Source organism: Camelus dromedarius, chromosome 3, assembly GCF_036321535.1.
Source record: "Camelus dromedarius isolate mCamDro1 chromosome 3, mCamDro1.pat, whole genome shotgun sequence".
Classification (NCBI taxonomy): domain Eukaryota; kingdom Metazoa; phylum Chordata; class Mammalia; order Artiodactyla; family Camelidae; genus Camelus; species Camelus dromedarius.
In genome coordinates this window covers 79346238-79490416 of record NC_087438.1, presented here as the reverse complement: position 1 = coordinate 79490416, position 144179 = coordinate 79346238, and the positions used below count along the sequence as shown (strand labels likewise).

At 39.8% G+C, this 144179-nt stretch overlaps 3 protein-coding genes across 6 annotated transcripts; all 3 read left to right on the top strand.

Moving 5' to 3' along the window:
• Positions 1 to 22774: 22774 nt before the first annotated feature.
• On the top strand, positions 22775 to 37614 carry TMED7 (transmembrane p24 trafficking protein 7). Its single transcript, XM_010987500.3, has 3 exons — positions 22775 to 23311; positions 28094 to 28339; positions 31694 to 37614. Exons 1-3 carry the CDS (start codon positions 23117 to 23119, stop codon positions 31928 to 31930), a joined length of 678 nt encoding a protein of 225 aa, XP_010985802.1. The 5' UTR covers positions 22775 to 23116; the 3' UTR covers positions 31931 to 37614.
• A 6845-nt stretch (positions 37615 to 44459) lies between these two features.
• TICAM2 (TIR domain containing adaptor molecule 2) lies at positions 44460 to 60004 on the top strand. 4 transcript variants are annotated; one of them, XM_064483300.1, is made up of 4 exons: positions 48023 to 52744; positions 53912 to 54002; positions 54255 to 55029; positions 57299 to 60004. In XM_064483300.1, exon 4 carries the CDS (start codon positions 57358 to 57360, stop codon positions 58048 to 58050), a length of 693 nt encoding a protein of 230 aa, XP_064339370.1. In that variant the 5' UTR covers positions 48023 to 52744; positions 53912 to 54002; positions 54255 to 55029; positions 57299 to 57357; the 3' UTR covers positions 58051 to 60004. The 4 variants fall into 4 exon arrangements, with proteins under 4 accessions (XP_064339374.1, XP_031304711.1, XP_064339370.1 ...); XM_064483296.1 differs by having other exon boundaries at positions 48023 to 54002; XM_064483304.1 differs by lacking the exons at positions 48023 to 52744; positions 53912 to 54002; positions 54255 to 55029 and adding an exon at positions 44460 to 44478.
• A 29983-nt stretch (positions 60005 to 89987) lies between these two features.
• On the top strand, positions 89988 to 111027 carry FEM1C (fem-1 homolog C). The gene is made up of 3 exons (XM_031448844.2): positions 89988 to 90299; positions 91067 to 91801; positions 106362 to 111027. Exons 2-3 carry the CDS (start codon positions 91258 to 91260, stop codon positions 107669 to 107671), a joined length of 1854 nt encoding a protein of 617 aa, XP_031304704.1. The 5' UTR covers positions 89988 to 90299; positions 91067 to 91257; the 3' UTR covers positions 107672 to 111027.
• Positions 111028 to 144179: the final 33152 nt, after the last annotated feature.

Sequence of the window (144179 nt, the reverse complement as noted above, 5' to 3'; positions counted from 1 at the left end):
TGAAAACTTACATTCACACAAAAATGAACGTTCATAGCAACTTTATTTATAATAGCTAAAAAATGGAAAGCAGCCCAGAGAACCTTCAATGGGTGAGTAGCTTAATGAACTGTGGTGCATGTGCTCCATGGAATACATGCAATGACTTGGATGAATCTCCACGGAATTATGCTGACTGAGAAAAGCCAGTCCCAAAAGGTTACATTCCATTTATATAACCTTTTGAAATGACAGAGTTTCAGAACTGGAGGATAGATTAGTGGTTGCCAGGGGTTAGAGGAATGCAGAGGGGTGGAGGGGTGGGTGTAGTTATAAAAGGGCAATGGAGGGGAGCTTGTGATGGAATTGTTTTGTATCTTCACTGTGATTGTGGACATATGAATTTACACATGATAAAATTGTATACAACGAAATACGCAGTACAGGTGAATCTGGGGAAATCTGAATGAGATCAGCAGATTGTATCACTGTCAGTATTTTGGTTGTAGCACTGTACTGGAGTTTTGCAAGATGTTATCATGGAGGAAAACTGGCTAAAGGATACATGGAATCTGTATCATTTCTTACCATTGCATGTGAACCCACAATTATCTCAGTAAAACTTTCAATTGAAAAAGAAAAAGAACATGTTGAAATACTTGAATGCATCAGTCAACTCCTGCCTGCCGAGCTGCAGGCAGAGGGCAGCTGCAGGCTCCCTTACTGCTTCTGGTAAGAGGACAAAGCATCCTTTCCACCTCCCAGCAGACATCACCCTCCCAAACGTGTTTGCCTTGTTCCTCCCCTCAAGCCCAAAAGGGGAACAGGGACCGATATTACCTCAATGAATTCATCCCTATAACCATAAAATCTGATTGTCATCTAGGTCTAAATCAGAGGCTCTCAGCCCTGGCTGAAGATGCGAAATGTCTATGGTGCCTTATTAACCTACCAGTGCCGGCACCATATCCCGGACTGGTTAAGTCTGAGTCTCAGGAGTGAGATCGAGGCGTGATTTTGGGGTTTCATGTTTAAGCTCTCCAGGTGATTGTAATGTCCAGTCAGGACTGCAACTCACTGGTCAGAGAAGTTATTACAGTGGTGGCTTTTAAAATGCCAGCCCAGGTCTATTTTTCTCACCACAGCAGCCTACACTTCTTGGATCAGAAGGATGTAATTTCGGGGGCTCACTTCCCCTCTGCAGTCAAAGCTAAGTCAGAACATAAAACCTCAGGAAGAGTGTGCTCAGGGGCAGGCCAGGTGGGAGAGTTCTAGAATGCACACAGGCACCCTTAGTGTTCTCCAGGCTGTGCACCTGGTGGAGTTTCTCCCCATCTGGTTGAAACTTTGCTGGTGGCTTCTAAGGTTGCTAAGAGGTCCAGCAAATGGTGAGCAGAGTCCTTGGGGAATGTGAAGCGTAGGGAAGAGGAAAGGCCTTGGGGTGAAAGAGCCTTGCTGGGTCTAGCTCAGCCTCTACCTGAGAGCCCGCAGTCCTATCACTGAAGACTTTGGAACCTCTCTGAGGTTCTGGGCAGCATAGGGAGGCAAATGGGGCCTGGGGATTAATGTCTGTCTTCAGAGTAGAAAAGAGGTTGGGGATTTGGTGCCCCCTCACAGTGTACTGCTTGATAGGGTCCTCACACTTCCAGATACCCCCAGAGACAATGTGAAGGAAAACTCGTTTAACAACCCCTGTACACAGCTCCTATCCAGCTTTCATTCACATCTGGATGGCATGGCGAGCCGAGCTATGAAAAACTCCGCCTAATTATATCCTAAATACCACAAGAATTTCTCGAATAACCCAAGCAAATTCCTCAGACTCTGCTAAAAGCCAAGCTGAGGAATAACAGCTTTCTGGCCATTCATGCCTTCCCTCCACCGTTATTTATGAATTCCAGACATTTTCTTGATCTAAATCTAATCTCTTGGTCTAGAGATTAGCGAAGTTAGTTTCTCCCACAATCCAGCTGGGTCCCATTATCCACAGTTGTCACCATTCAAATTGTTCTTGGGCTGCTGATAAGGATCCATTCAACAGTTTCCAAAAAGCCATATGCTCCTTGACCCGTGTTCACTGTGTCTACAGAATCCCAAGTGCAATTATTTAAATGATGCTGTTCCTCTACGTGTTGAGGTTGCTCATTTTGTCCTCTCATATATTTAACCTCTGTGCCTCATTTGAAGAAGGGAAGAAAATAATTTAATTATTTTCCCTCTTCCATATATTTTTTTAATTGAAGTATAGTCAGTTTACAGTGTGTCAATTGCTGGTGTACAGCATAATGTTTCAGTCATACATGTACATACATACATTTGTTTTCATGTTCTTTTTCATTGTAGGTTACTACAAGGTACTGAATATAGTTCCCTCATCCATATTCTTTATTTGCAATTGCAGTAGAGATCCTCCAGAAAGATCTAAGAAGTCATTGTCAAGGGAAACAAAAGTTTGAAGAGGGAAAGCAACCAGCACCCAGCTGCTTGCTACCTTTGAGGCTGAGTGCATGCCATGAGATTCCCAGAGTGCTGGTGCTGGCAGGGACCTTCATTGACTCGATTCTTAACTCCTTTCTCTTTCTTCTCTCCTCTGATTTTGACTCGAAATAATGATGCAGGTTGTTTTTCTCATGAAGCAGCTTCAAACCTATGTGAAAAATCAGTTAAGGCTATAGCAGATTCCTACTTTTTTTCCTTCTTTAAGTCAAAGATGCTCAGGTCTTAAGATAAAACTTCTTAAAAGGTCAGCTACTCGGGCAGTTAACCATATTCATGTGACCAAGTCCTGGTAAAAACTCTGGCCATCAAGGCTCTACCTTTGTTGCAGGAAGATGGGGGTGAGGGGTTGGGGCAGTGAGCATGGTCACATCCCAGGTCTCCAGTGAGTCCCTGGCACCCGCCCCACTGAGTGAGGATCCTTGGCTTCGTGCAAGAAAGACTTTGAAAGTGAGCTGAAGTAGAGTGAAAGTAGACTTATTCAGGAAGATACACACTCCGTAGATGGAGTGTGGGCTGTCTCAGAAGGCATGGTGCAGGGTTGTTAGTTTTTATGGGCTCAGTAATCTCATGTGCTAATAAGTGTGAGGATTATTCCAGCTATTTGGGGTAAGGGGGTGGGATTTTCAGGAATTGGGCCACTGCCCATTTTTGACCTTTTATGGTCAGCCTTGGAACTGTCATGGCACCTGTGGGTGTGCCATTTAGCATGCTAATGTATTATAGTGAGCATATAACGAGGCTCAGGGTCAACTGGAGGTCGAATCTTCTGCCATCCTCAGTTGCTGTGTCATTCTTTTAATACCTGTGCCCTGCCCCTTCCCTCCTCTCTTACCTTGGTTGGTAGTACTCTGTGTGTATGTCACAGATGTGTTGCCAGAACAAATCAGCACTTTTCACAGCTCCCCTGGTTGAGGCAACTGGAAGCTTCAGGTTGGGACTGTCCTGGACACCACCCCATGCAGATCTTCCCTGAGCTGATGCTAACCTGTCTCCTTTCACTGTAATATACCATAGCCATCAGTGCAACAGCCTTCAGTGAATTCTGAGTCCTTCCTGGGAATTATGGAACCTAAGAATGGTCTTTGAGACCCTTGAACTTGCAGGTGTTGTCAGAAGTGGTCTTGTGGACTTCCCTGACTTGGCACTTCTCATTATCAATCCTGAAACAGTCGGGTGGCCTTTCTGGCTTTCAGTCACCTCATCTGGGAAGTGGGGACATGATCATATCTGAGCTTCTGGCTCTCATATAAAGAGTAATAAACTGAAACAACATATTTGGGAGTACTTTGTGAACCATAAAACTCTTCATAAATATAAAGATTATTCATTGTGGCATGCTATGTTTCAAGGAGTTCCAGGTGAGAGAGGTAAGTTTTAGATAGCAGAGCTGCAGAGGTTAATGGTCCAGGAAACGGAGTCAGCCGGATCTGACTTTGGTTCCCATGTCTACCAATTATTGAGGCTACTGAACCTCTAAGTTTCATATTCCTCATCTACAAAATAGAGGTTGTAATGTTTAGTTCATACAGTTGTGGTAAGAATTATATAAGACTCTCAGTACTCAACACATACAGTTATTATTGATACTATTACCACTACTCTACTGACTGACTAGCTGTGGAAGTGGGCTTGAAGGATGGGGATACTTTGTCATATTTTTGCAGAAAACTCAACATGTCATTGCTCTTTGCTTTACATTATTACTCTAGTATGGGTACTAACCAATTATTATTTTAGAATATTAAGTAGCTGCCTATATTAACAGAGTTAATATAGCTTCAAAACTCTAATTTACCACAAAAATATAAAAATTGCATTTTTATATGCCACTTTGTCTTTTTTTTAGTATATTTATTTTTATTGAAGTATAGACAGTTTATAACATTGTGTCAATTTCTGGTGTGCAGCATAACGCTTCAGACATACATGAACATACATGTATTTGTTTTCGTATTCTTTTTCACCATAAATTACTATAAGATATTGAATATAGTTCCCTGTACTATACAGTATAAACTTGTTGTTTATCTACTTTATGTATATATTAGTATCTGCAAATCCTGAACTCCCAACTTATCCCTTCTCACCCCCTTCACCCCTGGTAACCATGAATTTGTTTTCTATGTCTGTGAGTCTGTTTCTGTTTTGTAAATAAGTTCACTTGTCTTTTTTTTTTTTTTAGATTCCACATATAAGTGATACAATATGATATTTTTCTTTCTCTTTCTGGCTTAATTCACTTAGAATGACATTCTCCAGGTCCATCCATGTTGCTGCAAATGACTAAAATGGTAAATTTTTGATATGTGAATTATATCTCAGTAAAAGGAGGAGAGGAGAACAAGGAGAAGGAGGAAGAGGGAAGGTGCAGGCATTTCATTTTAAGAAAGCAAGGGAAGAAAGAGTCTCAAGAAGGAGAGTGTTGTCAGAGGTGTGAAGGTTTCTGGGAGTACAAGTTAGATCAGAATGGCAAACGGTCTCTTGTATTCAAGAGTGGCAGCGAAACTTAAAATGCAATGGCTTGAGAACTGACTGGGTGATGACAAAATAGAAATACTTGGAGATACTTGGTCATGGAAGAAACAATAGTGATGGGGTAGTAACTGGACAGGAAAGGGAGCCAGGGAGTGTTTTCCTTTTTAGTGACAAGAAAGACGTAGGTAAGTGTTGAGAAACAATTCTCCACGAGTCTCTCACATTTCTCCATGTCTTGCAGAGGTACTAACTGCCTTTGTTCAGAACTGTCTCTTCAAGAATGTTTGTATAGTGAATAGTCTTGGAAGACTGAAATAATGTTTTCCTTGAAGCAAAAGGCAATTTATTTTACTCTCCAGTAAACAACACAATGTCTCCCTTTGAGGCTAAGTTCAGGCAGACTTAATGCCCATTATAAAAGGCTCAGGTTCTTGACGTTTGGTGTTCTTCTCCTTTAATGTACCCTGTTACCTCAGCATGTATCACCTGACCCTCTTCACATTGTCCTTTGGGTACTGGGGCTCAGGGAACCACAGTTCCCTGATGCTTATGATAATGCATATGCTGCTTGCTGTGCTGTGATAATAGTCATTTGTCTCTGAAAAAAATAATGGGTAGAACAACTCAGCAGAAGATCAGCAGAAGATCAGCAGAAAATAGAAGACGTGAACAACACTGAAACCAACTATGCCTGATAGGTATCTATTGAACACTCCACCCAGTGATATCAGAACACATATTCTTATCAAGTGCCCACGAAACATTCTTTAGTATAAATCATATGCTAAGCCATTAAAGAAGCTTCAATAAATTTAAAAGTATTGAAATCATACAAAGTATGTTCTCCAGTCACAGTGGAATGAAATTAGATCAATAACAGAAAAAATTGGGGAAATGCACAAATACATGGAAATTAAACAGCATAGTCCTAAATAGCCAATAGGTCAAAGAAGGCACGAGAAAAACTTTAAAACACCTTGAGATGAATGAAAATGAAGACACGATGTCCTAAAACCTGCGGGACACTGCTGAAGTAGTACTTAGAAATGTGTAGGTGTCAATGCTTGTATGAGAAAATAAATCTCATATCAATAGCCTAACCCTCCACTTGAAGACACTCAAGAGCAAACTAAACCTAAAACAAGGAGAAGGGAGCTAATAATAAAGATTAGAATGGAAATTAATGAAATAGAGAATAAACAGTAGAGAAAATCAACAAAATCAAAAGTTGGTTTTTTGAAAAGTGTAACAAAAAATGGTAAATCTTTAGCTGGACTGATCAAAAAAAAACAGAGAAGACTCAAATTACTACAATTAGGAAAAGAGGAGACACCACTGCTGACCCTAGAGATACACAGATAAAAGGGTGCATCAGAATGAGGCTGCCAGCCTTCCAAAGTGGAAGTGGGCACGGCTTTCCCATCCTCTAGCACCAGTCTCTCTGAAGCACAGTATGAAACCTGCTTGCAAAGGCGTTACTGAAAGCACCTAAGCTTAGTAGTTTTAAAATTGCTTGGACATCTGCCAACATAATCAGGACAAAAGGCATTGCAGCCTACCTACCCAAGCTGTTCCCATCTCCCACTGAAAAAAGGAACTTGGCGATACCGAAGAAACTTAAATTAAAATAAAAATCGTAACATTGCAGCAATTAGATAAAAAATTGCCATTACATAAAAACAAAATGATCCACAAAAGTAAAATATCATTAATTTATATTTATTATTTCAGGAACAATTGAAGCTGTGACCCACTCACATCAGCATTGTTGGTGCAGATAATACAGTTCAGTCTGAGAATTATGGAAATTCTATTCTTTCTGTGTATCAGGTGCAATGAGAATTTTACAGCACAGTGGCAGCCAGGTGTCTTATATAAGTCTTCAGTAAACTCTGCTAACTGGCTAATTTTAGTATTCACTTAGTAAAATAACTCTATATAATTGTGTATTAGTCTCCCATAATAAAAAAAAAAAGTAGGACTTCCACAAAGAGCAGCCCCAAATCCCATTAGTGTTTGGCAAATCTTATTTTCAGAATCACTGCTTTGCTTTGCAGCTGTACATGGATTGCCATTTATCTACTTGGATATATAACGTATAACCCATTGTCATTAGGGCTTTCCACTTGTCCTTACAGAAAAAAAAAAAAAAGATGAAGTTGACTTGAACCCCAATCACATGGAAGTGTAAGCTCTTATGATTTCTCTAAGTTTCGGGGCTGAGATGCTGGTGAGCTCATTTTACAATCTCATGATCTCTTTCTTTTGACTCTCTCTTCCGTTTGAGAGGTCTCTGTGTTTGCTTCACAGCAATGCAGTTGTGAAATTCAGTCCCCTCTTTAAAACCCACTATCAACAACAAAATCGCCTCGGAATGATGTTTTGGGAAGATGCATGGGAAGATGGAGGAAGAGAGAAATGACAGCAACACAGACACTCACAAAGGAACAGGTTTCCCATTTTTAAATGTCTGCCACCTCCCTCTTTCTCCACTCCCTTCCTTTCCCTTCTGCCTGCCCACCTCCATCCCCAACCTTGGAGTTTCAGCAACACTCCTCACCTAGTCCGAGTCAGCCTCCATCTTGTTTGTTCATCTTGATTCTCCTATTCTGTCTGTTTTGGATTTTCTTCTCCCCCTCTGTTTAGAACAACAAACCAATTCAACCCAGCCTCTCAGAGAGAACTTTAATACTTCTCCGGAGAGACAGCACCTGTGAATGAATACTCAGTTCTTTGGGGTGTCACCTTCGGCTTATTCCCAGTGTTGTTATAGGAAGTTTTCCTTGAGAATCAACTGTGACTGACAGGTAGGATGCTATGAGAACATGGCAAGTGTTGCTAAGCTACCTGGTTAGATAGGCACGCAGAAACATGTCTCAAGAAAGGCAGTAATTTTCCCAAAAGAAGATGGTGAGAGTGTAGAGCAAAGAAAGGGCTAAGTATTAAATATTTGCCAAGGAAGAATGAGTTCCTGGAACAGGCAAGTTATGGTAAAGAGAGAGGTAATGAGACAGGATGACAAACTAAAGTGGAAAGATTACCCCTTGTAGGAGGAAGGAGCCTCTTTTACTGAGATAGCATGAAAGGAGATAAGAGGGTGCAGGTAAGATGCATTTGTGAGGGTCAAGGATGGTCAGTTGAGGTCATGCTTGTGTAATCATTTGGATTTTCTCAATGAAGTCAGGAACAAAGTCATCTGCTGAGGCCAGAGGTAGGAGAGGGCTCAGCATTATCCTTGGAGACCATTAGTTACCAGTATTTCTCATCTGTGATGCTATATAATCTTGTTTACCATATGTACCCACCTATGAGTGGGAGCAGATGAGAAATACAATGGCATGGCTCTTGGGGCTGTGGTTTTGTGAGTCTGGTAAAACAGAAGGACGTGAAGTCAGCAAATACAGTGATGGATCAAAAAATGCCATCTAGGGGGAGATGGTAAATTGAAAGAAAATTAAATGGCTCAAAGGACTGAACATGGATATGATTTGATATATTGGGAGCAAAAGAGTGAGCTGGATGAATAAGATACTGCTGACAGAGGCACTTTATTAATGTTTAGAATATTACTGAAGATCAGCTTTGAATTAAGACAGAATATGGCCCATGGGATCTGTTGTAGGGGGCTGTAGATGAAAATCACTGGCATTGAGAAAGACAACAAACTCAGAAGCTGGGATATTTTTTTAGTGGTGGACAGTCAGATGTTTCAGGATGTGGTCAGCTAAAGATGAAAAGGAAGACTAAATCCCGTGCACAGATCTCACAGAACAGTGACCAGATTATGGCAATAACAGAGTTGTGGTGGAGGAGAAGAAAACACTTTAATATTTCATTAAAGTCATCTTAATCCTTAAAATGAAGTCCTAATTTACATGGAATAAGTACCCAAAATGACTCATGTTGAGTAGGAATGAGAGGCGATCCTCGAGTAAGAACGGGTGAGAGAAAATGTGATGCCAGTGGCGTAGCAGCAGAGAGGAAAGATGATCATTACTTCAGTGTTTGATGCTTCAGAAGGATCAAGACAGAACTCTAAACCCTGATATCCTATTGTGTGTTCAGATTCTGTGGGGGTTATTTTTAAAATAAATTTTCAGAAGCAATGTTTATTTCTTTCTTTCTTTAATGGCGGTGCTGGGGATCAAACCCAGGACCTCATGCATGCTAAGCATGCACTCTACCACTGAGCTATACCCTCCCCCCAGGTTTTGTATATATATATATATTTTTTTTTTTTTTAAATAAAGGCTAAAAAGACTGTGGGTTGAGTGCCTGCTAGTACAAGTTGAGCTCTTGGAAAACCTCGCAGTGATGGATGTTGGAGTTTACTGAAACAGTTAAAGCAAGGAATGTGGCTCTAAACCCGGTAAACAAATGCTTTCATTGAAAAGCAAGCGCGCGCACACACGCACACACACACACGCACACACACTCACACACACACACACTACCATATGCCTAATCCATACTCTAAAAGGCAGTGATTACTTTGCCTTACCATGCAAAAAGACAGATGGTTGAACAAACAAATAACTTAAAAGTGCTTGAAAAATTTTCTTCCTAAATTAAAAATTCACAGTGGAATTAATGAGATAAGTTATAGAGGAGAGCATACTTGGACATGACGTGGAGAGCAACGTTAAAGCTCTGGAAACTTTTGCTCTGTTTCTCCAGAACACACTGTCCCTCAGGGGAAATGGAATTTTGCCTTGAATTTGACACTCTGACTTGATCTTGCACATCAGCATCTGACAAAGAACTGTTGACCCATCTGTAAGAGTTCCTCCAACCAACGAGCAGGGAAAGTCTCTCAGGCTACCAGATCACTGGCCAGTCCTAAGAAAGAAGAGAAATGTTGAATTTTCCTTTTTGGTTGCTACCCATTAGGTTTCTGGGACAAAAATCTAAGGAAGGAACAATTGCTGAAAATGGTGTTATCTGGACATGTGATAAATCAAACGTTTCTCTTTGTGACCTCAGGCAGCAAAGATTAAATTGCCAACTATTTGCAAACCAAAGTTGTTAAAATTGTACAAATAATGAAAAGTTTATTTCAATTGCCAAAATATGACCTAAAAAGAAAGAAAGAGAATTTCTCTGATGGACTAGGATTCATGCATTTATTTATCCAAGATATGCATATGCTAGACGCCAGAGATACTGGTGGGCATTAGTAAAATAACAACTTATTTTTAGCAAAAGTTACTTGCAAAATATTAAGTCTTAGATACTCTTGGTAGGAAGCAGATATGTTTCTTGGTTTTCAGTTCTTTGGAGAACTTTAGATATAGTCTTACCTGAATTTGTTCCAATAATTTAATATTTGTAAATCTAACTGGTGTATCGCCTTACACTGATACAACACTGTCAGTGTTTAGAAATAAAACGAGCCAGGCAGCAAGTCAAAAGAAGTACTCCTGCTGCTTATTTGCTGAAAAGTGGTTCATTTTCAGCTTTTCTTAAAATGGGAATGCATCTTGCTTATTCCAGTCAGAAGGGGAAAAGCTATGCACAAACCCCACCAAAAACGCTGTGAGAAAACTTATTTCCTCAGGGTCTGCAGGATTGTTGTTTGAATAGCTGTACATTTCATTAGAAGAGACTCTAATTTGGAGGGAAGAATAATCCAGTTGTCTGCAGACTCCAAAGTTCTGTCTGATTAACCACTGATTAGCATTAACTGAGAGGAAAGATCTGCTATCAAAATTCACTCTAGCAAAACTGGAATTGAAAACCATAACAATGAAAACTGCAAGTGTTTTCTTAGTGCCGTGCTGTGTTCTTTGAAAGCACCAGAGAATCCTTTCAGCCTTTCTGGTGTGGGAATGCAGGCTTTTCTCTGGAGGAGGGCACATTCATGAGGGAGGGCACACACGGTGAGTGTTAGCCAAGGGCCCAGCCTGGGAGCCGATCCCAGGGTGAAATGGAGATGAGCTCAGCACTTATTCTGCTGGCTCTGTTGGTATTGCTGTGATTTTTATTTCCTTCACTCATGGGTTTTGTGGGAAAATTGACGATAACACTCAGAAGGGTTGGATTCCAATTATCTGAAGAATTGTGAGAGCTCGGCACCGTTTCTGAGAGCCGTGATCTTTCTGGGCATTTTGATCGTGCCAATAATTTTCAGTCTCTCTTTGGCAGCCTATGCCCAGGAGGCCCCACGGAAGAGAGGAGGATGATTCTTCAGGGAAGCTCTGTTGTAGACCACTCAGTGAACGTGGGCCCTGTCAAACTATTTTGTTCACCTCTCTTATTTAAACTTAAGCTGCTGGCTGAATCTTCTAAAAGTTCAAGTAAAAACTCATATAATTAGCAAAAAATTTATACATGGTGATGCATAACATAGAAACTGTCTTATAAGCACTAATTTGAAAAAGAAAAATAAGTGTAATGTTAAGGGAAAATGTATATAGAGATGCAGTGGGTTGCTGAAGGAGCAGTGATACTTTTTTAAAAAGCTGTTGAGACAGGTTTTTTTGTATTGGCCAACAGTTGCTATTAGGACATTGGGTCGCAAGTGCAAGCAGAAATCTAGAGCAAATTAGTTTAGGCAAAAAAGCAATTGATTATGGGTCCAGCCATAATCCGTGGTCCACTGCTGGATCCAGGAGCTCCAACGATATTGTTAGCAGTCTCTCCTACACCTCCTCCCATTCTCCATCTCTGATCTGCTTTTCTCTATGTTGGCTTCATCCTCAAACAAAGCATTCTTCCCATTGTGTTGGAAAGGTGGCCATCACCAACTCCAGGCTTATTTCAGCCAGGCTAGTAACCTCAAGGAAAAAGGTTGCCTTCCTCCAAGTGGTTTCCAGGAAAGTCATGGAAATGACATTGATTGGCCTGACTGGGGAGGTGCCCATCCCGGCACAACTGTAGGGTTGTGCTTCACTTAACCATACTTAGATCATGGGCCCAACACAGAACTGGAAGATTGGGTCAGCATCTCAGGAAACAAAACTGTGTGTAGTTAGAAAGTGTTTGGAGTGGTTCCCAGAATGCTAAACGGTATGCTCTTAGCAAAAAGAGGAGGGAAAGGACGTTGATCAGGTAAACACAACTGTTGGCAAGAATTAGAGACACGTTCAAGTTACCGCCAGTGATGAGATTCTATTGCAAGAACTCATGTGAGAAATAAAGGAGGGCAGAAAACCATCTCAGCAGTCTTCATGGAGAAATGAAGCATAGTTCCCAATTCAGCTGCAGCTTGAGTCGTCTGGCTGCAACTCCAGAACAAAAAAGTCACTCTAGAAACTGTCACATCCTAGAGTCACAGAGCAGATAGTAGGATGCATTTATGTGCTTCTCTCTTCTGCTCTGTAGCTACGAACTCATTTCTGCTCTTCACTTTTCTCCCTCTAACGGCTTCTGTTTGTTGCTTTCTCTCCATGTGTTTCTCTTCTGTGCTGCTACAGTGATTTCTGCATTCAACATATTTCCTTCCATTTTCTTTAGAATTTCTCTATGGTTCTTTTTCTAACAATTTTTTAGTTGAGTAGCTCATTACTTTCCCATCTTTTTTTTTTTTTTTGGTTTCCTAAAATATGCAATTAAGGGTATAAATTATCCTCTAAATTCTACGCTAGCTGTATCCCACAAGTTTTCACATATAGTGCTTTCTGTGTCATTCAGTTCCAAGTATTTTATAATTCTTATGATCATTTTTTCTTTATTTTACAACTCCTAAAAAATTATTATGGAGGTATACTATACATAGAGTAGAGTGTACAATTCTTAAGTGAGCAACCCAATAAAATTTACATATGTATACACCTGTGCATAGCTACTGCCCAGAACGAAGTATAGAACATGTCCAGCTTCCCAAAGAGCTTATGCCCTTCCCCAGTAAATACACCCCTAAGGTAACTACTATTGACTTTAATATTGTGGATTAGTTTTACCTCTTTTTGAACATCATCTGAATTGGAATCATGTATTCCATTTTGTGACTGTGAGATTTATCCATGTTGTAGCAACAGTTGGTTTTTCTTTCCTCTCCATTACTGGGATTAAATATATCCATTTGTTCATTCTACTTTTGATGCATATTTAGTTTGTTTCTAATTTGGGGCTGTTATGAATAAAATTACTACAGATGTTCTTATAAACGTCCTTTGATGGATGTGTGTACTTGTTTCTCTTGGATATATAACTAGTAGCAGAACTACTGGGTCATAGCGCTGACATATATTTAGCTTTATTAAATGCTTCCAGTTTTCCATAGTGGTTTTCACCAACTTACACTCTGACCAGTAATGTGAGAGGGTTCTCATCATTTCACAGGCCATTCATATTTGGTATTGTCCACTTTCTTCTTCTTTTAAAATTTTAGCTATTCTGGTTGTATGTATAGTATCTCAGAGTCATTTTAGTCTGCATTTCCCTGCTGACTGTAATGTTGAACACCTTTTTCATATGCTTGTTGGCCATTTGCATATCTTTTTTAATGAACTATTTATTCAGACTTTTTGCCTGTTTGTAAATTGGATTGTTTGTCTTCCTAAAATTGAGTTGTGAGAGTTCTTCATACACCCTGGATGTGAGTTCTCTGTCAGTTATACACATTATGAACGTTTTTCCTAGTCTTTTCACTCTCTAAATGGTCTCCTTTGATGAATTAAAGTTTATAACTCAGCAAAATCTAACATTTTTCTTTCAATGATAGTGCTTGCTGTATCCTGTTTAGGAAATCTTTACCTACCCCAAGGTCATGAGTTTTCCAATTTATGAAAGTTTTCCAATCTCTTTTTATTTAGGCCTGCTTAAATTACTTATTGATGTTTTATTTTTTTCCAGGGTTTATTTCTGGATGTTCGATTTTTTTTAGCTATCAAAAATAATATTTAAAAAATTTTTGTACTCTTCCATTCTTGTTAATATTACAGAGAAATGTATATTGACCTTGCACCCAGTAACCTTATTAAATTCACATGTGAATTTAAGTAAGTTGTTTTTGTGTGGTGGGGATGGCTTGGATATTCTACATCCACATTCATGTTATGTGTAAATAATGACAATTTTTATTACTTCCTTTCCCAACTCTACGCCTTTTATTTCTCCTTGCCTTTCGGCACCCATGAATTTTTTGTAATGTGCTTCTAAAAATTCTAAAACATACGAAGGTATCTTCTCTCTTTATATTGTTAGTTTCTCATTTTGCTGCACTCTTTTTGGAAAACAAGTTTTATGACATCAATTCTTAGGAATTTATTAAGCCCTGCTTTGTGGCCTAGTACATGATGAATTCTTGCATATGTTCCATGTTGCTTGGTTCCCAGATTCATGTGTCTAACGGTGGAGGGAGATGCACCATTTATCGGCCGCTGGCTTCAGGCACATGCCATATCCTGTAAGACAGCGTCCTAACCTTGAGGGTGCTTTCCTTGAGCAGGTGCCAGAACTGTGTCTTCAGTAGGCTGTGTGCTGCTCTTCTCATAGTCCAGTCGCTAACTGGAGACGGGGCACAGGGCAGGGTTGGTGAATCACAGTTGTGTGAACTCATAGTCATACTTTCTTTGCTGTAAAGTGTGTCTCCATACTATGACTCAGTGGTCAAGGGCCCACTCATTTCCCAATAAGTGCCCCTATTTTAATGTAACAAACTTCATAGGTTTGAGCATTTCACTGATGCTGCAATCTTTATAATCAGGCCCTAGGCTTGGTCCTCAGGCACATCTTTCTTCAACTATCAGAAATAAGATACTCTTTTAAAGCGGCTATCAAAATTTTCTAACATAACCAGAGTTCTCATTCGATTATTTAAATTCTCCTTTTCCTTACATCTGCCCTCTAGGCACATCAGAATAACCCAGAGGACAGCATCATCCCTAAAATCATTATTGTTGTCACACAATCAAGTTCCACACCTCCTTGATTTCCTCCTTGACCTTGCCCTTCTGTGTCATCATCATATTTCAAACACCTATCTCACTGCCCCGAAAACAGGAGTGCTCATTTATAAAAAGCCAGCTTTTAGTTTTCCCAGAAATGATTGCACTCTGCTATCTACTGCTACGCTGCTCCAGCTTTGTTGTTGTGTTGTTGTTTTGCATCGCTGGGATTGGCTTCAGTTAGGGAACTTTTCCCTCAATCTCAGGGGAAAATCAGTCAGATCAATCAATCAAATCTCTTTTTCATATTTCTCCCACAGTGTCTCCTGAATTCTACTCAGTTGCCCCTGGCCAGTATCTTTTCATCTTCTACTCTACTGACTCATATCCTCTTCCATCCTATACCCATCCCAACAGGTGCCAGTCAGCCATTACCCAGCATTCTGTTTCATTTCTGGCCACCACCATCTTTTATCTCAGTTACTATAATAAACTTTCAGTTGGTCTCCTTGTCTCAATTTTCACCTCTCTAATCCAGTATTTATATGGAAGCCAGAATGCTCTTTTCACAATACAACTCTCATTAGGTTCTTTCATGCTTAAAACTTTCCAATGGTTCTACACTGCCCTGGGAAAAAGTCCAAATCTATTAACACAACTTTCTGGAAGCTTTGTAATACACTCACTAACCACTTTTCATCCTCATCTTTCTTTTCTTATCTTGGTCCCTTGAGCAAAGATTTTGCTTAGATATTTCAGCTCCGCTACTGTAAATTCCAGATGAAAAAGAGACAATTGAATGTTTGTGCCTGGGCAGAAGTATTAGAAAGGTAGCAGCACCCTCTAGTGGCCAATATGGTGTTGGTGGGGCCCATTAGTGAATGTTGAAGGTGAGAATGAATCTGAAAGCCTCACAGTGTGTTTACAGGGTCACCAGCCCATTTACAAGTGGAACTTCTTTCTCCATTGCTTCTTGCATTTTGGAGAATGCAGAATCAATGTTCCCAAGGACGGTGGTGTATTTGTCATTGTCTTCAACGTCTATTTTTTAAAACACAAAAATATTTTTCAAATGCGTATTTAAAATATTGCCCCATATTCTGCTTATAACCTAAAATCTTTACAGTGCTGAGAAATGACTTTGGAGAGGGAAAAATATGGTCTGACTACAGCTTTCTGATGAGCTGACAGCATAGTGAAGTGGATTCCCGGCTTCCAAAATTTCATGTTTTCCATTGAGCCATTGGTAAGAGACTAGTGGCTTTGAAATCTGTTCTTTTCTTGAGACACAAATGTGATTTACATGGTTGGCCAACATCAGGGGTTCCTTGTGGTTTTGTTCTTTATTCACTATCTGATAGGCAGTCACTCCCAGCAAGATTCTGAAGAGGTCACATCATTTTTAAAATTTCAAGTGTATTGCTTCCTGTGGAAAAATTATATGCTTTAGTAAGTACTCACAGATTTGGGTGCTCACAAGAGTCTGAATATGTCCCCTTTCTGAATATCCCTGTGACTATCTTCAAATAGATTAAGGAACTGTGAAGAATAATGAATAAATGTGCCCATTTGACTTTCTCTGAAATATCTTCTGAAATAACAGAGAGATCATCTAAGTCTTTACTAGGAAGCAATCTGTGGGGGTTGGGCAAAAATATAGGTATCCCTCACTTTCTGAATTCTCACCATCTGAAGATTACAAACAATTTTACTCCTAATTCACTCTGAATGAAAATCCACTGTAATAAATCTGCATGTATCTGCCAGCCAAAATATGTATGTTAAGTTTCCCATATGGAGCAGAGGCTGCAGAGTGCACTGCAGATCTAGCTCAGACCTTTTCCAGACAGAATGGATCTTTGCTCTCCTTGTTTTACTTTTGATCCTTTTGCTTCAGGTGAGGATTCTCAATCATTGACTAAGTCTTAATTGCCAAGTTGAGAAGACCGTCTACCTATCCCTTGAATTTAGACCTGAACAAACCTCTGGCATGTATCGCATCACTGAGCTCCTTCACTAGCTCACTCTCTCTCAAATTTCCCCCATCACCAAACCTCTACCAAGACCATGGTCCCTCTTCCCTTCCACCACCAAACCTCACTTGGGCAATTGGAAAGTAATTATTTTTTAAGTTTCCTCACTTTATAAAATTTAACGTCCTAAGTTTTATTACATATTTTAACATAGTTTGTTGTTGTTTATTCCTCTTCCAGAGCATATTCATTGCAGTGTAGAAGGAAAACATAACTCCTATCTGATACTGTTATGGTATCTTTGAGAGCTGCATCCCAACATACCATTGATGAGCCCAACAAGTATTAAAGAATTGGATGACTGATATTTTAAATGCACATCTTATGCAGATATGTTTAATGGATTTTTGTATAAGTTGAAGAGTGTAGTTAGTGATATTCAGTAAGACTGGTTGGACTTTTTGGTATGGCTATGGAGTGCATGATTATTTTTCCCATTTAAAATACTAGAATATAGAAAAAAAATAGTAGAATTAGAGGCTAACTCTAGTGTCTAAATTGCTACCCAGCATGCTTTCAGGAATATTTCAGATTCAGTTAATGAGGAATGCGGGCTGTTGAGAGAACAGTGAAAATGTTGACTTCTTTGGTCCCTACTCCCTCACTTCAGGTGCTGCCTGAAGTGTCATCTTCACCTCCACGTGTCCAAACACTTAATCCCAGAGCTTCCCTGATCTGCATCTGACACTGACACCGAGGAGGTCATAGCAGTGTCCCTCCCCTCTAAGTAAGCCTCATCATTTGAAACTTATTTGGTTTTAGGTTTATGTTATTTCTAACCTAATATCAACATACAGAAATAAGAGGAGACCCTGTATCTATAGGAGTAATAAGAAGTAAAGTTTTATTTTAATAGTAAACTTTTTGAAGGAGAGTTACCTGGAGAGCCTCTCCTGCATTTCGTGCCCTGAGCTGTGTGCTGTTTGGATACTATCTCATCTCATTCAGTCCTCTCAGCCACCTGCAAAATAGATATTATTACCTCCTTTTTATGGAAGAGGGAAATGGGTATCAGAAAGGTTAGGTCATTTGCCCAAGCTCACGCTACATTAATACGTCTACACGAGGAAGGGGTATGAGACTATCTAGGCTCCAAGACCACGTTTGGATCAAAATTTGCATTGCTGTGTTATCACTGTAAGCTGAGCAAATCACGGTTAATTTTTGAGGGGAGGGTAATATTTTGTAGTTACTAGTAAGAAAGTGTACCTGACATAAAGATGATGTGAGTTTATTTATTTTATGAAGTTTTTCACATACACACCTTTTTCTGATTGTTATACCGATCCTGGGAAATGAGGAAAAGAGAAACTAAAAATCCAGAAAAAAATTAAATTGCTACTTTCTAGATTATGAACCCTCCAAGGGCAAGCGTATGGATTTATTCACTTTCCAGTCTTTATCCAGTGGAGCAGACTGATTGCAAAAATGAACCAAGTTCTTCCCTCACACCCACTTCCCGCTTTTACGAAGTGTCTGTGGTGGTTCTGTACTGTATGAAGTTAGCTAAGCTGGAACTAGTCTATCCTAGCATTCCATTCCCCACATCGTTGGAGGTTAGTGAGCCACAGGAGAGATTTTGAAAGACAGAAGCGATGAAGCAGCCGCGATATTCCTTTTTACACCTGAAGTTTCTCTGACTCTGAGCCAGATGCACATTTAACTCCATGAAGAACACCAGCTTTTCCTGTGCATCATCCATCATCAAAGTTGGAGGCTTGGAGGCAGTGAGAAAGTGATGTGGGTTGTGGCCCCACCCTCCCAGGTCCAGTTCCTTCTTCTTCTTCCACTCCGTATCCATCTTTCCTTTTTGACTGCTTTATCAGCAGACCTCAGGCTCCAGGACCAGATGAAGCAGCAGCCTCCCATGGACTGTTTACCAGCTCCCACAATTAATAAAGTCAAATTCCTATAGTCGATTCCTTATTTTATATATATGTATATACATGTATATTTACATTTATAGAAATATAAAATATATTTATATTCAGTATAGTATATATGTATTTTTATTGTTGTTGGCTTATTCTTCTACTGGTTCTGCTTCTGTAATGGAGCCCGGACTGACACAATGTCTTTGCAGCTCCCCTCTGTCCCTGAATCTGGGCTGGCCTTGTGATTTGACTTTGATTAACAGAATGACACAAAAGTGACAGGGCCCAGTACTAAGCCTGGGCCTCAAAAAGCCTTGCACATTCCCTTGGAACTCTGTAACTGCCATGTGCACTGTCCAGGGCAAGCCTGCTGGAGGTTGAGAGACTACCACATAGAGGGGAGACCAGTTGTCCTAGTTGAGGCCATTCTAGACCAGCCTGTAACCAACTGTCCCATCAAAATATGAGCAAGCCCAGCCAGGAGAAGTGAAGCTGCCTACCCAACCCCCAGCTGACCAGAGATGACCCACCAGCTAACCTGTAGTCTCTCAAGCAGGAATAAACACATATCGTTTAAGCCACACATTTTGAGGTGTTTTTGTTTCCCCCACAATAATGGCTAACTGATGCATCCAGCATATTAATTTTTCCTCCTTTCATTGCAAAATATAACACACATACAGAAAAGTACATTAAAATAAATAAGTCTAACAAGTAATTATAAAGTGAAAATGCATGTAACCACCCCCAGGCCAAGTAAAGGAACATTCCCAGCACCAAAGAAGCTGCCACCTTCCCCAACCAGTGTTGCTTCTCACCTATGACCCTATCCTTCTACACTAAAGTGACATTTGAGAAAATTTGTTCTCTTCCTTCTTTGGATAGCTTCCCATGAATTAGGGAAAACAGTACTGTTTAGTTTTGCCTGTTGTCAGCCTTTATGTTCTGTATGATTTTTTTTGCCAAGTTTCTTTTGCATTATCAGATCCCCTCATGTTGTCCTGTGTAGCTTCATCTGTTCATTTCATTGCTATGTAATGTTCCACTTTATGACTGCACCCAAATTTATGGCTATTTGGGCTACTTCCAGTTTGGGACTATTATTAGGATTTGGCTTTAAATATTCTTGTATAAATATGCTGGTATACCAATACATAAATGGCTCTCAAAATTTTGATCCCAGAAACTTGAAAATTAAATAAAAATTTTAAGTAAAAATGTTAAATTATAAAGATCTGAGGCAAAATATTTATTAATTCATTTAAAATAACAATAACAATAATATACAACAGAATATTACTCAGCCATAAAAAGAGTGAAATTGTGCCATTTGCAACAACATGGATGGACCTAGATGGTATTATGCTAAGTGAAATAAGTCAGGCAGGGAAAGACAAATATCATATGATCTCACTTATATATGGAATCTAAGAAACAAATGAACAAACAAAACAAAACAGAAACAGACATAACTACAGAGAGCAAATTGGTGGTTGCCAGAGGGGAGGGAGGTGGGAGGCTGGGCAAAATAGGTGAAGGGGATTAAGAAACACAAATATCCAGTTATAAAATAAATACAATAAATCACAGGGATGTAATACACAGCACAGGGAATACAGTCAATAACACTAGTAATTTTGAAAGGTGACAGACGGTTACTGGACTCGTGATCACTTAGTAACGTATTTGTCGGATCTCTATGCTGTACACCTGAAACTAACATAGTATTAAATTTCAATTATACTTTGATTAAAAAAATAAATAAAATGGCAGTAATAAACCCACTACATGTTGTATTCATTTCCTGAGGTTGCCTAACAAATCACCACAAATGTGGTGACTGAAACAACAGGAGTGTATTCTCTCACAGGTGCAGAGGCCATCAGTCTGAAATTGGTGTTGCCGGGATGGTTCCTTCTGAGGCGCCAAGGGAGAATCTGCTCCACGCCTTCCTCCTAGCTGCTGGTGGCTCTGGGCACTCCTTGGCTTTCCGTGGCTTGTAGAAGTGTCACTGCAGTCCTTTTCTTTTTTGTCACATGGCATTCTCCCTGTGTGTCTCTGTTTGTGTGTCTCAAATCTCCCTCCCCTTTCTCTTATAAGGACACCAGTCATTGGATTTAGGGCCCACCCTATATCTCGGATGATCTCATCTCCAGATCCTTAATATCACCTGCATAAACCCCACTTTCAAGTAAAGTAGCAATCACAGGGACAGGGAGTTAGGACTTGGACATATACACAATTCAATCTACTTCATATGTTAACATAAATAATACATTTTTAAATGAAAAATGGCTGTATTTTCCCAATAAAAATTCAGCGATAAGAGTGATATTACTTTACATTTGTATAAATCTCTTTAACATCTAGATTCATACAAGAAGCTGAGTACTCACCTGCTTTTACAATCAGACTGTTACATATTGTTTTGGTTGAGATATCTGATGAAAATCCCCTCTCATATAGAAAATCCAGACCCTCTGAAGGGGTTTCTAGGCATCCTCAAGGTCTTTGGAGCACACTTTGAGAAACCACTGCTCTAAAGTGTATGAAGTATATGCAAAGTGGAATTTTTAGGCCATACATTATAACCTTGGTACTTTATTAGATAATGCCATGTTGTTTTCCAAAGTGGTTTGGAAATTTACATTCCCACCAGCAGTGTATGAGGGATAGTTACTTTACTTGCTAACCAATATCTGGTATTGTACTTTTAAAATTTTGCTTATCTGGTGGTGTGTACTGTACTGCATTGTGGTTTTAATCTTACTCATTCATTCTTTGTTGGTATTGCCATTTTACGTATGAAGAAACTGAGGTTTAGAAGACCTCAGTTGCTTCATACATAAGATCAAAAGTCAGAGTTTTAGAAAATAGAACCTATGTTTTCCACTTTGAAATTGTCTTCTTTCCATGCTCAGACACAAATTATACTTCTTTTTACAGTCTAGTTCTTAGGAAGGTGCCATCTCCCTAGATCGCATCTCCTCTGGGGCCTCTATTCCCCTGTGGAGGCTTTAGGCACCCCAGGCCACTAAAGGCCTTCTATTTCCCCCCTCATCAAAACACTCCACCTACCCACCCCTATCCCCACTCCACCCTCATTCATGTCCCTGCCTGGTTCCTGCCCACCTGCCTCTATTTCCTTCTCATAAAACCCTCTATCCACCCTCTGCTGACTGTCTTAAAGTACATGGGCCTCACCATGGTTACTTGTAAAAAGAAGGTATAATACCTAATCGGTGATTATATGCACAAGAAAATGTATAATTTAAAAAATCAACACCTACTATTTTTTAAGCACTCCAACACAAACCAGTGGTATGATCATAGGCAATTTATTCAATTTTTCTGATCCTGAATTTCCTTATCAGTAAAATAGGCATAATAATACCTACCTTATAGGGTGGCTTGAAGGATTGAAAGACATAATCTATGTGCTTAGCACAGTGCCCATAATAAGGAGTGCTCAAGACATGCTTATTTTCATTTAGCAAAAGCTTATGAAGCGCTTACTACATAACAACCACTCTTCTAGGGACTTTTTCCAAATAGTGAAGCCTTGTAATAACCTTCTGGGTTACGTACTATTATTGCCCTCATTTCACAGATGCAAAGACTGAAGCTGAAAGGTTAAGCAACTGGCTCAAGGTCACACTGCCAGTAAATAGAGTAGGGGTTAGAACTCCTGAAGTCTGGTGGTCACAGAATTCAAGCTCCTAGCTAAAATGCTTCCCGGCAATATTTTTTGGTTTACAAGAAAACTCTGAAAATTGCAAACCGCTCTACCATAGTGATTAGCCCCCTACGGCAAAGTGAACTCTTTCTTCATCACTCCCTCGGAGCTGCCCCATCGCTGCTCTCAGAAACAAGCCGGCGGAGCTAAATATCCAGGGGCGGGTAGCTCCTACGCCCGCTGCCGGCAGCGGGCTGCCAGCCGGGCAGAGGCACCCGCTAGCCACACCCCTTTTCCTGGCCCCGCCCCGCCACGTCCCCCAAGCTGGCCCCGCCCCTCGGCCCAGGCGGCGGCGTAGGTAGAGCAGACGCCTTGCGAGCTTCCACGTACACACTCCAGCGCCTCTCCCCGCGGCCTGGCGAGAGCACATCCGGGTCGCTGGAGCAGGTGCCTCAGGCCCCGCCCCGCCAGCCCTTGTCCCGACTTCCGGCCGTCTCGGGCCTTTTCCGCTTGTTCTCTACCGGCTCTGTCTCTGCTTCCCGGGTCGTTCTCGGCTCTAGGCCCCAGCCCTTCAGCACCCCTTCCCCGTACCGAGCGACTCGCTCCTCATCCCAAATCTCTCCGAGGCTCCGAGCAACTCTGCGGTGCGTCTTCGCGGTGCGGCTCGGGCCGAGGCCTGCCGTGCGCAGTGAGCCCGTGCAGACCTGACCCTGCGTCTCGCCGCAGCTCCGTTGAGGCCGCCGCCTCGGGATGCCCCGGCCGGGGTCCGCGCAGCGCTGGGCGGCCGCCGCGGGCCGTTGGGGCTGCAGGCTGCTCGCGCTGCTGCTGTTGCTGGTGCCAGGGCCCGGTGGCGCCTCTGAGATCACCTTCGAGCTCCCCGACAATGCCAAGCAGTGTTTCTACGAGGACATCACGCAGGGCACCAAGTGCACCCTCGAGTTCCAGGTACTACGGGCTCAGGCAGGCCCGGGCCCCAGCTCGCGGTTCCAGGGTTGGGGCCGCAGCGTACTAGGTGCCCCCCTCCTGTCTGTGTGTGTTTATTCTTTACCTAGTTTAAGAATCACCTCTAGGTAGCTGATGCAGGACATTTGGCTTTCCTCTCCGAAACTTTGCGCAAGCAAGAGACATTTAAGACCAGATACTAGGATATGTGAATTCCAGAAATGCTTCCTGTGGCTGTGACTTTTCCTTCCATTTCCTTTAGTTTAAGGCCTTTTGAACTTCCTTCCTTAGAAGAGTCTCCTTTAAAAAAAAGTTACTTGCTTTCTATCATGCCCAACGGCAGACCCCCACTCTCTAATCTACACCTCCTCTTCAATCAAATTTGAAGTGCTGCCAGTATCTAACTCCATTGCTTTTCAGGTTTTCCACCGATATTAGGACTATTGGTTAATTCCTTATCATTGGAAGAGCTCCATTCCGGACTAGATGACCATTTGCTAAGAGTGCTGTGGAAGGAATTGCTGTGACAAATAAGAGGCCCCTTCTCATCTAGGGGATTATATAAAAATGTTTATTAAAGAGAATGTAATTTCTTAAATTGGTTAAAACAATCTTTACTGTGTTTCTTTTTTTGTTGGTAGACTTATTTAATATATTTGAACAGCTTGTCAGTACGAGTTGCTGGTGACACAGAAGTGACCAAAACAGATAGGGTCACTGTTAATCATTCTTGATTCCCTACCCATCCTACCCTTCTTTTCTTAATTAGTACCTGCTCATTCATCAAAATTGTGCTTTAAGAGCAGAGACTAGGTCATAAATGGTCTCGTCATTGGAATCTGTGAAGGCTTCCTTTAGGAAGTAATTTGAAGCTGAACTGTGAAGGGTGAGTTGTAAATAGTTGGATAAGGGGGAAAAGGGAATAGCCTTTGCAGGGTCACTGTGGTAACAGTGACTGGGAATTTGAAGACCATAGACAGGTCCAATATAGTTGGAAATAAGAAGCCTGAAGAAGGGAGGTCAGCAGGGGCCAGACCATGTAGTGCCCCACTGTCCGATTTAAGGACTTTAGTTTTTCCTGAGACTATTAGAAGCCATCAGGGTGTTGTAGGCAGTGCAGTGACAAGACCTAAATATTCTTGGTGGCTGTATGGATGAATATTAGCTATGCAGGTAGGGAAGATACTACAGAGAGTTGCAGAATAGATACAGAAGACTGATTAGGAGGCCATTGTATTGGTCCAGGCTGAGACTAAGGTGGTAGCAGTGGGGAAGGAGAAAAGTGAAAGGATGGGAGATATGTAATCGGTACCATCAACAGGACTTGGTGTAGTGAGTGAGGGAGAGGAGGCCAAGGATGACGCTTAGGTGGCTTAACTTCATGGGTTAGGACCAGGAGACAGAAAAGGTGATAGCAGGAATTAAAGTGTCAGCAAAATTTTTATTTATTTGAATTTAACAAACATTTATTAACTTCTTATATGTGCAGATGCTGGGCGTGGTGCTGAGAGTACTATCCTACTACTGTTGAGGGCTAAAAAATTAGCATCTATTATGTGGCAGACAGTATACCAAGCATTTCGAGTGTTATTACATAATAGGACAACTCAGGACAACTCAACGTGAGATGGGTATAGTTTTTATTCCTTTTTTAACTGATGAAGAAACTGAGGCTTCAATAAGTTAAGACCCAAGTCACAAAAATTAACAGGAAGCAAAATCAGTATGCAGTTCCAGCTTCTTAATTACTTTGTTATACTACCACCTAAAGACAAATGTGGCAGAACTTGACCTCAGGGGGCTTACATGGACACACAGTCATGTAATGTGATGTTCAATGCAATAATAAAAGTACTCAGTAGATACAGCGCTGACTGAAGATGGAGGATCATCAGGGGGAATTTAACTGAGGGGCTGGTGTGTGAGCTGAGTCTAGAAGGATAAATAAGAGTTACTCTTCAAAGTGGTAGAGGGGGAGGATGTGTTTGTTTGGCAAATGTGTTATGTTTGTGAGACTTTATTCCAGTAGGCCTGAAAAGTAGCCTGAGTTGGCACTGAAATACACTGAATAATAGTGTTGCTTTGTAGCTGTGGGTCTGAGGGCTTTAGGGGTAGTTTGTACCAGTTTTTCAGCATCGTTCATTGATAACAGAGATTGATCATTTGTACCTGTTCTCACTGAGAACCCCCAGAGACTCTCCCATCGAGAATGGTTACACAGTAGAAATATGCTTATGTGACCAGCGAAATAGGAAAAACCCAGCCAAGACACTATTTTGGGCTTCCTGGTTCCAAGATATTCCTTGCACGCTTGGGTAGTTCCTGATCTGAGAGGGTATATTTCTGGCCACATCCCTCACAGAGGGAGGACAAAGGAGACCGACCACACCTGACGTCTCCTGACTTCCTGCTGTGAGACAGCTTTTGGCTATGATGTTTTATATTGTATTGTCTTCCTGTAATAAACTATAGATTTGTAACTTGTTGTTTTGAGTCTGGTGTTTCTTTAGCAAACAAACCCTGTGTAACTTGTCACAGTTAGTACAGATGTGGGGCAGAGACTTACTCAGAGAATTTCTGGCATTCTGGTATCTTGCGAACATAGAGTGAGAACGGATGTAAAAGAGGTGCTGAGGTTGCCTTGAGAAGGTACAGGGGAGTGGTATGCCGTTGATAACAGGTTTGGATTTTTCTGGAGGCCACAGGAATTATCAAAAGGTTTTAAATGAAGGTTCAGTGGGGGATGGGGAAGGATGGGAAGTTGCTTCCTCAGTAGACATGTAGGGAGGGAGGTGCTGCTGTCAGCAGGTGGCTGCTACATGTGCCACAAGGCACAGGACAGCACAGCCCCTACACCAAATTATCCAGCCCCTAATTATCGAACTGAGTTTAAAACCCTGGATTAGTGGGAGGAGAGACTGGGTGATGGGAAGACCTTTTAGGGAGTTGTGGCAGTAGTCCTGTCTGGACTGTGGGTTGGGAATGGAAGAGGTGGGGTGAATCTGAGAGAGGCAGTAATATCAAGTGATACCTGTGACTAGTGGACAGGTAGGAACACATAATTTGAGATGATCCTCAGTTTTTCTCTTACGGGACTGGACAGGTTGTAAGGGGTTGCCTTTATTTGAAGTAAGATTACTTATTTTAAAGTTTGATAGAAGAAAAGTGGCGTGGTGATCAGTCCTGGTCCTTTTTAGTTTGTATGTATATTTTGATTATTCAGAGTACAGTGGTGAAGTATGAATAATTGGGTATATAAAATGAAGTCATTATTTCACCTAGAGGAGAGGTTGTTGACTTTTGGTGGGGAGGGGTAAATGCCCAATTGCTAAGACACCGTTTTTATGTCAAACGTTTTATCTGTGTATTAACATTTGGCTATTTTACAGTTCCCTAAGTGCATAGTTATACTTCATTTAGTTGTCAAAATGATCTTGTAACATAGTTCAGTTACTCTTCAGTGACAGAAGGACACGTAAGTAGCTAATCTAATTTGAAGTCCAAAGTTTGATCTCTATGTTCTACAAGTCTAGAATGTCAATATTACGCTAACCCAGAGGATTCAAGCTTGAAAACAGAAGCTTGAAAATGCATCTCATGGTGGTTGGAACCCTCAAATCCAATGTCTCTTTCTCATTAAACTTTCTCAGGTTGATACATGCCACCTATGTTTCTTCTGTCTCCTCTCCCTCTTTCTTCCCAGTTTTTCTCACATAAGGTGTCCTTTCTCCTCTTTAATCCTTTTCCCCTCTCCTTTCTTATGCCTGTCCAGTTACCTCACGAAAAAAATCTCTCCCTCCTCTGTTTATTTGTATAACCCAAATGGCCCAAATTGTAACAGATTAAGCATAAACCCTTGAAAATAGCTCCAGAATCCTCTTCAGAAGTTTTCACCTACTCCTGGCTTTCCTTTCATATGCTTGCCCTTAAATACTGGCTTTCAGATGAGCCGATTTGTTTGTTTTTGTGTTATTCTGCTTTGGTTTTGCTTTAATCACAGGTGTTTAAACAATATAGCTTAATTGTTTGTTTCTCTTGGAAACAAGTTTGTAAATGATGATACATTCTTAGACTAGCCCACATGTCTATTCTGTTCTTAATGTAACTCAAAACAAAGTATGTATCAAATTCCATATAAGTGACCTATAAAAGAACTTAAGAACACAGCCTAGTTGTAATTTGGCAGTAAAATGAGTTTAAGCTCTATAATAGAAGTATGCATGGGATGTTAGGCTAACGACTGACCTACTTTACTGCTTCACTGTACTGTCTGTGTGTACTTGGATGATGGTAATAGAAAACTAGGTGAAAAAGTTTGGGGAAGGAAAATATGTGGTAGTAAGCTTAAGAGTCAAAGTTGACTATGGCATTGAGCTTCTGCCTCTGCCTCTTACTAGATGAGTAAATCTTGGGTGGATTACTTATCTTTCCTAAATTTCTCAGTTTGTCAAATAGAGGGGAAAAAAAACTCTCTTGTAGGATTGTTGGGAGAATTAAGTGGTACAAGAGACCTGCATTAACTAGAACAGTTGTCTGACTAGTTGGTTAGTACCCTCTTTCCCGTCAGGAGGGAATTTGTTCAGTTTATGTAAAGCTTTAGTTGAACTGAAATTTGCCTCTCAAGTTCCATCCACTGGTAGAAATCCAAAAATGTAAAATTGCCTGTGATGGTAAAAAAACAAAAAACGACAACAAAAATCTTACAGCCATTTTAGCATGAAACCTGGTTAATTTCTCAAACTTGTTAGTTACAGTGATCTTTCCATTTTTTTTTTTCTTTTGTAGGTGATTACTGGTGGTCACTATGATGTAGATTGTCGAGTAGAAGATCCTGATGGTAATGTGTTATACAAAGAGATGAAGAAACAGTATGATAGTTTTACCTTCACAGCCTCCAAAAATGGGACATACAAATTTTGCTTCAGCAATGAATTTTCTACTTTCACACATAAAACCGTGTATTTTGATCTTCAAGTTGGAGAAGACCCACCTTTGTTTCCTAGTGAGAACCGAGTCAGTGCTCTTACCCAGGTAATAACAAGTCAGCAATATGTTTATATGTCCAAAGGGGGAAAAAAACATAATTTAACATGCATTAACCACTGATGAATCACAGAATTTTAACATAATCTCTAAGACCTGTCTTAACTCTTATAGTAGATAGGCATTTCACAGAGAACTTCAGGCTTTTTTAAAGAGGACCTTTGTTAAGGAATTTTATGAACTTTTAAATATGAAGAAAATAAACATTAAAACATCAGTAGCAAAGGAAATTTAAAAGGCTAGACAGTACTCCAGCATTTTGAAGCATTTTCTGTAATTCATGGAGGAACATTGCTATCATAAATTAGCAAAATGATGCCTTAATGAATATATTTACTTTTATACCAGTATTTAGTGTTACTCATACTGCTATTACAATAACTTTTGTGTAACTGAAGGTAAAATATTCAAGAGTTATAGTAAGTCAAGTAACAAAGATAGTTAAGGAAGCTAAATTGGGTTTTATTTTGAAGAAGAGCTTAATGAGGGAAAGAGCTAAAGAAATTTAAAGTCATTGAACAAATACGGCTCAGGTGATAAGAAGGGCTGTTTTCTAGTTCAAATACAGTGTGAGCTTAAGAGTATATCTAAAAGATAATTCACTATCCAAAGGAATTATTTACCACCAACTTGTTAAAACCTTAAATTGACACATATTGTTCCCAGGTTCCAGTTAGTCTCTTGACCAAAGTCATGTGGTGATAGAGGCATTTTTAAGAATGTGTAACATTTACATTTTTTTTTACACATTTTTAAGAATGTGTAAGAGCCTTAATTCATAAACCTATTGTAAGCATTAATAAGATGTATTCAAATGCTCTTAGTCTTAGACACGTTCTCTTTACTGTAGCATCCTGTGTGAATGGCACTGTGCTTTGTAAAAAGATTTTTCTTTGAGGCCATTGTTTATAAATTATTACTTAACCTTCATACATTTTAATTTGTGTAATGAGATAGATTGCTTTAAAAACCTAAGTAGATAAATGTAAGAAATGAGTGGTAGCAAAGTGTTTAGGACAACTTAGCCTCCTATATTTGTATCACATTTTTAATCTTTTCTTAGTTCTGTTTTTCTATTTTCAAAAAGCTAGTAAATCTCTCTTACAATAGGGATACTTATAAAGCAGCTGTTCATACTTCAGAACTGAAAAAATTACCAGCTAGTACATGTAGAATAAATGATAGAGTTTCATTAAATCACCATTTTGGGACCATTAATCAATAAAATGATGAATCTAGAGTAGGCAGTGATCACCAGTCACTGCAAAATCATTAGGTGAAAGGCTGATGGGGAACTTTGTAACAGATGAATCTGAAATCACCTAACTCTAATAATCATTCACAAATGGAGACATAACTAGATATTATGTGTCTTCTGATAATATGCAGTAAGAACATAACATTGCCTGTAAGGTGTTCCCACCCAGACATTATGCCTGAATCCTATCAAGTCTCTGGCTCCAACCACTAGTTTATAAGAAATACAGAGGATAAAAGGTGCACCAGGGGAATAAAAATTAGCAAAATCCAGAAAGTGGGAAGTGCTGTAGGATAGAGGATTCCGTTTCTTCAACAAATAAATGGGAAGGAGAAAAAGAAGGAAGAGAACCTTAAGATTAAAGAAGATTTTAAAAACATACCAGCTAAATGATTGTGACTTTGTTTGGATTCTGATTTGGAAACAACTTTTGAGACATTTGGGGGAAATTTGAACACTAACTGTATATTTGATAACTTTTAAGGAACTATTAATTACTTTGTGTTACAATACTATTAGAGGTATATTTTTTAAAGTGTTACATTTCAGAAATGTACAAAAGTATAACTGAAATGAGAAAATATGAGATTTGCTTTAAAGTAATTGGAGTGGGGAGGAAGTTAGATGAGTACAGACGAAACAAGATTATCTATGTTTAATAATTATTACATGGCAATTCATTGTACTGTTCTCTATACCTTTGAATATGTATGAAATTTCTACTTTAGAAGTAGAATTTTTTAAAAAAGGAAAACAACACCTTCTCAAAAATAGTATGAATCCATGGAAGTAGTTTTTTAATTTCTATGATTCAGCAGTACATTGTAACCCATGCCCTGTTGTCAGGCTTCAGGAATTCCTTAAATGTCCTGAATTTGTACCAAATCCTTGTTTTTATGCATACATTTCAGGGGAACAATTCTTAGACCACATCCCATTTTGAAAACATATAGAATGCACAGAAATGCTAGAAGCATCTCTCTACCTCTTATTAAAACATAGATACCATTCATTTTAGCACAGTTTTGCCAGTCTTTCATTCCTAGGGGCCAAACAAAACAAGAAGCAAAAGTGTTTGAGTATTCTAATAGGTAAATTCAATTTGTAGACCTTATAATTGCTCATGCTTTTTAAAAGCACTTAAAGGAAATATTTTTATAACTACTCCTTTCGTACTTATTTTGGTAGAACTTTATTAAGTGCTTAAATTATTTTCTGATGTCTGTATTCCTTAATTAAAATTACAACAAACTCATTAAAAAATTTTTAATATGTGGTTTGTGATGTAAAATAAGTATAATATAATACAGCATGTGTTTCATCACCAGGATAAAGTTTTTAGCAGCAGAAGGGTATTAAACTCTGATCTACAACAAAAAATTACACTCTTAACCCTTCTCAAAGCAGATAGTGTAATGTATAAAAAGATCAGGTGTCATTTGATGAAGGCTCACAAACACATTACACAGTTAAAATGAAACTTATGTCCCATTGAGAACTTATATATTGGTGTAGTTGACAGACATGAGGGAGAAGTGGTAAATGTGAAAAAAAAATCCTACTCTGTCCTATCACTTTAATATTCAACTGTTTTTAAAATAGTGTAATTTTGACTGACTCGATCTTTTTATGCCATATTTGGTTAATTTTTGTATATATGGACTTTGATTCATATTCTTGGTATTGGTCAAATTTACTGACCTGCCGTGCTCTTCCTCCTAATTCTTCCTCTTTGAGAAACCTGGCCTTGAAATTCTGTAGCCGCCAACCATAACTGGTTAGTTTCTCTTCTGCTGTTAGCTCTGTGTTCTGTTTACCAGCTTTCAGGTGCCACAGCTGAGATATTCCACTTTGGAGCAGGCAGCTGCTTCTTGGGATGTCCAGCCTTCCCAGTCGTCCTAGTGGGAATGAGTAGAAGGGCTGCTTTGCCAGGACCACTGACATTAATGGGTGAATGAATGAATGCCAGTTTAATAGAACTTTAGTCAGATGAGGAATTGAGATCAGATTGAAAGAAAAGATGAATGTGCTGGATGGATTGGACAGAAAGTATTAACATACTAACCGAAAATATTTCCTTTCAGATGGAGTCTGCCTGTGTTTCAATTCACGAAGCTCTGAAATCTGTCATCGACTATCAGACTCATTTCCGTTTGAGAGAAGCTCAAGGCCGAAGCCGAGCGGAGGATCTAAATACAAGAGTGGCCTATTGGTCAGTAGGAGAAGCCATCATTCTTCTGGTGGTTAGCATAGGGCAGGTATTTCTTCTGAAAAGCTTTTTCTCAGATAAAAGAACCACGACAACTCGTGTTGGATCATAACTACGTTTTGAGAATTGATGCACCATTGCCGCTGTAATATTGCTGTCCTCTAATTAATTTTAGGTACCGAAGGACTTAATATTGGGAATATTTTTAAAACCTTACTCATACACTTGTTGGGGTGGATGTACAATGCATATCCCCAAGCTGTGGAAAGGACACCTTTTTTATTTGTAAAGGTAGAAACACTTTGGAACTTACTTTGGGCTCTTCATAAATATTCAACCTAATGATCTACTCTTTTCTTGGTTGTTTATATCTACTCTTCGCACACTAAACTTTGGTATTTTGATTCCTTTTAGCCATTTAAAAGTACTTTTCTTGTAGGTAGTGGATATTTTAAAAACCTTTGATTTATTGTCCACCTGTGTTGTGGAGGAAGAAAATTGCCTTTTAGTTGTTTATGGTAAATAAAGTTTTGTTGTTAAGAAAACGAATTATGATTAACTGTAGCCCAAGCCCTATTCTGCACTGTTTAATTTTGTGGGGAAAAAAATAACTAGAAATGTTAGTTAATATTGATATAATTTTAAATTGATCCATCATGGTTTAATTTATTTCTTTTGCTTAGAAAGTGTCATTTTTGTTGTTTGGGTTTATTCTATGATCTATAACCAGATATGTTACTTTTTTCATAAAGATACTCTTACCACATAGAACGTAGTATGTTTCAGTAACATAATAGAGCTTATATAGGCCTTAAAAATCAGACTGTTGTAACAGGTAAAAATAAACGGAGAATAATTTAAGACACTTAAGTGGGGGACAAGTGAAATGAGGAAACTTTTACTGAGTTATTGGCACATAATACATTTTTAGTGCTTTTACAAAAAAAGGTGATCTGTTTCGTTTTAAACATTTGGATTGGCTAGTTCTTGCTCTTTGAGTTATCTGAGTTATTCACATCTTAAATTGACAGTTGTAATATAGTACTGTAAAAGTGCCATACATTTTATCCTGATGGGTGTGATGCACTGAGAAGTTAGTTTCTTTGGTTTCTTCTTTTTTTGTTTTTTCTTTTTTTGCTTTTTTTGTCTTGCACATGTAATTTGTACAATCTCTGGTTAGCAGATCTAAGGTGATTTAAAGAATTAGAGTGCTGTGTGTGTGTTTCTTATTTGATAATCTTCATTGATTGTACTGCATTTAGTGAGTATTAAATAGTGCGTTTTCTGTACACCATAGGGTTTAGACTATATTTGTATTCTATAACTTGTATAGATTGAGCTGATTGAAGTAAGATTTTATTCTAGAATAGAATTCCAGATATTCTAGAATAGAATACAAGATGATACAAAATTGTATGTGTTTAAAGCTTTTATGCTGTTAAAAAAAAAAAAAAATGCAACGCTTTTTGCCATGCTTCTCTCCCCCACCTAAAAGTGATGAGTGCTGGGCAAGACTCATGTTGTTAGGACTTTGATATGTGGTACCATGGAATACTGATTGGATAGCAGTTCTAGTTGCTTAGCATCACTGACTAGAAGTTAGCTCTTACTTCCAAGCTGTCTTAAAATGCATATATAAGAGCAAAATGAATTCAGGTAGTCCTGCTTACTAATTTCAGGTGCTACAGCGTAGCAAGGGATGAACATATTTTCAACCCTTTAATTCTAAAGTTTTTGAAGACCAAATAGCTACTCCTTCAAAAATATTTGTCACTGGATTAAGAACTGAAGTTTAAGATTTTGCAGATTTACCTGTTGGGGTTCTGGTATAGGAGTTGTCCTGCAGTTTTATAAGTGTCCCTCTATGTTTAGATTTGCAAATCTTAAACACTAATGTTAGAGTGATTGATAAGCCTGGGCGTATGTTAAATGTCCTTTACTGGTTGCCTTTATGCTCTGTTGTGTTCAGATAGTTACACCGTAATTAAGTGAAGTCAGGTATCATCAGTGTGCCGAGTTTGGCATAGATAATGCAGTTATTTAATCTGTGCCTATCAAAATTTCATGATGTTAGACTATTACCACAAATAAGTTGTGATGAAACTATTGAGATGTATTAAAAGTTTTGAAATCACCACTGTTACCTGTTATAGAAAATAATACCAGCTTAGTTTAGTCTGTTTGTAGCTGGTTAAAGTTTGATGGCTGTCTATACTAAACTAGATATGTATATAAAAGTTAGAAAATACATATCTATCCAGACATGAATATTAAGTAAGAACTTTATTTTCTTCCTTCTACCATATAGTTTGTAGCTCATCTCTTTTCTTTAAGCCTTTCATAACTTGTTGCAACAGTTTGAAATTTCCCAAGTATTTATGTTTGGATGTATGGCTCAGAATACATATTTAAACACCATTAACTGTATATATTTTTAAAGTAGAACAGATAATGGAAAGGGACTTGATATACAAGTTTGTACTAAAATTGCAACTGTGTGAAGATACATTTTAAGATATTACTTTGCTAATAATCTAAACATTCTTTTTTTATTAAACAAATAGTTTGGGGTTCACAACTTTCATCCTGGCTTGATGATAATCAACTTTGAAAACAGTGAACTGAAAAGCAGTTTTATTCTTTGAAAGATTTCATTTAAATCTCTGTACTATCCACTTTTGCTTCAGTTTGTAAATGTGTAACGTTTATGGTTAAATATGACATAGCAGACCCTATGACTATTGTTTTCAGAAATTAAACAAATTGGTATATAAATAATTCAAAGGGGCTTTTCATTTACTTTTGAAAAGAAAAAGAAATTTCTCTAAACATGTTGGTTCTGCAGGATTGCACCAATCAATTCTTGTAGAATAAAAAAAAATCTTTCAACGAACTGACCTCACTTGTTTCTGTCAGGATTTAAAATTTTTTAAAGCTCCTTATCAACTTGCAGCTGGGAGTACAGTTTTGTAGCAAAAGAGTGATAATTTATTTGATATTTCACTGAAACATCTTAAGGACTGACCAAGAAAGTTAAAGAACAGAAATAACAACCTCTAAACCACCTCACTTCTAACCGTCTTTTTGGATTTCTTACTGAAAGTTTGGGTGAATGTGAGTTAAGCCTTCAGTTCCCTAAAAAGCTCTGAATTTTTAGGTAAATGAGCCTTAGATTGTATAATGCCAAGTTTTCTCAGTTTTTCCCCCTTTATAAGATGTTATTCGGGGCATTCTGGTTCCTGTACACAACCCTACAAAAGCAGCAAAGAAATAACAGTAATATAGGTTAACATTTATTGAATGCTTTCCTTGTGCTAGGTACTGTGCCTAGTATTTTATTTCTATTGTCACGTTTCAGCTTTGCAGTAATCCTATGAACTAAGGATATATATTCTTAAGATCTTTATTGTGGTTATGATTCCTGTGCAGTAAACTACACATATTTTAGATCTACAGTTTGATGAGTTTTGATAGATGTATATGAACTAAGGATATTATTCCCATTTTACAGATGAGAAAACGGAGGTGTAGAGAGGTTGTTAAGAATCCTGCCTATATCACAATTAGTAATTAGCAAAGTGTGAACATGAACCATGCCAGTCTGGCTCCAGATCCCTCTTTCTCAACCACTATGCAATACTACCTTACAAACATTAATTAAGGATAGGTCTCTGAAGGGTTAGCAATCTTGATTTCAGTATAGCTCAATAGCTGTTCAGTGTTTGGTTTTGGAATCAGCCAAGTTCAGATCATGGTAGTGTGACCTCCCACAAATGATTTTATTAACTCTGTACATTTCTGCTTCACTTATTACTAAGGTAATATCTACTATAATGAGAATATAATGAGATGTTTATAAACACTTAGGGTTAGTGCCTATCATATATAAGCCCTTAATAAATAATAGCTATATTTTTTATCATCAGTCCAGTTTTAGTCTCTTGATCTTTCTTTAGTTCCTCACTGTAGTTCTTACTGTAGCCTCTATATGGCTCTTAAATGATATGTAACACGAATATGAAAGTCTATCATGTACATAATAGCCTGCCAGAAGTTTCAAAAATTAATAAGATAATCTGACCTCCAGGAACATAGTAGTTGTAGGATGGCTATAAATGCAACTAATGTTAAGTAAGTAATGAAGCAGAATGGACTTGAAGTTTCCAAGACGGAGTTCTAGAGGAGGAAAGACGTATGTAGATCAAAAGACTTACTCGTCAAGGAGTTTTCTTTGTCATCTCCTGGGTGGGGAAGGGTGCATTTTGTCTAGTTAGGCCAGCGGTTGAGTGGATTAATCCCTGATTCAGGGATGTGGGCGTGAATTTTTTGTTACAGATCAAAAACCATTCTTTAACTGTTACTAGTAAAGGTGCTGTTTGATCTGGTGAATAACTTCTCTATCTCAGTTGCTTCCAAATTGTGGAGGAAAATATGGGGATGTTATCCACCAAGTATGCTGTTTTTCAGTCTGCTTTCTCCATTTTATCCACAAGGTAGCATCATTAGGAATGATTACAATCCTTGCTGAAGTCAACATTTATTAGAGGTAACATTGGTCTGGCTTAATCTGTTTTTAGTGCTGGTGATTACTAGTGACTACCACTACCTTAAAAAGAAAAGGCAACACGAGAATTTGAGAAGTAATGGTTCAAAGAGTAAAATCTACCCATAAGCCACTATCCATTTTGATGTATTACAGGTATTTTTTTATAGATAGAGATGTTTATTTTTAAAGAATTGGTATTGTCTATAACAAATTTTTAAACTTTTAGAAATTGTGAAATTTGTCATAATATAGAAGAGGGTATTAAACATTTAAAGAGAAATTTACAAAGCACATACTCATAATAATTAATGCTCAGGTTAAGACATGCAATATTGCCAGCACCATAAAAAGATCCTATGTATCTTTTCTAGATCACATTCCTGAATTTCCTCCCTAGAGATAACTAATGTTTTGCTTGTAATGAAAATAATTGTTTTCTTTTCCTTTTTACCAGTTATGTATGCTAGTTCTTCTCAAACTACTTTTTAAAAAATTTCCAAGTTACCACAAACTCACAATACAAACGTATAAATACAAAATCATGCTTGAATGCTTTGGTAATACTGAATTGCTATCAGCCTTTCTAAATGCTTACTTTCTCTGCATGCTTCCTCTCACTTTAAGTGCTTCTCTCTTCATCAGCCAATAACAGTTCAGTATGGTCACTGGACCACACTCTGAATGGTACTGATGTCTCCTCTCCTGAAAAATGTCTAAAAAAATCAGGCAAAAGTAAACTTTAATAAATAAAGTTTAATGGAGTATTAAATTCTGTTTAATAAATTAGATATTACATGTATTCTTTCGTGACTTTGTTTTGCTACATCATCCGTGTTGATGCATCTGGCTGTAATTTTCATTACTGTGTGGTAGTCCATCATATAAATACATCAGAGTTATGTGTCTGCTCTACTGTGATGGAGTTTTGCTGTTATAAACAAAGCCACTATGAATATTTCTGTATATTATGTTCTGTTACGCGTGTGTATCATCCCTTGAGAATACATCTAGGAGTGGAATTGTTGGCTTACAGAGTACGTGTGTCTTCATCTTTACTAGGTGCCACCTATCTTTCCTAAAGCAATTGTCTGAATCAGTGCTTTCACCAGTAGCAATAGAAAGTTCCATATTTGATGTTGTGAGACTTTAAAACTTTTGAAAATCTCCTGGGTTTATAATGTTGTAAAGGCAGCACTTAAGAATTTCAGAAATAATGGTTCAGAGAATAAAATCCACCTGTAATTCCATTATCCATTTTGATATATCTCAGTTATTTTCATAGATATATGTGTATATTTTTTTTAAAGAAATGGGTATTATACCTCATTGTTGCTTAATTTGAATTTCTATGAAGTTAATTATTTTTTCTTACAGGTTTAATTACCACTTGGATTTCCTCTTTGTGAAGTCCCTGTTCAGATGTTTTTCCCATTTTAAGAAATTGGATGTTTTGGTTAACAGGATTCCTTTACATATTAGAAGACTGATCCTTTGGTTTTAAGTGTTTGGATATCTTCTCACAGTTTCTGTTTGTTTTCTGCCCCTAGTGAAGTATATCAGTCTTTTCCCATATTGTTGGCATTTTTATGTCTTATTTGAGAAATACCTCTCTATCCTGAGATCATAAATATCTTCTCCTGTACCATGTTCAAAAATATGTATAATTTTGTCTTCTACTTGAATTGAGTTCTATGTATGGGATAAGGTAGGTAACCAGGTTTTTTGTTTTTTGTTTTTTTCTTGAACACATTTCTTTCTCTTTTGATTTGCCATGCCAATTCTGTGATCTATTAAATGCCCATATTTACCTGAGTCTTATTTCTGTTCTATTCCATTGATCAGTTTGTTTATACACCAGGAACATACTGTCTTAATTACTAAAGCTTTAAAAATTATTGATATTTAGTAAAACAGATGTTTATAATTTGTTCTTCAAGATTTTGTCTGCCATCTGTCCCTTGCATTTTATATAAAGTTTAGATTTAGTACAAGTTTCAACAAGACAAAATAAATCTGCTAGGATTTTGACTGGAGTAGTATTTAATGTGTCAAGACTTTCTTCTTTTATAATATTGCATTTTCCATTGAATGAACCTATCCTTTTCATTTCTAGGGCCTTCCTTAGATCTTTTGATAAAGTTTTATAGTTTTATTCATGGAAGTATTCCATATGTTTTTGTTATGTTAATCTTGTTTTCTTTATGTTTTTTGATGCTATTATCTTTAATTTTTTTGTTGTTGCTGGTGCATGGAAATACAACTTTTAAATTGATTTTTCTATTCAGCATCTTTGCTAAATTCTCTTGTCAATTCTCATAATTTATCTGTAGATTCTTTGGACTTTTTGTGTGTACAGTTGTCTCATCTGCAAGTCAGGACACTTTTGTCTTTTTGTTCCTCACACCTTTTCTTTGTTTTTCTTGTCTAGTTACAATTGACAGGGACCTCCAGTACAATGTTGAATAGAAGTCATAATAGGCATTCTTGTTTTGTTCTTGTTCTCTAGAAATGCTTTCAAGGTATCCTGTAAACAGTTTATGATTTTTTAATTAAGTTTAGAAATTTTCCTTCTATTCTTTGTTTGCCAAGAGGTTTTTTTTTTTTAAATAATCATAAGTGATGTCAGAGTTTATCAAAAGCTTTTTCTGTATTTATGAGAAAAATAATTGTTTTGCCATCTTTATTCTCTTAATGTGGTCAGTTATGAGGACTGATCTTCTGTTGTTAAACCAACCTTTTTCTGATTTGTTTGTTTTTAATGGCTAGATTTGGTTTGTTTCAAGATCTTTGCTCAATATCAAGATTATACATCCTTATAAAATGAGTTGGAGAGAGGCTTTCTTTCCTAGTTTCAGGACGAGCTTCTACAAGATTTACATTACTTCTTCCTTAAATCTTTTATTAGAAATCTTAGGTGAAGTATGTTTGGTTGGGATCTGGTGTGGTCTTTGTGGGATACTGATTCATTTTTTTTATTATTAATAAGAGTATTTCCTCTTATGGAATATTTCCAAGAATCTGTCCATGTCATCTACATTTTCAAATTTATTAGCACCGTGTTGTTCCAATCCGTTTTTTTAATAATATGTCAGATTTGTACTGTCATCCTCTTCATTCCTGATACTGTTACTTATAGTTACAAATTTATACTATTTATTATATAAGATATTTATATCTTCTTTTTTACTTGTCCAGTCTTAGCAGAGACTCATCACTTTTACTGTTTTTTTCAGAAAGCCAGTATTTTTTCCTTCCAGTTTTACTGAGATATAATTGACATATAGCACTGTGTAAGTTTAAGGTGTACAGCAGAACATTTGACGTACGTACATCATGAAGTGATTACTACAGTGATTTTAGTCAGTATACATCATCATATAGATAATAAAAGAAAAACTTTTATATATTTTTTCCTTGTGATGAGAACTCGAGTTCTTACAACAGTCTTAACAACTTTCATATATAACATATAGCAGTGTACATATAGCAGTGTCAGTTCTCCTAATCATTTTGTATATTACATTCCTAGTACTTATACAACTGAAAATTTGTACCTTTTGACTACCTTCATCTAGGTCCCCCTTCCTCACCCCTACCTCTGGAACTACAAATCTGATCTTCTTTTCTATGCAGTTGTTTGGTTGGTTGGTTGGTTTTTTAAGTAGAATTGACCTACGGCACTATGCCAGTTCCCGGTGTACAGCATAGTGATTCGGTGTTTCCATACATTACAAAATGGTCACTATGGTAAGTCTTGATACCATCTGTCACCACACAGACTATATTCTTCATGTTGTATGTTTCATCCCTATGACATTTAGTTTGTACAGAAGTTTGTACCTCCTAGTTTCCCTCACATATTTCGCTCATCCCCCACCTCTTTCCCCTCTGGCAACCACCTGTTTGTTCCCTGGATCTATGACTTTGTTTCTGTTTTGTTATGTATGTTCATTTGTTTTTTAGATTCCACATATAAGTGAAATCATATAGTATTTTCTTTCTCTTACTTATTTCACTTAGCATAATACCCTCTAGGTATTTCTATATTCTTGTAATGGATATTTAGCTCAGATCTGGTGTAACGTATATTTAAAACTACAGATTTCTCTCTTACTGTTCTTTAGATCAATGTTAATTTTCTATGCCATGTAACAAATTACCACAAATGTGCCAGTTTAAAACGTATATATTATCTCACGATATCTACAGGTTAAGAGTCTTGGCACAGCTTAGCTGGGTCCTCTGTTCAGGGTCTCACAGGGCTGCAATCAAGTAGTCACCTGAACTGCCTTCTTACCTGGAACTTGGGGGGCCTCTTCCAAACTCATCAGGTTGTTAGCAAAATTCAGCTGCTTGCAGCTGTAGAACTGAGGCCTTTAGCCACTTGAGGCTGCTCCTCTCCATAAGCGCTTCACATCATGACTGGTTCTTCAAGGCCAGCAGGAGAAAATAAGTTGCTTTGATTCTCTTCTTTCAGGGAAGGCTTGACAGGATTCACCCGATTATATCAGAGCTTCTTCCCACCCCTGGAATAATCTCCCTTTCAATAAACTCAGAGTCAACTGAGTAAGGACCTTAATTGCATCTTAAAAATCTTTTCACCTTTACCGTATTCTGTTGGTAAGAAGTAAATTACAGGTTCTGCCTACACAAACGTATGGGGATGGGGATAGTGAGGTATTTTGGGGCCATCTTAGAATTCTGTCTACCAGGAAACCCCTTCTACAAGTCTTGATATCTATTTTAGTTACTCAACAATTTCAAAGAATTTTTTGATTTCATTATTACTTCTGATCTGACCCATAGATATTATTTGGAACTATAATTCTTAATTTCCAAACACATATATTGAAGTTCACTTTTATTATTGATTTCTAACATAATTGCTTTGTGATCAGATAATATATTTTCTATATAACTTAAGTTCTTTGGAATTTTTTTGACAATTGCTTTATGACTCTGTTTACCTCCCTCCCTTTATATGTTGTCATATATTTTGTATCTAAAAGTCATTACTGTTGCTTTATATAGCCAGTATTCATTTCCATTTACCCATGTATTTGCCACCTTTTTGCTCTCTGTTCCTTGCTGTGTCCATAATTCCATAATAATTTTCCTTCTGCCTGAAGAGTACATTTAGAATTTTTGGCTGCAAATTCACTTTGCTCTTTTTTTTTTTTTAAATGTCTTTGTTACTGGGAAAAGGAAAGTAAGAATTACCTTGGTTTTTAGTCACCCGAAAAAAAGATTCTTGATGAGTGACAAAAAAGTGTGATAAGCAAAATTTTTATTAGTGAAATAAAAAAAAATAGTCAAAGATAGTACACTCCCAAGAATTGGGAGCGGGCCAATCCAAGAGAGGAAAAATGGCGCCGTTCCTTTGTTTTTTCCTGTTTTTATACCCTGGTTTCGTGATTGATTGATTGACTGATTGATTGACAACTCAGGTTCCCTGCACTCTTGTTGATTGACAGCTCAGGTTCCTTGTGTTCTGGATTGTTCCTTTCCCCTTCCTCTCCCCCTGTCCAGTGCTCATTTCTACCTAAACTACCTAACATCTTTATTTTAGCTTTATTCTTGCAGGAGATTTTTGCTAGGCATAGAATTCTCTTGAAGATACAGTTTTATGGTTTCTTTTTTTAAATTGAAGTACAGTCAGTTACAATGTGTTAATCTCTGGTGTACAGCACGATGTCCTGGTCATATATATACACATACATATATTTGTTTTCATATTCTTTTTCATTAAAGGTTACTACAAGATACTGAATATAGATCCTTGTGCTATACAGAAGATACTTGTTTTTTATTTATCTCATTGTCTTCTGGCTTCCCTTTTGTTACTATGAAGAATTCAGCTATCAATCTTTTGCTCCATTGAAACTAATCAGTCTTTATTCCTTTCTCTGGCTGCTTTCAAGATTTTCCCTTTGTATTTGACTTTTGGCAGTTTAATTATGCTGTGTTAAGTGAGAATTTCATTGTATTTTTCTGCTTGGGTTTTATTAGGCATCTTGGATGAGTTGACATGTCAGCTCTGGGAAGTTCTCAACTATAATCTCTTTAAATATTGCCTCTGTCCAGTATTCTCTCTCCTTGCCTTCTGGGGCTCCGAGTAAACATTTGTTAGAACTTCTTGGTTTTCTTTCTTACATCTCTTCATGTTTCTTCTATATGTTCTGTATCTATTTCCTCTGATCATCCTAGGTAGTTTCTTCTTAAATAGCTTGTAAATCATAATTCGCTTTTCAGCTGTTTTTAATTTGCCATAAGACTCATTCATTGAGTTCATAATTTGTTTTTATAGTTTTTAATTCTGTTTTTCTGTTAGATTCTTTTTCTTATCTGCTCTATTGCTTTTTATGGTATCCAGTTCCTTGCTGCAGTTTTAAGTGAGAATTTTATTTCCATGGAGTATCCTTTGTGTCTGATAATCCCAGTGTCTACCGTCTGCCCTGGTTCTGTTTCTACTGTCTATATTTCATGTTGCTTCTAGGTAATGTTGTCTTGGTTATTCTTGTATCTCATTATCATTGCTTGTTAACTTGAAAACCCTGAAAAAAATTTGGAAATAATTTAAGATCTGGGATGATTTTCTCTTCCTTAAGAGGTTTTGTTCTTTCTGCCATGTACCTGAGGTCATTAGCAGTCTGAAACTTTGGTTTTAGATTTTTGTCCCTGTCCAGATGGCCCACTGGACTGCAGTTTGTACCCTCACTCCAGGATAGAGCCCGTGGGCTTCAGTCTAGAGCAAGGGTTGTTTCTTCACTTTTGGTGGATACCAAACACAACCCTTGTCTTTCCAACTCTCGTTGCTGAAAATACAACTCTACCTCTCAACTAATTACTCTAGGTTGGCAATCCACCCCAAGGCTAACAGTAATCCTACTATTCCCTGAACTCTAAAGCTCTCCCTGAATTTGACCAGGTAAATTCTATCTTATGTCTTCAAGATGTTTATTGTGTTTCCTCATGTTTCATCTTAAGTGGGAGATCAAATATTTTATGATTTCTGTTGTGGTTAATTTATTGACCAGTGGCTTATTTCAAAACGTGTCCTTTAATTTCCAAACAAATAGGGACTTTTCTAGTTTATCTCTTTGTTTTTGTTTTTCAGATTAGTGGTTAGTGAACATACTCATATTATTTCAACCTTTTTAATTTGTTTTGATTTTGCCTTGTTGAGACTTGCTCTATGGCCAAAAATACTCTGGTTTTGTCAGTGTTCCACATGTATGTGAAGAAATGTGTATTCTGAAATTATATTGAGTGCCATAATCTATACATGTCAGTGAGGCCAAGTTCATTAATCGTGTTTAAGTCATTTATATCCTTACTGATTGATGTGTGAGTCTGCTGGACATATGTAAGACGTCTGGGGAAATGGGAGAGTGAGCTAAAAAAAGACAGAGGATCGAGACCCTGAAAACAGCATTTAAAGTCAAGGGTTTCAGGGTCTGAAGGGGTGTGAAGCTACAGGGAAAACATTTTACATGTCAGAGAAGCCGTCTCCTTCCTGACTTAATTAGCACTCCTCTCCCCACTTTACTTGGCTTTCTTCCATTCATTCATTATCAATGAATAGATTTGAAATTGTAAATACTGTTGTCTTTCTCTTCCTTGAGTAGACTGCAAAATCTCCATTTGGACTGGGGCTGTGTCTGTCTTGTTCACACTGTATCCCTGGTGCCTAGCACATAGAAGACACTAAATATTTGTGGCATAAGTGATATGCAAACTAGGTAATTTGGGGAGAAAAAATTAAACTCGTAACCAATTTAAAAAAATTTTTAGCACACCATATTTATGAAGAACAATGCAAAATTTGTAGCTATTTAAAACAACTTGCCCTGGGCGTTAGTGACTTTGGATTCATTTATGCATGTGATGTGGTAGTGAATGGGGAAGTAAATGTTTATTGTATTTGTCATTAGTGGTATTTCAATGAAAAGTTTCGAAAAGCAGCGATTTGAAGGGTTGTCAGAGGAAGAGGAACAGGCAGAGACTGAAAGAGAAGAATTTTAACAAGTAGGATGAGCATAAGGCACAATGCCAAGGAATTTTCTATCCATTATCTTCTCTGAGATTTGGAAATGGGTTTCCCTCCTTTGGCAGTAAGTAGGGATTGCCTGGAAATTAAGACTTGGGTGGGTGGGTGGAGGCACAGTTTCTGAACTGGCTTCTCTGGGAATGACTAGGATTGGGAGCCTGAGGTAGATACGGTAGGATCACTATTTGGCTTTTATCAGGCTTTCTGTGCTTCTTCGATTACTTGATTGCTTTTTTGTTCTTCCTTAATATTCAGTAGAGTTCCAGTCTGCTTCGGCTGTGAAAAAGACTCTTGAGAAAGAATCTCTCTCAAGGTGGCTTTTTTCGGAGGTGGGGGAAAGATTGGGGGTTCCTGATGCGCCGCCACCCCCATTCAGGGTGGTTTACCGCAGCAGTAGTCAGTGAGAGAACCCCAAAGGGAAAGTTAAAGCTAAGAAGCCAACTTGGAGGACCTGGAGAGTCGCTGTACCTCGGGCAGGCTCTTAGAGGGCTTGTTTGGGTGAGACCGGCTGTTTTCTTCATTTACAGTCTAGAGGCTTCGTCTTTTGGGAGCCCAGGCTTCGCCGCAGGCTCAGCGTTGGATGTGCTGGGTAGGCGCGGGGGCAGTGGCTGCTGCTCCCACCCCAGCACCCAGGTCTGTAAGGAACGGACACATTGGAGCCCTCTTCCCTCCCAGCCTCGAAGTCGGGCTTTACGGGGACATATAAATATATAATATATATTAATAAAAAAATAAAGGCAGCAGCGCCGGGAGAGTTTCCCACGCGAATTCCCCTCCTCCGCCCTCCTGGGCCCGCTCCTCCCCGCCGCCCAGAAACTTCCAGGCTCGCTAACCCCGGACCCTCCCCGGCGGGGCGGCCCCGCGCCCGGCAGGCCGGCCTGCAAGGGTTAAGTGGCGGCGCGTCTCCGAGGGGAGGAGACTCGGCGGTCCCCAGACTTCCGCGCGTCCCGGCTCGAGCGGAGCCGGGCAGTGGGCGTGGGGACGCGAAGTGCGGCGCCGCGGGCCCGCAGCCGAGGGGAAGTCGCGCCGTGCTCGGCGGGCGACGAGGACGAGCCGCGGTGGGGCTGCCGCGGTGGGGCTGCCGCGCTGCCCGCCCGCTTCTCCGGCAAGTAGCGGGCGCCGGGGCTGGGGGGCTGGGGTGTGGGGTCGGGGCGCAAGCGGGGCGCTCCCGGCCGGCGGGGGCCTGCGGGGGGCGGGGCGCAGCCCTCCTTTCGGCCCTGCCTCTCTCTGAAGGAGAACCCACGCAACTCCCTCCCTCTCTCATAAGTTTCATTTTGACTAGAAAACCTATTTTTCAAAGAAACCTCGGAACTTTAAGCAAAGAGCCCAGAATCTCAAACGGCTTAAAGGTTCTTTGGGAGCCTCTTCCAGGCTCCCCTGAGTCAGTGCTGAAAGTTTTGGTTTTGGTTTTCTCTTTGAGATCTTGTCCAAAAGCTAATTTGGATAGAAGTAACTGGGGCTGGCAGCTGTGAGCTCGTTTTCAGTTGTGTGTTAGTTAGGACCTCCAGTTTTTCATGGCAGTAAAGTTTTTTTTTTTCTTAAAAAATATGATACATTTTAAATGATGCGTTGGTTATAAATGGAGTTACGCAACTGCATTTTATATCTCATTGAAATCTGAGAGTAGATGAACAGGTATAGAATGATGAATGCCTTTCCTGCTGAAGCAAAGTCCAGCTGTATGGAACCTGAAATCTAAACCGCGTTTATACTGTTGCATCTTTTGCACCTCATTTGTTGAGTCCTTTGCTACTTGTGGTATTTTAAAATTTATTCATTTAAACACTGATAAATTTCTTGTCTTTAAATACCACCCCCCTTGACCAAACATCTCCTTCTATGGCCCACCCATTTCTTTGCTCCCTTTTATTTAAAGAAAAGAGAGAAAAAAAGTCCTTTGAAAGACTTGCCTCCAAGCGTCTATTTACACTCCTGTTCCTCCTCCACCCTCTCATCTCAGGCATTTTGTCTCCCTCACCCCCAAGTCACCAGTGAGATCACTCCCATTGTCACTTGAGAAATCCACTGTCTGTGCAAGTTTTCACCTCCTGTGACACAGCTGATCGCTCCCTTCTCCGTGGTATTTTTTCTTTGGCTTCCGGACCACCACGTTCTCCTGCATTTCCTTCCATCTCACTGGTCACTCCTGCTGTGTTTCCAGGCTTTTCCTTTTCCCAACCGCCGCAGGGCTCAGTTCTTGGCCATATTCTCTTTCGAGCCATACTTTCTCCCAAGGCAATTTCTATTCCAAGTCATAAGTCTTGACAATAAATAACATCTATAAGCTGATGACTTCCAAATTTTTCTCCCTAGCTTTACTTCTCTCCCAAACTCTAGGTACGTATATCTAGCTACTTACTCAGCATCTCCATTTGGAAGTCTGATCGGCATTTAAATTTAGTATGTCCAAACAGAATTACTGATACACACTCACTCAGTCCTCTCTTGTTTCCCACTCAGTTACCTTCCTTACCACAGGAGATCTTATGGCCAGTCAATGAGGCTGAAACTCTAGGTTCACCATTGACTCCTCTTTTTAGTTCAGATCCCACATCCGAGCATCCAGCAAGTTCTGTTACCTCTACTAGGGAAAAGGTATCTCAAATTTGACCACGTATTACTCTCTCCCTAATACAAACCACAGTTCCCTTTTACTTGGGTGACTGTGAGGTCTCTGATTTGTTCTTCCTGCGTCTACCCTTCCTCCTCCTCTACAGTGCTTCTCCAAACAGCAATGATTTTTAAAAATATATAATCAGAACTTTCACTTCCCTTCAAACCTTCTGGTGGCTTCTCATCAGAATCATAAAAACCAAATTCGTACGATGGCTCAAAGCCATGTGTGGCTCATCTAACCCCTGACTGCTTCTCAGATCTCTCCTCTTTTCCTCCGGCTCACTTCATAGTTGTGGCTCTGATCTTGCTGCTGTTCTCTTTGGCTGCAGTGGGCCTCTGCTAGACCACCCCAGGCTGGACACCGTCACTTTCCTCACTTCCCTACCTGTTCAGATGCTGATCAGGGATGACTGCCATTGTCCTGCTAATATCCTTTTGTTACTGATAACTCTAGGTCGGTGGCTGTCAGCTACTGAACATTATTCTCTAATACTCCATGAAGCTCATGGCACCTTTGAATCATTGTTGGTTACTAGGGCTTTCTAATATTAAAAAGGCACCAGCATCTTACTCTTGAGTCTCATTTTGATAAGATGTACAGTTTGCCCTTATACTCTGTTTTTATAAAATGTTCTTCCTGGTTTGGAGATTTTTCCTTCTAAGGCCAGTTCTCATTTTTAAATATAGAAAATGAAAGGAAAATACTCAGTTTACTGGAAAGAATATGCAATAATTTTTTTTTCAATTCCTTTGCTTCAGTGGGAAGCAATAGTTTCTGATCTGGAGCCTTGTTGAATGATACCAATAACAGGGAGTTTTAATGGGAAGAAGAATGAAGGAGTTTGTTCAGAGAACATTATACAAGTTTTTAACGTGTGTAGTGACTTAGCCAGTATCAGAATATTAAGATTTCATAGGAAAATTCAGTTCTCATTTAAAAATATGTGGGAATGGAAATGAAAAACAGTGTTTTCATCTTCATAAAAAGCTGTTGGAGGATAAAAGACTGTTTAATTTAAAATATTTATTTTTCATTTTAACTGCAAGGATCTAGTTCTGTGATGTTATCAGTAACATACGTACTACCTTCCTCTCTTTCAGAAGAACAGAAACATTTGTTTTTCTCCTTTTCAAATTGGAATTTCAGATGCATGAATAAATATGATAGAAGATGAAACAAAATTTTAAAATACAGAGATTTGGAATATGGAAGAATGGAAGAGTAGGATGGTTAAAGGGAAGCCATGAGTGAAGTCAGGATCCTGACTCCTGCACAAGCTTCTGTGTGTTGGTTAGAGAGCATTCATCCACTTGGAGCTCCCCAGCAGCTGAGAGAAGAGACAGGTGCCATAGGTCAAAAAGCAGGGGCCCAGTGGACGATCAGTTTGTGTATTTTTGTTTTTCTACCTGACAGAAGCTTTTTTTTTTTTTTTTTTTTTAAGTAATGAAACATTTACTTCTGTTTTAGGTACTATGGAGATGAATACTCTGCCCTCTAGTGCTTGTAATTAAGTAGAATATTGGGGTACCCTTGTTTGGTTTAGTTGGAAAACCTAGACTATTGGAAAATTTGCATCTAGATTTAAAAAAAACAAGAGCTGGAATAGAGTTAAACCTGGAAGTGAGCTAAATCCCCCTGGAATGTGCAGATATGGCACATCGGGAACACTATCTAGGGCATCAAGTCCACTTGATCTCTGTTGACAAATACAGAACCTGGAAAATAACTTACTTACTAAAAAATCCTTTTTCCCCCTAGATTGCATTATCATTGTAGAAAAAGAGGATATAGATATGGATGGATGTCCATTCACGTGTCTGCCATCCACAGATAACCACCATTACCTTTTTGCTATACTTCTTTTCAACCTATTTTCTCTATAGTTTGTTTTCACCAAGTTGAGATCCTACTGTAAGTGCTCTTTTGTAGTCTGCTTTTTAACTTTTTCTTACGGAAGTATTTTCTCATGTCATTAAAATAATTCATGGTATTCGTAGACATTTTAATGATTTAATAGGATTCAATCATATGAATAATAGGACATAGTTTATGTTGCCATCCCCCCCTACTTTTTGAACATTTTGATTGCTTACCTCCAGTGGAATGTTGGCCAGCCTGTGATACAATGTACAAGTTCTCTAATAATAAGAAAATGTAGTCAGGTAACTCATACTTCAAAATTGCAGTAAAATGTTTCCAAAGATCCTATGACAGGAGAAAGCTGAGCAAGTTTGAGAAGCTGGAAAAGAAAAAAAAAAAAAAAAATAGACCCACATGCAGGGAACTGGAGGTGTAAAGGGGAGAAAAGCATGAGATGAGGTTGGAGCTGAAGGAGCCATATCATGCAGGGCATCCTTTGCTATGTGAAGAGCTCATGATTCTAAGAGCATTTGGAAGCTATTGCAGGGTTGTAAATGGAGTAATCTAATCAGATGTATGTGCTTAGAAAGATCATTGTGGCTACTAAGTAGAGAATGGATTAGCCTGACCAAGAGTAGGTGTATGAGACAATTAGGAAGCAGCATAGTATACCAGGGGAGAGATGTTGATCTAGAGCGAAAGCATGATGGGAAGGAAAGTGGAACATTTTGAGATGTGTTTTGCAGGTTGACTAGGCAGGACTTCATGACAGCTTGGAAGTAAAAGTGTAGGAGTGGAGGGGGAGCGTGCCAGAGATGCCTGAGGTTTCTGTTTATTGTAACTGGGCAAATGACAGTGCCATTTACCATGGTGGAGAAGTCTGGGGAAATGGGGTGGAAGCTACCTCCCAGGTGAGCAAGGAAGACAAGTTAGAAGTGCTATGTGATACATATTATAAGAGATATGAACAGGATATTATGGGTGTCCGGAGCAGGAGTACTTAACGTGGAGATAAAAGGAGATGTTTTCTGCCAAATATGATCAAGCTGTATCTTGAAATGACAGTACCATAATTATATCTACATAGTATTTTAAAAATGTAACATAATTGCTCATTAAAAAATCCAACAAGATAAATATTTGGATTGGTTAGTCCCTATTCTAATTGAGTCAGTAATTTATGTAATAGGGATGCTAAAGAACTATCTCTTTAAACCTTAAAAACTGTGTTAGTCTTATTTGTAAAATTGCCTCATTCATTCATTCATTCATTCATTCAAAAGGTATTGTTGAATGCTGACTATGTGCAAGACTTTCGAGATAAGCAACAAGAAGGCAGATTTGGTGGTATTCTGGTAGAGTTTACAGTCTAATGGGAGAGATGAGAAATAAGCAGATATTCAAACATATAATTAATCGTAGTGTGATTAGTGCCATAAAGGGAAGATCCAGGGTGCTAGACTCCTATAGATCCCATAACCCTAACCTTTCTAATGCAAGCTCTGGTACCTAAAGTGAAAATTATATGGAGTGTGAATAAATATCAATGGGTAATAGTTGATAATTAATTATTTTACTTATACTGGGCCTTTGCCATCCTTATGAATTCTGTGCAAGCCCCCAAAGAAAATAAGTAAATAACAGCTGATTCTAAGTAATGTTATTTTAGCAAAAGATCAGCTGGATTCAAATTCTGCCCATCCTATTCTTGAACATATTGATGACCCTCATTGGGATTTTAAAATACTTCCAATGTGAAGAAGTCAGAAAGAAAAGCCTACATGCTCCCTGTCTGACTGGCATAGGTCTGTTACGTCCTGGCAATACATAAGGTGGACGTTACAGGCCTTACAACTCCTCCTGGAACTACCCAGCTCTGCCGCTGGAGCATGAAATTAGCTATAGACAATACATAAATGAACAGGCATGGCTGCCTGCTGGTAAAACTTTACTTACGAAGAACAGGTGGTAGGCCATGCTTTGCTGCTGCCCTCTGCTGTCGTTCCCTGTCCTGTATCTGGATGTTGTATCAATCTCGGTTGAGCTGCTGAGAATCTCCTCTAGCTAGTCTAAGCAGAAAGGTACGCATTAGAGGATGCACAGTGTCATTGGGCAAGGTGAAGAGCTAGACTCTGGGTTGAGTTTCTGGGAGCTTTTGCCACAGCCATGAAACCTCCTGCCAGATTAGCAAGCTGCCAGCTCCTGAATCAACTCTGCTAGAGTCTTAACCAGCAAAGTAATTGCCTCATGCCCTGCCTCCCTTCATATTTAACTCAGACACGAAAGTACATCTGATTGGCAGAACTTAAATTACATCTGGAACTCTAGCTTAAAGAAAGTGTAGCAAATACAGCTTTTCGTACTTGGGGTCCAGAAAGTACAGGAAGGTTCACAAAAGGAAAGTGGAATCAGTTTTGGATGAGCAGATCTGCAGTATCTGCTACAGAACACCCATCCATACCTTCCCTTTTTTCCATCCCTAGACTTCCAGACAACAATAGCAATAACAATTCTTAACAGAGCAATAACAACAGTATGCTGTCTCCCAGTACAGTGCAACCATCCCTCGTAAAAACCAAAGCGCACTCACCTTCTCCCAAGAAGGTAAAACCCAAAGTCCTATAGGTCACAACATCAGCTGCAGGATCCATCACAGACCTAGCACCCTCAGGAGTTAGGTAGCCTCTCCTTTCCCCGGGAAAGGGGAAATGGGAGCGAGACCGAGCTGCCCTGTGACCAAAAGGAAAGCAGCTCAGCTGTAAGAAGCTCCCACCCATACTTTTCATCCTCTTTATCTTAACTAGCAAACTCCTTCCGTTTCTAAGCACTCTGAGTTTCTCTTCTCTTAACGAAATCCTTGCCTAACCTACATTCCTTTGTAGCTGTTGGCTTCTCCTTTCCTTCTTTGCTGAGCTTTCCCCTCTCCCCATGCCCTCACTTCCTCTAGCCTCTTGAGCACCCTGCATTCTGGTTTGGGGGCTCCCACCATTCCCCTCTCAACCTTACTGATGCAAGCCCCACCCCCACCCCCACCCCCCTTAGGCGTCCCTCCTGAATGATTTTGTAGCACCTGTTTCCCTGAATGGAGCACCAGGGCAATGAGTCCTAATCGTCTACTTCTTCTGGCTCCACATCCCTAAAACCCAGCAGGTCTTGGTGCAGAGTAAGATTTCAACAACACTTATACATGAATAACAACTTTTATTTATAAACTGAATTAACTGAAGAGACCATTCATTTTATACGTATTTGCCACAAGATGGTGCTATTCAGATAGGAGAGACAACTCAAAGGCCCTCTTGGGCTGAAGGAACCAAGTACTAGACGCCTGAATGTTTGTTAAGTGTGTTAAATTTCAGAGGCAGTGATTTAAACACATAAGCTTTTCTGTGATAAACACGTGGGCAGGTTGAAAATTGTTAATGAGTATGTGTTTTATTATCAAATTACTGCTGATCACTATTTTACTACGGTTTGGGAGCCTCTCTTCCCAAGAGGTCAAAATGTTTTAAAAATGCAAATAATAACTCTTAATTTGAGTGCAATAAACTTTTGAGGAGGGTTGTATTTGGATTTTTCAGAAAAATGGGAGAAATATAAATAAATAGACACATACACACACACACACACACACACACACACACACACACACACACACACACGTTCATTTTAAGGAATTGGCTCATGTGATTGGTGGGGCTGGCAGATCCCAAATCTGCAGGAAACTCAGAGTTGACTTTGCAGGTTTGAGTTGGAAGACTGGAAACTCAGATGGAATTTCTCTGTTGCCATCCCAAGGCAGAGTTCCTTCTTTGGGAACCTCAGTATTGCTCTTAAGGCCTTCATTTATTGGGTAAGTTCCACGGACTATGGAAGATAATCTTCTTTACTCAAAGTCTACTGCTTTATTTATTTATTTATTTTAAATGGAAATATAGTTGATTTATAGTATTAGATTAGTTTTAGGTGTACAGCACAGTGATTCAGAATTATACAAAGTCTACGCTTTGAATGTCGATTCCATCTAAAAAATACCTTCAGAGCAACATCTGGACTGGTGTTTGACCAAACAACTAGGCACTGTAGCCCAGCCAAGCTGCCACATACAGTGAACTCTCACAGAGATCTAGGTGAGGCAAGTAAACTTAGTAGGCGAGAGAAAGTCACAGTGATGTTTCCGTTTTTAGTTAGGGACAGGGGTAAGAGGGCTGAGGGCTGTAACCACCCCGAGGAACCTCCCTGGAAATTTCTTCAGGGAGAGAGGCTGTCCCAAGACAGGACCCACAGAAGTCTTCGGCTTGGGGCAGGGGTACACACAGGGACTGATCAGCATTGCATAGGGCTGAGGATGAATTAAACCTTGTGGACACAGTAATTTCACCCCAACAGGCTTCATCCTGTAACATTTTTGTTTCAAAATGAGATTCAGGATTGGGGCAGTCCTTAGGAAGAGGTTTTGCTTCCTCTTTCATTGAGAATAATGGAAGAGTCAAAGGGAACTTCTGCAGATGTCCAAGGCCACATCCACCCATCCAGCCACCTGTGTCCACACTGTTTAGTTCTGCCTTCTCTTATTTTTACTAAAGTAAAACCGTGTAAAGTTTTCTTTAACTTTTTGTTACGTATTTAATCACAGTAATTCTGCTAGCATTTATGGAGCCGTCTTCTAAGCCATTTGATCTTTATAAAAGACCTTAAAAATAGGTACTGTGATTATCACTATTTTACATGTGATGAAATCAAAGCACAAATATAGGTAGAGTAACCTGGACAGTCTCGCAATTTTTTTTATCGTAAGGCTGGAATTTACATTCAGGCAGTCTGATTCCAGAGCTCATAGTCTTAATGAAAATGGAATTTTAAAATTTGCGTTTTGCATGCTCTGACTCTTCTTTATAGTCTTTTTTATTTCCTGTCATATTTGTGCATATTTGCCAAGTGTGCGTATATTCCCTGCTGTTCTTTTCATCTTACTCTTGTTGAATGTGGGGGATTCTGTTGGGACCTTTTTTTTGCCTAGATATAAAGTGACTACATTCTGGACTCTTCTCCTTCTCATCTTGGACCTGTTGATCTTCCTTTCGGAACTTCAGTTTAAGGACTACATTCTGGTGGGTTGTATTTTTCCACATTTCTGTTGCCCTAAGGGGATATGATTAGCTCAGTTGGGCTGTGGTTAATAGTAATTGGTAGTTTTGGTCTTAGATTTTTTTCCTGGGGCAAGGGGTAGAGGTGGGCGTGTCATTCTGTTAAGTTAAAAGCAAAAAAAAAAATATATATATATATATATGTATATTTATCAATCTTCAGGGAGCAATTTGGCCAGAGCTGTCACTAACACATGCATTTGTCCTTTGATACAGAAATCCCATTTGGGGGATTTATTCTACAGATGAACTTGCACACAGAAGAAATGACCTTTGTACCAAGTTGTTCACTACAGCGTTGTTCATAATAGTAGTAGACTGGAAACAACTCTCATGTTCAAGAACAGGGGATGATTCTGATGTATTCACATGCTGGAAGATTATGTCGTAAATAAGAGCAGGGAAGCTCTCTGTATGCTGGTGCAGAAGGCTCTGAGGTTGTATTATTGGTGGAAAAAGCAATCTCTTTATCTGTATATCTACTGCTGTTTGGTGGTGTGTATGTATATATACAATGATACTTTTTTTGACAAAGGAAAGAAAAAAGAACATACATGTTCATTAAGAAACAGTGGAAGGATACTGAATAAACTAATAAAAGTGGTCAACAGTAGGAGGCCACTGGAATAACAGGATGGATGGAGAAGACAAGGAAGGGAGTGAGACCTTTCAATATTTTCAAAGCTTGCCTTTTCTAAAATAAATAAATAAAAAACGTACACACACACGTTTTTATTCCTGTGACCAGTGACCCCATGTGCCTCTCCCCAGCGGCCACCTTCTCCTTCCAACCACTTAGCTGAGGGGAAGGAGGTGAAACTTTGAAAATGTTTTAACCCTGGTGCTGACTGTCCCTGATGGATAAGGAGGACTTTAAAGAGGCTTCGTAGGATTCTCTTTGCCAGCCTCTCCCCTCCCCTATTTCTTGCAGCGTCCTGCCTTTGGTCTGTTGTAGTGACACCTCTCTGTTGATGGAGTTAAATAGCTCAAGGTGAGCCTGGTGTGGTCCTCTCCCTTCCTTCTGTCCTTGATGAATAGGGACCCTTTCCCCATCTCTGAGTCACGTGGTGGTGGGAAAGGCGTATCTCCAGCACAGCGCATCCCACATCTTTTTCCCTTGGCTGTCTCCTTGCTCTCCCGCTCCAAGTTAGAAGGTTATGGTGAAGTTTTTCGAACACTGTCACCAAGTTTCTCCTCCCTGGTCTGCTTGGGGTGGGGTGGGGGGGCAGGAGCGCTCAGAGCTGGAACAGCATGTCATAGATTTCTGGATTATTTTTCTTTTTTGCTGACAAGTGTTTAAGGAAAATAAGACCTAAAAGTGTAATTATTTTTTATTGTTGTTTACTTTTATTTATTTCAAAATATTTTGTTACCCTGGAAATTTTTGACACTTTTTATGAAAAGCTGTTAAACCTTCAGATGCACTCATCTGCAGTGGCTGGTGATTAGGATGAAGGGGTTGAGTTGGTTTAACAAACCTATCTCAATGAATAAATGAAGATCATTTTAACTGACACTTTAAATTGATTTCCCTGAATGGTTTCACAATTTTTTTTTATGCAGGTTAAGCCTCTTTCTGCAGCTTTGCATAGTAAAACTTCTCTTTATGCTGCAGTAACAAAATCGTCAGTTAATCCTAACCAATGAAGAGAATCTGAATTCATTTGGGTTTATTATTTGGGGTGTATGTATGTAGCATTTGAGGGTTGTCATGCCTTAGACTACCTCTGGGTGGCTGGCACAGTGTGCTGTGGATCTGAACCTCAAGTACAGACAGAATAAATGAGAGGCAGTAGACAGAAATTCTTACACTATTCAGAGGCAGTAGCAAACCCTTTTGGTCTTTATATGCATTAGAAAGAAATTTTCTTTGGGTTTTTCCTTATGTGTTTTTCCCATAACAGTTTTTCACTATTTTTGCTGAATGATTTCTTCTAAACCTGAATTATTTTGGCATGTGTAGCCATGTTACTTATGTTGTTATGAATATAATTCTAATTTCATCTTAAACTCTGGTCTTTGCCCATGAACATTAAAAAAATGCTTTAGAATATAGCCTATGGGCCCATATTTGAAAATATGGAATTTATGTTTACCTATTCTAAATTTGATAAAAGAATCCCCCTTGAAACTAACTATTTGAGGGTTATAGTAACAATATTGCCAACATTATCTGAAGATTTATTTAAATTAGATTCACACTGAGTGCCTTTCACAGCTGATCTAATTCTTCCACTCTGAATTTAGGATTTTTAAAATAAAAGAATGAGTATAGAGTATAAAGATTATTTGTTGGTTTCACTGGAGAAAATCACAAGGCTTTGTTTCCAGCTTTCACTTCCAAACCAAGATGTTAATTTTTCCCTGGGTGAATAAATATGCTTTCTTAAGTATTACCAAGATTAGCTGAAAAAAAAGGCATTCCTTACTTTTCACAACCCTTATTTCGGTTTCTCCACTAGCCTCATTATAACAGTGCCTGAGTCTAGGCAAACAGAAAAACTATGACCCAGTGAATCCTGGGCAACATTTCCTTTGACATTTCAGATTCTTATTCTGAGTCAGTAGAGCTACCTGTTAGCCATTGTAGGATATTTTTATTCTGTTTTGTATTTGTGTTTGATGCCAAAATAAATTTTGTGTGGGGGTGGGGTGGGTATAGCTTAGTGGTAGAACACATGCTTAGCATGCGTGAAGTCCTGGGTTCAAAAAGAGAAAAAAAAAAAGATTATAGCAGAAATAAATAGAAACTAAGAAAGCAGTAGGAAAGATCAATAAAACAAAGAGCTAGTCTTTGAAAAGATTAAAAAAACTGATGAAAATAAATTTTGTATTTGATATTTGAATATTCTGTTTCTTTAAGCTTTCCTTTTTCTAGTTTACACAATAATTTGGTTATGGAGAAGCTGGACTTAAACTCCATTTGAGTAGAGTGACATGGTACCTGATTTTCACTAAAATCCAAAGTAATTAATTTTAATCTGGATGCTTATAGTGCTAATATAACACCATTAAAGATTTCAAACGTCTCCTATTGTATTAAACTGGACCCTCTGTTTAACTTACCCTTGACTACCTGTGTGAGCCCTTGTAAAGCTCAAAAAAGATTAGTGATTTTACTTCCCAGTCATTTGGCATTTCTTTCTTAGTGACCTTTATATTATAAACTTTTTGAGGTTTTCAGGTTGAATGAAAGTTTCCATTTTTAATGTTTTGATTAAATTTACAATATCCTTCTGCTTTGTTATTTCTGCTTTTAGAATGAAAAGAAATGCTGAGAAATAAATGAAGCTTTCCTCTTCTGACTTGGATATTTATCATGGGTATCGGGAAGTCTAAAACGGATCCCTGCCCTCTTTCTCTCTCTTGGGGTAAAAGCCACAGTGTGGATACAAGTCAAAGACAACACAAGTCAGATTCCGGGAAATCTGAAGAGCTCTCCCTGCGTGATCATGTTGTGCAGAGCAGTGTAGCAGAGATGCCAGCAGAGGGACAGGAGGGAGCCGAGGGAGGGGAGGAGAGGCCTGAAGAGGAAGCAGAAGAAGAGGAAGTGTTCTTCAAATTTGTGATACTGCATGCCGAGGACGACACAGACGAAGCCCTCAGAGTCCAGAATCTGCTGCAAAATGACTTCGGCATTAAACCTGGCATAATCTTTGCCGAGATGCCCTGTGGCAGACAGCATTTACAGAATTTAGATGATGCCGTCAATGGGTCTGCCTGGACAATCTTACTGTTGACCGAGAACTTTTTAAGAGACACCTGGTGTAAGTTCCAGTTCTACACATCCCTCATGAACTCCGTGAACCGGCAGCACAAGTACAACTCTGTCATCCCCATGCGGCCCCTCAACAGCCCCCTGCCCCGAGAAAGGACTCCCTTTGCTCTGCGAACCATCAACGCCCTGGAGGAAGAAAGTCGTGGCTTTCCTACACAAGTGGAAAGGATTTTTCAGGAGTCTGTGTATAAGATACAACAAGCTATATGGAAAGAAACCAGGAATATGGTATGAAGGCAATTTACCGCCTGAGATGGACACACGACACATAGCTGGCTCTTGTTTTGTAAAATGAGTGATTTGTCTTCATTTGAGAAAGCAAATTTCTAGGAAAAGTTTAAATGAAAGAGATCCTTGCTCTTATAGAAACTAAGAGCACAAGAAGGCTAAATTTCTGCAGGACAAGCTATAGAATTGCGGTACTTTTTCATGTGGCCATAAACTTGAAATTCTCAAGAGTTTCAAGAACTCTGTTTCCTCTCACAGTTTTCCTAGTTCGTGATTACGACAAAGAGTATTTTAAATTCATATTCCTTGTATTGAACGTGAGCAACAACTTATGATGAATATTTTTAAAATCCAGTGACACGTTCGTTTTGTTCTCAAAGGACATGGAGAAAAAAATGGCCTCAAGAGATCTGCCCTTCTCCCTCTTGAGGCACCTCTCGTGAATGTTGCAGGGGAGTGTTGCCGGTACTGCCACCCAGCAAGAGGGACAGCCAGACTGGAACATTTACAATGGTTTTTTGAGGATTTGTTTTGTTTGTTTGTTTGGGTTTACCTTTGGAATGTTGAGTGCTGATAAACATGAAACCAAAAAATAGATGTGTGAATGGTGGGGCTTTTTACAAGAATCCAATCAAATGTGTTTTCTGGAATTTCTGCTGGAATTTGCATCCTTGGAGGCAATTCCCACCACTAATTGGTGGCACATTTGATAACTGTGTGGTTAGGGACTCCATGTCTGGTGTTGTGATGAACCCTGGAGTCAGAAATTCTCGACGGTAGTCACTTCTGTAACCAAGGCTTTATGTGAAGAGCTTCTGAAAGGTGTAGATGTACTTGGCCAGATGTTCTCCTTTAGAAATCAGTAACCTCTCCTCTGGCAGCCTTTAAAAATTCCTCTGTCCTTTTTCCGCAATGCTCTATCCAGGAAATATTTCTCAGCAAGGTGATTAGAGTAGCCTGATTCGTGTGTGTGTGTGTGTGTGTTGTAGATGATTTTCAGACTTGGGATAGAAGTAGGAGATGTGTTTTATGGCCTCCCCTTCTGTGTCCCACTCTCAGAGTGAGACCAGTTCCTTTCTCTCACAGCCTTTCTGCCCCAGCTGCGGTGGAGGGGAACCATCAAGTCCAGACCGGGGATAGGGTGGAGTGTGAATCCTGTCATGTCATGAGAAAGGCACCCAGTGGGGGGTCAGGACACCTGACCAGTCCAGTCTCTTTCACTGAGGATGAGTGTGACCATGGGCCAGCGGCTCCCCTTCTTTTATCTGGGAAATGAAAGCACTGGATTGATGAATCTGAAGGTCTTTGTCTTCTCCCAGAATGTGAACAACTAGGAACCAGAGAAGGAAATAAGCAAAAAAAGATAGAATTTTATAATGTGATATATAATATAGTAGATGCAGGAGGCTTCATATATATGCTTACAATGAAAGGATATTCTTACATGTTTACAGCGTAACTGATTTCTAATGCTGTGCATTACACTTTGATAGTCTTAGAAAAGTATTGCAATACTTGCTTACAGAGCTTTTTTTAATACATTTTTTTTTTCTAGGGACTCTTAAGCAAAGACATTCTGCCTAATTTTTCTTTCTCTTTATCCCCACTTCTCCATTTCCCCTACTAACATTGGGGTCTGCTCACATCCTTCTGCAGTCTGCCTTTTCCTGGTCATGAGCCAGCATGTTTCATAATCGTGTGAGTAAGTCAAGCCTCCCCTCTGTTAGTACATATCAAAGATGAACTTCTTCTTCTATCGTGGTAGCTTACTACTCACTTTTCTTCTTCAGTTCTAATGATAAGGACTTTTTTTTTTTTTTTGCCATATTGCTTCCTGTATCTCCAAATTCAGATAAAAGTAAAACATTCATTAATCGCCCACCCTTCCTGCCTGCCAAAGTTGGAGCAATTGATGCTGGATGGTGTTTTTAAAATAAATGTCTTTATTCTTTGCCTTTGACTAAGTGTGATTCTTTCCAACTCCAGTTAAGATTGTGGAAAAGTGTTTTGAAAAGAGGCATCAATCTGTACTCCTCCACCAGGCACCAGGCTCAACGGCTCAGTCGATTTGGAGTTTAATATTTTTTTATGATGAAGAAAAATGTTAAGTACTGAATAACTGTCTATGTTGAAATGAATGGTTGTAATAAGGGATTACCAAAATAGCTGAACTGAGGATGAAAAGAGGTAAAGTTGTGGCCTTAATCATGTGTTTGTGTTCACATGTATAGATTCAAACTTCGACACACACACAGCAGGGGAATTCTGTAAAATTTTGCCACATGCTGAGAACATCCTTTTTGAGTGTCTGTGGGCCTCATTGCCTGCCCTGGAGCTTCACAGAGGAACCTGAGTTGTGCCTTGTGTGTTAGTTAAGATTCAGCTGTAAGAAGAAAACCCAATGCCAGGTGACCTATGCTATAATATAAAGGTACTGTCTAACCTAACAGGAGGTGCCCTAAGGTGTGGTGCCTCAAAGGGGTCATTAAAACCCAAGTTCGTATTTACAATGGAATATTATGCCACCCTGAAAAGAAATAAAATTCTGATATATGCTACAACATAGGTGAACTTTGAAAACATGCTAAGTGAGAAAAGCCAGACACAAAAGGACAGATAGTAAATGTCCCACTTATATGAGGTACCTAGAATAGGCAAATTCATAGAGACAGAAAGAATAATTGTGACCAGAATTGCAGGGGAGCGAAGAATAGGGAGTCCTGTTTAGTGAGTACAGAGTTTCTGCTTCGGTTAATGGAAAAGTTCTGGAAATGGATAGCAGTGATGGTTGCACAACATTATGAAATATACTCATAATGGTATGGTTAAAATGAGAAATTTTATGTATATTGTACCACAAATATTTTTTAAAAATCCAGATTCTTCCCTTGTTTTTGCTCTGCCAACTTCAGTGTTCCAGCTGAGCTGTGTTTAGAGTTGTGCTGTGGCTGCCGAGTGTCAGGCACCAGATATAGACATCAGAGCATCCAGCCTAATAAGATGATGGCAGTGGTTCACCCAAGTGAGGAAAACTATTTCTTCCCTGCATTGTTGAAAATTGCTTATCCATGGTGATAATAAAATCCACCTGACTTCTGGTTGGTTTTATTATTTTTTTTCAGTTGGCATATAGTCAGTTTACAATGTGTCAATTTCTGATGTACAGCATAATGTTTCAATCATACATATACATACATTTATTCATTTTCATGTTCTTTTTCATTATAGGTTACTACAAGATATTGAATATGGTTGCCTGTGCTATACAGTAAGACCTTGTTGTTTATCTATTTTATATGTAGTAGTTGGTATCGGCAAATCCCAAACTCCCAATTATCTCTTTTACCCCCTTACCCCCCAGTAACTATAAATTTGTTTTCTATGTCTGTGAGCCTGTTTCTGTTTTGTAAATAAGTTCATTTGTGTCATTTTGTTTTGATTTCACACATAAATGATATATGGTATTTGTCTTTTTCTTTCTGACTTACTTCACTTGGTCTGATAATCTTTAGGTCCATGCATGTTGCTGCAAATGGCATTATTTCCTTCTTTTTTATGGCAAGTAATTTTCCATTGTATGTATATGTACCACAACTTCTTTATCCAATCATCTGGTGATGGACATTTAGGTTGTTTCCATGTCTTGACTACTGTGAATAGTGCCGCTGTGAACACTGGGGTGCATGTGTCTTCGAATTACAGTTTTCTCCGGATACATGCCCAGGATTGGGATTGCTGGATCTTATAGTAAGTCTGCTTTTGGTTTTAAGGAGCCTCTATACTGTCCTCTGTAGTGGCTGCATGAAATTACATTCCCACCAGCAATGTAGAAGGGTTCCCTTTTTCCTGCACCCTCTCCTACATTTATCATTTGTGGACTTCTTGATGATGGCCATTCTGACTGGTGTGAAGTGATACTCGTAGTTTTGATTGGCATTTCTCTGATAATTGGTGATATTGAACATCTTTTCATGTGCCTTTTGGCCATCCTTTAGCCATGTTTTGTTGCTCCCAATGTTCAGAAGAGGTAAATAAAATTTTGTATACACTTGAAGTTGAATGGGGTAACCCATTTAACTCAGCCCTCTTCTGGGGCTCAGGAACTGCCAGATATTTTTGCTTCATTTGGGAATATAGGCTGGATGAAGCTTGGTTAGACTGTGCCCCCTTGGGGTGGGTGGAGGAGTAGTGAGAGAAGCATTTGTCTGCTTTGCTCCTTCCTGTCCTGACTAACTGGATTTCTACCCTGAATTTCAGGTTGCTTGCTGGGCTTAATCCCTTCCAGTGCAAGTCAGGGCTGTTTTCCACTTCAGTCCCACGTTCTTCATTTTGCGGATCCTAGCACCTTAGTTGAGCCTTGAACCGGACCCAAAACCTCCCGTAAGGGCCATGGGCCTCCATGTGTAAGGATCAATCAAAGGAACTAGTTACAGAAACCACTTCCTTGGGTCCTCTCATCCCCTGCAGCTCATTCCTAAACCCCAGTCCTGGTTGTGGGTACAGCTCCAAAGGCTGGAAAAGCCCTATCACTTCATCTCCACGTAGTAAATACTAAATCCACATGTGGATGGGATTCTGCCAAGCCATGTCCCTGCTCAGAAGAGGACTCTGCAGGAGAGAGGTCAAAGTGATTTTCCCAGACTCATCGTGGAGAGATCTGAGTTGAACTCCACACTGCAGAGGATGTGGGGTGGCTCAGTATAAACATCCAGTTAAGGAGAATCGTCTCAGTGCAGGTAAGAAACCGTATGTCACACTTCATGGTTCAATCACGCTATTTCCGACTTGAGGGAAAGTTTGTTGATCTATGACTGGGAAGGGGCTGACCCAGGGCTTGTGAGAAGCTCTTGCCACAAATATGTTGCTGGTGAAGTGAAAGTTACTGTGTTTGCCCTGGGCATCAGCCCTGTGTCTCTGCCTTTTCGCCCCATCACAGCCTTACATTGCCCAGTCTTACGTTGCCAGATGAGCTGACATGGATTGTGACTGTGCTCTGTGTTCTTGTGGGAAGGTCTGAAGAAAGTTGCCAAGCACCTGATGAAACAAAGCTAGAGTGCCTGAAAATTGACATCCTTAAATCAATGACTAAAAGGAATGAACGAATACAGGAGAACCAATGTTGTTGTCTGTGAATCTGATGTTTCTTAGGAGGTTCCAAGTAGAATGTGTTAGGTTTTGAATATTTAGTGGCTGGATGAGGACAATATTCTGATATGTATTTGTATTCCAAATCCTACTTGGCAACCTGCATTGTCAATGAACACATTAAGTATGAGTTGGCGTAAATAATACTTGAAAGGGCCATTAATTAATAACTCAGAGCATGAAAATGATTTGATCAAAAGCTCAACAAGTGAACCTGTGAGGACAACAAAAGATGGTGGCTGTCCCCTCCCCGTTGCCAGTGCACTGGCTTCCACAACTGTTGACTCCAACGTCTGCCCTCGTTCACACCTCCCTCCCTTTCTGGCATGAGCAACATTTGTTCTGCGGAAAAAGAGCGCCTTTATTTGGTATAGTGTGCCTCCCATTCTCTTCAAATAAAGTTGGTTCTGAGTCATTTTACTCTGAGGTGAATAAATAGGAATGACTTTTTTTTATAAGCAAATAGCAAGAACCTGCTTTTAAGCAGTTTTGTAATCTCATCAGGAATGTTCCTTCCAGCTACCTCCTCAAACCTCAGGCTTCAAACAAGGAAATCTCTACAGACTAGCTGCTCCTAGGGGATTTCCTGGGATGCGTTGGACAGGACGCATAACTGGCTTGGCAGATAATGCTTAAGTATGTTTATTAGTAAAAGCACTGTCATGTGAATCTAAAATTATCTGGTGATGATGGTTGCACAATTCTGCAAATATATTAAAAGCTGTTGAATTGTATACCTTAAATGGATACATTTTATGGTATATGAAATAGAGCTCACTGAAAAAAGAACAGACAAAACCCCACAAGCTGCAACAACAAAATGTTGTAGTGATTTGGAATACAATTTGGCAATAGCTAGTAATGTTGGGAAAGCAGGTATCTCTTGTGAACCTAACAATTCCCCCTCTGGATTTGTACCCTAGAGAAACTGTCTGCAGGTACCCAAAGAAGCATGTGTGAGGAGGATGTCCACTGTAATATTCTTTGTAATAGTTTAAGAAAAAAAAGACTAGAAACAATCTAAATGCCCATCAATAGGAAAACAAAAACACTGATTGTAGGTTCATATGATTGAATACTATAGAGTATTTAAAGTAATTGACAGAAAGGGGGTGGAGGAGGGATAAGTTGGGAGTTTGACATTTATAGATACTAACTACTGTATATAAAACAGATAAATAACAAGGTCCTACTGTATGGTATAGGGAACTATATTTAATACCTTGTAATGGCTTACAATGAAAAAGAATATATATGTATAAATGAACCACTATGCTGTGTAACAGAAATTAACATTGTAAATCGACTATACTTCAATTAAAAAAAAAAACAACAAAAAAAAGGAAAAAATAAAATAACAAAGCTACATATCTCAATATGGGTAAATCTCAAAAACATAATGCTGTCGGTTTTTATGGCTGAATAATATTCCATTATATAAATATACCACATCTTCTTCTACATTGTAAAATGATTATAAATCAATAAAAATGTTTAAAAAATAAAGTGTAAAAAAACAAAAAACAAAAAACAAAAAAAATAATGCTGGGGAGGGTAGAGCAAGTTGCAGAATAACATGGACATTTTATTTGATGCCATTTATATGAAGTGTTGAAATACAAAATGGCACTATTTTCTAATGGATACACACATAGGTGGTGGTATGTTTTTTTCCTTGCTTTTCTGTGTATTTGAAATAGTTAATAATCATTTTTTAAATTAGTGCACACTTACGATCATGTTAAGTGCTGGAAAATTTCCTTACACATACAATGATGTGAGGAATGAAAAAAAGAAGACTCAACAGATAAATCAATTAGAGAAATATATGCTGGTACTAATAGGTTCTTTTTTTTTAATCACCTACTTGTGTCGGGCAGTTAACTTACATTATCTCCAGTGTTCTGTATGGTTAGTCTTATTATGTCCATTATGAGTCCCAGGAAACTGAAGCTGGAGACAAAAATAATAAGCCAAGTTCAGGGGCTGGTAGATAATGGAGTCACTGGAATATAAAGGAGTCTGGCTCCAAAGCTTGGCTGTTCTTAGGCTCCATGATGCTTCTCAGTGGATCTGTTTCTCCAGGTGGAGAATCCTAGGAGAAGTCTGTAGTACAAAGAGAAATGCACGGCAATTTCTGAGTAAAAGCAAGAAATGGCATGGTGAGGTTGCCCTATTTTCAGTCTTCCTTGCCTAGTATGAATAACTCATGACTGGGAGTCAGAAGACACATGTACTAACTTCCCGTACTGCTGTCTAGCTGTTTCCAATCATTGTTTGGTCTGAAGTTTGTTTAGAACTGAAGTTTTGTCCTAAGTTTTGCTTTGGACTTCAGTTTTGCTTTGTTTTATTTGCTTTCTTTGTTCATGCTGGATGTTTCATATGTTACATGAAACACTGCTTTTATTTAGAGGAAAGAATTAAAAATAAGAGAAACTGGATAAGTGGGAATCATGTTTATTTTAGGGAAGTTAGTGTTGCAAAGCTCCTGGATACATATAACTTTGTGGCTTTTTTTTGTGTCTTCAAAACAAAAAGGCTTCTGAGCAATGTATGAAACATTGACTTAAGGAAACAAATACAGACATTGACATACACTCTGGTCTGTGAGTTTCAGGAGGGGCTAATTAGGCAAAACAACTATGGCATAGAATTCCGTATTTTTTTTCTTCCTTTTCCTTCCTTTTTTCATTCACCTAGTTTCTTTTTAAAAAAATTTTAATTGAAGTATAGTCAGTTTACAATGTGTTAATTTGTGGTGCACGGCATAGTGATTCAGTTATACATATATTCTTTTTCATTACAGGCTATTACAAGATACTGAATATAGTTCCCTGTGCTCTACAGTAAGATCTTTTTGTTTATTTTGTATTTAGTAGTTTGTACCTGCAAATCCCAAACTCCCAATTTATCCCTCCCCATCTCTTTCACTCTCCTGCCCTGGGACCTCTAATTTTGTTTTCTATGTCTGTGGGTCTGTTTCTGTTTTGTAAATAAGTTCATTTGTGTTATTTTAAGTGATATCATGTGGTATTTTTCTTTTGCTGACTTGCTTCACTTAGTATGACGATCTCCGGGTCCATCCATGTTTCTGTAAATGGCATTATTTTATTCTTTTTATGGCTGAGTATATATATTATCCATTGTATAAATATACCACACCTTCTTCATCCAGTTGTCTGTTGATGGACATTTAGGTTGCTTCCATATCTTGGCTGTTGTCCATATGTTTTGATGATCATGCTGTGTGTGGAGCCACATTATCTGGGTTCAATCCTAGTTCTTTTTACTCCTTGGGTAACTTTGGGCGAATTAGTTAAGCTCTCCATGCTTCAGTTGCCTCATTGGTAAAAATGGGAATCATTGTAATGACTACCTCTTAGACTTGTTGTAAAAAGTAAGTGGGTTAAAATGGGTAAAGTGCTTAAGGAAGGGGGAGTAAGGCATGATGGGAAGTCACTTTCATCCTGACCTGGCCCATTATTCATGGCTGACTGCTACGCTAATAGCCAAGCAGTTAGATCCAGATCCTGATAGTTGCTGTTTTTTCCCTTCCAGACCATATGGGTTCACCTTCCTTTCATAAGTTTTCCTAAAACCAAGGAAAAACCCATCTGCCACTTAAACAAGGATAGATTTATTGCTTTTAACTTTAAAAAATAAAAGATGTCTGTAGAGATGAAGTCTGTTTTTGGAGCCTCATCTACACTGCCTCCTCCTTCTAGCTGTGTCTGGGTGGCTGTGAGACCTCCGATCACTGGCGAGGAGAAAAGGGAGAGAACTCAGAGGCTGTGATCTAAAGGGGAGGTGACATAAGGCTCAGTAGTCACTGACCCCAGTGACTCCAATACTTTCTTTGTTTCACTGAGTTTCATACTGGCTAAAGAACTGGAGGGCTCTCAGCCATTCACTCATGGGCAGTCTAAGTGTGTGCTGTATGTAGTAGCATCTTCATTCCTCTCTTCTAGCAAAGAGAGGAAGATGAGGGCTGCTCTATGCTTGACTCCAGCCACTAGGGAAATTCTGGCTTTGGTTAGTGCTCTGCTACGTGGTTGCTGTGAGGAGTAGATAATTCAGACTATGTGACAGTTGGGGACTTAGGGGGACAATAGGTCCTAGTGACTATCCTTTTGCTGAGATATTTCTTTTATTCCTCTTTCGACTGATGCATTAGGACCCAGGCTATTTTCTGTGCTAATAAAGACCTATTCAACTTAAAAAATAAGGTAGTTCTACTTAATTTTTAAAATAGATAAGATGTTCAAAGGCTTCAAAGTTCAAAAGGTACAATGAAGCAATTCAGTTTCCATTTTCAAAGCCAATTAATACTACCAGCTCCGTGTGTGCTCTTCCGAAGACACTCATGCATATACAATTAATAACACGTGTGCATATGTACATATATTTTATATCTATCCATACCTACCAATCAATCTATCTCGGTGCACATCTTCCTCATTTTGTTCTTCTTATTGACTGTCTAATATTTCATTTTTTCAATATATCATTTCTTTTAACCAGTCCCTATTGGTGGACTTTTAGGTTATTGTCAGTCTTTGTCATTACAATGTCCCTATAACGAATAACCTTGTATGTATGAAATTTTGTACTTGTGTGAATGAGTGTATCAGTAAGATGAAAGCCTAGTAGTGGACTTGCTGAGTTAATGAGCAAATGCACATGAAATTTTTGTACATTTTGTACTGTCAAAATGCTCTCCACAAAGTTTGCATCAATTTATACTGCTACCAACATTATATGAGATGGCTGGTTTCCCCAGATTCTTCCAAGAGTATGTCACCAAATGTTTTGGTCTTTCCCAATCTAATATATAAAAAAATAATAGCACCTCAAAAATAGTATCTCATCCAAGTTTAAACTATCATTTTTCAAACAGTGAGATTGAACACCTTCTCATATGTTTAAGAGCCTTTGGTGGTCCCTTTTCTGTGAACTATCTGCATGTATCTTTTGCCCAAGGTTCTACTGAGCTGTTGGTCTTTTATTATGGATTTCATAGGAGCTCCTTATGTGTGGGATACATTAGCCCTTGTTTGTGGTTTTAGTTGTAAATATTTTTCTCCGTATAGGTTTTGACTTTGCTTATCTTTTCCCATGTAAACATTTTTTATGTGTAAATAATAGAATTTATAATTTTTTTCTTTTATCTGGGCTTTTTTTCCCCTAGTTTTTTCATGCTTAGGAGGGATTTCCCCATGTGAAGATTATTGAAAATTATCCTCTGGTTTCTTCTAGTACCTTTACAGTTTTGTTGTTCACATTAAAGTCTTTGATCACTATAGAATTTATTTTGGTGTGAAGTGTAAGATGTTGGTCTAATTACTTTTTTTCCTCTGGTTGCTCTGACACCCTTTTGTGATAATCTCCGTTTCCCCAATAATTTAAAATGCCACCTTGATCATGTATGTATTTGGGGCTTATTCCTGGACTTTATGTTTCCCATTAATCTATCAATCTGTTCATGTGTCCTTATCATACTGTTTAAATTATTATCACCTTATAGTATGTTTTAGTTTCTGAGAAAGTTTATCTACCCTTATTACCCTTCATTTCAGAGTGTTCTTTTCCTACACTTGTTTGTTTACTATTTCATGAATGTGAGGTATTAATTTAAACATATTATCCTTAAAATATGCTTATATCACTTCAAAAATCCTTTTTTGTTGCTTTAGTAGGACTGCCTTACATTATGGCTTAGTTTAAGAAGATTTGATATCTCGTGAGAAGGATATCAAATGTGTGTCTTCCTGTCTAGCATCTCTTATGACAAAGAGCAGCATGGATGTGCCATCTTGGGAACTTTTGACAAAAATGCAGAGCTCTCGCATGCATTATGTGCCAAGGGTTTAAAGCAGGCCTTGCACAGGTGCACCAATAATTTTTGCTTTGGGACTTGGACAGAACATTTTGACTCTCTGTATCATGGTTATGTCTAAAATTAATAGTAAGCAGTTTAAATTTAAAAATACGTATTAAGAACCTTAACATCCATATTCTAATAATTATATTCTTATGCAAGAAAGTAATTAGAGATATGTAGAAAATGTTATGTATAAGAATGCTTACTCTGGTGTATTTTATAACAACAAAAATTGGAAATGATGTAAATGCATATCAGTGGAGGCTTGAGTAAATTTAAAATGGTAATCTTTATCTTAAAATACCATTCAGTGATTCAAAATTTTTCTTTTCATAAATATTTATTAACATAAAAATTCCAGTTATAATTGTAAAAAGCAAGAAACCAAAGTATATTTAGTATGTTTCTAATTTGCTTTTAAAAGTTGAACGTTATGTATCCTTCAGAAAAAGACAAAAGGCGGTAAACCAAAATGTTAGCGTTAGCCATCTATAGGGTTGGATTGTGCCCACCTTTAGTTTTTCTTCTTTGTTTTTGTTGTATTTTCCAACTTTTCTATAAGGAGCAGTACTATTTTGTAATACTGTAATTCTTAGTGAAATCCTAGACAATTAGCTTTCATAACAAGGTTGTGGTTGAAAGGTGTATTAGTGTTTGAAAAATATTTTCTGAAATCAGAACAGCCTAGAAATGCTAAATGTTCCTCTACTTAATTTATGATATAATTACCCTTTCTGAAAAAACTCTTACTGGAATCATGGTTCCATTATTGAATGACTTATATAAAAACATAGCTTTAAAAACATAGTGGCTTGTAGAAAAAACTTTTCTACGAAACACAGTAGTGGAGTTGGAGTTTTTTCCAAGCACAAGCCACTTGTCCTCTTTGCTTGCTTGGTCCTGCAATAAACATTTTGAAAGAAAGGAAGGAAGGAAAAGGAAGGAAGGGAGGGAAAGAAAAGAAAAGAAACAACACAATAGTAAAATTAAATGTGCAAAATTAGAATAAAAAGGAATCACTGGACAATTTTATTATTTGCCGGTAGCTTGACTGCACACTTTTTGTAAAACAAAACAAAGCAAAACAACAAAGATGGAGAAATCAACCATTGTTACAAATTTACTGTCAAAAAATGTAATATCTATAAACTAGCAAGAAGAAAAAGAGGCTAATTGTGTGATTGTGATGTAGATCACGACCAGGTTAGGACACCTATTTTTACTGCCACTGAAGTACCTAGTTCATGTAGAGCAGCTCCTGCTTCCCACAGCGTGTTTACGTGCTCTCAGGGGCGAGTGTTGCAAACTGTCTGCTACTAACCCCTTGCTGAGTTATGTTTACCACTCTCGGGCACAGGGAAACATGAACACAAACTTAAGAAATGAACATTTCTCTTAAGTTTGGTTTCATAGGAAATATTTATAGAATGCGTTTTCTCTAATCCCAAAAGTATTTTATTGCCAAGTTTTAAAACGTTATTTCTAAATTTTCCAGGAAGTTCAGTTGATAACACACATGGATTTTTTTCCCAGAGACTTGGATAATTAACTACTTTGAGCTGAAATTTTGTTGACACATTAGTGTAAATTTTGATCAATGAAATATATCAAGGTTTAAATGAAAGAAGATTTATATAATAGTAACCCTTCATTTTGGGGGTGAGGGAGAATTTGAAAATATGTGGTTCTTAGTGCTGAGCCTGTCATTTAGACCCTCCCACATAAAATATTTATCGTCAAATGTTTTTCTAGAAAATGGTGATTTTTCTGAGGTTGAGAAATAAGACTCATAGTTCTCGATTGTTGCAGTAAAGGATTATTTCTACCTTCATATACACCTTCATTCAAAATCTTTTATTGAGCACATACTATGTATCATATATCGAGCAAGAAGCTGATAAGTAAGACACGGTTCCTGCTCCCAAGGAGGGTTCAGATGAGTCAAAGGCACAGCCAGGTAAGAGCCTGGCCACGGTAACAGAGTAAACTCCATGTACCAGGTATTGTAAAAGATGGAGCACTTGGGCTCTGAACAGCCACCTAGAAATTTCACCCAGTGGGTGGTATCCTCAGTGGAAGGGGGTGATAATGCTGTTGCTGATGGGTGACGAAGTCAGCAGTGATAACAGGGCCGGACATTGTGCTCAACACTGTATATGTACATGATCTATTTAGTTTTTGCCATAATTCAGTGAAGTAGGTAGTAAATAATTTCTTTTTACAAATGAGAAACAAGGGGCGGAGCTGTTATACAAACCTGGCTCCTTCTGATTTGGGGTTTAAGCCTTTAAGAATTGTGGCCTTGGAAATTCTGCGAAGCTGGATTTGAATTCCGCACTGCGCCTCCTCGCTGAGTAATTGTCGGTAAGTTATGTCACCTCTCTAAGCTTCAGATTCCTCCTTTGTAAAACGGCGATAGTAGTAACACCTGTGAACAACGCTGTTCGCTTCCTACCCGATAGCTACCTCTCTTTCCTTCCTTCTTCCTTGCTGGTAGAGCTCACCTCCAGTTACTATGCCTGAAAATCCCAGATACTCATGTTCTCAGTTGCCCTTGTAGCTGGGGCCTGGACGCATGACCAAGTCCTGGCCCGTGGGACCCGAGGGGGACAGCAGTGGGAGGAGCATTTCATCTCTCATAAAGACCAGTGCGAGGAATCTACTTTCATTTCATGTGGTGTGAAGCCTGATACTACCGTAGCCAACTTGCAGTTCAAAAAACAACACCACGGATATGCTGAGGATGGCGTCAGAGAGAAGGGAAGCAGCGGAGTCTGGGTTAACATCCAGGATCTCCGAGGACAGTACATTTTCTTCCTTATTTAAACCACTTTTAATTGGACATTCTCTGGCTCACACATACTCAAAAGTTTTAGATGAGCTAAATTGTGTAAAGCACTTATACAGTGCAGTATAATACCTGCATATAGTAAATGTTCAATAATAGAGATTCTTATAATCTTCTTGGTCAAAGTTATCTAAGTATCATTTTTATTTTGCAGCTTTTGATCATTAGTAAGATACGGCGTTTTCTCTTTGTTAATAACCATTTATAAATGGACCAAATCTGAGCTTATAAGTATCGTATAAACCAAATAGTTGATGCTGTTTAACTTCTCAGAGGATTAAGCAGGGTGCCAAGTAACAAGTAGGTGAGTTGGCACAGAGCTTTGAAATATTAGATGAGCTGCTGGATCGATCATTAATTGCTTTCTTGAGCTTGAAGGATTATAGGCAGCCTCATGGACAGAGACTTTCTTTTTACAAATTAACATACAATTGACCATCAAGAATGCACCTGGAGCTCTGGTCGCCACCATGTGAGGATACTAGGAGACTTCATCAGTCTGCGACAGGGAAGAGGCCGCTCACCTGAACTCGACCTGGCTGGCGGCCTGATCACAGTCTTCCAGACTCCAGAACGGTGAGAAGTAAATTTCTGTTGTTTGTGAGCAAAAAAAGAATATGCACGTGAAGTTAGACAAGGTGGGTTTTATTACTTGCTGCAGAGAGGGAGAATATACCTCATGCAGAATGATGGAGCATCTCAGTAAAAGGATAGTAGAAAGAATGTGTTATAGGATTGGGACTTTGGTTAGGTAATTTAGGGGAGGCTGTAAGTAGGTGGGGATTTGTTCTAAATCAGATCCTGTAAGAAAAGAGGAGCAATTCTGTGATTAGGCATCAGTAAATCTTATCTATAAAGAGTGGAAACTAGAATGAGGATAAAGTTGTAATTGGCTAATTAATAGCAGTCAGTCATCTTGGCCAAGTGAGGAGGTGTTTGGGATTTTGCAGGTGACATACTGCCTTTGTTTTCGTCTGTGCTTAGAAATTATGAAGGGGCCTCACCTTGTCTCATTTTGTTATGGTCTTAGAGGAACCTTGTCTGAGGTTGATGTTCTGTGAGATGATTCATGCCTAATAGGATAACATGGTCTCATGAGTATAAGGCAAGCTTCTGGATGTAGGGGGGTCATTTTGGTTTTTTTTCTCAAAGCAAAGTGCAACAATATTAGACATGCACATGCTTTCGTATATGTAATGCTGTATGTTGAAATTTAGAATTAAAATCAATAAGGTAATGATACTTTAATATAAAGGGAGATGTTGTTTCTCTTAATGGTCTATGTTGGGGAAATTCTGTAATTCTCTTTGGCTGATGGAAGGAAGTTAGACTAGGAATGCCCTAACAATTGTAGGGAAATACTTCCTCAGAAAGGTGTAGTCTCAGACTGACTTCATCCTGGGGCAAAAGATTAAAAAAGGAATTTCTACTTTGTTTTATTCATCTGTATTTATTTTTTGGCACTCAAATCCCACTAATCATTCTTCGTTTTTTGAAAAATCTGGTGTTTACTTTTAAAAAATCCTTTGGTTTCTTTTTACATCTACTCTTGTTTATATTTTCAACAAAAGATTACAAAAGATCATGATAATATCTTGTAAGGCTACGTACAGGGAATGGTATTATAAGATAAACTTTAGTTGATGTGTTTTAGTTTCAGAAATATTTAAATGCCATGTGTCCAGTTACAAACTGATAATAAATCATGATGACATAGGGGTAGGAATAATGATGAAAGCTGGATTACAAGTTGGAAAATACTTTTCATAGGGAAAAGTCAAGCAGACAATGAATGCATTTTAGTAAGTGTCATTTCTGAAAAAAATACAAATAAATAGTGCTTGGAGAATAAAAGGAATAGGCGTTCAACTGTTGCCCCCAAATAAGCCCGGAACTGTCTCACACAACACTGCTAACATATGTGGTTTCAACTTAGACAGGATTTTATTTCATTTATGTTGCAAAAAGCATTTTCTTCAGAGAAACTACTCTAAAATCTTCCTGTGAGAGTTCTCAAGGGTGAAGATTACCTTCAAGCTTTTTCACTGCTTTGTTCTCCTTCACTTGTACCTGGTTGTAGTAAGTTAACTAATTTTTTTTCCCTTCTCTTCTGGAACATATTCAACTTAGACTTGTTCCTGCAGTAATAACTTACAATCTGTTATAAACCTGTCTTGAATTAATATGCATACATGCAGTGCAACAATAATCTGCTTTATGAAATACCCAAGATGGAAAGCAAAAGGAGCAGCATTAAAAAAATTTTTTTAATTAATTTTTTTGAGGAGGGGAGGTAGTTAGGTTTATTTATTTATTTTGAGTGGAGGTACTGGGGGTTGGACCCAGGACCTCGTGCATGCTGAGTACACGCTCTACCACTGGGCTATACCCTCCCCGCTCCACCCCTGGGAACAGCATTTTGACTGTTGCTCCCCTTCTGTACGTACTGACAGAGAAGCTCTAGCATGAAAACAGGAAGCTGGCTAATGAGGAAAGCAGCAGCTCGGTTAGTGGCTTGGCCCTGTGGCTCTCAAGACGCTTGTCAGTGGAAGGTAAGGGGGAAGACACTGTTGCTGTGATTCTCAAACTTCATTGTGAGTCAAAATGACCCAGAGGGTGTGTTGAAATACTTTCTGAGCCTCACCTGCAGGAGCTTCTTACTCCTTAGGTCTCAGGCAGGACTGGAAAATTTGCGCTTCCAGTGAGTTCCCAGGTAACCCTCATAACGCCGATTTAGGAACCACACTGTAAAAAACCTTTACTCTTTTTGATGAATTTCCATCTGTTGAATCCCCAGCTGTGTGGGTCATAGGTTCCTCCTTTTGGATCTAACATGCTGAGGTCAGTGGGAGGTGGCCTGATCCCAGGTCTCCTCTCGGTGCTAGTCTGTTTCCTGGACATCTTGTCTAGAGCCTGAAGCTTGGTGTCTCTCTGTTTTTACAGGGCTTGCTCGTGTAATTGCGTGATTAGGCCCAGCTGAATAATCTCCCTTTTGACATTTAACGTAACATAATCATGGGAGTGATGTCTCATCACATTCACAGGTTCCATAGACACTCAAAAGGGGGATGATTTGATTATACAAGATTGAAGGACACTGGGGTAGAATTTGGACTGCTTCAGTCCACACTCTCGCCCCCAATGATCCACATCTGTTCTACATGCAAAATACACGCACCTCCTCCAAAGGTTCCCAAGGGCCTTCTCACTTTACGGCATCAGTTCAAAGTCCAAAATCTCATCTGAACATCATCAGCTCAGAAGTCCAAAATATCATCATCTAAATCAGGTGCTCATGAGACTCCTGGGTGTCATTAATTTGGGGCACAATTCCTCTCTATTCGTGGGCCTGTGAAACTACAGAGACAATTTATCTGCCCCCACACTTCCAACATGCAATGGTGAGACAGGCATGAGATAACAGTTATGGGCATTTTAGTTCAAAAAGGGGGTCACTGGAAGGCACAAAGGAGTTATCAGTTCGAAGCAGTTTTTGACACCCAGTTGGGTCAACTTATTAGGTGTCAAGGCTTGAGAACAATTCTCCCATCTCACTCTCTTGGATCTTGGTTTTCCCCTCTGGGCTCTTGGCTCTGCCCTCTGAGTGAGGGTCAGTGGGGGTCATTCTTAGATTAATGCTACTGCAGCAATGATTTGACTTTTTTTGTGTATACTCCATATCAGATATCTTGAGGAATTCACAGCAGATACGTAGGAATACAGGCTATATTAATAAGCATAACCCAAATGTTTATAGAGCTGATAAAATGGCTACCCCCAGTTTTCAAGCACAGTGATGTTAATCACCCTATGTCAGATCATGAGTCATTCCGCAAGCAGTGAGTTCATACTCAAAAGATGATGACTTCTGGGAGTGAGGAGCATCCATTGGAAATGGTCATCTGATATATGATTATCTCAGTAATGAGATATGAGGAAATCAAAGAAGTGAGAAAGTTCACAATAAATGCTTTAAACAAAGCTCACTAGCCCATTTCTTTGAGCCACAGCGTCTCTAAAATAGTCAAATGTCATCAATAAGAAAAAGCCAACCAAATCTCATGTATTTGGATAGTCAAGTTCTTAATGTAAGAGATTCCCCAAGACCTGATCTAGGCCCACTATCCAGCTCGTAGGCAACTCTTTGGGGGAATTTTGGCAGTGGTATTTAAATCATATAACCTTTGAGACCTCTTCCACGCAAGGCTGTCCTGAGTGTGACCCTTGGACAAAGTCATGAGAAGGCTGATAGGGGCAAAAGAGAGAGAAGATCTTCAGTCTAATGATCTGGAGCAGACAGGGGCAAGGTGAGGACCACCTGGTAGGTGAAACCTAGAATGTAACTATGAGTCTGATTCTGATTCAGAGAAAATCTTCGAGATTTCTTAATAGAGGGAATAGAGACGTTAACATCGTTAGAACAGCAGGTCAGAGGTAGCGTTGGCAACAGAGTAGAAAATGGACCAGTGGACACAAGTGAGGAGAGGATGGGGAAGAGGTTACAGTGATAATGACATTTCATTCTTCCCATATTAAAGCAATGGTCCAGGCCCACTGTGAGCACGGAATGTTCTCTGAGGTGTTTTTTTTCAATTTGCAATCATGGATTTGTGCTAAAATAGTCCTCATTTTTGGTCTAGTCTCTCTGTGAACACAGGCAAGTATTACAGTGGATTATTGTTATAATTACTACAGTGATAGAGTTATGTGAAAAGTCTGTTTGTAGTGGGACAATCACAAACACTTAGCCAGCACAGATAGAACCAGAACTCAGGGTTCTGGCCTTTGTAGATAACCTAATGGACACCATCTTTTTTTAGTGCCTCCTGTGTGTAAAACACTGTTATGTGTTATACAAATGTTATCTCATTTAGTTCTCAAAGCAATCCGTAGGCAGTAGGAGCTTTGGCCCTGTTTTATAGTTGTGGAAATCAGGGCTCTGAGAGAGCTTGCCTTTTGCCCCGGGACACACAGCTGGTATGCAGTGGTTGCCTCTGTAGCACTCAGCATACTTTCCTCATAGCTGGCCCATTAAGCTGAAATGACCTGTTTGTGTGTCCCTTGCCCACACCAGAAGATGAGGTCACAAGGAGGGGGATTCTGTCTTATTTTGAACCTAGTGTGGGCAATACATTTAACTGAGTCGTCTGCCTCTAAAGCTGCGCTTTTATCATCAGCCGTGATGTACCAACCTCCTCAGCTTAGTAGCCATAAAACACGATGAAAATGTGGCAGGGACACCATGAGGGCCTGGGGCCAAGGAGAGTGCAGAGTTTTAGCATTAGAAGACCTTCTAGAAGTGACCTCTGTCCTCTTTAGAAGCATTCATTCTTAAAATGCTTCATTCATGCAAATTCTTATTGATGATAAGAAACTGGGCTCCACAAACAACACATAGAAAACTGTGGTAGGAATTCTTTCTTCCTCTAACTGCCTCTCCCCATCCCTGACCTCCCAGAGTGCACAGAATAACAACAGAAATTGGACACACAGTGTTTGGCATGTTTTGAACATTCCTGCCACTGCTGCTCCGCACTGGGTAACAGAAAAGGACAGGGCACAGGACCACGGAACTCACAGGTTAGCGACCTTTAACCAGGGTTTGATAATGGTGAGGGCCAAGGGCCTGTGGAAGCACATGCCAGAGGGACACAGCTTAGCCTGGAGAGTTGGAGAAGGTAAGAAGGGGACAGTCACATGGAGGCCTGAAGGCAGCGTGGTTAAGTAGGGATTAGCTGGGAAAGGACTGTGTGTGAGGCCTGAAAGCCAAGTGAGGAGATAGAGGCAGCCCTGCAAGACCAAGATGGCATCGGAGAAGAGAAGAGTGGTAAGAAACAAGGATGTAGGTGGGGGAGGCCTTGTAAACCACGTTAACATCTGTAGACGTCTTCCTAAGAGTATGAGAAGCCACTGAATTTAGAGGAGTAGCATGACATGGGTGCCTTTGTCTCTGGGTAGCTGCATGGGGAAGACCAGTTAGGAAGAATGCCTCCGTCTGGGTGGGTTAAAGGGACCGTCTTTAAACAATTTTGCCTCCTGGCAGCACCACTGCTACATTTGCCACCAAGTGACTTCCCTGCCAGGTGAAACCGACTTTTCATCCATCATGAGTCTGGACACCCATGAGAGCAGGGTGCAGTGGACTGCTGGTTCTGGCCTCTGCCTACCTCTGTGGCTTGTGGTGTCCAGATGCCACTTATGTTGGCTTTCTTTTCCTTTCATGAGTGCATTGACTTGTTTTTTCTCCTCACCACAGGCCGTCAGTAAGTGGTGTTTCTTCCCCTCTGGACCACTCTCTCCCTGCTTTACTCATTTCCGCTAGTTAACTGCGCCTCCTCCAGCTTTCTCATCAAATGTCATTTCCTTGGAGCAGCCCACCCCAACCCCTAAGAATAGATCAGGCCCCCTGCCATACCCTCTCCCAAACATCCTGTGTTTCTCCTTCTGAGTACTTCCCTCAATTTGTACATGTCATGTTTATTTGTTACTATTTTTCAGAAATCTTTTGACAGTAAATGAATGAAACCCTCCTCATATTGGCTTGAGCTAAAAACAAAAGAGGGAGGAGAGATGTATTGACTTACACAACTGAGAGGCTGGGACAGGGTTATCACGTTGTCTAACTCCAGGGAGCACCGCTCAACAATTCTGAAGGTGAGTAACACACTGGTACTGGCTAGGGGATGTCTGCCTTCTGAAATAGCAGGATCCAGGGCCTCGAATAATGCCATCGAGCTAGCCTTGGTGTCTATGACCCTCCATGTCTCCTTCACATACATAGATTTCAGTCTCTGGTAGGCTTTGTTCACGTGGCAGCACCCAGCGGCTTCAGGCTCCTATTCTCCCAGCTTCAAATCCAGTGGGAAGACATCCTCTTTATCATCAGATCCACAGAAAGTCCCCAAATTGATTTACAAAACAAAAGTAGGGTATAGAAAGAAGTTATTTCTCTGCCAGGTGAAAGAAATCCAGAATTAAGTAGTCTCTGTCTTGTACATTCCTCCTTAGTTTGAGACCCAGAGTCCTACCTCCTCCCTAGTTCATGATTTCTGCTTTGTGGCCCAAAGTGGCTGCTCTAACTCTAGCCATTAGTCTGTTCTCTAGCCCAATATGAGAGGAAGAAGGATGCAATCTCTCCCCTTAAAGGCATTTCCCTGAAATTGAACACAAGACTCTGCTTACATACCATTGGCTAAAATGTAATCACATGGCCACATCTAACTGTAAGGGAGTCTGTGCCTAGCTAAAAGTGGGAGCTGTTACTAAGGAAGGGAAAATGTGATTGGATATTGGGTGACAGCCAACATCTCCACCATGCAGGCCTGCTTTATGAGCTGGTAGAAAACTAGTGGACTGGAGAGAGGGGTGTCTTCCAAAAGAAAATGAATACTGTTATCCAGAGGAGGGGGCATGGCCACTGAACCTTGAGATTTAAGCTCCATGCATCAGTTAGGTTTCAAGTTGGCAAGCAGTGGAAAACTCAAGTTTACTTAAAACTTAAAGGAGATTTATTGAATTATATAACAGAAAAGTCCAGAGGTAGAGTGAACTTTAGGAGTATTTGAGTTAGGCCCTATGATCTGTTGACCAGGTTTAGCTTTCTATGGAAGCTCCAACCCCTTCTGGCTTCCTTCATCCTGGCAGTTGGTGGCAGCATTTCCAGACTCGACATCTGCACACCACGTCACACCAGAAAGACTGGGTCCTGCAGCTACCCTTACTGGCCTAGACCACTGGACCTTCATCATTCCCCTGCCTCCAGGAGGTGGGGGTGGTGTCCGCCCCACTGAAATTGCAAGGCTAATAGGAAATGAGAGAAGGAGCAGTCTCCATGGGGAAGTCTGGGTCTGTTAGGGAGTGGGGGAGGGAAGAACAAGCACCGGGTGGGCAACCAGGGCATGTCCATCACCCTCCAAGTGAGCAGAGGCTAAATCTCTAATGCCTAGCACTGTGCTTGGCGTACAAGTAGATGCTCGATACAGATTTGGTGAATGGGTAACAAAGCACAGAACAGGTCAAGCACCTCTACCAGGACCTCTGCCATCTGGCCCCTTGAGCTCACTAATGCCACCCCTAAGCCCTTTTTACCTTAGGGGTAAAATAACCTGGGCACAAGAATGTTCCAGATTTACACTGATCACCAACCACAGCCTGACATCTAGGCTCCACATTAGCATGGACAGCCCATGGAGGCCTAAGACAAGGGGCAAGCTTCAGAGAGGGGAATTTTCTGCATGAGGTGTTTACTCAAAGCCAGAAACAGCATAATAAGATGGGTAAGTGCAAACCATAGTCAATATGTACCATCCACAGGTGTTCCGGTGGGACATGGTCACGTGTCAGATCTGAAAGGCCAGTCAGTCTACAGATAGGCAGTGAATCCAGAAGCAGGAGTCCAGGAGCCAGGAGTAGGGAGAAGGCAGGAGGGAGGCAATTGCCGGATACAGCTCGGGATACAAACCATGAGCAGGACCCAGATGGAGGCCTGGTCTCACCAGTCTTTCCCCAGCAGTGGAGGGACAGACCTGCTCACTAAAGGCTGTTGGGCAGGTCCCAGAGAGGCAGAGTCTTTAAAGAGCCAACCATAAGCAGAATCTCAGCCCCAGGACCTGGAGAGGAGCCCGAAGGGTAGCAACTTGGAAAGCAAACAGCCATTACTGAGGAAGTACATTGGGCAAGCACGTAGAACCATGGTTAAGAACTTGAGTTCTGCAGTCAGATTGTCTGGATACCAATTCCACTTGCCACCGATTGACCATGTGATTTTGCTCAAGTTGCTCAACCTCCCAATCCCTCTGTTTCTCCATCTGTGTAATAGTACTTATAGTGTTTGTTATGAAAATTCAGCAAAGCACACCTAAAGCTTTTCTGCACAGCCCCTTGTGCACAGAAGCACTAAATAAATGCTCACTGTGTTGTAAGTAGCAGCAAATTACAGTACTAATTAGCAACAAAGGAAACTGACGAACAAATTGGAAAGCCAGGGTCTGCATTAGAGCCTTCAGTGCTAGCTGTCAGTGGCCACGCCCCTTTTCTCCTTCAGGGCTTTGCGTAAGATGCTCCAGATGCCTGGGACTACTTTTCCCTCTTCTGTATCTTCCATCTCCTTCAGGTCTCAGCTCATATATACTTTCCCTGAGGTCAAGGGCTCCTGCTGTTCTGATCAGTAGATTAAGAATGTTTGGATTTACCTACTGTCTGTCTGGTTTGGTCTGGGAACTAGGGCAGAGGCTGAGTCTTTCTATCCAAGGACCAGCGTGCTACCTGAAATAGGCATAGACTTAGAGTCAGAGATAAATTACATGATTGTAACTAAGGGACCAGGCTAGTGATTGTATGGAAAAACGCACTGTGGATGTTACTGTGTATTCTGAGGTCAGATGAGGCAGAACTGTAACAAGAAGGGCTCTTGTGAGCAGGGAAAATACGGGATTCTAGGACAGAAACCTACTGGATTAGAGTTTGCGTGCTTGTTTGTTTCTGTTGTTATTTTTTGAGAGGGAGGTGGTACGTGGACAAATTGCTATTTTTACTCACTGATCTGGAAGGCAGACCTTGAAATCTAGGTGAAAGACTTGTACTGGGGGTGGTTCCTTGGCTGTGGAGCCAGTGACTTAACCAGACAGTTTTCAGCATCGTGTCCAGTTTGTGCTCGATAAAAGCAGAAGATGATTTTTACTTGGCACCTTTTATGCTGGCAGAAACTAAACCTGGCCCTGAAGAACTAACTAGAACATGCCAGATTCAGCTAATGCGGTAGCTTGACAGAACAACTGGTGTTTCCTGTTTTTCCTGTTCTCCAGAATTTTCAGTTCTGTAGTTTTAAGGACTATAATAGTATAGGAACAAAGTATAAGTAACACTTGAACACCTGAGGCTTAATTCCCTAAGCACTGAAAGGTTTTGTATTTTAACTGTTTTGGAAAGAAATCCTTTAAAATATATATATAAAATAATCCCGGGTGGGGGAGAAAAGAAGCTAAATCTGTCCTTGCCCCATTTGCTTCAGTTTGGATTCTACCTGAGGAAAGTTGTATGGCTATCGTGTCAAGCTCAAATTATTTTACGTGGCTTCCTAGGATGCTCCATGACTTGACACCTCCAAAACTCTCTGCCTCCATCTCTCACCACTCCCCTGCTGCAGATTCCCAGCTGTATGGAACTTCTTCCAGCTCTTCAGCAGTCAGGCTCTCTATTGCCTCATAGTCTTTCACTCTGCCTGGAACTTACTTCATAGCACTTCTTTATCTCTGAAAACTCCGACTTGCCCTACGGACTTCTGCTTAATCATCACTGCCTCTGGAAAGCCCCCTTCCACTGCACCCTTCCACCCCCAGCCCAGATGAGGTGCTTCACGTGCGCTAGGAGGACAGTATAACGTGACCTTGCTCACACACACTGTGTTCCCAGGCTCATCAAGGGGCATAGCACAGAGTCAACAAAAAACAGGGGTTGAAAGAATGAGCAACTGAATGAATCAGTGAATGAATGGATGGACATTCCACAAATGACCAATCAGAGGGCTATTCTGAATAGGGACCTGGAAGGTGAGGAATGCTTTTGGTATTCTTGGATTGGGTGCCTTAGACTGAGGAATTGAAACCTGTCCAAAGGCATGGGAAAACACTCCAGTAAAATAATAACATAATAAAATAAAATAAAATGAAATGAAGTAAAATAAAATAAAATAAAATAAAATAAAATAAAATAAAATAAAATAAAATAAAATAGTAAACTGATTTAGCCAAAATAAATCATGGTAAACCAATTGATTGTACTGAGCCTAAATAGGATGCGGGGCACAGCAGAACTCAGCTTCAAGAACACATCTGCCAGCCTGCTCCTAAGGAGTGCATCCATACTTTTCAAGGGGAAAACCTTACATCTGTAACAGAGATCTCCTACCAAGGAAAGTCTTCAGACAGCTTCTCAAGGGTGCTCCCCAAGAGTACTGAGCTTACAAACTAACACTAAAGGGGTATCCCCTTCTGACTAGGAATCATAACTCAAGATTGGATTGTAAGTATGGAGGGTTACTCTGGCCTTATGGGGCAGGAAGAGAGGCTGAGACTTAGCATGAGAACTACCTATTAGCATGGGACAGGCTTTGAAAAACCAATTTAGTTGTCGAGAATAATGCCAGTAGAAGAACCAGACAGGAGCCACCATTACCAAGAAATACAGCAGCTCCAGTCACAACTGAGGTGACAGTTGGCAAGGGGGGTTCCAATCAGAAGGACTGAAAGTTTGAAGTGTGTTTGTGAGTGGTTTCAGCAAGGGAGAGTCAAAGTGACAGGGTCCTCACCATCACGGTTGAGTTCAGGGCCAGGGTAGGCACAAAACCTGGTGGGACTGCCAGCTGGTGTCGGGAAAAAGAAGCTAGAAACAAGTAGGGTTGGGGTCGGGGAAAGTGATCCTGCTGCAGCACTGGCCTCTTCAGAGAGGGCTGGCAGTAGAACAGGCTGGGCTGGTATAGGAAGGACCTAAAGATGGAGTGGGGGGCACAGAATCAGGGGACATCGTCACTAGATGCTCAAGGAGGAGGATAGGAAATGAGGTGGAGCTGAGCCTCGGGCAGAATCACCTTACAGAATTCTACACTCGAACGTAGCAGATTCCCCTGGGAAGACTGATGGCATGAGGTTTCCAGGGCTGTGAGCACCTGGAAGGTGCTGAAGCAGCTCTGGAATTTGGGGTAGTCATCCTGGCAGAGACAGAATCATCAATAATGATTCATACCAGCTGATGTGGGGAAGAGGGCCTTCAAGCTGAGCATCCAAGGAGGTGGCTGGGAGCGCCTGTGTGGGGATGTAAAGGTGATATGAGAGAAGGCAGCTTTGAAGTGAGAGTCTGGATCTGATACAGGGTGAGGAAACACCAAAGGAGTGAGGGTTGTGAAAGCAAAATTCACTTCTTGGGCTCTGTGAGAAGTCAGGCACCAGCAGATCAGTTGGGTGTTTTGGGCCTGGCCCCCGGGGGGGTTTGGAGTGGTGTCTGAGGCATCGTTCCCAGGGCTGGGAGGGAGGGTAGGAGTGCCTTAGACCCAGGTTGGGGTGGCAACAGGGGACCTAGATGGACTACTGGGTTAGAGGGTATCTGATTCCTTCTTGTCCAGTAAAGTATGGCTCCTAAAACTTGGGTGGGGTCTCCTATGCTTGTAACTGACAAGAACCTGGCCTGTCTGATACCAGTCTGGGTGGAGACAGAGAACTCAACATCAGGGTTCTTCACCTCGAGTGTGGCTCATCAGGCTGTAAACCAGGTTGGTAGTTTTTCCCATAAGCAATTCTTGAATCATTGGTGGCGTAATCCATCAACCATAAAGCCATATCCTTGGGCCTGGGCTAAAGAATCCTATTGCAATTTGGGGTTTCCTGCTCAACGTACTACTGAGCAGATACTAATGTATTTGGAGGAAACATGGCTGGACCTCACACCTGTGATACCACCTTCTCTTCAGAAAGCTGGAGGACAAGGACTTATAAGACCACAGTTCTCAAGCTTTGTGGGCATAAGAATTATTTCTAGGATTTGCTAAAAAGGTCTGTGAACCATATTCTAAGAAACAATGTAGAGGCTCATTCTGCTACATCAAGTGGAAGTGGATTTTTCGTCTTAAGGGGATTGGATGAAATCTGGCCTAATTCAGTCCATTCATGATGGCTTAGATGTGGTTGTAAAGAGTTTGGGGGAGATGTGGTCATTAGCCTGTGTAATAATTGATACAAATGAGATGAGATGGATAGAGGTTAATGCTGGATAATTTCCAGACTCATCAGACCAACTGGGACTGAGTCCAAGGAATTACTGGTGAGGTTGGAGCTTTTCCTGGTTGATTGGATGGACATTCACATAGGCATGGGCAGCCAGTCAGCGGCATGGACAGAGGTTAGGGCAGGAAGGAGGACTTGGACTGAAGCTGCAGCCAAAGTCATCATCACACAGGGGTCATTTCCAGCTGGCTCTTGATGTGCTGACAGGAGGATGCTGCTGATGGTGGCCTCGTATCCTGGGTAACTCTGGCTTCCTTCATCTGTCCCACACCTGGGAGACTCTTTTAAGCTCTAAATAAATCCTTCAGATTCCCTGCTGTGAGGTACCATACATCCTCATCTCTCGAAGGAGCTTGGGCTTCTATGCCAGAATTCCTGAACAATACTTGGGTGGGATGCTTTGGGATGTGAGGGGGAGGCTACCAGTGGGTGGAAGCTGATTCTTAATCTTCAGAGTCTTTCCCACCCATTGCTCCTGGAAAGCAAGAGTCAGGGCCCTGACAATTTCAGGAAACCAGATAACAAAGGAAGGAAACCAATTCTTTTACGACAACACAAGATCTCTAGCTTGTGATAATGTGATAGCACCATACCAAAGAGGGAGACTGTGCTAAGAGAAAACTCAGAATTTGGTGATCGAATTGAGGTCTCCTCATCTTATATTGTTTAGGGAAGTAAAGAGAGGCTAGACCAAAATACACAAGGAGATGCTGGAAACCTCTCGGTTAGAAGAATTCTGCCCTGAATACTTCTTCAATTTTAAGATTCACTTCAGGTCACAGGTTTCCTTTTCAAAATGCTAGTGCCCCAAGGATGTATTCTTGCTTAAGGTAGATGACTTTCACTAGACTGCACTCCTTCTAAAACCTCTAGGAGAACACCTGCACTGAGAGAAAATAAATTTGGGTTGAGCTGCAGAAATAGGAAATGGTGAATTATGATGCACTTTGAGAGAGAGGAGTGGAGATTTTGTACATTGAGGTGGCCTAGGTTTCTACCCTGTAGCTGGGAGATAAGCAGGGAAGAAAGAAAGGAGGGGCCATCTCTTGTGCTCTTTGAGCTCCCTGCTTTCTCCGCAGGGCTTCTGCTCTCTCCCACTGTCTTTTGGCCTGGCCGCCTCCCACTAACGCTTTATGATCCACTTGAACCATCACCTCCTTTCCAGACCTGCCCAAGGAGAGTTAGTGGTTCTGTGCCTTGGGTTTTCACAGTTGTTTACATACTTATTTCACTCTGATCTGTTTATTGCTACATTTCTCCCACAGACCAGGAATTCCTCGAAAGTAGGGATCAAATTCATTTAGCATCCAACCTAGTAGTACACAATAGGATTCAATAACTATTGATATGATGAATGAATTTATGACAATTAAAATACTCTGACAAAACAAATTGTCAATGTCAATAAAATAGACTCCTTTTAAAAGAAAGGCATTTCTAAATAGCTTGGGAAGCATACAGATTTCTATGGTATTTTTGTATAACTTTTATATCCATTAGAGTAGGCTCCTTTCACACTTTTTAAAATTAAAGTGGTGTTGAGAGGGTTTTTTCATTCATCATATCGTTTCCCCAAATTAGACCAAGTTAAGAATATTGACCAAAGGCTTGCAAGCAGACTCTTTCATTGAGGTTTCTGGTTTTAACAGAGACCAGCAAAAATAAAACATTTGAAACCCCCCCAGAAGGAAAACTGTAGAAGGAATACTTTACTAATTAGAGGAGATTACATGGAACCAGAAATTCACAAGGTGGCCAGGCAAATTTGGAAAATTTTGATGTACTATTTTACGCATATCAAGCTAGCAAGAACTTTAAAAATACAGTGTCCAGTGGGGACAAGTTTTGGCGAATTCAGCACACTCTCTTTTTTGCTGGTAAAATAGCAGATTGGCCTAACTCTCTGGGAAAGCGATACGACAATACTGATGAGAAGCCAGAGAGATGTTCCATAATTCAGCTCCTAGAAATTTATCCCAAAACAATACATGAAAGGAAGAAAACAACTTAGACAACTTGAAAATGTTCATTGTTCTAGTAATAGGGTGACCCCTCTCTGCTAGTCCAGTTCCTTCCCATCACCCTTTCAGGAATAGGGTAGTGACCCCTCTGGGCTTACACTGTCCAGCCAGCCTTGCAGGGAGGTGATCTGTCTCACAGGCACTTGAAATGCCTTGAGTCTCAGGCAAGGCCGATGAGTCAGAGCTATGGATGCAGTGACACAAGGCTTCCCCTCAGATGTAGACTGGGTGTTTGTCTTGGATCCTAGAGGTGGTTCCTCTTTTGTCTGCCATCCCCTAGGCACTTACCAGAATGGGTATTCAGAGGCTCCTTCTGGTCCTTTCCCCCTTTTCTACTTCTCCAGTTCTCATCTGTACTGCTTGCAGACTCCTTGACCCAGAGTCCATGGTTCTTCTTGTTATATCCCCAAAGCATTCTGAGGCTTTCAGGAAGACAGTAATTGATGATTAAACCAGAATCCAAAGCCTTAGCAACCAATCCAAATCAAACCAAGCAAGCCAAACAAAAAACTTTGCCTTCCCAGTCATAGAAGGTACCCTAGGAGGTAGGTGTTTAGAAACACAATGTAAGATCTTTCAGGAAAAAAGAAAAAGGAATTTTAGTTGAGTTCCTATTTATGAAAACAAAGGTTGGAAGAACAAATACTGCCAAAATCTTTAAAAATGGAGACAACTTCCAATAGGAAGTTGATAAGGAAATCAGTAGGCTTCAAATATTTCTATGCACATACATGAAATATCATTTACCCTCCTACATATTTCCAGGTGAACATCTAAACTTTTTTGTCAAAAAGTTAAGCAGTTGCAAAGGATGTAACATCCTGCATGCTGTAAAAATTGCCATTTTAAAACAGAATTGTCACTCTTTTAAGTGAATCCAATGAAACCTAAAAACCGTAGCAATTATGCCTATTATCAACCATTTAAAGAATATATGAACCAACTCTTCTTTATCTTCAGTTTATTTTACATAATTATTTTCCTGTTCACACTTATAACTCCATTCCACATCCCCATCCCTCAGGAGTGTATCTTAATTTAATGTATTTTTATATTTGAATATGTTTTATTAATCATCCTATTCTTTTTCTCTGCAATGAAAATGTAATATATTTAATTTTTAAATTTCCTGTGACTGAATGACCGTGTGTGCTGGAACATTTTCTTTCAGATTAAGGTATTATTATATTTATTAGTAATGGTCAAGTATTCAAAACAATACAAAATATATTACACATTTTTAAATTATTAAACCTATAATTTTTTATAATTAGTGTATGCATTTGTTGTTAAATAGTACATCTTAACAAGAATGAGACTGAGTTTAGAATCAATGTTTTCTCAATTTTTCATTTTTATAAATTCAAAGAAAATATTTTTACATTAATAAGTATATGGGGCTATAAGAAGTGTTGTCATACAATGTCACTCAATTCTTTGAACTCCTTCCAATTTATTAACTCACTTAGTAATCTCAAGGTCATTCTTTGTTGAAAACAATTATTTGGAAATCACCTGACTTGCAAAAGAATTTGCTACCCAGTCATTAAAAGTATACTCTCTCTCAGTACAGCCCAGTATTTCAAATTGATAAAGAACTGACAAAGGCTGCCTGAGGTTTTTACACACTGGAGCAATGCACCATTTTAAGATTCTCAGTGAGTGAAAGTTACGATCTTTTTGCACTTTGGGAAACCTATGGCTATTGTGAACGAGTTGGGAAATGAAACAGGAAGACACCTTACTGCATTCCTTCACCAGGAAATCAGTTTTAGGAAATAACATAGATGCAAGTTGAAGACTCAGAAACTTAAAACTAAGTGTGTACCCATCCCTTGAAAATCCCTTGGGGGATGCACATGTCAGTTTGAAGACCACTGATGTAAATTTTTACATCATCTTATTGCATTTGATAAGAGAGATAGGTCAGCTTAGGTTAGGCCTTGGTTGGGAAACTGTAAACTGGTGCTGACACCTTGGGAGTATAGAAGGGTGACTGGTAACAGGAGGGATAAAACAGTTAATCCCTCTTGGTTAGGCTGATTTTTATTGATGGCTGCTTTCATCCTTTATATTCTGTCCTCTATTTTCTCAGTGGGAGTAACCTTAACTTCAGTTTTAGGGTGCTGGTGATGAGCCTATACATTGACTGCCTAAGAGGAATATAATGCCCCACTTAAAAATGATTATTAAGACTATAAAAACACGAGAGATCTTCAGAGTATGGTAAGGGAGAAAAGCAAAACATATAGTTGTATGAAAACTATTATTTCAGTTATACAAAACAACATAAACTTCTGGACAAACCTAAGTAAAGATGCAAAAATGAAGTTGTGATTTTTAATAAAATGTCTTTAATGATGTATTACTTTTTAAGGAATAATGATGATGACATTTATGGTGCTGGGTGTCGACAATCAATCTAATCTAATACTGTCTCCCTGTGGTACCAAGAATCTGTGTGTGGGTTTAAATTCTCCAAAATAAAATGTTCAGGAGATTGAAAACTACATTTAAAAAAAAATTTCTCATCATGATTCACTACGGGTGTTATTCTCCAAACATATTTAAACTCTTCTTCAACCTAGTTAATACATCCCATGTGTTAACGTCACGAATACCACAAGTGTATCTTCGGCTTTACGAAGTAGTCATTCTTTTCATTTATATTAACTGTCAGCTTGCTTTCATTTCCTAGTTTTATTGTTGAAAGAGTAAAGGACTCCACCTTCTTGACTTATACTGCTCTTAAGTTTTACCATTCTTTGTAGCTTTGTATTTTTTTAGAGTCCATATTAAAAAAAAAAAAAAGTCATGTTTGGCAGGTTCCAAAGCTAATGTTTTTCTCAAATTTGTTTCTTGTGTTTTTTGTTTTGCTCTTCGAGACCTCAAAACGAGTTCGGTATATTCCAGGGCCCATAACAGGAAGAGGCTAGTCTGCGAGCCTTTATGTGTGAGAGAAAGTAATAATGGTTACCATGCCTCTGGGGGTTATGGCTATGGGACCCAAAGGTCCCCGAAAAGAGCGCCCAGAAAGCTGGGAAGTGAGGACCTCGCCGCGACGTCTCCGCAGCCTCTCCGTCGACCGCCGGCCTCGGCTGCCCGGCGTAGCCCCGCTGGCCGGCGTAGCCCCGCCCCCGGCGCTCCCCACGCAGGCGCGTCCTCCGCCGGGCTCGCGGCCCCGCCCCCCGCGCCGCCCGGCCCCTGCCGGCCTCCTCTCTCCGCCCCTAGGCGGTTGCTCGCGGCGGCCGCCGCCCTCTCCCGGCCCAATGGCGCGGCTGCCGCGTCAGTGATGTGAAGCCGTGCTCGGGCTTGTCCGGCCCCCGGCCCGCAGCCCATTACACCATCCGCCGCGGCAGCCGCTGCAGCCCGCGCAGATTGGGAGGGCGGGAGGCAGCTCGGCGTGGCGGGGCGGGGCGAGCGGCGCGGCCGGATTCATTCCTGTGAGGCGCGGGGCATGGAGGAGCTGTGCGGCCGCAGGCGGAGCAGGGCGGCCCGGGAGGCAGCGCGGAGAACGGTTTCAATTTGAAGGGGGCGGCCCGAGCCCAAGCGGCCAGCGGCGGCTGGGAAGACTACCCCCTGGGCAGGTAGTGGCAGCGGCGGCGGCCTGAGGCGCCCGCGGGGAGGCCTGGGCGGGAAGGGGAAGGAGGGCGCCCCCAGCAGCGGAAGGCGGACGGCGGGCTGGAGGCCACAGGCTCCTCGGCCCAGGGGCGGCGGGTGGGGGATGGGGGTCGTGCTCCATCGAGGAGCTTGGGGAGGGGGCTGCCCGTTTCTGGAAGAGGTGGAGGTTGTGTAGGGGCGACTGTGGTTTGGGGAACCTTCGGACCCCTTGGCGTGGGTCAAAATGGGGCGGGCGAAGTTAGCTAAAAGGCAGCCGGATTTCCTGAGAGCCTCGAGTAGTTGTAAAGGAAAGCGAACCTTTCGGGTGAGGGTTTTGGCGTTAGCTGGCCGTAGTTTGTGCGGTCCGACCTTTTTTGTTCCTGCTCGAAAGCCATCCTGGCCACAACAAGGCCTTCCAGCCTCGCGCCCTTGGCCGGCTCTCCTCTGCAGATGCGAGAAAGAGAAACATTTCTGCACCCGCGCGTCTCCTGCCTCTTTCGGTTGTACTCTCCCTGGGCGTGTGCAGAGCAAAACTGGAACAAAGCTTGGCTAGGAGGCGAGAAAACCGGTTGCCTGTAGTGTTTACATTGATGGTATATAGAAAAGAGACTGCTTCTCACCGGCACATTTGAGTCTGTGGGTGTCCCTTTTTGTATTCTCCTTTCCCGCCCCCCGGAGTAGAAATTAAGAAAACAGTTGTTTTTGCCTTTACCTATGAAAGATTCAAAACTGCTACTTTTCTTTCTTTCTCTAGTTTGGTGCTCAGGTTGTCAGATGTTGGAAGGCAATAAACAGAACAGACTCTCCGTGGTATTATATTCATTCTGGGGTGCGGTGGTTAACATTGAACTTTGGTTCCTGTAACTCTTGCCTGGGTGTCGATAGAGTTAAGCCGGAGCTTTGCTTTGAAGGATAAATAAAGCACAGCCTCGCAACTGGACGTAAATGGATCTAAAGACAGCAGTATTTAACGCAGCTCGAGATGGCAAACTCCGGCTTCTCACCAAATTGTTGGCAAGCAAATCCAAAGAGGAGGTTTCCTCCTTGATCTCTGAAAAAACAAATGGGGCCACGCCACTCTTGATGGCCGCCAGGTATGGGCACCTTGACATGGTGGAATTCCTTCTAGAGCAGTGCAGTGCCTCCATAGAAGTCGGGGGCTCGGTCAATTTCGATGGCGAAACCATTGAGGGGGCTCCCCCTTTGTGGGCCGCTTCTGCAGCAGGACATCTGAAGGTGGTTCAGTCTTTGTTAAATCATGGAGCGTCCGTCAACAACACGACTTTAACCAATTCAACTCCTCTCCGGGCTGCCTGTTTCGATGGCCATTTGGAAATAGTCAAGTACCTTGTAGAACACAAAGCTGATTTGGAAGTGTCAAACCGACATGGGCATACATGCTTGATGATCTCCTGTTACAAAGGGCACAAAGAGATTGCTCAGTATTTACTTGAAAAGGGGGCTGATGTTAACAGAAAAAGTGTTAAAGGTGAGTTCATCTTCTTCATTTTAATTTTTTAAGTATTTACCATTTATTTTCAGGAAGTTTGGTACATGATTTATAAGCAGTGGTTTGAGTAAGCCAGCACTGACAGACCTGTTTTGATTAGGTATCCCTTCCAGTATAACCTTGTTGATTGTTTCTTTGATGTTTGATAATACACTGAACAAGTGTGATTTAAAAAAAGACCTCTATCACTGTGTTAAGTAGCATTTTCTCTTCTTATTTGAAGTAACTTCCAATTCTTGGGAAGTGGGTTCCCCAGAGTTACAGAGCATATTAACGGCAGTTGATCTGAGTCCTTAGACTTGTGTTTACTTGAATATATTTCAATGTAATGTATATTTTTTAGTTTTATTTATTTATTTATTTTTAGAATCTTGGAGTAGAAACCACTATATTTAGTGGGTCATTGTCCTGTTTGTCTTAGGTAGGCATTTCATTTGTTATTCTGTCAGGGAAGGCTAGGCCAAACTGACCTGGAAGGATTAATGTCGATGAAAAGGAGAATCTTTGTTCCCTTATTCCTTACTTACTGTGTGGCCAATAGAAAATCCTTTTATATAAAACGTGTATTAAATATAGCAAGAGAGAAAACATTTTTTAAACTGCTGCAGCGCTGAGAACAAAACAAGGACTAGCTTAAACAGATGTGGATTTGTTGGCTAGCAACAGTGTAAACATCTTTGTCCAGAAGAAGAGCTCGGGTTTATGAGTGTGTATATTTTTCAAATCATAGCTTAGGATTTTTTTTAGCCCTTAAGCACAACTTTTTTTGATAGTATAATTTTGATACTTAAGATTATTTTCCTTAAACATTTTTATTTGTACAACAGCAAAGTAATTCACTAATTTTAAAAAGCTATGTAAACTTAAAAGGAGCATACATATATGGTTAAAAAAAATCACACAATACGAATTGGTTTACAGTGTTTACAATGAAAAATAAGTCTTATCACCCCTCTTTCCTAGACCTCCAACCCACTGGCAACAATTACATACAGTGTTTGGGTGTCCTGGAGATAGTCTGTGCAAATACAAGTGTACTTCTCTGTATATCTCTCCCTCTTCTCTGTTAATTGATATTTACTATTCTGTTCTTTCTTTCTTTTTCAACTTTATCTTGGATGTCATTCAACTCCAGCACACACAGCTACCTCATTCTGCTTTATGGCTGCACAGTATTTCATTGTATGAGTGTGCATAGTTTGTTTATCTAGTCTCTGTTGATGGACAGCTAGCTAGATCACATCTAAAACAAACAATGCTGCTGTGAATATTCTTGACAAATGTATGTCTTTGCACACTTGTGTGAAAACAGCTGTATTATAAGTACCTGTAAGTGGAAGTGCTGAATCAAAGTGAGTGTGCATTTATCATTGTGAGTGTCTGATTGCCTTTCAGAGAGGCTAAACCACACACTTATGGGGCACATAGTTACTGGACAGATTTATTGAAGTTAGTATAATCTTTATTTTTAAAAAGTTTGTCATAAAAATGATACAGGTGCATTGTGGTATTTTTGTAAATTTTTCTCCCGAGGAAATAAAAAAAAATCTCACAAAATTCCAGCACTTAGAGATAGTCCTTCCAAAGACTGAATTTTGCATTTAGATCTATGTGTGCAATTTCATTTTATATACTCTTCTATAACCTTTTTTTTTAGTTTAATAAATGTTATCTTTAATATCATTAATTATAGCTGCATACTCTTCTACATAGCTTCTGGTTTCTCACTATGATAAAATGATAAAAATGTTTCTGTAAACATTCTTTCTTATAAATGTTTTCATTGTTCCTGATTATCTTTGAGGGAGGTGTTGGATCAAAGGACAGCATGACTTTTTTTTTTTTGAACAATCACTATTCTTTTAAAGAATGCTTGTTTTAAAAGAATGAATTACTGCTTAATTGACCATGTCAATATTGGGAATACTTTGAAATCATAACTAGAAGAGAAAGAGTTAAAAGATTTGGCTGCAGGTTTAGGCTTGTTGCATTTTTTTTGTTTGTCTTGGGCTTTTTATTCATCAGCCTAATAATGATTGTTGGTAAACTCATGTATTTTAGTCAAATTGGGGCATGTTTTAAACTCATGCCATTGGAGAGATGAGTACTGCTACTTTTCCCTTATGTTTTTTGAAGTTGGTTTTTATACTTCTAGAGATAGAATGTGTGAAAGAACTATATTTTAAATAGCACCTGTTTTAGTGAGCATTTTTCCCTAATAAACTGTGAACAGTGTTGAACTTGATTATCTTTGCTGTTTCAGAATAATGTTCCTTTTAACCCCATCATCATGTAGCCTTGTACAAAAGGATGTGTATGCTTCCTCTTTTGGCTAATTCTATAGTCATTTTCTAACCCCAGTATCAGTATTTATGCTTTTTTTTTTTTTAAAGTAGACATAACATGAGAGAAAACAATTTTATACCCAAAATTATTTTCATATAGCCTCAATTTTATATATAGACATATATAATACAATACATATATGTGTACTGTATATATAGTACATCAATTTGTGTGCAATACTTTTCCGTTTGCATCATGCCTTTTAAATTGACACTGATTCTTAATGAATGTTGGGAGCAAATTAAAGTACATATGAACCCCACCCTCACTCTGATCCTGAAACTTCCATTCTTTGGTAATAATTATCTCATTGACTTTTCCGATTTTTTAGTGGGTTAACTGGTAATTAAAAAGAAGAAACAGGAACCAATTGAAACTGAGGCAAGAAGACTGGAGAAGGGTCTGGTAGAGTATCAAGGAAGGACTTTTCCCCCACATTTTTACCCCCATCCAAAAAATGGAAAAGACTGATTCAGACTAGGGATGAAATGGAATAATTTCAGTGGAAATTTTACATGTTGGCTGTTGGAAATGGTTCTGAAGAAAGAAAATACCAGTAGATTATGCTTGCTCTGCTTAAATATAAAATGCATGTAGCTTCTATGTTCCATTACTTTTTAACAGGCAGTTGGCATTTGAATATATTATTTAACCTCTTTCCATTACATTTTAACAGGCTGTTGGCATTTTGAACATGTTTTAACCTGAGGTGGAATTCATTCATTAATTGAGAGAGCACTTATTGAGTCCCTTGCGTGTGCCAGGCTGTTAGACTTAGGATAGACAAAGATGAGTAAAACAGGATATCCAGTCGTTGATTCCCTGCTCTTGGGAGCTCATGGTTTGATTGGAGAGACCATGAGCAAATACTTAAACCACAATATGGTAAGTGCAACAGTAGTGCTTTCTTCTCTTAGATTTTGGAAATACTTTATCCCCAACTAACTCATTACGTGCGGGAACAGTGAGTTCCCTTTTTCCCTGTGCCATTCAAAAAGGAGAGAAAAACATATTTAGAAATGCTTCTCCAGTTCAACAGAACAATTGATTTTTGAGACTGTAGAGTTGGTTGTCACTTAAAACTATAGACTGCAAATCAGAAGTGATTAGACAAGCCCGTCTTAGAGCTGTCACACTGATCTCACTACTTCATGGTTATAGTCATCTTTGGCTTTCTTTGGTTCTTTTTTGTTTTAGTGGTTTTATTTGTTTTTGTTTTGACTCAGAACAGGACTTTGCAGATCCGTGGAAAAGTTACTTAAACCCTTCAATTTTGCTTTTACACCCAAATTCAACTGGGAATTGAGCAGCTGGAAGTGATTGATTGATTACTGTAGACCGACAGAACAGCTCTGAGTTGGGATTGGGGATACTGGCCCCAGGGGCACACTATCCTCACGCACGGGTCGGTCATTTTAGATACCCAAGGTAATTAAGTAAATTCCTGTGCATTCTCTGTAGGCAAGGCACTGTTGGACATTGTGGAGGCTATGAAAAGATACAGCACATAATGTTTGCTGCTAAAGGAATGGTGTAAATTCATTCTGTAGGATTTTGGAAGAGTGTATTGACTGGAAAGATTTCATGGAGAAATTAAATGGGCTTTGAAAGGATTGCTAAAGTTGAGATCTGCAGAAGGGATTTGATACAGATTTTTAAGGCTTAGGAAATAGCATAAGGCACACTGATAAGTACGCTAGGAAGGTACAGAAATTGGAAGGTAGGCATATGTATATACCAAAGGGCACTCAGGGCTATATTATAAAGGACATTGACTTCCAGGTAAATGAGTGATTTTATTCTTTATGCAATGGTAAGCCAGTGAATGTTTTCAGCAGAGGAATTACTGAGTTTTTTTTTTTTTTTTTTTTTTGGAGAAAGAGAAACCCATCTAATTACATTCTAATTTTACTACATTATGAGCTCTTTGAGGCTAGAGACCTGGTGTTTGTATCCATGCTTTAGAAAGAGTATCTGGCCCACAGTGGGTATTTGGTAAATGAGCTTGTTGAATGAGTATGTCAGATTTAAGAGAGGAAAGATTATAAGCTCCTTGATGACAAGTACTGTGTTTTGTAGTCCTTTCAGTACAGAAATAAATGCATAAAGACTTGAAGTAAAAAGTTAACTAATTGTGAAAAATGAGTAGTACAGGTAGAACCCTATAGGGTTCAGAAAAGGGAGAAATCCATGTAGGCACGTAAGTGTAGTTAGCTTTAAAAGGGTTTGACAGAGACTTAGTTCTGGCAGTTTATTTGCCTTTTTATTATGGAAATTTTCTAACTTACATGTAAATGAAGAAAATGGAGAGAAGAATACTTTGAACCACTGTATACTTATCACCTTGCTTCAGTGTTTATCCACATTTGCCATTATATGTTAAAAAATATATTTCTCCCACTTCTTTTGTTTTCTGCAGTAGTTCAGAACAAACTCCAGGCATTATTTCTCTCCCACAGTATAGGCAGTTTGCAGTATAGATGTATTTCAGTCAAGAAAATGTTAAAAACAAAATAAAACTTTTTACCCACTGTAAATCCAAAGGAATTTCATAAAAAAAACTCCACTGTAAATTAAGAATGGTTGATATTAAGATAATAGACAAAGATAATGACTGTTGTCACATAGCTAGGTTATTTGTGTACTTCAGGACTGAGAGTGTAGGAAGCTGAAGTTCTCTTTTTCTTCTTTGAGAACTCTTGCTCAGCTCTTGGTTACCTCACAACACACGTACTGGCAGAGAAGAGTGAAAAAGAGAGATTTAAAATTTCTTTCTACTCCGTAACATTCTGTATTTATTTTGATTTAATAATACTTTTTAAATAACTTATTAGTTGAATTCATTAACATTTTAATCACAGATAAAGTTGCTCCTACACATTGTTTCTTGTTCATTCTTTTCCCTCTTGTGTCCCCTGCACACTTCTCTATATTTTCAGGAAAACTTGGTATCCTGCTTGGAGGAGGTAAGCTGTAGATGATGTGTGAATTCAGCGCAGCAGAGAAATATCCATTGTGTTCCTCTATCCCTGAAGATTGGAGTTTGAACTGTGAATCGTCACAAAATCGAACTGCAGTTGGTGAAAACAAGTAGATCCTGAACACCACTGCTATTTCAGAGTCATGCATAGCAGCACAAACTTAAGGCAGAGGTTAAGTTGTACTTACTGACCTTTGAGTACATGTGGTTCCCTCGCTGAGTTCATCTTTATGAGATTTTAAGCACGTTGATTCATTAACTTTGTTTAAAACAAAATTCAGAAAGCTCTTGGCATTGTAGAGATTTATGCTTCTGAGACATCAGGAATGTACGTGAAGGAAGACAGAGGTGGAAGAGCTGGGGAGAGGCCCCAGTAAAAAAGTCACATGGATGCAAATTTGACTAAAACATCTCTCTTCCTCTTTCTTCCCTCTTTGGGGAGAACTACAGTTGAATAGAGTCTGAACTAGAATGTAAGTCTGAATTGTAATGTGAATGTTTTCATCGACTTTTACATCTTGTAATTTTCGTCAAACTATACTAATATTAGTTGATTTTAATTCTGATCCCTTAGCTCAGGTCTTAGCTTTGAAAATTCTGTTTACTATCAAGACCCATTTTAAGGCAGGTCCTCACCCCCTGCTAGTCATAAAAATGCATCTTATGCCTTTTTTAGCATTTAACTTTGTCGTGAGCTCAAAGACCTGTATTGTTAAATTTCTCTGTGCTCGTAACTCAGTGCCTTATACAAAGAATTAATGAAGGGAGGGCACATGGTAATCTTGATACAGTTAGTTTTTTTATTCTATTTTTTATTCCTTTTTTCAAACTCCTGTCCTTTCTTTTTTTCTTTTTTCTTTTTTTTTTAAATAAGGGTTTTTTTTTTAATTAGTTTGCTAGGGCTGCCATAACAAGATACTATCAATTGAATGTCTTAAAAAAACAGAAATTCATTGTCTCACAGTTCTAGAGGCTACAAGTCCTAAGTCCTGGTTCCTTCTGAAAGCTGAGAAAAGGATCTGTTTTAGGCCTCTCTGCTTGGCTTGTAGATGGTTGTCATGTTCCTATGATGTTCTCCCTGTAGGAGTGCCTGTCACCAAATTTTCCCTTTTTATAAGGATACTACTCATACTGAGTTGGGGTCCACCTTAATGACCTCATTTTTAACTTGCTCAGTTAGAGCTGCCGGGTATTGATGCTGCTTATTATGCCTATAAAATGTACGTCTTTATTTTTTTCCCTCCTTTTTCAGTTTTATTAGGTAGAATTATTACAGTTTGACTGCACATACACATTATATTGCATGTCGATACATATATACAGTATACTGCAGTTTTTGTTTTTTTTTTTAGTTTACATATTCAAACTCCTGTCCTTGAGTATCTCTGGTGTTGGAATAAATATGGGGAAGGGAAACATTGTGAGCAGAGGAAACTTCTAGTACTCCTTTGGTATCCTAAAGTGTTCCTCTCTACCCCTTCTCGCCTCCTCCCTTAACACATACCATTTACCTTTTCCAGAAATAAAATGCTTGGAATCAGCATTGTTGTGCAGTTGAACCGCATACCTGCCCATCTTTACAGGTGGACCTCTCAAAAACTCAGCCCAGCTGCAAAGTTGGAGAGTGGATGCCAAGCAAACCAGGCTAAAGAGGAGAGATGAGAACTGTTTCTGTGCATTTACAGACAAATCTGTTAAAAAAGACCTTTTAATTTCAGCTTCTATCAGTCAAAACTTATACTTTTACCAAAAACACGAGTACTTTGATTTTAGAACAGCTTTGAGACATCACATACCATTCACCCTTTTAATTTTTTATTTTTTAATTAAAAATTTTTTTCGTGATAGTTGCAATAAATAGAGGTGTTTTTCTTTAATTTAATTTTCTTTTTTTGGTTGTGGGCAGATAATTAGGTTTATTTATGTATTCTTTTTAGTGGAGGTACTGTGCATTGAACCCAGGACCTCCTGCATGCTAAGCATGAACTCTACCACTGAGCTATACCCTCCACTTCGCCAATGACCCTTTAAGAATTTTCTTTTTCCTTCCAGTTTTAATGAGACAATTGACATAGAGCACTGTATACTTTTTTGGGAGGGAGGAGGAAGTAATTAGGTTGTATTCATTTATTTATTTATTTAAATGGAGGGACTGGGGAATGAACCCAGGGCCTCGGGCTTGCTAGACACGTGCTCTACCACTTAGCTACACCCTCCCCGCCACTAGTCACCCTTTTAAAATGTGCATAATCTTTGGTTTTTAGTATGGTCACAGATTTGTACAACAACCACCATAATTACCTTTTCATCACCATCCTCCCCTGCCCCCCCCCAAAAAAAACCCCATACCCATTAGTAGTCACTCCCATTCTCCTCTCCTTTCTGCAGATGCACTAGTCGTAGGCAACCACTGATCTGTCTTTATAAATTTGCCTGCTCTGGACATTGCATATAAGTGGAATCATAATGTAGTCTTTCTTGACTTGCTTATTTCACTTAGCATAATGTTTTTAAGAGTCATCTGTTTTGTAGCATCAGTGCTTTATTTTTTTTTTTTTTACTGCTGTAGATATACCACATTTATCCATTCATAAGTTGATGGGCGTTTAGGTTGTTTCAACTTTTTGGCTATTAGGACTAATGCTGCTGTGAATATTCATGTACAAATTCTTCTGTGGATCTCATTACATAGTATATTTTGATAAAGTTGTAATCAGTACACATACAACTGTTTCCTACTTTTCACCTACATTTTGGTCATTGTGTCATGTTCGTGCGCAGGGTCTACATGAACTACATAGATACTACATAATCACTCTTACTGGCTTTATGGTGAAAGTTCAAGTTATTTGTTTATTGCGGTATACTTTACATACAATAAAATCCATCCTTTGTAGTTCTCTAAGTTTTGAAAAACAAACTGTAATTTAACTACCACTACAATAAAGATGGAGTGAAGAGTTCCTGTATGCCCCTTGGTGTCAGTTACTCTCCCAGCACCCACCCTCTGGCAGTCGCTGGTCTGTTACCTGTCCGTAAAGTTTTTTTAGGCATTAATTTTAATAGTGACAATTCTGAAGCAGTGCGATATCCATCAACCGGAAAGTGTTCATGTAAAATGTAGGTGAAAAGTAGGAAACAGTTGTATGTGTACTGATTACAACTTTATCAAAATATGCTATGTAAAGAGACTTGGAGGCATGACATAGTATGGTGGTTATATACTTAACTTGTTAGAATAATTAAAACAATACCCTTCTTCCAAAGATTTTACTTTTTAAAGCTATTTTGTCCTTATTTGAATCACTTTTTGTGATGTCAGATATTAAAAATGTAAGAATCTACCTTAGCTTTTTGACAGTATGCCAACTGCTATCTGGTATACAAAGGAAATATAACGCAGGCTCTGTATACTTTAGAAACAGACAGTTTAGGTAAGAAAACTTATTTGCAAAGCAGTAACATTATATTATATAAGTTATTACATAAGATTATGATAGTTGATATAATATGAGTACTCAGGATGAGTGAAACATGCATTCACCAGGCATTCTCAAAATGATAAATTGACATGATATGACCAAGAAGGCCTCTTTGAGTTGCTGAAATTTCTGGTGAAACTTGAAGGACAAGAAATTTAAAAAGTAGAAAAAAGGCAGTATTTTACAGGAAAATGAAGAGAAGAGGCATGGAGGTGGAAGTAAGCAGCACTATTCCTGGTGCTGAGAGAGGAAACTTAGTTTAGACATGAAGCATAAGCAGTTTCTCTGCCTTGTGTATGGCAAGTATTGATAATGCCTTCTGGACTGGATTAGGTGCTGGCAAACTGGCCCAGAGGTCAAATACTCCTCACCCCCTGTTTTTGTACTGCCTGAGAGCCAAGAAATGGTTTTTGTACTTTTTAATGGTTGAAAAAAGAATCAAATGAATAATGTTTCATGACATGTTAAAATTACACGAAAGCCGTATTTTGTTGGAAAACAGCCATGTCAGTTAATTTAATGGATTGACTATGGTTACTTTTTGTTATATGGCAGAGTTGAGTGATTACAACAGAGACCTTATGGCCTGCAAAGCCTTAAAATACTATCTAGCCCTTTACAGAAAAATTTTGCTGGCTCCAGGGCTAGCTTTACAGAGCAGCAGTAATCCTGGAGATGACGAGAAGTGACACTGGAGAGGTAGGGTAAGGAAATAGTTTTTAGTTTTTAAAAATCCATTTCCCATAGTGTATCTCCCACTACCAAGATTAAGCTTTACTTCGCATAACGTGCCTTTTAAAACATTTCTTTCCTTATTGCTTTCTCATCCTCACAGAGATAGTGCTTTGAGAATCAATGCTGTAGAGGTTTTAAAAGATCTTCAGCTGTTTGCTTAGAGGGAGCATGAAAGCTTTTGAGTTGGAAAATAATATGAGTGGTGGGAGTTTTATTATGAAGTTGGGTTTATATTAGAAATAACTTATTGCAGTGCAGTATGACTAGCATTTAAAATATAACCTTAGAAATGAGCGGTATACTGAAATGGCAGTTGGGAGACATGAGTTTATATTTTACTACTAATTTCTCTGGAGTCTGTTTGTAGAAGAAGTTTTTCTTCTCTACTTTGCATATTTATCAATATGAGATTACAAAAGGGCAGTAGTTAATAAAATTTAGGGGGAAAATGCTGTGCTAACATTTAATAAGACAGCTTCCTTGTGGTTAGTTTTTGCATAAGATATATGTATTTTTTCATCTTTTCACTTCAGCCTTTTTCTGTGTTTGTATTTCCAGTCTGATAGTTTTTGTCTTTTAATGGGAACATTTAGTTGGCTTGTATTGAGTATAACTACTTATATATTTCTGTTTTCATCTCCAAGTTACTTACAGATTTTTTTTGTCCTATCTATTTTATGTTCTTTGTATCTCCTTTTTGTCATTGATTGGATTATTTTTCACTTTTCCAGATTTTCTCTGTATTAGAGACTATGTAGGAATTATATGCATGCATATCCTCTATTACTTTAGTGGCTACTCTAGATAGTACTACTTTGTCCTATCAAAGGCTAACATAAATTTCTAATTTTACCTCTTTCCAAGCAGTGCAGAAATCTTAACTCCAGTTACCCTCCTTACTTTTATGTTATTGCTGTCAAGCTTTTTTCTTCCATATGTGTTTCAAGCCTCACAAGACATTATTTTTAAACTCAATATTTATTTAGATTTCTCACAAATTTTGTCAGTGTTTTGCCCACATCTTCAGGCTTCCATGTGGCTCATTTTCCTTCTGCCTAAAGAATACCCTGTAGTGTTTAGATCTGCTGGTAAAAAATGTCTTAGTTTTTTCTCTTTCTCACCTGAAATGGTCCTTAACTGCACAGAATTCTAAATTGGCAGTTATTTTCCTTTACTGCTTTAAAGATGTCATTTTGTTGTCTCCTGGCTTCTTTTGTTTATGATGAGAACTTTGCTATCAGTCTAATTGTTGCTCTTTTGCAGGTCATTTCCACCTATTCTCTGGTTTTAAGGTTTTTCTTTTGTCCTTAGTTTTCAGCAGCTTCGCTGTAGTGTGCCTCAATATGACTTTGTTTTTATCTATCCTTATTTGTAAAACTTACTAAATTTATGGTTTAATCCTCCATCAGCTTCAGAAAATTCTCAGACTTTTATCTCTTTCAATATTGCTTTGAGCCCATTTTCTTCCTCTAAAATTCTGGTTTGAAGTATGTTAACCCTTCTGACATTTCCCCAGTCTCTTACAGTCTCCTGCTTTTCCATCCTTTCACCTTTATGCTTCTTTCTGTGTATTCCTATCAGATTTGTTTTCTAGTTCACTAATTCTCTATTCAGCTATGTGTAGTCTGCTTTTAGAGCCACTCTTTAATGACTTTTTCAGTTCTAGAATGTCCACTTGGTTCTTTTTTGTAGTTTCCAGTTTTCTGTCTAATTCTCAAAGTTGTTTCTTTAATCTCTTCGACTATTCTAAGCATAATTGTTATTTTAAAGTCTGTGTCTGATAAGTGTGTTACCTGGATCTTCTGTTGGCATTTTCTCTTATCTCTTATTTCTCCTGGTTTTTGTGTTGTGATTCCTTGCTTTCTTTTTGTCCATTATTTTTTATTGGATACCAAACATTATATATGAAGAATATATAAAAATAATTTGAGTCCTAGTATGATAATACCTTCCTCTAAATAGTATTTGTTTCTGTTTCTGGCTTTTGATTATATATACAAGTCTTGGATTACTTTTCAATATCAAGATGATTTTAAACTGCATTTTCAATTCCTATGATGGCTGGTGTATTTGCAGTTCACCTGACTCCTATAGGGCAACCCTTCAGAGCTGTAACCTAAAGTGTAGGGGGACTTCAGAGTTCCCTCCCTGACGGTCTCTGGACTCCAGTGTTCTGCTCTAGCTGTGCAAGGGTGTCGAGAGCTCTGCCCTGTTTTTCAGCTGCCTCTTCCACAGTAGAGGTCACTGGGGGAAGCATCCCCAAATTCTGGGCTTTATTTACCTAATTTTCTTTCTTCTCTTAGATGTTGTCCCCTTGTGAGCTCTTACATGCTGTCATACAGATTTTTTAAAATACATCTTTCAACTTTTCTAGTTCTTAATGGGAGAGTGATCCTATTACCTCTGCCATTACTAGATATGAGAGTCTTCCTTATTACTTTTTTTTTAAAAACATCATTTTTTCAGTATATGGTGTATTCAAAATATATATATATTCTATATTTTTCCAATATAGCAATTCAGTTAATTAAAAAACTAGCCTTTGCTGCATTCTTATTCTTGATTTTGTTACTCTGAATAGAGAAGAATGCCATCTAAGCCTTCTCTTTATATTTCTATTGTCTATTTCTTAGAGAAAATGGGAATATTAGGGATCCTTAATTCCAATGAGTTTTAAAAATAGTAGAGGTCATGTTTAATTAAAACTATTTTGAGCAAATGAACATTAGTAGTCAGAAGTCCTGGGCTCTCTGAGTGCTTGGTTACCATACACATAGCTAAAACATTCAGTCAGACACTATTCCATTGTAGACCATTGAAATCCTAGATCAGAATAAACATATCCAGATTTTTTTCATGTAATTTCTGTAGATATCATGGAAGACTAATGAACAGGATAAACTTGTGAAGAGAGTAAAGTCCTAATGTATTATAACTTGTGCTTTTTTAGAGTTTTAGTTATAGATTTGTTATGTGAAGTATTCGGATTTAAGCCACTTTCTAGTACACATGCTGTGTCAAGGGTCCCCAAGTCCACTTCCACGTTTACAGATAGCTCAGCGTACGGCTTGTATTCACGGCTAGGATTTATTACCGTGATATAATAAGGACATGCAGCTGGATCATAAGGGGAAAGGCATAGGTGGGGTCTAAAGGAATCTTTGTGCTGGCTTTCTTAAGCTCTGTCCTTCCCATGAGAGGCCACATAGAGTTCAGTCTTCCCCTAGCAACATAAATGCATGTGTGCAATGTTCCTGCCGAGTGAAACCCATTAGAGTCAGTGCCCAGGTTTTTATTGGGTGCTTGGTCATATTGGCATCCTTTGCTGAGCACATATCAAAAATTCCAGACTCCCACAGGAAGTCAGCATAAAAGCCACCTTTGTAATTTAGGAAAAGTTTTATGTCTTGAAACTGTTTACCAGACAAATTTCCAGATGCCAGACAAGGGCCATCCTTGCAAGCGAGTGTTTCTAAGGGTAGCTGTCTCAGCCAGCTGTGTTAGTTCTTTTCCATACCATGCCTAAAATGACTCACTGCTGAAATTTTCTGTAAACATTGTATGTAATATCAAAGGTCTGCACTGATGATTTGTTTTGATAATTAGTAGGTTGTTTGTCATTAAACTTAGGTAGCTGAAATAATTCGAGTGGTTATAATATCTTAGTCTGTTCCAATGGAATACTCTTCAGCCATAAAAATGACAACATAACGCCATTTACAGCAACATGGATGTCCCTGGAGAACGTCATTCTAAATGAAGTTAGCCAGAAAGAGAAAGAAAAATACCATATGATATCACTCATATGTGGAATCTTAAAAATACAAAAAAGACAAGTGAACTTAAATATAAAACAGAAACAGACTCACAGGCACAAAATACAAACTTGTGGTTGCCAGAGGGGAGGAGGGCGGGTAGGGACAGACTAGGAGATCGAGATTTATAGATACTATATATATATAGATACTATATAGATACCTATATATAGGTATATATAGAATAGATAAACAAGTTTATACTGTATAGCACAGGGAAATATATTCAAGATCTTGTAGTAGCTCACAGTGAAAAAGAATATGAAAACGAATAAATGTATATTCATGTGTGACTGAAAAACTGTGCTGTCCACCAGAAATTGACACAACACTGTAAACTCACTATAATTCAGTTAAAAAAAAAAATCTTAGTCTGTTCCTCCCATACAGACTTTTACTGATGTGCCAGTGCCTATTGTCAGTTTTAATCCATGTGTGGGAAGAACAGGACAGTGTTAGAACATTTAGTACATCTAAAAAGAATGTTTAAGAAAATTAAATTACAATGGGAAATAATCCATTATGAAAGGACACTTCACATGTCTCCTTTTAAAGTTCGTATGGAACCACCCACATATTTTTAGATTTCATTGGTCTTGTTTTTCTTATGGGAGCTTTTTGAAGAAAGTACTTTGTTACCAAGAATTTTGACTCAAACAAGTGAAGTTCACTTGGTAATCAGAAATACTAAAAAAATAATTTGTGACTATTAGAATCAAATTGGAGAATATTAGATATTACAGACTAGATTTTTTATTTATAAATGTGAAATCTGACCCAGAAAGTTAAGTGACTGTCAGCAAAACTGTAAATAGCTGGTTAACTTCATTTCATCAGTTTTTAGTTGTAGAATATACACTTGAAAACATCATTGAAAAATATGAACAGGCCATGGATTAATTTTGAATTTCATTTAGTGACTTTGAATATTTTTTCATGCCTAATTTAATAATTTCATTTATTCAAAAAAATTTAACCAATGTGTTTTTCCCCTGTTGTGTTTCAGATACTAGTTTTGTGCTGGGGATCATTTTTTCTTATTTGTAATCAAATTAAAGTTATGTCCCATTGAGGGTTGCTTGGAGTTGCCAGCTTTTCTTTAGATTCTAAAGTACACATACGTATTACATTGTACCTTGGTCCCTCAAAATATATTACCTCTTTTTTCCCTCCTCCTTAAGGTAATACTGCCTTGCATGATTGCGCAGAATCTGGAAGTCTGGACATCATGAAGATGCTTCTTATGTATTGTGCCAAGATGGAAAAGGATGGTTATGGAATGACTCCTCTTCTTTCAGCAAGTGTGACTGGTCACACAAATATTGTGGATTTTCTGACCCACCATGCCCAGACGAGCAAGACAGAACGGATCAACGCTCTAGAGCTTCTGGGAGCTACGTTTGTAGACAAAAAAAGAGATCTCCTTGGGGCTCTGAAATATTGGAAAAAGGCAATGAACATGAGGTACAGTGATAGGACTAATATAATTAGCAAACCAGTACCGCAGACACTAATAATGGCTTATGATTATGCCAAGGAGGTAAACAGTGCAGAAGAGCTAGAAGGTCTTATTGCTGATCCCGATGAGATGAGAATGCAGGCACTATTAATTAGAGAACGTATTCTTGGTCCTTCTCATCCTGATACCTCTTACTATATTAGATATAGAGGCGCTGTCTATGCAGACTCTGGGAATTTCAAACGTTGCATCAACCTATGGAAGTATGCTCTGGATATGCAGCAGAACAATTTGGACCCTCTAAGCCCAATGACCGCCAGCAGCTTACTATCTTTTGCAGAACTGTTCTCTTTTATGCTACAGGATAGGGCTAAAGGCCTGCTGGGTACCACTGTTACATTTGATGATCTTATGGGCATACTGTGCAAAAGTGTCCTTGAAATAGAGCGAGCTATCAAACAAACTCAGTGTCCAGCTGACCCGTTACAGTTAAATAAGGCTCTTTCCATCATTTTGCACTTGATTTGCTTGTTAGAAAAAGTTCCTTGTACTCTAGAACAGGACCATTTCAAAAAGCAAACTATATACAGGTTTCTTAAGCTGCATCCAAGGGGAAAGAATAACTTCAGCCCTCTTCATCTGGCCGTGGACAAGAATACTACATGTGTAGGGCGGTACCCTGTTTGTAAATTTCCATCTCTGCAAGTTACTGCAATACTGATAGAATGTGGTGCCGATGTGAATGTCAGAGACTCTGATGACAACAGTCCCCTCCATATCGCTGCTCTGAACAACCACCCAGACATCATGAATCTTCTTATTAAATCAGGTGCACATTTTGATGCCACAAACTTGCACAAACAAACTGCTAGTGACTTGCTGGACGAGAAGGAAATAGCTAAGAATTTGATCCAGCCCATAAATCATACCACATTGCAGTGTCTTGCTGCTCGTGTTATAGTGAATCATAGAATATATTATAAAGGGCATATTCCAGAAAAGCTAGAGACCTTCGTTTCACTTCATAGATGATAATTTGACTGTGTTTTAGCACTGTTAAAGCACGGATTGGTAACAGTTGTTTCATAAATGAGCACTGTTGTGATGACACCAGCATTCATTTAGCTTGATCTCATCGTGCTCTCGTTGGCTAAAGCAGTATAAGCATCAGATTTACAGGATTGGTTTCCCAGTATTTAATATAAATATACCATATAATATATTGTTTGTGAATTATTGAGAAATGTAATGTCATATTCAGATTTCTAAAATTGTCTGCCAAAGGCTTATCCATTATGGTTTTGTTTGCTGTTGGGTGTTTGGGACATAGTTAACCATTTTTCAGTGGTGTCTTTATACTTTTCTGGTTTGTGAATTTTATACAACCGAAGGTCTTTTTTCTGCTTCTTCCCTCTCTTCTCCAAGCTTCTTTCCTGTTTCCACTTTATTTTTAACCTAACCATTTCTACTTACCAACTTTTTTCCCCATGTTAGGTTGTATAGACTTTTTGAACTTGTTACCATTTGCAGTTACCATAAGTGCTTTATCTTCTCTATGCACCGGCTTAAACTTGACTGTTGTATGTTAGCATATTTTCTATGCAGCAATTGGTCAACTTCAACTCAAAATACTTTTAAGTATGTTACAAAGTTCATTTTATGAAAGTACTCTTGTAGCATGACAATTTTTTGAGCTACCAGTTAGCTACCAGAGCTCAAGCTTTTCGGTTTTTTTTTTTTTTTTTTTTACTTTATATCTGAGGTTTCTTTCTCTAATCCACTGAAACGATTGTGTGCTAAATTTGGGAAACAAATCTATTCTAACTCATTAACCCAGTTGAAATTTAGGTCTGTCATCTTAATATATCATGCAGTAAAAGGAAGAATCTTTATAAAGTGACCCACCTTTCATGCTGCGCCAGCGTTGTCCTGCTTGTGCTGATGATGTGATTAGGTGTAGAGAATTTGCTTAAATTTAACCTCAAAGTTTATCACACAGCTTAATGAGTCACATTGAAATATTCAGTAATTGAACTGCAAATTATTTTTAGTTACAAAAAGAGCTAAAGCATGTCAGTGGCATGATGCTTGCCAAGCCAGATCTAGGCATCTAGGATAATTAAGGTATTTTAGTATGCAATTTATTGCCATAGTATCAAAGGTCAGTAACAGTGTTCTTTCTTTCTTCAAGCTTAAGTATACCTTTAAAGATAACTTGCATGAATTACTTTGGTCTCAGTTATTTGTCACCATAATTAAATACGAAAGGTTGCAGTGCTTCCTCTTCCCTTAACTGAAACTTAGCTTTTCTCTCTTTCTTTCTTTCTTTTTGTATCTCTCTCTCTCTCTCTGTCTCTCCCTCTCTCCTTCTTTCGTTCCCTCCCTCCCTTCTTTTTTGGATTTTTTTTTTTTTTAACAGCTTTGCTAATGCCACAGAAAGGGCTCTTTTAACTTAAGAAAAGATAAGTGAAAAGTACTAAAAAAAGATTCAGGTAATTATCATTCAGCACTTTATTGTTACTCAGAATAAAACTTATGATGGCATATTTGCCCTGCAAATGTCTTAATGAAATTGTTCTGAATAAAAAGCTCCTTATTGGTTTGAGGAAAACTCAGTTTACCTGTGAGTTTAATGAGCTGGATCACTCGAATTTTTGTGCTGACATTTTATTCTGAGGGTTGATGTAGTGGTATTTAAGGAGTCGTCATTGCAAACAGTCACATTAGGTTTATTTCATGTTTATTCAGTAAAAAAACTTATAATGAAGAATAGTGAATAAACAAAAAAGCATTAGACTTACATTCTGTCTAAATCATTGAGGTTTAATTTTTTAAAAGATATCCTTATTCATTTTACTAGGTTGTAAATTTAATTTCACCATTGAAAAAGGTGGTTTGGATATAAATGGTTGCTCTCCAACCTTTTGATGAAGAAATTTTAATATCTTATTTACTATGGGCAAATTTGATGAAATATTTGAACTACTGTGTATATTAAAAATAATTTGTGATTTGGACAAATATTCTAGAAATATCAGACATCAGTTTTTGAAATCATTTTGCCTCTAACTTGTGGTATGAAAATTATATATGCATGAGCTACTTTTTTTTAAAGGAAAACTTTGCAAGTACAGTAAATCTACATTAATTGATCTCAATAATTTTGGGGTGAAAGATAAGCAATTGGATTTTATGTCATTTAATATTCCTTCCTCTTTGGGGGGGAGGGGATAGGAGAGTTTACATGCTCCTATAGTAAGGCACATCTCACACTCTTTTACAGGTGAATTTGAATTGTACAACTCTAGTATAAAACAAGGATTTCTTTCCATAGAATTTTCCCACCATTGAATATAAATAACTTAGAATTATTCTTCAGTCTTGAGAACTGAAATGCCTTATATCCATTAGGGTACAATCCTTCTCTGTTTGCCATCTCCCCAAATGCCATTAGGAGCTCTTGAAAAATCAGTTAGTTTACTAGCTTAAAATTGTCTATTTTATTTTAGAGGAAGTTGGTTAATAAATGTGACCTCAGACACTGTTTAAGGCCTTTGTCAGAAAGTATTCTCAAAAAATTTCTTTTAATTTGTGTTTTTTTAAACCACAGATGAATAATTTAATACCAATTGTACTCATTTGAGACAAACTAAACTGCACACTGTAGCATGGTAATGTTGGCTGGAGCTAATGTGTAAGTTTAGATTACATTTCTATAAAAATGCCCTGTTAAGGCCTGCTGGATTTTAGATGTTCCACTCTTGATCATTTCTGTAAAAGTAATGGTCATTTTACTCAGATTAGATACCAGTCTAATTTATAAAGACAAGTGGATTATAGATTCCAAAAATAGTGGTTTTCTTATCCATAAATCTGACAGGGATATAAGCCCAAATCAGCAAAAGGTAATTTGGTGCCCATTATTTTGAAGTTAAGTGGTTGCTCACTTGTAAAGTGACCACCTTAATGTATAATGTTTTAGAGACCCCCGTCTACTGTGACTTGGGAAAATTGTTTAGGTTATATTTGAAAAAGTAGCTCTTTAAAATCATACTGCCCAGCAGAAACCTGAGGTTGAATTTTCTCAGAATTGCCAGGGCCAGATGAAATAATAACCATATTCTTGTGCACTGTAACAGCAGCATTACTGCTTGGAACTTGAACCATTTTAGAGTCAGATACTAAGGAAACTTAAATTAATTGGATTTTTTTTTTTTTGCCCTCATATATCACTGAACAACTAGTTTCTCTCCCTTTTGTCAATTCCCATTGTGTATTTTTCCCAAAAAGTACTGTATTCAGATGCCAGCCAATAAATTGTCACACAATGGAAAATGATTTGCCACAACATTCATTGTAAGGTTTAATAAAATTAAATTTGCACCAAACACTAGTGTATTCTTATTAACTCAGTACCTGATTGATTAATGTGTGTGATGGTGAACTGCTGTCTCAAAAACACCTATGGTAATTTATGGTCAGAACTCAAGAGATAGCCTTTATTATTAATACTTCTATGTAAAAATCAGAGATGATTCTTGTACAGTTTATTCTAAATTTTTTTTCCAGTAAAGACCACAGAAACTAAAGGTATGGGAAAGCTTTTGTTGTGAGATGCATGGGAGAAGGGCTGTTTTTAACTTGTTTTTTAACTGAGTTTGATACGAAGTATCAGAAGTATATTATAAATATATTACTATGAAGGTGAGTTTTATAAATTTATTTCTACCACTTTTAAATTATAATATCTAAGTAGTACTTTCCTTTTTCTTATATGTAAGTTTCCTAATATAAGTTTTAATGGGTCCAGGAAATACACTGGCCATAATTTCTAAACTCCAGGCAAAAATTGGAACATTCAGTTGTATAGGCCTTCTCCTTTTGAATCATTAACTTAATCCATAACAAGGACAGGCTTTCTCATCTTTTTTGACAGGATGCGTCTGTGTTAGTCATCTTTACCCTTGGTTCTCTGGTTGTCCCCAACTACCATTATAAAGGCTCTTTTAAGTAAGATTTTCTCTAAAATTGACTCAGCTTTTTATTATCTTAGTTTAGTTCATTTTCTTAATACAATGTCTGATTTTAAATATAAAACAGTGCAGCTCCCTGCCTGAAAAAATCGAGAATTTAATCTTTCAAAAGTAATACTCTTAAGACAGACATTCACATAGAAGAATTTGACAAGTAATAGTCTTACTAAATCAACTTGGATGCTTATTAATCATCGTATACTTTGGTGCAAGTCATGGAGCAGAGTGGCTTAAAGTATTTGACATTGCCAAAAATATAAATGAAAAAAGTGATTCAGTCTATTATAGAAAGATTATTTGCAAAACTTCCCAGTAATGTCTCTTCTAAAGTGAGGTCTACCTAATTTTGTTCTGGACATACTTGAGCCTTATTTATATATTAATTTATTTTTTTACTTTTCCAAAAGACCAAATACAATTTTATTAATAGTAGGTTCCTCCTCACCTTGCTTACATTATAGTACTAATTGATCTTAGGATTGATACTTTTTTCTAAAACCCTTTCATCCTTATAAATGCATGTATTTGTAGATCATAAAGCTATAAAGGGTACTTGTGATAATATCCTAGTTCTAAAGCTTAGCAGGCACCTTGATTCTTTTTACAAGGGCTCAACTGAAGACAAACAAAACAAAAATGACACCATAACTTAGAATAACAGAAAGCAAAGGGCAGACCATCTAAGGAAAAAAAAGACAACGCAGTGACAGGCTGGACAGCTGGGGTCAGAGCTGTTGGAGAGCTTCACGTGAAGCGGCTCTGCGTGTAGAGCCTGCTTGGTGCTGCAGGGATGGTGCTCCCTGCGTGGTCCCCACCCACTTGGAAAGATCTGATTGAGGGAAGGCAGAAATTCCATCAACAGACTTCGGAGGGTCACCAGCTCCTGCTGGAGCCTCCTGCCCACTGACCGTCAGCACCCCCACTGGGGGACATCCCACTACTTCAAGGGCAGCTACCTGTCTGGGTACTAGGAGGCCAACCCGATCACCTTGATTCTTTAATAGCAAAAGTAATACTAGTTCAGTATTCAGTCAGTAATACTGAATTCCAGCAGTACCAGACACTGTCCAATGATTATTCTACTACTGTAGAAGATTTTTGAAAATAAGCAAGAAGAAAACCACCTATCATACCTCTCAGTTACACAGTTAATGCTTAGGTATGTTTTCTTTTCTTTCTTTAGTTCTGTTTTAAATCTTAAGTTCTTTCAAGATAAACAAATATTTAAAAGTAGTGGGTGGTAGCTAAAATTCAAAAAATTCTGAAAATAGAATTAGGTCAAAAATGAATTTAAATAAGTGTGACCTGTTTATAATGGAGAGTTAAGGGAAAAGGAGGGGTATTCCCCATACCCTTTTAGGGTAATGTTCACAAAAAAAATCAGTTAGCCAGCTAAGTCCACATTCTTTGCCGGTAGGCAACAACTCTTTCCTGTTTATCTCTACAAAAGCTGATGTTAGGATGCTTCTAGTCATCCAACTACAGCTTTTTAAAGAAATTATGGAAACTTTATTAATATATAAAGAGCTTATAAAGTACATTTAAACCTTTCTGATTTTTCTGTAAAGATAAGCTGGTACTTCTAGTATTTAGTTCTTTTTCTTTATCACTGACTTACTTTGAATGAGTCTTGATATATTTGAATTATGAAGATTATTTTTTACTTTACAAGTGAATTATAGGAATTAGTAAGAGTTGTAGAAAATTTTTTATTTCTATGAATACTCCAAAACTTAAAATTTTTGGAGTAATTTTAGGTTTATAGTAAAGTTGCAAATAGTACAGAGAATTCCTGTATACCCTTCATTTAGCTTCCCCTGATGTTAATATGTTATGTACATGGTACCTGTTTATCAAAACTTAGTCAGAAACCAAGAAATTAACATCGGTATAATACAGTTAACCAAACTATTGGCTTTGCTTGGAGTTCACAGTTTTTTGATTAATGTTCTTTTTCTGTTCCTGGGAGAAATCTAATCCACCACATTGCGTTTAGTCAGTGTGTCTCCTTAGTCTGTTAACAGTTTCTCAATCTTGCCTTGTTTTTCTAGACCTAGACATTTTTGAAGAGTACTGGTCAGGTATTTTGTAGAACATCCCTCAATTCGGTTCTGTCTGATGTTTTCTCTTGATTTTGCTAGTATTGTGATTTTCTGGAGCAGAATACCACAGAGGGTGAGGTGCCCCCATTATTCACATCAAATAATACATGATATCAACAGGACAACATGGATATTAACCTTGATCACTTGGTTAGGATGGTATCTGGCAGGTTTCTTTCTCTATTGGAGGGTTACTGGTTTTCCATTCCACATGCTACTCTTTGGAAGTGAGTTGCTAAGTCCAACCCTTTTTCAAGGAGGAGAGGAATTAAGCTCCTCTTCCTAGAAGGAGGTATCTACATAAATTATTTGGAATTCTAATGTAAGGGAGATTTGTCCCTTTTCCCTCATTCAATCATTTTTTCAGTATAGGCTCGTGGATATCTATTTTATTTTTTGTGTTATAATCAAATAGTAAGACTGTTTTGTTGCTCAGATTTTCCCAACTTTGGCCATTGGGAGTCATGTCATTTTTGACATGACCTCATTAAAAAAATTTTTTTTAATTGAAGTACAGTCAATTACAATGTGTCAATCAACACAATGTCCCAGTCATGCATATTCATACATATATTCATTTTCATATTTTATTCCATTAAAGGTGGTTATAAGATATTGAACATAGTTCCCTGTGCTGTACAAAAGAAACTTTTTTAAAATCTGTTTTTGTATACAGTGGCTAACACTTGTAAATCTCAAACTCCCAAATTTATCCCCTCCCATCCCCTTATCAGGTAACCTAAAGATTGTTTACTATGTCTGCAAGTCTGTTTCTGTTTTGTAGATGAGTTCATAGTGTCCTTTTTTTAAAAAAAAAAAAATTCTACATATGAGTGATATTTCATGTGATATTTTTCTTTCTCTTTCTGGCTTATTTCACTTAGAATGACATTCTCTAGGTCCATCCATGTTACTGCAAACGGCATTATTTTATTCTTTTTTTTATGGCAGAGTAGCATAGCATTGTGTAAATATACCATGTCTTCTTTATCCAGTCATCTGTCAGTGGACATTTAGGTTGCTTCCACGTCTTGGCTATTGTATGTAGTGCTGCTGTGACCCCATTTTTCTTCCTTACCCTTCCTTACTTTCTGACACTACGAGATACTCCAGGCTCCTCTTGTGTTTCCTCTGCCCCAGCCCTAGAATCGGCCTTTTCTCCAGTCTTGTTGCTTTAACTGGAGAGTGGCATTTGGAATCCAAGATTTGATTGTTGGATGTGCTTGTTGAATGTGTATTAACACGTGTACACACCCATATCTATAATTATTTCTGTATCTGTGTATATTTAAAATAAATGTGAGTTCATACTGGTATCTCCTACTCGTATGAAGCGTCACAGGCTTCATTACGGCTTTCTCCCTTTGCCTGTTGGTAACTTCTTTCTCTATCAGTGACAAACCTAACTCCCATTACCTACTGATTTTTTTCAATCCTAGCGCACACACACAAAGTAGTTTTAGAATTGCTAACCTGGTGTCCGTGTGAGAAATGTACCTACCAGAGTACAGTACTTTTGTACATTTCTTTTTTTCTATTTTTGTTGTTAGCTTTGCAGTATTTAGTCAAAACACCATTTTCCAAGATTACTTAAGGCTGCACCTTTTATCCCCAACAAAATAACTTAAAAAACTATTTTTACCCCCCCAAAATAACTATTTTGTAATAAGTATCAAAGAGAGCAACTTTTGTGTGATGTAAGGTTCTGACTACAAGCTACAGCTCACCATCAAAAACAAGGAAGTGTATAAAAGACATAACGTATAAAATGTTAAAGTAGAGATAAACACACTTAACCTGTTGCCAGCTAAAATTTTCTCCTTCCTGTCTCAGCTGATTGTTCAACAAAGCTAACCCTAGTATCTTTTCACTGCTTTTGCTGATGTTCTAGCTTTTAGTGTTAAATTTAGAAGTTGTGACTACTGAAATAGAACCAAAATTTCAGTTGGTGAAATTTATCTTCCTGACATTTTGAATAGGCCTTAAAAATGAAGTGATGTTTGAGACTCGTTAGCAGTAGGTGGGAGTAAGGTTAAGGAAGAGTCTTTTAGTTATCTTTTATTAAGAGGAAATTACTCTTCATGTTTAAATGCTGAAACACCTTAATCAATTTGTGCTAAAAGCCAAAATAGGAGAGTTGCTGGTCATCTCCATGACACCTTACAGATTCTGTATGGAATGCACTGGCTTTTCCTCCAGCCCCAACTACTTTATCTCCATGCTGTGACATGAGGGAATATTGTTGGATCAGAACATCAGCGTTTAAACTCCTCTGGCCTGCCAATCTGCTGGAAGTGTAGGGGAAAGAGTCTTTATGACTGAAGGGAAATAGGGAGGAATTTATCCTGTAAATGCACACATTCAATAAATTTATTTACCATAAGCACTATGCAGTGAGTGGGGTTATAAAGATTAATAATACCACCTTGACATTGAAGAGCAAGCAATTTTTTTAAGGAGGCAAACAAAGCTAATTTTCAACCACATTCTGAAGGGAAGAGAGTTTTTCTCTCTTTTAGGTTTTATAAGAATTGAGAGAAGGGAAGGGTATAGCTCAGTAGTAGAGTATGTGCTTAGCATGTACGAGGTCCTGGGTTCTAGACCCAGTACCTCCATTAAGATAATAAAATAAACCTCCAAAAAAAAAAAAAAAAAAGAGAAGTTTTTAAAAAATAAATAAAGCACTCTTTAAAAAAAAGAATTGAGAAAGATCTTGAATTAAAATTGCTTATTGGTTACATTGTATACTTAGAAAGAAAAATCATAGTTCACATTTTTAGGACTGGCTGGCCAATTCATCTTTTTATCAAAATGAGGTCTTAGAGGAAAAGCGGCTGAATTTTCCTCATCTTTTTGAAATTATTGTTGCACTGAAATTTGTACATTGTATTTTATTTTGAAATGTATAACTTTTCTTACTTAAAACTGTAGGAGCTGTTCTTTGAGTGAGGGGGTGTGTGTGTACGTGTTTCCAAGTAATGTCTTTTGTGTTCAGAACTTGTTAATCTGGCCCATGCTGTGCATTCGTGTGCTCACCATGATTGAAAAATCAGTCATAGTCTACCACGTTCATTAACAAGATCTATTCTCTGTAGTCTGGAACTGCAAAGAAATGTTTTTTTACTATTAAGATGTACAATTGGCAGAAAAATAAAGGTGAGTGAGGGGTCAAAAATAAATCTCACAGTTTTAAACTTTTGTTAATCTTTTAATCCATCTAAAACTAAGGTGGCAAGCCCCATTAAAAAAAGACTGGCAGGACCCCCCAGGCAGGGCTACTACTCTCCTGCCAGCACCATCCGGTTCCCTGGCCCAGCAGCTTTCTCTCACTCTTTGCCTCTGAAACAGCTTATGTCTAAGAAAGTGGAACTTACTCCTAAAATTCTATTGGTTCCCTGAGCTAACTCCTGATTGGTTATTTCCTTCACTCCTGGTTGGTCCATTTCCCTCACTCCTGATTGGTTATTTCCCTCACTCCTGATTGGTTATTTCTCTCCCTCCTGATTGGTCCATTTCTACAAAGCTTGTTCCTAATTAGTCAATTTTGTTATACGTTATTTGCATATGGTGTTGCAAAGTGTAAACCAGCAGCCTATAAAAGCCTGCGTAAACCTACAGACAGGGTCCAGAGCTTCGAGCGTTAACTCTGTTGGGCCTGCTGGTGTAATAAACCTGAGTTCTCCAACCTTCCGAGTGCTGCTTTGTCTCTAACCTGGATCCAGGTTGCTGTCACAACTGAGCTGTAACACACTTTTCTGCAACGTTTCTGGAGGCTCCAGCGAGATTCCAACCATGCGGGCCCTGTGAGGCACCAGGGCGGCAGAGCAACCGCCTGGGGGGTTGGGAACTCGGAAAGCGAATGAGGACGTGTGCCACCCAACAGTATTCCGGGTCTTCCTTCGCGGAGGTCATTCAGTCCTCTGGGTGGCTGTGCCCCAACCGGACTCAGTGGAGGGACGGACCAACTCACCAAACAACATGGCTGAACAAGGTAGGAGCCCCGGGAAGCGTCTATATTTAGGTTAGGGTATTCAGGTTATGTCCAAGTGGACAGAAGAGGAGACTGATCACCTCCTCCAGGCTCCCCATCTGACGGTAGTCCAGACAGGGAGATCAGGTTAGGTTAGGGCCGCCCTGGTGATAGGGATGGGAATATGCAAATAATGTGTGTGTGTGTGTGTGTGTGTGTGCGCGCGCGCATGCAGCCTGAAAAGCATGCGATCAGGTTCGAGTTTGTAGCTCCATGGCATTCTGCTACTGAGTTCGAGTGAGTCCCAACCTGCGGTTCCATGGTGACCCCACACAGCTCATGGCGGTATTGGCCCCTCGGGATATCAATCGGAGTCAGCAGTTTATACTGACCCGCCAAAGCTAAGAGGCACTTTTGCCCCGTGAGGGGAGCGGCCAGGCAGATGCAGCAAAAACCCTCCCTTTGTCTCATTTGCGACACCGGCACAGGGTGGCTACACAGGGAGGGAAAGGGACATAGAACAGCCTATGAGTAAACTACCCCTGTGTCCTTGGGGACTAAGATGAGACTATTTTAAAAAGTTTCAGATGCGACCTTGTCACCGGTCCCCCAGAGTATCCTGTCACAATTAATAAACCAGCCTCAATACTACTCCTCTGTCTAAAATTAAGATCACAAGACCTAAGCCAGAGGGTGCCAACCCAGGACTGGCTGGAACTCTCTTTTGAGGTCCCCCTTTTTTGGTCCATTTATTCTGCCACTGGCCGTCCATCCTGGCCTCATATTTTGCCAATTCAGGCTATAGAAAAGACTTTATGCAGGGACATGTAGAGCTCGTCCAGGCCTGGGGGCATCTCAGGGTTACATGCCTAATGGGGACCCCTGACTCACTGGCAGCACTTGCAGCCAAGCAGATAGGTACTAGGCCCAGGGAGGCAGCCGGCTTTTTGAGAACTCCACTGTTTTGAGGAGTGGGAAAAAGATACTGGGGTCACAGTCCTCGGTGCCAGGAGCAGACCCATACCTATAGGCCATAAACTTTGTCAACTAATAATAATGGGATCCTCAAAATCAAAGCCGACAGTTCTGGACTGCATGATTAAAAATTTCAAAAAGGGTTTCTCAGGAAACTATGGGATTAAATTGACACCAGAAAAATTGCTCACGTTGTGCCAGTCAGAGTGGCCCACCTTTGGAGTGGGATGGCCCCCAGAAGGTACACTCGACCTGTCAGCTGTCAGGGCCATACACTGGGTAATCACCATGCCCCCAGGGCACAGCGACCAATTCCCACATATTGACTCTTGATTAATGATCGCCCAAACCTTGCCTCCATGGATCCGGGTCTACGTGAATGGTCAGCGACAACATAAGATCCTCGTGGTCCTGACATTAAAGATAGAAAGGAAAGACACAACGAGGCCTGTCCTTCGGGAGAACTCTAAAGAACTGCCAGTGGTACCCCTGCCATGTGTTCCTCCTGCTTCTGCAGCTCCACCACAGCTGCCTCTACCGGATGGCCCTCCACCGCCTGTACTGCCACGGTGGCCCCAGGCTCTGAGCTGGGAGCCCAAGGGGTGGAAACTCCGTTTGGCCCTGTAGGCTGCCCAGCCAGCAGCCACCCTCCAGATGCCTTTCTGGGAGACCCAAGAGCCCCAACAAATTAATGATGATGGCTCTGTACAGCCTGGCCACTCCAGGCTGTACTACCAGCCTTTCAGTACAACGGATCTCCTGAACTGGTGACACCACACTCTGCCGTATTCAGAAAAAACACAGGCCATGATTGACCTCCTAGAGTCCATCTTCCAGACCCACCAGCTGACTTGGGATAACATTCAACAGCTGCTACTGACACTCTTCAATACTAAAAAAAAAAAAAAAAAAAAAAAAAGATCATAACAAAAACTAAAAAATTGCTACAAGAGTAGGCCCCAGAGGGAACCATGGATGCAGAGGAATGGGCCCGGAATGCAGCCCCAGACACAAGACCAGAATGAAACTCTACCTCCCAAGCTGAACGGGAGGCTCTGCGGACATATCGGAGAGCCCTCCTACATGGGTTGCGAGCTGGGGCAAAGCAACCAACCAACATGTCTAAGAGCACCATGATCCAAAAGCCAGACAATTCCCCCATGTACTACTGTGAGAGGCAATTTGGGAGCCCACAGAGATGTCAATCATCCACTGTAAAGGAAACTAAAAAGGAAATGACCCCATAAACAGAAGAAACCAACTAGCAGATCAGGGTACGCAAAAAGCAGCAAGTCAGTTGGGCCATGCCAGAGATCTTGCGACCATCCCAAAGGTTCGACTAGCACCCAAACTGCTGCCAACATCTCCAGCATATAGCCAAGAGGAAAACTCGTGGGCAAAAACTAAAGGAGGAACCAGCGGAAGGAAAGGCTGGTAGATGATGCCTGACAAACGGATATATATACCTGAACGATTAGTCCACCAGGTGATCCTTCAGCAACATGAGCTCACCCACCTGGGAAAGACTGCATTAGAGGCCCTGCTGGAACGGTACTGTCTGATCCCCCAACTTCCATCCCTCTGTGCCTCAGTCTCACAGCGCTGCCTCATGTGTGCTCAGAATAATGCACAACAGGGGTCAACTGGACAAGAGAAATCCAGTGCTATGGCCAGACTCCTTTTAAAGATATGGAAATGGGTTTTGCAGAAATTGGGCCCAGCAGAGGATACAACTACTTGCTGATTTTTATCTGCATCTTTTCAGGACGGGTAGAAGCATACCCAACACGGACTGAGGAAACAAGAAAAGTAACAAAGGCCTAACTCAGAGACATTGTTCCCAGATTTGGGATGCCATTGACCATAGGGTCAATGGACCCACATTCATGGTGGAAAAAGTACAAGAAGTGGCAAGAACACTAAACATCTGTTGGAATCTACATGTGGCCTACAGGCCCCAGAGTTCAGGGAGGATAGAGCACATGGGCTGGACCCTAAAAAAGGATATGATAAAGCTCGGTCAAGAAACTCCACTACCTTGGACTGACACTCTGCCCACGGCTCTCCAGTGGGTACTCTGTGCCCCTTGGTCCAAGACAGGATTCTCTCCTTTTGAAATCCTATATGGGAAACCCCCTCCCCTGATGATACTAGGAGAAAAAGTTAGAGAGATGGGAAGCTTAAAACTTCATAAGCAAATGCAGGGCCTCGAAAAAAACTATGCAGAAAGTCCATAGGTGGGTAACTGACAGGATCCCAGTCTCACTGGGAAAAATGTTACACCCATATAAGCCGGGAGATCAAGTCTGGGTAAAAGACTGGAAAAAGGAGCCCCTCGAACCCACTTGGAGGGGCCCCTACCCAGTTATACTAACCATCCCGACAGCTCTTAAAGTTGCAGGTTATCACCCCATGGATTCACATCAGAGTAAAGAGAGAAGCACCACCACGAGACGAGGATGTCTGGAAAATCAACCAGGACCTCAAGGAGCCACTTAAAATTGGGACCAGAGACACCTGCCTCACTTGCCAGAGAGCACCAAGCCTTGCTCTAGCCACACTTGGAAGCTGACTAGTCAATGCATGGCGGAAGCCTGAGGAACCACCAATCAAGACTTAAAGTGAACTGCCGCCCTAATTTTATTTTAGTAATGAGTATTATTACTATATTGCTACTGTAGACTAATAGCCACTGCACCCCAGGATTGGAACATAGTCCAGAAACTAATACTAGCTGTACTCTATCTCTCTACAATAGAAAGCCTAATGGCCCATCAGTGTCTGCTATAGGAACCATACCTCCCTGTTAAAAAAAAATAAAACCCCAGACCCTTCTGCTTGTAAAAGTAGTTGCTGACATATCTCTTTCAATGATGGGGGTTCCAATGGGACCCACTAACCAAATTGCATTTGGCAGGGACCTTCTCCCAAGGAAAAAACCCCCAGCCCACATGCTCAGGGCCCTTTTATAGACCTGGTAAAAATTGGGAAAAGGAAAATAGACCTAGGTCCACGCCTTATAACCAGGACCCCAATTAAGTCCCTTATTAAGCAAGGCCCATCACCTTCTTAATGCTACTAACCCACAACTAGCAAGTGATTGCTGGCGCTGCCTGCGTCCCAGCCCCCCTCCAGCGTGTAGCCAGCCCTTTAGGTCTCTCAGAGCTAACCAAGTTTAAAGGGTGCCCCGGGGTGGTCCCCAGACTCTGCAGATGTAAGCCCCAAGTCAGTTAATGTACAGTTGGCCCATACAGCTCCTGACTGCGTCTACAAACCAGGGACAAAACATTCTGTAGGAAATCTGGGCACTTCCCAGTTTGCCCAAACCCATAACTGCACAACTATTTATGGTTTTATGCCTGCCAAACCCTGGTGCACACCGAGCCCAGGAACCTTTTTTGTATGCAGGACACACGCCTACCGGTGCCTGCCAGCCAATTGGGCAGGTACTTGCACATTGGCCTTCCTTACCCCTCAGATAGACATAATACCTAATAACCAGAGCCTTCCTGTACCCCTGATGGTCCATACTCAATCATCCAATTAATACCACTACTCATTAGGCTAGGAATAGCAACTGGAGTGGGCACAGGAATAGGAGGAATAGCCTCATCATCCTACTATTACCAGCACTTATCTGCTGAGGTCACTGAAGACTTAAAATAAGTGGCTGAGTCCTTAATGACTACAAAACCGAGCAGCAGTAGTCCTACAGAACAGGAGGGGTTTAGACTTGGTCACCCCCGAAAAGGGGGGGACTCTGTCTCTTCTTAAATGAGGAATGCTGTTTCTATGTAAATCAATCAGGAATTGTCAGAACTATGGTCCAACAACTACGAGATTGAGCTGAACGCATAAACCAGGAATTAGCAAATTCCTGGGCACAATGGAATAAACTCTGGAGTTGGGCCTCCTGGCTCCTCGCCCTAGCAGGCCCCCTCCTTGTGATTCTTCTAGCACTGCTGTTTGGTCCCTGCATCCTTAATCTCATTACCCATTTCATTAGCTCACGGATAGAGTCACTAAGGCTACAGCTACTAGTTACTCAGTATAGGCCCCTGGACCAGGAAGAGCCCAATGATGAATAAGGGACACCACTCTAAGGTTGATGCTCACTACAGATGTTAAAGAGAGCATCAAAAGAGGGGAATGAGGTGGGAAGCCCCATAAAAAGACCGGCAGGCCCCCCGGGTAGGGCCACTACTGCCAGCACCATCCGGTTCCCTGGCCCAGCGGCTTTATCTCACTCTTTGCCTCTGAAACAGCTTACTTCTAGGAAAGTGGAACTTACCCCTAAAATTCTATTGGTTCCCTGAGCTAACTCCTGATTGGTTATTTCCTTCACTCCTGGTTGGTCCATTTCTCTCACTCCTGATTGGTTATTTCCCTCCCTCCTGATTGGTCCATTTCTACAAAGCTTGTTCCTAATTAGTCAACTTTTGTTATACCTTATTTGCATATGATGTTGCAAAATGTAAACTGGCAGCCTATAAAAGCCTGTGTAAACCTACAGACGGGGTCCAGAGCTTGGAGCGTTAACTCCCTTGGGCCTGCTGGCATAATAAACCTGAGTTCTCCAACCCTCCAAGTGCTGCTTGGTCTCTCACCCAGATCCAGGTTGCTGTCACAACTGAGCTGTAACACAATTTTCTGCAACAAAACTACTTTTAAAAAATTTTTAACGCTGATCCAGAAAAATTAACTCCATAGCTACCACAAGAAGAGGGGAAATTTGGTTTGAAAATAATTTTTTCCCTTTTTTTCTCTTTTGTAACCTGTGTAGTCTGGGCTTAATGTTGTCACAGGTGAAAATGATTTCAGGATATTAATTGAATGAGATAGACTAAGATAAGATAAACTAAGATAAACTTGATAAACTAAGGCACTAAGAAAGGTATTAAAGAGAATGGGACCCAAGTACATGAATATTTTGATCAGAATGGTACATGTGAGTTTTGTTCTGTTCTGTTTATCATTTAATCCGAATTTGTCTTTTAACAATTGCATTTTAACTTATTTACACTTAATTTCTAACTCATTTGGACTTCATTTCTACTGTCTTATTTTACCACGCTTTTATTTAGCTTTTGTTTCTCCTTTCCAATCTTTGAGGAGATTGTTTTCTCTTTCTCCATTTGTTTAGAGTTTATACATTCCACTTAAAAAAAAAACTTTTTTAGTGTCTACCTTCACATTTTTAACATGTGTACTGGGTTGAATTGTGGTCCCAAAAGATATATCCATCCAGGACCTCAGAATGTGACCTTATTTGGACTAAGGGTTTTTGCAGTTATAGTTAAGGTAAAGCTCTTGAGATCATGGTGGATTAGAATGGGCTCTAAATCCAATGAAGACTGTCCTTATAAGAGATGGAAAAGGAGAAGGCCCCAGTGAAGCCAGAGCTGCACAAAGTGGAGGGCTGAGTGAAGTTGGAGGCAGAGGTTGGAGTGATGTAGCTACAAGTTAAGGAATGCCAAGGGTTGTTGGCAGCCGCCAATAGTGGGGAGAGAGGCATGAACAGGTTCTTTCTCAGAGCTTCCAGAAGGAACTAACCCTAGTGACATTTTGATTTTGGACTTCGGCCTCCACGGCTGTGAGAGAATAAGTTACTGTTGTTTTAGGCCAAGTGCGTGGTAAACTGTTAAGGCGGCGCTGGAAAACTAGTGCCCCGTACTCGCTGGCTCACCAGGGCTGTGCGCGCTGCGAGGGGGGTGGGGCGTTCTCACTCCTGCCACCTGGCTCGCAGCTTCTGGGCTGTTCCGAATCTAAGACGATGGTTCCCCTTGCTGTTAACCCTCCTCCCTTCCACGTGAATCATTGTGGTGGTGTTCCAGTTTGTGCTCACACGTACTCATTTACCAGTTTCGTTCATAGCACTGCTCATTACTTGCGCCCCATTTTGGGAAAAACTGTCTGCTTTGTAAAGTGCTTTAGGATACTTTAAAGGTATATATCAAAGGAGCTCGAAAATTCTCCTTTGGGGGTAGGGGGAGGATGCTGTGTGTGTTAAATGATGTCTCACTCTGACGGCTTTTCCCTCAGCAGTTTGAAGATACTATTACATTATCTTTTGGCCTCTAATGTTGCTGAGTTTGTCATTCTTTGTTCCGTTGTGGGTAATCATTTTTCCTCTTACTTATGTTGAGATTTTTCTGTCTCCAGCACGTTGCAGTTTCCTTCTGATGTGACTCGGTTGGGATTGATTGATGTATCCTGCTTGTGACTCAGCGTGTTTCCTCAATCTGTGGGCTAATGTCTTTCTTTAGTTCTGGAAAATTATACCCTGTTATATTTTTGTTTATTGACTCTTGCTCATTCTCTTTATTCTTTCCTTCTGGGACTCCTATCAGACATATTTTTCAACTTACCTGACGTCTTATCTCCTACCTTTCCTCATACCTGCAGTATCTCTGCACTAAACCCTGTAATTTCCTTAAACCTGTCTTCTGCCCCCTAATCTTATCATTTCTATCTTATCTGCTGACACAACTATGAAGTTTTAAATTTTTGTATTTCTTATTTTTCATATTTCATATTTTTATTTGTAGAGGTTTTATTTTGTTCACGTTTTCCTGTTCCTTTTTCAACTCCTACCTATCTCACCTTTTCAAACATTCCTACTTTATCTCTTGTAGTTACACTGTTTCGAGTTCCCGGGCTGCTAATCACCCTGTTTACAGCGCTGCTCTCTTCAGGGTGGATCCTTCCTTCTGGAGGTTGTAATTTTATTTTTATAGCTATCACATGTGATATTTCTTCAAGTGGAAGACCTGTGTGTCCAGGGCTTCTGGAATATCCCCACAGAGCAACCAGGGTCTCAGGGGTTCCAGAATCAGTTTTTATTATCAAGTTTTCAACTTGAGCATCCTATATGAAGAGGTTGAAGTTAATTTGGATTCTATATAGGCATACTTCTTTATATTATGCTTTTCTTAAATTGACAAACATTCAGTTACAATGTGTCGATTTCTGGTGTACACATCCCAGCCCCATCAGTGTTGGCATTAGCTTATGTACTGTTGCTGTGGCTTTGAATTCCCCTCTTCATTTCTGAAATTTGAGGGCTTTCCTTTCTTCCAATCTCAGCTTTGTATTTAAAAAAATGAAGGTGGGGGAAAGGCATATTTATCCACCATTTCCATGTGTTTGGAATGAGAGAGCTGTCTGCACTAAGCTGGTCCACTAGCCTCGTTTTACAGTCTCTGGTTCTGTGCTAGGTCACAAGTACCAGCTTTATACAGGGATTTTCTGTTTTATAACTTAAAGTTGGATCAGGGTTATTCCTGTATTGATATTCTCGCTAGAAATCAGTTACAATTTATTCATGGACCAGAATCACGGAAACATAATTGTGACCTTAAGTATGCCCAGGGAATTCAGTTCTGAATGTGAACACTGTTTCTTCTCTGCCACAATAGAAAACCACGTTGCTTAGAGCAACCTGTAGTGAGGCCAAGACTTGGGGCTGAGAACCTTTGAGTCACAGAGCGGTCTTCATTTTGTAGTCACAAACTGTAGACCCGGCTCGAGTAAACCCTCCTGCAATGCTCAGGGCAAAAGGGAGGATGAGAGTTTGTATAATGCATTTCTTCTACTTTACTAGAAAAATTCACTCATGGGTTATTTTGGGGTAAAAAGTACATCTTTTATTTTTATTCCTATTTATGTGTATGTGAAACATTTATTGTTTAATGGTCCTTTAAGAGAATGTCATATGCTGCTAGCAGTGAACTAATATCTCAAGATATCTAAAAGAAGAAATGTGTATTTAATGCATCCTTTCATCATAAGCATTCCATTTAATATGTTGTATATTGTCTCTCAAGACACCCCATCTAATGTACAGACATATAAATATAAATATATACACAGAGAGAGAGACCCTTCCCAAGACACCATTCAATATATATAGTAAATAGTAACGCACTTTGTTGGATTGTGCCAACGGCGTAACAGGTAGGATGGTTTGTGCAGTGCTCGTGTTCAAGTTGAGGAGCGGCTTATTTAATAATAATGGCAAGACTGTTCTTAGTCGTAGAAAATGCAGCCATTTGACTGTCAGGTGTCTAAGAACAGATTGGGTCCATCAGATGGGAACACACTTTAAATAATTGTGACCACATTTGTTTTGCTTTCTAGTCTCCTAGTTACCCACAGAACAGGACAGGACTGCAGGGAAGATGTAGTAAGCTCCCCTGATCATCAAACAGCTGAAAGAACAATCTGGCTCTGGTGGTGAGATTCTTAACTGTTTAGCTAACAAATCAAAGCTCACTGGTACTTTTTTACTACATCAAATTCATTCAACATACCTTCTTTGTAACATACGATTACATGTTAAAGGATTCAGTATTAATCATGGATATGTTCAGTTTCCTTAGGTACTGAATACTACCTTTTCAAGAAATGTCAAATTACATATGATTTTAGTTATTCATTCAATTAGACTCAACAAATCAGGTCAATGGCAGTGAGGAGAAGAACCCAGAATTAAAAAGGGAACTAATAAATAATTTATTAGAGTGTAAAGATTAAGACAACACTTGACACATGGGTCTCTATTACTAGCTATGTGACCTTGAGCTAGTTCCTCAACTTTTCTAAGCTTCAGTCCCACAGTTAATGACAATTAATAGTGCCCACCTCATAAGGTTTTTCTGAGGAGGAAATAAAGCATTTACAGTGCTTCATAGAACACCTGGCACATAATTTCTTAATACACGTAGTAGCTATTAATATTAATTGGTGGAAAATTAGATAGTAAAATAAGATAAATTCTGGGTTTATTTGGATTTTAATCTTTAAACAAACTTCATAGGTACAATGAGCTTATTTGATACTTGATCAAAGATGTAAATTTTTTATTTTCTGAAATCTAGGATATAAAACAAGAGTGCAGCTGGTATTCAAAACTTGTAAGATTTGTACTTTCTTGAAAGATGAACTTGGAAGGGGGGAGGAGAGAGCTTAGAATTAGGAAAGCTTCATTCTTAATTTTGAATGATGAAGCATAAGGCTGGGAGACCTAGTACATTACAGTTCTGGAATATCTTGAAAAACAAGCCCTGCAGTAGCAAGCCCTGGAATGAGAAATGTGCTCAACTTTCAAAAGCTTTACTTTGAAGGGGCTCAATTGTATTGTCTTTCAAAGGTGGGGAACGGCTGTCTAATTCTGAGCCTAAGAGAAAATTGGCCACATTTTCTGTGTTATGAGCAGATCCCTAATGCCCAAAGGGAATTATGTTCTGTCTTTTATTGCCTGTGGGAGGGGTGTTGCTAAGAAACAGAATTCTTGATACATTCTGAGGACGGCAGCCTGTCATTTTAGTGATGCACTGAGAACAAAACGCACTGAAGGCAATGTATTTTCAAAATCGAAACTGCTTACTATCCAAAGAAGACTGCATCTCTGGCTGATTAGACGTAACTCGTCTGATTATGTGAGGCTCAGAAAACAAACCCTAAAAGCATACACACTGATGCTTTAAAAGCATACATGGCCTACCAAATCATTCTTTCATGTGTCTGAAAGACCGGAGGAAAAGCGCTCCATGTTCGAAGGCTGGAGGAGGACATCCACACAGACACTGGGCTGGGCCCTGTCACCCACACCTGGTGACTCTCCATGACGACCTGTCAAGTGGGGGGCGTTCTTCCCACTTCACAGATAAGGGAGTAGGTTCATCTGAAACCTGACTAGTCACCAGGCCATTAAGTGTCAATGCTCAGCACTTCAAGCCTGTGTTTTCTCACTCCAAGTGCAGAGTTCCTGTTACTACACTTAACCATTTATTGGCTTCCATTATTAGAGACCAAGTAGGATCAGAGTTAGACCACGACCGCAGAGGAGACGGGGCAGATTCTGTGGTGTCCAGACGCAGGCCTCAGCAATCTGAAAGGCGTGGACGTCTGGTTCCCTGTGGCTGCTAAGGAAAGGCGCTTCCTCATCATCTCTCATCCCCCGAGCTACTACACCCTCAAGTGGATACAGTTCTTGCTGAAGATCCTTAAAGCACAGAGATCAGGGAATTACTGAGTCTTACAGTGACAGTGCGATCTGGTCCAGTGTAGGAGGCTGTCTGAAATGGCTGTATAATCTTAGCTGAAACATAGTCACATTGTATCTTTTTAATATGAAATCCTGGTTTTAGTAAAATCTGTGCTTGACTGTTTAGCAAAAGAATGCTAGAAGAGACTCTGGTTCTCTTTAAGAATGTAGTTATAGCTAAGGCTTCAAAGGATAATGGTGTTAAGAGTCTGTGTAGCTAGGAGTGGCTTTAGACGGACGATACCTCGGTTCCCATGACTTTCTCAGGCAGATACTTGATGTGATACAGATATTCATTCAACGTAATATTGCCCTTATCTGTATAAATTTTCTTTGTACAGAGCTTCCTCCACTTACAGTGGGGTTATACCCTGATAAACCCCATCATAAATTGAAAATATTATAAAGTTGAAAATGCACTTAATATGCCTAACCTGCTGAACATCGCAGCTTAGCCTCGCCTGCCTTAAATGTGCTCAGAACACTAACGTTAGCCTACAGTTAGCTGGGCAAAATCATCAACACAAAGCTTATTTTATAATCAAGTGTTGACTGTCCCATGTAATTTGTAGAATACTGCGCTGAAAGTGAGGAACAGAATGGCTCCTTGTGTGGGTTCAGAATGATTCTAAGGGTGTGGGTTGCCTCCTCTTAGGCCCGTGTCTCTGACTGGGAGCTGTAGCTCACTGCCACTGCCCAGCATCAGCAGAGAGTACGCTTCTGAATTTTGCTAGCCTGGGATAAGATCAAAATTCAAAATTTGAAGTGTGAGTTCTACTGAATGTGTGTTGCTTTCACACCAGCATTAAGTAAAAAAGCCTCCTAAGTCAGGGGCCATCTACAGATGCTTTAAAGCAACAACTACATGTTTTATGCAATTTTTGAAGGTCCATGTTAAGTTTTTGTTGCTCTTTCTGTCTTCAAAAGTATTTACAATTCATGAAAATGCTGCTTTTTCCCCGGTGGCTTGCTGTTAAGATAAATGGTGGAGGTCCAGATTGAACACAAGGCACAGACCAGGCCAGGACCATCAGGCTCGTGAAGTCTGCGACTTGACAGGGGCCGGAGCAGGGCCTGGCCTGGCACGTAACACGTGGAAAATGAGGAGGGTGTGACTGGGAAGATGGGAGAAGGAGAGGGTACTTTGCTTTCTTCTTTTCTCTACTATTGTATTTTTTAGCTCCTTCCGCAGGGTGTTTCCCAGTAAGTCTGTTGCTTCCATATTGCTTCGTTGGTTGAGAGGAAAAACCTACCATTTAAGCAAGATATTCCCAGAGATACAGAAGAATAATAAAGCCACTGAAGAGAAAGGCAACTTAATTTGTAAATGACATGAACGACAGAAGTAGGAAGATCATTAACTTACGTAACCCAGTTCTTGTAGAAGAGGTATTGGGGGTGGGGGAGGGCAACATGCGCTTCAGTTTGCCACAGGGAAGGTGCCAGTAAAGAGTGAGCAATGTTCTGGGAAGGCAGAATGCCGCCACAGAGACGGCATTTCTTCTAGCACTGAGTCGTGATTGGAGGAAGGTCTTCTAGAGATAAATTAGTCAACTTGCTTGCTTTCCAGCCCATCACCTTAAACAGAGTTTGTTGTTACCGTAAACTGAGAGACAGATCCCTACTCCTCGGGCCTTATGTTTCATGAAGGGTCTTCCACTAGCAAGGCCTTCTCTCCATCCCTTACTCCCTGGGATGTCTCTCCCTGGGATGCCTGCCCTTAAGGCAGTGCATGGTCCTTCCACACCCACCCCTGTGCAGTCAGCACACCAGGGTCAACCCAGAACCTACCTTCCGCATGCACTTCTGGGGACCTTTGTCTCTTCGTTCTTGCTGTCGGAGTTTGATAGGTGAGGAGGCAGAAATTTTCTGCGGTGCTGACTGGGTATGTTTTGGGTAGTCTAAGGGCCCAGTTTCTTCTGCAGGTGGGTCCTAAGATCCAGACCCAGATCCAGGAAGCAAGTGGTACAAATTCCGCCCAGAGGTCAACCTGATTCAAGCCAAGTGCAAGTGCTGTGAAGAAATCAAAGCAGAGCGAGGGAGCTGAAGGTGGGGGAGAAAAGGAGATAGACAGGGGAGTTAGGGAAGCCCCCTCTGAGGAGGTGATGTTGAAGCTGACACGTGAATGCTGGGAAGGAGAAAGCCATCGTGCAGATTTGGGGACGGAGTTTTTCGGGCAGAGGATACAGCAAATGTAAAGGCCTAGATGGGACATTAGCTTGGATGTTTCTGGAAGAGCAGAAAGGCCAGTGTGGGAGAGCGGTAGGACATGAGGCCAGACAGAGAGGCTTAGGAACGTGCAGTGTCTTTGAGGCCCTGACAAGGAGTTTGGATTTTATTCTGAGCAAAATGGAAACCACGGGAGGGTATTGAGTAATGAAGTGATGTGGTCAGGTTGATGTTCTGAAAATGCCATTCACAGCTCTAGGGAGAAGAGAAGGAGGGGAGCAAGTGCGGAGGCAGAGAAGGTGAAGATGATGAGACATGGACAGATTTGGGATATATTTGGGGTATAACTGATATGTCTTACCAAAGGTTTGAATGTTGGATATGCAGGAAATGAGGAATCGAGGATGCCTTTTAAGTATTGAGCCTGGGCAACTGGGTGAATGGTGGTGCCATTACTCAAGATGGGTGAGGGGAGGGAGTGGGAGTTTTTGGGGAGAGTCCTGGCTGGGATATGTTAACTTTGCGATCTTATTGGACATCCAAGAAGAAACGTGAAGTGTAGTCCAGTCTGCAACTCTGGGCAGAGGGTGGGGCTGGTATATAAAGCCATCAATGTGGGGATGATGATATTCGAAGTCACGGGACCAGCTGATCTCACCTGTGGGGAGATGTCCGTAGAAAAGATTATTGAGGATTGAACATTGGAATGCTTCCAGCATTTAAAGATTGGAAAATAGAGGCTGAGTTAGCAAAACAGACTGAGAAAACAACTGTATTAGTGAGAGTTCGGCAGAGAAACAGAACCAATAGGATGTGACCATACACAGAAAGATTTATTACAAGGAATTGGCTCATTAACAATTGTGGAGGTTGGCAAGTCCAAATCTGCAGTATGGGCTAGCTGGTTCAAGACCTGGGAGAGCCAATGAAGTCCAAAGGCAGTCTCCTGGAGAGTTCTCTTTCACCTGGGGGAGGGTTAGGCTTTTTGTTCAATTCAGGCCTTCAGCTGATTGGAAGAGGCCCACCCACATTATGGAGAGCAGTCAGCTTTACTCTGTTGATTAAAATAGTAATCAAGTCTAATGTTGTCTATTGATTTAAATGTCAATCTTATCCAAAAACACCCCCCTAGAAATATCCAGACCAAAGGTCTGGGCATCCTGTGGCCTAGACAAGTTGCCACATGAAACTAACCATCACAGTATCAGTCAGGTGGGAAAGTTAGCTTTGTGGCTCTCAACACTTAATGCTTTCTTGTGCATATGCATGTGAGCTGAACAGAAGTGGTAAAGAAAAATGACACATTTGATCCACTTTTCAGCTAGAATCATAGGACCCTGGAAGGGACTTAAGAGGAAGGCTAGGCCAACTTTCTATCCAATATGGATTTCTCAGTCTCTGCTTAAACATTTCCAGTACTCGAGTGCTCACTACTTTCTAAGATAAAAAATTCAGTTAATGTGACTCTCTACTTATTAAAAAAAAAAGTTATTATATTAAGCAAAAATCTTCCTCACAATGCCTGAACATCTCCAAGCTTCCCTAGCGTGTAGAATGGAAAACTCTGGCACCACCCCTGCCAAAGGCTGTGTCACTTGTGGAGATCTGTAGAGTTTGGAGAGAGCTTTATCAGTCCTGGAACACAGGCATTTTCTCCCCAGGGCACAGACACACCACTCAGGTAGTTGGGTCAGGATGGATTCAAGGATGGTTTATCTGAAACCACTTAGCAGACACTCAAGCCTTGCTGTTAATCTGCCAGGCTGCTTCCAAATGGTGAGCTTGCTCCCAGAGGCCTCTGACCCTGCAAGCTGGCTTCTATCAGAGTCTGAAGGCTGTCAGTCCTGTCTGTATAGTTCTGAACCCAACCCAGGACATGCTTCTTTTTCTTTTTCTCAGCCTACTTTTAGGTCAGTAGATGTAAACAGATATAAAGAAAGAGGGATGTGGTCCAACTCCAAATAACCTATGCAAATTTTAGCTCCATTCTGGCCAGAGACCGTTTAGCTGGGAGGACCACACACTGGTTCTGGTTTATCCCCTAATGACACATTCCCTCTTTGTAGCCAGTAAACTCAGCTTTGCCCTAAAACTAATTTCATTTTTATGCACATGTGATTAAGTTGCAACCTAGACATTGATGAACAAGACTATTTCCTTGTAAATGAGTCCTCTGAATGAACCACATTCCTTGGCTGCCACATAGCCCGTGTTTCCAATGTTGGTGGAGAAACAAGTCTCAGAACACTGTGGACACCACTCCGCTAAGAATCTTGGATTGGAAAATTGACCGCAAGCCGAGGAGAAAATAGTCTGGTAATTCAAAGAGAGAGGATTAGTACAGGGTTTGTTTCAACCTCTTTAAAGTCTTGTTTTCTACTCTAATAAATGAAAACATTTAGTAGGAAAAAGTCGTTCTGGAGGGGACGGGCTCTGACATTCACAATACTCCTCTCTTTTTAGCCTGCTATTTGCAAACACTAGGACAGAATGCTGAGACTGAGTGTTTGTGTCCCCCTAGATTCATGCATTGAAACCCAATCCCCAGTATGATGGTGTTAGGAGGTGGGGCCTTTGCAGGGCAGAGACACAGTGAGAAGATGGCGATCAGTCTTGGTATGAGGAAGAGGGTCTTTACTAGACACTGAATCTACCAGTGACTTGCTCTTGGACTTCTAGCTTCCAAAACTGTGAGAAGTACATTCCTGCTGTTTGTAAGCACTCGGCCCGTAATTTTTTTGTTATAGCAGCCCAAAGAGACCAAGACATATAACATCTGTTGTCCTAATTTTTTCATTAGAAAAGTCAGTGACCATGATTTTTTTTTTTTTGCCATGTTTTTAATCCTACAGAGGACTTGTTATGCAAATATGCACAAATGATATTTTTGATCACTGAGTTCTATTCAGAAATTGAGGACACCACTGAACTGAGGTCCTGGCAGACAAGAACCATGCTGGGTGTGAGTCTTTGTTTTCTTTCCTACAATACAATATTCATCATTCAAATGCTCCCCAAGCTTCCATCCCCTCACATGATGACAAACTTCTGGGAGGCAAGAATTACACATGCACATTAGCATTCACAGTTCTTTCTTCCAAAATAAACAGTTCCTCTTAACATAAATATTTCTAAGAACACTTAGGCCTTTTGTAGCATTTGTAATGACTCCATTTGTTGTTAAATTTTGTTCATTCAATTATGAACTTCTTGAGAAAAGGATGATCTCTCTAACAACTCTTTAGGCTCACAGGTCTTAAACACCATCCTGTACTTAGTGAACATAAATATTTAACGAGGGGTAAAAATAATAAATTCATTGTATCGAGATTCCCTTCTACTTTCTCCTTTTGGAAGTAAACTGCTCTTGTTTTAAAAAGGATTTTATATACATACATATATATATACAGTTGGCCTTCCATATCTACAGGTTCACATCCACAAATTCAACCCACTGCAAATAGAAAGTATTCAGAAAAAAATTTCCAGAAAGTTTCTAAAAGCAAAACTTGAACTTGCTGTGCACTGACAACCATTTACATAGCATTTACATTGTATTAGGGATTATAAGTAATCTAGAGATGATTTAAAGTATACAGGAGGATGGGCATAGGTTATATGCAAATACTATGCCATTTTACATAGTATAAGGGACTTGAGCATCTGTGGATTTTGGTACCCACAGGGGTCCTGGAACCAATTCCCCAAGATACTGATGGACAGTTGTATATATTTTTGAAATTTTAAAAAGGATGACTGTGTTAGAATTCCACTATCCAGACATAACAATTACCGAAATTTTGTTATGTTTATTTTGGTCTCTGATTAGTGGAACTATCACATCAAACAACTTTCATTATGAATCAAACTTTCCTTGTATAATTGTGCTGTTTCCAGCTCTTATCTCAAATAATGATCTATTAATAGATAAAAAGAAGCTAATGTGACTTCTTTTGTTTAAAGAGAATCCTCTGTATTTAGAGGCAAGTTGCTTCATTAACAGGGCTGTTTAGATCTGAAAGTTGTGTGCAGTGCTTAAAAGAAGCAACTGTCATCCCACGCTACTAATCTTTAAGGTTTTAAGATATGTCAGCAAGTGCAAAAAATGACTGAAGTGATTATTCAAATTTTAAGGCTTAAAAAAATTTTTTTTTGGTATGTTAATTTGTTTCTTATCTTTACCTTAGTGATCAGGCAAAGCTGTTTTGAGATCTGAGTTATCTGGGTAATTATCCCAATTCTTCAGTGTTCTATATGTGGCTTTGACTAACAAGTTGAAATATTCCCATGGTGTCAACCCTCTAAGCAAACTTTCAAGATGCTACTTCTCTTCTAAAAAATGTAGTTATGCCACAGATCCTCAGGCTGAGGCTCCCTTGTCCTCTGGAACAGTCTGAAGTGGAGTGGAGATAAAAGTAAAGAGCTCTGGACCTCAGGATTCTCATGGAAGATGCCATCAACTAGGGTACTTAGCTCTCATTCCAACCCCTTTCTCTCTTGGCTTCCTGTTCAAAGGGGCTGGAGAGTGGAACATTCATTTCTCCACCTCCCTTGCCCTGAGGGCTCTGCATGTGACCTCACTTCAGCTAAGCCCATGATCCGTGCATGACAAGGGGTACGTGCACACAGCAAGGCAGTGACCAGGCCTGGGAGTGGAACGGGACACAGGTCTTTCAAAAGGCATGATGCTAGAGGCATGTGTTCTTTGGGGGCAGCCAAGGCAGAGTTTCTGGCGTTCAGCCCCTGCTGGTGCAGGTGCAGGTGCAGTGCAACAGACAGTAGGGGTGTCCGTGTTCTGCCAACACAGCCACATGATGGGGGTGGCTTTCTTCTAGTGCTTAGTTCTCTGGTCTTCCCAGATTCCATAAACTTCTAAGATCTTTTCAGTTATCCCTTTCACATACTCTAAATAGAACCAGGCTGTGGAAGGAGATCTCCAGGCTAGTGCTATAGTAGTTCTCTTCTGTTTGAATTTCTTGGATAGAAAAAATTTCCAAAAAATATTCTGGAATTCCATTAGTATTGCCAACTTTTGTTTTTCAAAAAAAAAGTTTATTAACAATACAAAATCAAGGGCAGGGGAGAGTATAGCTCAAGTGGTAGAGCGCATGCTTAGCATGTATGAGGTCCTGGGTTCAATCTCCAGTACCTCCTCTGAAAATAAGTAAACCTAGTTACCTCCCCACCCCTGGCCAAAATAAAAATAAATAGTACAATAATAAATAAATAAAAATATTTTTTAAAATAATACAGAATCAATTGACCATTACCATAATTTACCTGAAGAAATATTTTTGAAGACCAAGAAAGTAGGAAGGACATATACTCAGAAAAAAGGACAATTTTTAAGCTGAAAAAACTTGGCTTTATGAAAAACCTCACAGTAACATCTTTTTATTTTCCTTTTATTGCCCTTGGTAAAACGTGTTCTTAGAAAGTCACTGGGTGGGAAACCAATGGTCTAGAAGGAGTCATCCAACTTCAACCCACTGCTGACTGTTTTTGTACACACGCTTTCTTGGAACACAGCCAGGCTCGTTCATGTGCGGAGTGTCTAGGGCTGCTTTCCTGCTGTAGCAGCAGACTTGAGTAGTCATGGCAGTGACCACTCGGCCCACAAAGTCTGAAACATTAACCACCTGGTCCTTTAACAAAAATCTACCAACTCTGAGTGACCTATGAGACCCCTTCTATCTGGAAGAGTCTAAGATCCTTGAGTACTCTCTTTAGGGACAGGTCCACTGTTTGCACTCCCAAGAGTCATTAGGGAATTCATTCCTTCAGCAAACCTTTATTGAATCTGTGTTATGTGCCAGGCTCTTTTCTAGGCGCTGGGGATACAGGGATGAATTACAAAGACAAGTTCCCTAACCTCATGGAAAGCACGTTCTATGAAGAGACAAACATTAAACAAGTAAATGAATAAATGAACAAGATGAGTTCATTTCGTAACAATGGTTCCATGAAAACAAAATGTTCTGTGATGTTGAAGACTGACCCAAGGGGAAGGCGCCTGTGTCCTCAGTTAGGGTGGGTACTCAGGGGTAATTATCAGCTCTGCATTTCTCTTGATGACAAATGAATTGACCATAAAGGTACTATTGGAAATCAATCACGTGAGCGCTTCTGTCTGGGCCAGTGCATCGCGGTGAGCAAGGCAGGAAAAAAGCTGCAGAAACACATAACCCAGAGAATGTTATCAATCATATAAAGTCCTCAGTCTGGGGGAAGTCGATCAAATAACAGAGAGCTACAAAGCTAGATCCTAGCTCTAGATTCTAAAGTCTAGTCTAGGTTTTAGATTTTTTTTTCTATATCAGAACACAAAAACAAGTTCAAAATCAGTATGTTTTACCCTGCACAGAACATTGTGATATAGTTTTTGAATTGAGAGGAACACATACTTTGGGGGATTTTTCTATGCTTTATGTATTTTTGTGAAGCTACTATGGTGAAGGTGGGGACATACTATGACTAGGTTGGAAAACTCTAGGAAATTAAAGGTCATACTGAATTGGCACATAGGAGTATTCTAGAAACCTTGTTCTCAGGAGAACAATGGCTGCATACTCTAAGCTATTTTATTTATTTTTCTTTATTTCTCATTATTTAAATAAAAGGCATGCTTTTCACTTTCTAAATCAATGACACAAAATAAACCAGCATAATTAGACTCACCTATCCCAGGCTGAATTTCTAGTCAGTCAAGTTTTGAAAACAAAAAACAAAAACAAAATAATCAGTCTGCTTTTTTGAACTTTAACACTGATACGACCTCTTCTCAGGAAGGGAACGTATTTTCTTGTTTATAGTGTTCTTTGCTCAAATCCCTCAAATCATTAGCACTGCTGAAGTACAGACAGCCTGGACTGGACCCTGCTGCAGCGCTTGGGACTGATGGCGGCAAGGGGACTCCAGGTGTCGGATCCTTTGCTTGTTTTGAAACGATCAGCTCCATATTGTAAAAATGGCAGAGCTCTTACGGTCCCTGGTTGAGCATAGCTAATCCGCAATCCGTGGGAGCGTGTTTGTATTGCAGTGATCCTAATTTACCCATAAATAAATTATTCTCTTCTGAAGGCCATAATAAATACAGTTTTAATTGCATGCCAACTGTTAGACCCTAAAATTAGACAGCTTCGGTCCTTCTTTGCCAATGGGAGGAAGTGTTCTGGAATATATGAGTAGAGATTTTCTGTGGCTCCACTTTGAGAGAAGAGGCAGAGAGATTTCTGATGAATGTCTGAACAGATTTCAGTAGTAGAAGCCTTATTTCTGGGTCAGACAGAAGCCATGTTCAAATGTTCTGCAACCATTTGAAGGGCAGTACCCCAGCCAGGCCTTTTATCATCTTGCTTCCTTTGACTCCCCAGGGTCCATTTTCACAGACGAGGCCAAAGAGGGTGAGTCAGAGACTCACCTCCTGCCTGTTCCAGGCTTCACTCTTCCTTAATTAGCAGAAACAGTACCCACTTAGAAAGGTGTTCGTGCCCTTGTGAGAAAGAGCCTTCAAATAGAGTCACTCTCTAAAGGGAAATGTAGGACAATCTTACAAATTAACTTGAGCACAAGGGAATACCGGCCATGTGTGGAATGAGGTTGGCCCCGCTAGGACCGAGGTGAGGAACTGGGGGTAGACTCTGAGCCCCCGGCTCGCATTAGCAGCCCTTTCCCAGTGCACGCCCAGCAGACCAGCTTGTGGAGGCTGCGTGGCTTTGGGCAAGTCCTTAACCTCTTGACACCTGTTTCCTCATTTGAAAAACAGGAAGAGCCACAGAGCCTGCCTTGCTGGGTGGTTGTAAAGATTAAGAAAGTTGATGTTGAGTCAGGTGTAGCTCAGGGGTAGAGTGCCTGCTTAGCATGCACGAGGTCCTGGGTTCAATCCCCAGTACCTCTGTTAGGTAGTTAGGTAAGTGGGGACACTGGGCAGATAAGGCGGAGGAGAGGGAGGGTGGTCCGGAAGATGGCCGTGTGTCCACCTGCAGCATAAAGGGGCTTTACTTCCTCTAAATGAGTGCCAGCAAGAAACCTCTTAAAACCGATAGCCACAACTGCTCGGTAGTGATGAAGCCCTAGCCAGACATGACCCAGTGCTCATTGTAATGTAATTATCACTGCAGTTTAGGCCCCTCCATGGGCTTTCCTGTGTGCATCATGGGAAAGGACATGTGCAGAAGGGCACAAGCATGGCTAAGCACTTCAGGACCAAGAGCCGTCCACCAATCAATCAAGAGACCACTTCTAAGTGAGGGTATGAGAGGAGAGGCGAACAAACACCATTGCTATCCGCCCTTGGATCAGACCACCTCTCATTCTTGGAGGTACACTTTCCTTTTGTTAAATAAAACCTTAAAAATCTTTCGCTTCACTAGGCTTCCATCTCCCATCTGAATTCCCCTCATTCGGGTAAGACAAGGACTGAGGTCTTTTCCCTTCCCTCTTTGGGGTAACACTTCTATTTAAAAAAAAAAAAAAAAAAGAAGGATAAGGGGAATATAGCTCAGTGGCAGGGCACTCAATCCCCAGTGCCTCCATTAAGGGAAAGAAGAAGAAAAAGACAGTGTTTATTAAGTGTCCCCCCTCCACCCACCATCAACCAGTGTCAGTAAAAGTTGCTACGTGCTTCTCCCCTGGTGAGTTGTCTCCCAGGCTGCTTTATCTTTGCTTCCCACTTTTCTCTACACCCACATTTTCCTTCTGTGGAATGACAAAAGGCAGACACATCAGGGAAGTTTCTTCTGAGAGAAGGGGGCTGCATATTCAAAACCCTAGAATTCTCGTCTAACGTGGTAGTTGGTAGAAATCACAGTTCGCCAATCCAGCATCCTGCTGTGATGGGACTCAGGGCATTCTTGTCTGTTACCATTGTAACATTCTAGAAGCATTCTTTACCCCCTTGACTTATTTTGGAGCAAAGCACCAAGTGTTCTTGTGTTACACAATTCGCATTTTTTAACAGGTAAGAGCAAATCTTTCAGAACAATTATTCAGACAATGTTGGAGGATTCTTGTGGTCTTTCAAACAGTTATCATCTTTCTTGCCTTTTAATAATGAAAAGTTTATCCACTTAGATATATGCAGGATGTCAGCAACATACCTGCAACTCTTTGTTTTGCAACGATAGAGTAATATTTAGTCAATAGAACAATTATTTGAATTCCTTGCTTCTTTCCTCTTTGGGAGGAATGTAGGTTTTGATTTCTCTTTCCTAATAGTCTTTGTTCATTTTGCCATGACTTCAAATTTCCTTTCTCTTTAAGCGGATCTGTTCTTCCACGTTTCTGACCATGTTTAAGAAATTTCCAAGAAGTCAGCTAAAGCATTTAGATGCTTCTTTCTTCTTGTGTCTCTTGGCTTCTTAGAATCTCCTTTGCCCATGTCTAATTATTTCTCCAAAGGTTAGAAATTGTTACAGATTCTTGTGCCTCCACTACATAAGGAATAAATAAGAAGCAAGAGAAACAAAGGAAATAAATTCTGAAGCAAATTCCAGGTCTCAATTAATCACATATCAAGCAATTCAGGATTTCCCAAGGAGGTGTTTGAAAATATCCCATTTGCTCAAGACTTGTCCCCTAGGAGGGTGAGTTCTCTGAAAGGGGCTGGGGCAGCTGTTGGTGCCCTTCAGCACTGTAGCTTACTTCCCTTTTACAGTTTTGAATAGGTAATACATATGTATGTTCTATTCTTTTAGGAGTCTACGAAGTAATGTGATGAGCAAGTGTATCTCAATTTTTGTTTTCTTTGCTTTCCCATCACTCTCCCTCCATTTCCATTTCCCCAAGTGCCAGTCCCTGCTACCACTTTCATTAATTGCCTGATATACCCTTCCAAGATATTTTAAACATATACAAGTATGAACATACATGTCGTTCCTCCTTATCTTCACACAGTTGTCCCCATATGTACCACAATGTTTCAAAACTTGCTTTTTTCATGTAACAATATGTGTATCAAATCAGTACACATAGGTTTCTATGTTTCTAAAGATGGTTTTCTTCCCCTCCTTGGGTATGTGGGCATACATGGGAAGCTTTCATTAACTATTTTGCACACTTAATGCCTAAATCTCTCTCTCTTTCAAAGAGAGGACTACACATAGAAATGTAAGGTGTTTGACTGTTTAGTGAGGATTCTGTGATGCTCTAAACTACTTCCTTGCTGCTTCCCCCCCTGCCTTGGGTCTCAGGCATATGTCCAAGATGGTATTTTTGTCAGGAGGGATCTGTGGTGGAAGTGCCTGTTTCAGGTCCCAGCCCAGCCCAGTCCTGACCTAGAGCTGGGTTTCTCCTCATTGCCGTATTCAAAGGATTCCTGTGCCCATCTGAGGGATTTTTGAACTGATCGTCTATGACACCTTTCTTAGTTCTCTTGCATATTTACATAAGTTCCAGGGGAAAGGAGATTTTTGGGGAGCTGGTTACATGGAAAGAAGGAGGAAGGTAGATACTGCCTGCAATGCCAGCGACAATTAAATAAAATAATCACCCTTTTGTCCTCTGATCTTATAGGTGAGTGTACTAAAAAACTCAGTATCGACTAGAGATTCGTTTTCTTTTGCATATGATTGGCTACGGTCATGCTCCCAGATCTAGCACAGAGTGAAGAGCTATAATGAGTTGAAAAGTCACGAGTCCTACGTGATAGCAATGTGTGTTTGTGGCTTTAGGACTATCCAGCCAATCACCCCTGCCCACAGCACTCTGATTTTTTTTTTTTCCCTGTAGATTTCCTTTCCACTTCTGTGCATGGTCTTGGGAAGAAGCCAAGAACCCAGGTGGGACTTTTCCTTGGAATAGCCTCGGGGAAGACAGGTGATGGTTTGGCCGTTAGATGGTGTTCCCTGTAGACCTGGGCAAGAAAAGCCCACTTTTGTTACTCTGGCTTCACCTCTGCCCACCCAGAGCCCATTACCTCCTTTCTAGACCATACTCTGGGCATCTTGCCCACAGTGCCCCACGCCTGCAGAGCAGACCACAGTGTTTGCACTCCCTGGTCCAAGGGGTGACCAAGAGCTTCTGTTTTGGGTGGAGAGTGGAGTACAGAAGGAGCTTGGGTGAGCATTCTGGGTGTTCTCACCAGTGTTTAGAGGCCCCTTGTGGGGTGAAATGGGGCTGTGGCTGCAATGAGAAAGTGGGGGCTCCCTTTGAACACTTTTTCTGGGCCCTGTGAATGTTAAGAGTGACCCAGGCTGGGATCCTGGTGCCTCAAACTCTCTGGAGCAGCCTTCCTTCCAGCCTGTTTTCCGATCTAAAATTTCAGCCTCTTGTGGATTCTGTGAGTTCCTAACAACCTTCTTCTAAATGGTTTTGCTTGATAGGGCAGAGTTGATTTCTGCTGTATCAAGAACCACAAAGAACACAGGCTGAAACAGAAATCTTAAAGGGAATTTCATCTCACCTTCCATTCAGTAAATAATTTATCTCCCCAGCACCCTGGTCATGACTCACACCGAGCCTCTGCTTCATCCTCAGGCAGGATCAGAAAAGGATAAACACATGGAACTGACAAGTATTTACACTTTTAGCAAGTTGTCATCTGGGTTTCAGCTATTCTGAAAAAAAAAAAAAAAAGATATCATCTCAAACATTTAAAATATTAAAGGTTGTTAAAGAAAAATTCAACTTCAGCTGCTTTTTCAGTGACTTCTGTTTCAAAGCCTGTGAAATTCATTACTCTTTCAAAAAGACTTATTACTTTAAATATTTAATTTAGAAGTGTTTATCTGTGTCATGTTTACTGAGTCACAAGTCTTCACTCCCAAAGTGGAGTAGATCAGATATTTGAGGGCAAGAACTGTGTCTGAGTCATCTCAGGAACCTGGTGTGCAGCACACAGTAGGACCTCAGCAAATACTTGTTGTTATCATGTATCATGTATCAAGGTGGAGATGTGGGAGATGATGATAAGTAGTGATATAATATAGGAAAAAGTTCCAGGCTGGAAGACAAAGGAAAGCATGGGTGAAAAGAAAGAATAAGACAAAAATCGGAAATGTCGGAAGTAAGTATAAAGAATGTGACATTATATGTTGTGTCTAAGTCTTCAAAACTTTCTATTTGGAGCCTCTCACCTCTGGAGAGGTAGATGGGCTGATCACGTTACGGAAGAAGTGCCTGGTGTTCAGAGGCCACACGGCTATTAAGAGAAGGAGCCAGAATTGAAAGCCAGGCTTTTCTCTGCTGCTCTCCTAGACAATTTGCCAAGTCAGTGAGAGATAGAATAGAATAACGGTGTTCTTACGACAAAAGGAGAAACCCCCTAACAATGGCTGACCTTTATTGACAGTTGACATGGCAGGCATTTTTATTAACTTGTTTAATCCCACAATTTAATGACTATGACTCCATTTTGTGGATGAGAAAACTGAGGCCCAAGGTGGTTCAACAACTCTCCCCAGATTACACAGTTCCAGAACGGTAGCGGTGAAAGCAGACTGAATCCTGTTTGGCTCCACAACCACACTCCTCAGCTCTTCCCCTCATTCTGAACATGCCTTCACGTGCGGCCCCGAAGAAAGTCTACTGTAGTAGCACGTATAGACACTAGCTTGTATTCGATTGTTTCTGTGATTATTGGTGTAGCAACTGATCTGGCTTCTGTGCTTGTTTCTAGGCCAGAAGTACTAACAAGAGTTTCACTTACATATTGAGCACTTATTGTGTGGCTTAATTTTATTCTCAAACATCCTTTTAATGATGACCTTCTAAGCTGTGGAAACAAAAGCATAGAGGGTACATAACTGCACAGGTTCACAAAGTTAGAAAATGGCAGAGCCAAGATTCAGGGTGGAACATTGTGAGCCCAGAGATTCCTCTCTGAAGAGCTACACGAAACAGCTACAGTGCCCTCTTCGCCTCTCTCCCAGGTCTGCCCTCTCTCCTCTTTCTGTACTTTTGTCCAGAGTTTTCATCATCATTATCCAGGTGATTAACATTGGTTGCCTTCTGAACAGCCATGCCCACCTTCTAGATTGCTAACAGAACCATGACACTGCTTATCTCTTGAGAGGCCAGTGATGTGTTTAGATTTAGCATGTATATGCAATTCTGGCTAATGAGATATGATGGAAAGTCTGCTGGTCCAGGGTGGTTTCCAGAAAATATTTCCTTTCTCTTGAAAAGGAAAGACATAACCTCTTCCACCTTTGGAGATTGTTGTAAAATGTGGTATCCAGAGTAGTGTCACCCGTCTTGCACCTATGAGGCTTCACCCAAGTTAGGAAACAACCTATGTGTTGAG

Bases quoted from the DNA above. Each gene is read 5' to 3' on its own strand.
- TMED7 (XM_010987500.3), top strand. From the start codon at position 23,117: ATGCCCCGGCCGGGGTCCGCGCAGCGCTGGGCGGCCGCCGCGGGCCGT. The intron at 23,312-28,093 runs GTACTACGGGCT...TTTCTTTTGTAG, and splicing joins AGTGCACCCTCGAGTTCCAG to GTGATTACTGGTGGTCACTA. The intron at 28,340-31,693 runs GTAATAACAAGT...ATTTCCTTTCAG, and splicing joins GAGTCAGTGCTCTTACCCAG to ATGGAGTCTGCCTGTGTTTC.
- TICAM2 (XM_064483304.1), top strand. From the start codon at position 57,358: ATGGGTATCGGGAAGTCTAAAACGGATCCCTGCCCTCTTTCTCTCTCT.
- FEM1C (XM_031448844.2), top strand. From the start codon at position 91,258: ATGGATCTAAAGACAGCAGTATTTAACGCAGCTCGAGATGGCAAACTC. The intron at 91,802-106,361 runs GTGAGTTCATCT...CTCCTCCTTAAG, and splicing joins TAACAGAAAAAGTGTTAAAG to GTAATACTGCCTTGCATGAT.